This window comes from Nycticebus coucang, chromosome 13, assembly GCF_027406575.1.
Source record: "Nycticebus coucang isolate mNycCou1 chromosome 13, mNycCou1.pri, whole genome shotgun sequence".
In the NCBI taxonomy this organism is placed as follows: domain Eukaryota; kingdom Metazoa; phylum Chordata; class Mammalia; order Primates; family Lorisidae; genus Nycticebus; species Nycticebus coucang.
This window is the reverse complement of record NC_069792.1, coordinates 50,406,312-50,550,490: the sequence shown is the minus strand read 5'-3', so window position 1 is coordinate 50,550,490 and position 144,179 is coordinate 50,406,312. Positions and strand designations below refer to the sequence as shown.

At 40.3% G+C, this 144,179-nt stretch overlaps 2 protein-coding genes and 2 pseudogenes across 2 annotated transcripts; 2 read left to right on the top strand and 2 right to left on the bottom strand.

Annotated features, from left to right (window-relative positions):
• Nucleotides 1–25,214: 25,214 nt before the first annotated feature.
• On the top strand, nucleotides 25,215–25,362 carry LOC128564180 (uncharacterized; annotated as a pseudogene).
• Nucleotides 25,363–60,425: 35,063 nt separating this feature from the next.
• On the top strand, nucleotides 60,426–61,573 carry LOC128563648 (1-acyl-sn-glycerol-3-phosphate acyltransferase epsilon-like). Its single transcript, XM_053559072.1, is given in 2 exon segments — nucleotides 60,426–60,682; nucleotides 60,684–61,573. Coding segments are annotated over 2 exon segments (1,086 nt in total). The 3' UTR covers nucleotides 61,513–61,573.
• Nucleotides 61,574–62,461: 888 nt separating this feature from the next.
• Nucleotides 62,462–114,500, bottom strand: LOC128563392 (2,4-dienoyl-CoA reductase [(3E)-enoyl-CoA-producing], mitochondrial-like). The gene is made up of 5 exons (XM_053558678.1): nucleotides 114,486–114,500; nucleotides 74,669–74,726; nucleotides 74,184–74,270; nucleotides 72,481–72,628; nucleotides 62,462–62,520 (listed from the first exon to the last, which is right to left on the bottom strand). The coding sequence occupies exons 2-5, from the start codon at nucleotides 74,720–74,722 to the stop codon at nucleotides 62,462–62,464; spliced, it is 348 nt and encodes a 115-aa protein (XP_053414653.1). The 5' UTR covers nucleotides 74,723–74,726; nucleotides 114,486–114,500.
• A 15,419-nt stretch (nucleotides 114,501–129,919) lies between these two features.
• Nucleotides 129,920–131,939, bottom strand: LOC128563391 (dnaJ homolog subfamily B member 14-like; annotated as a pseudogene).
• Between the last annotated feature and the right edge of the window lie 12,240 nt (nucleotides 131,940–144,179).

Sequence of the window (144,179 nt, the reverse complement as noted above, 5' to 3'; positions counted from 1 at the left end):
AAGAGATGGTGTGACTCCAAATATTGATCCATTTCTTTCACATTGTGAAATTTCTGGGCATAGAGTTTCTGGTAGTATTCAGAGATGATCTCTTGTATCTCTGTGGAATCAGTTGTTATTTCCCCTTTATCATTTCTGATTGAGGTTACTAGAGATTTTACTTTTCTATTCCTCGTTAGTCTTGCCAATGGTTTATCTATTTTATTTATTTTTTCAAAAAACCAACTCCTTGTTTCATTAATTTTCTGAATCTTTTGTTTTCAATTTCATTGATCTCTGATTTGGTTTTGGATATTTCTTTTCTTCTACTGTGTTTAGGCTTAGATTGTTCTTCTTTTTCCAATTCCATAAGATGGCTTGTGAGATTGTTGATGCGCTCTCTTTGTTTTTCGAATGTAGGCATCTAAAGTGATGAATTTTCCTCTCAAAACTGCTTTTGCAGTATCCCACAGGTTTTGGTAGCTTGTGTCTTCATTGTTGTTATGCTCAAGGAAGTTAATGATTTCCTGTTTTATTTCTTCCTTCACCCATCTGTTATTCAAGAGAAGATTGTTTAGTTTCCATGCCTTTGGGTGGGGTCGAGCATTTTTGTTAGAATTGAGTTCTACCTTTAGTGCCTTATGGTCTGAGAAGATACAAGGTAAAATTTCAATTCTTTTGATTCTGTTGATATTTGTTTTGTGTCCCAGGATATGATCAATTTTGGAGAATGTTCCATGGGGTGATGATAAGAATGTATATTCTTTATCTTTGGGATGGAGTGTTCTGTATGCGTCTATCAAGCACAGTTGTTCTAGGGTCTCATTTAATTCTCTTATATCTTTGTTTAATTTCTGTTTAGAGGATCTGTCCAGCTCTGTAAGAGGTGTGTTAAAGTCCCCTGTTATGATGGTATTATCAGATATCATATTGCTCAGACTGAGTAAGGTCTGTTTCAAGAATCTTGGAGCATTTAAATTGGGTGCATAGATATTTAGAATTGAAATGTCTTCTTGTTGTATTTTTCCCTTGACCAATATAAAGTGACTATCTTCATCTTTTTTGACTTTAGTTGCTTTAAATCCACATGTATCTGAAAATAAGAGTGCAACTCTTCTTTTCTTCTGAATTCCATTTGCCTGAAAAATTGTCTTCCAACCCTTGACTCGGAGCTTTAATTTGTCTTTTGAAGCCAGGTGTGTTTCTTGCAGACAGCAAATGGATGGCTTGTGTTTTTTAATCCAGTCAGCCAATCTATGTCTCTTCAGTGGGGAATTCAAGCCATTAACATTTATTGAGATAATTGATAAGTGTGGTAGTATTCTATTCGTCTTATTTTGTGAGGGTCCATTGCTTAGTTTTATCTTTTGCATCAGTGTGGAGGTTAGGTTCTGTCCTTTGATTTCTGAGTTCTTACTTTGCTGCTGATCCATTGTGGTGGTCAGTGTGCAGAACAGGTTGAAGTATTTCCTGTAGATCTGGTCTTGTTGTGGCGAATTTCCTCAATGTTTGTATATCCGTAAATGATTTGATTTCTCCATCAATTTTGAAGCTTAGCTTAGAAGGGTACAGAATTCTGGGCTGGAAATTGTTCTGTTTAAGTAGATTAAAGGTAGATGACCATTGTCTTCTTGCATGGAAACTTTCATTAGAGAAGTCTGTGGTCACTCTGATGGATTTGCCCCTGTAGGTCAACTGGCGCTTACTCCTGGCAGCTTGCAGAATCTTTTCTTTTGTCTTGACTTTGGACAGGTTCATCACAATGTGTCTCGGAGAAACTCAGTTAGAGTTGAGGTTTCCTGGGGTCCGCTATCCCTCTGAAAGCAGTGTGTCAGAATCTTTGGTGATATTTGGGAAATTTTCTTTTATAATATTCTCTAGTATGGCTTCCATTCCTCTGGGGCATTCTTCTTCCCCTTCTGGGATTCCTATAACTCGTATGTTGGAATGCTTCATAAAGTCCCATAATTCTGACAGTGAACGTTCTGCTTTCTCTCTCTTCTTTTCTGCCTCTTTTACTATCTGAGTTATCTCAAAAACTTTGTCTTCTACCTCTGAAATTCTTTCTTCTGCATGGTGTAACCTGTTGCTGATGCTTTCCATTGCATCTTTAAGTTCCCTGATTGACTGTTTCATTTCCTTCAGCTCTGCTATATCCTTTTTATATTCTTCATATCGTTCATCTCTGATTTGATTCTGTTTTTCGATTTCCTTTTGGTTATTTTCCACTTTATTAGCAGTTTCCTTCATTTCTTTCATTGTTTTCAACATGTGTGTTCTAAATTCCCTTTCTGTCATTCCTAACATTTCTGTATAGGTGGTATTCTCTGCAGTAGCTACGTCATGGTCCCTTGGCGGGGTTGTTCTGGACTGGTTCTTCATGTTGCCTGGAGTTTTCTGCTGATTCTTCCTCATGAGCGATTTCTTTTATCTGTTTTCTTGCCCTAATTTTCCTTTCACTTCCTCTTGCTCTTTAAGTTCTCATGCCTGTAGACTAAGGGTTACAGGACCAGAAGGGTGAGAAGGTTGAAGAGCAAAAAAGGGATGAAAGAAAGGAGGACCGAGTGAGAAGAAAAAAAAAGCAAAATAGGGAAAGGAGAGGGGGTTGGTAAAAGGAATATTGACAAAAAGAAGAGAGGCACAGAAAGTGGGAGACAGAGCAATATAGGTGTACAGTAGGGTACTTTGATACAGCCTTAAAAAAAAACACCTTCTGGGGGTGCCCAGTTGTGTGGTTCCCTTAAGGTCAGCACCTCTTTGCTAACCTGAGCAGACACAGTACCCCATCTCCACCAAGTAGAGATTAAAGACAAAAATGCTATAAATCAGACCAAAACAAGCAAACAGAAAACTTTACGGGATAAAATTGGCTGGAAAAACCAAATAATAGTGGTAGAAACACTAACAAAAATGAAGTTCTAATTATTGAAATAGGCAGCAATGGGAAATTATAATTAAAATCGAAAAATTGAGAAAGAAAAAGGATCTGTATGGAAAAGGTTGAACTTGAAAAACAAAACAACAATCCACAACATCAAAGTAAAGAAAAAAAAACAAGCAAACCAAAAAGAAAAAAAAAAAAACCACAACCAAAAATAAAGCAGTTTGTATATGTTATTGAATATTGTCTGGGCAACCCGTGGTCTTCTGGGGTATGAGATGTTAATCACAGTTTTGATACGACTGGAGGCTGCTAGTTTCTCAAACCCCAGCAGGTAGACACTCTAAATGTCTCTTCAGCCCAGTTAAAAGGCACTTTGAACTTGTTCACTTACTGAGCAGAAGCTTTCTCAGGTAAGTGCTTGTCATTGGAATCACTGCTGAAGTGGCTATCCACTTACCCTGTGTGTCAAAACTGGTCTCCCTCTGCCCCCAAGGGTTAGGGCTGCAAGGCGGCTCAGACCCCGCCCTTAGGCTACTTGTTCGCTGGGTTACCAGCTCCCACTCAATTCCAGCTCTGCGACCCTGAGGGCGGAGCTTGCCGGGGCAGATCGCTCACAATGTCTGCCTGTGACCCAGAGCCAAACATTATTAGCTCCGTCTGGCTCAGCAGCTCAGACTGGGGCCCTAGACAAACGCCAAAGTTCTCCGCACTCCTGCTCAGGCTCTCCCCAAGGCAGTTCAGTTGAGTGCCAAGTCCAAAGACACCAAAACAGTTCACAGGTAAGGCCTTTCTGGTTTGCAGTCTTGCTGCTACTGAACTTACAGTTGCGGGCGGGTTTAGATGGATTGAACACACGCGACCACTTGCCGGTTTTCCACTGTTTTAGTCATCCTCTTGGGGTCCAGAAGTCTCTCGCTGACTCCCTGTATCCTCTCAGGGGTGATGATAGGCAGATCCCACCAGCCAGAGATGCCTGGAGTCCTATCTCCCCAGACTCATGGTGCCCAGATGCAAGGAAACTGTTACTCGGCTGCCATCTTGCTCCGCCTCTGGCCTGCTTCCGCTGGCGAGGCAGGCCCTGGCCTTGTTTGGTGGAGTCTGTGGCCTAAGGTGTTGCTGCGCATAGGTTGGCGGAAGGCCTGTGCAGATGGGGTTGGCAGCTGTGCGAAAAATGGTTCAGGAGCCTGAGCAGATCTCCGGGACCATTATGGTTGCCCTTGGGTTGAGCATACAGAAGCTCCTGACTCTGTGGCCACATATGTGGTAATCTTGAGTGTAGCCTCTGATGTGATGAGGAGGGTTTGGCTCCCGGGAGTGAGTGAAGGGCAGCCTTCACAGAGTGGGTGGCTATGCAATGGTGGCACAATCTGCATGTTTACAGGGGAATGTTAGCCCTCCCCACATGTGTCTCTTCTGGCCAAGAACTGAGGTACGTTTTCCAGAAAGTTTGGGTCAATATCATGGGTGCACAGTATATTTTGCTCAATAACATGGGTGCAGAGTACATGGCAAAATATGGTATATTCTTGAGGGAGAATGTTAGTATTAATTCCCAGCAAGCATGGCTCACGATTCCTTTCCTTTGTGAACCAGCAAAGGCAAACCAGAGCACCTGCACGTGTGTGTCCAAAGACCTTTGAGGATGACAAAGACGAAATACATCCAGCTCTCCTGACATCTCCTGTCTCTGCAGGGTGAGTCCCTGCCCTTTGTGGTGCTTGTTCCAGGTGCTTGTTTCTCACCATCTGTGTTCTTCAATCTCAAATACTTGAGGAATACCCAGTGATTAACCATCTCCAACCTCTGAGGAATCCCCAGTAATTAACCATCTCCAACAGCTGAGGAATCCCCAGTAATTAACCATCTCCAACCTCTCTCCATGTGTCATACCCTGCCCAATCTCAGTCCTTAACCCTCACTCAGGACAAGTCTCAGGCCCAATTTCAATCCCCACTCCCAATCTTTCACCTGGTTCCCTATCCCAGATTAGGGTCTGGGGAGTGTGTTTTATGAGGCAAAGTGTGTTATGTCATCTGACATTTCCCACCTGATCTGGAATGTGTTACAGAAAGAACAGGAAATTATGTGGTGTTTACACTCTGTGATCAAGAAATCCCAGGAATATTTTGTCCTCTAGTTCACAACCTCACATTGCTAAGGAAATCCTCCAAGGTCAATATTTCAACCTCCATCCTTCTGGAGATTTTTTTCTCAGCAGTAATGTGCTTCTGAAAATAATAGGGCTTCATCTTCAAGCAAGAAAATTATGGATTCAACCAACTGGAAGCTTCCAAGAGAGCTGCTCTGAAATGCTACTTAACAAAATTATTCGAGAGTATGAGGAACATAGCCTGAGGAATGGCCCAAAAGTTTATCTGTTCAACGATCCAGATAGGTCTTCAGATAAGTGTCCCAGTCTAACTTTCTGAAAGAGCTATAAAAGCAGGGAACAATCCAAAGCCCTCAAGAGTGAGCCTACATCTGAAAAGAATTGGAACATGTGGGAACAACAAATTCTGAAGGTAGGATCTCCAAGACCCCAGAAGAAGCTCTAAATCTTATCACAAAGAAAAGTTTGGAACAGCAAATTAAGTTTCTAGCTTTAATCATCCCCTTGTGCCTCCTCACATGTGGGCAAAGAGAGGACAGGGAGCTCTACTACAATCTTTCATTTATACCAAGCATGAGCCAACAGAGAATATACAGACAATTAAGCATGAGCCAACAGAGAATATACAGACAATTCAGAATGGCAGGTAGACCCTCATCTAAGCATATACAGGATGTGTGAGGATATGCTTAGGAGAACATTATCCCCATCCCCATCTCTGAAGGCAGGTCCTCCTCCTGAACATCACAATTAGAAAGGAAAGGATTTCTGGTTGGCAGTGGATTTCTAAATGTAGAATAAAACAGAAGGGGAAAGAAGATACTCTTGAAAAGGGCAGCCCCAACTGTGTTAGAAGCATCCTTCCCCACCCCCATGCTCCACTGAGAGCCTGTGCCCCATTGCTCAATCCACGAATCCCTGCAGGTTTCAAGTTTTCTAGTTATTTCCCTAAAAGAAAAACCAACAGATTATTTCCAATAAATGGTCTCTTAAACCCCATGTCTTTTCTCTGTGCTGTCTGGGGGCAGAGGTTTTGGGGAACCTAGAGTGTGTTCTTAGTGCAGAAAGATAGGGGATAGTTCATTTCTTCACATTGCTTATTTGGCCTTCAAAAGTTGACCAGTGCTCTGGAACTCTTGTCAAGGAATGGATATTATGTACCCCAAATCCCCTTCAATGCCTTGGAAAGTTTGAGAAGATTGCCTTCATGAAATTCTATTGTAGCCCACACCTTCTCCTTCTTGTCTGTTTTATATCCTTTAGAGCAGTAAACAGCATAGGTCTTCTTTATCAGTGGTGCAGGCCAAAGATAGGCATATATTTCAGAAAATGATGGTTTAACACATGTGTCCATGTGTGGGAAGCAGTAGTGATCCACTTGAGAATTATAGAGGTAGGAGTGATGGTAAAGAAAGATAAGAGACAGAGTAAGGGGGTCCTCATCACATCAGAGGCCACACTCAAGATGTAGTCACACATGTAGCCACCGGAGCAGGAGCTCCTCAGATTCTCAACATGAGGGCAGCCATGATGGTCCCAGAGATCTGCCCATGGCTCGGGAACCCATCTGCGGCTCCCACCCCACAAGCCACAGCTTGCCTCGTCAGCACCACCACAACCCCCTCCCTTGGTCATGGCACTAGGCAAAGGCCACGCTGGCTCACTCCCACCACTAGGTGGAGGCCATGCTGGCTCACCCCCACCAAATCTGGGATTCTCCTGGACCTGAGCTCCACACACCCAGAACGCCAAAGAGGGAAAACACAACAGCTCCAGAAGGTCCATCGGGCCCCACACTCCCATGCCATACTACCCACATATGATGTGCATTCTTCTTTATCCCTCAAAAATTTGGGCGAAAAGGTGCACATTAAACACGGCAAATTTGGTAGTTGGGAGTCTGGCCTAAGTTGCCTTGGGAAAGGTCCTGTTTTCTTTTCATTTCTCTTTCACATCACATCATGAAATCACTCCAGTTTTTAACTTGTCTGTCCAAGAGTGCCATAATATCAGAGTTGGGCAGGGAGAGTTAACCAGATGTTAAAATATTGACTGCAGGGTCTCCCACAAATGAAGTCTCAGAAGGTGAAGGAGAAGAAACCGGAGAATTCTGAGACTGATAGGCTTGGAGGATCATTTGCTGTGGTTGCTCAGCATCCGGAGAGAAGATCTCCAGAGCAAGCTTCAGTGGATGGAAATGGATTTAGTTGAGTCACAACTGAAGTGCCATCTGGTGGCTGGCAGGTGGTGCCTGATGATGAACATGGGAATCAGGGCGACCACTGCCTGGGATAAACTTGATAAGATGTTGACATCTCAGGAAAGGCAAGGATCAAATAAATTTGCAGTGTCCATAGAGAAACTTCTTGTCTGATTGGAGAACCACATGTGCTCCCTGGGTGTGGCATATTGGGAGAAGAGGAAAGGCGGAGGCACAAAGCTGTGGCCAGGACCAGGAAAAGGAAACAGGGGCCTATTTGCCTAGTAGGCTGGGGTCAGTGAAGCCTGGTCCCCACACCTCGACCCACACATGACTTCACAATACCCTCCATGGCCTCCTCCCATCCCCAATCCCATGCCTACCCTCTCCCATGACCTTTGCAGGACACACTGAATTCCTGAAATGTATAGAGCATGCTTTCCAAAGGGTCCAGGAAACACACAGAATGATTCATCACCTTTTCAGAGTAAAATTCAGCTTCCTTCACTCTTCTGCTTCTCTTAGATAATTCTCCAAACAAGGAAAACATGGAGAGCAGATGATATGTAAAGAAGATAGGAGCACAGGGATCATACTGCAGTCCCTTTAGGGGAGACCTCTGATGGCCCATAATCAGCTGACAAGGTCAAATGGTCATGAGTATTATTAAAAAGGTTCGATCTATATGGTTTCATTTATCCAGTACATTACTCCACCTGCTGCTCAAAACCACCACGTGAGCTCAGACATCAGTGGTTACTTCAAAGAGGAAGCTGAGCACCCAGGAAGTCAAAGTACTGATACAGTCAGGAGACAGAAGTGCTGACTCCAAACCAACCTGAGTCTCTGGTGGACATCTAACATGGCCACCTACTGGGGAATACGCAGTGCCCAGGTCAGTCGCTGCTTCCTGCCCAGACCTGGGCAGAATGGAGACCTTGAGAAGGGTCTTATTGCTTAATATCTTCCTGTTACCCTTCCTCAGAGGGCTCTCTTTTCCCAGAGAGACTGAATCTAACAACTGACATCCTCTGAGAGCATGGACCTGGGGCCTCACAAAATTAACAGGAAGACTCACCATTAAACAAACTTACCTTTCAATGTTCCACCTTCCTTTCCCCTGTTGGCTCTGCCCTGATGCTGCTAAGAACAAAAGGAAAAGAAAGAGAGGCTGAGACCTGCTTCTCTCACACTTCTTTGCTGAGATGCCCAGACATTCATTATCCAAGAGTCACATGCCTCCCCATTTTAACAAATAGAAAGGTGTTCCTCTTATCCATTTTTAAAAGTGATAGACTATTTCCCATTTTCCTTTTCTGAAAAACTTAAGGTAGGATTTTGTTGTGGAATCTCGACTTAGTGTTCTCAGAAGTCCTCTGCTCAAGATCGACACAAAATTATAAAGCATCAGTCACATCTGCTTCCTCAGAGGACCCTGTATTCTGAGGACAAAGCTTGCATGGTGTGGACATTGCTCTCCTCAGCAGCTCAACATGAAGGGTTGGTTGAAGGGTTGGTTGGGTGATACCTAATATGGGATAGCAACAGTGAAGTGTCACTTTCTCAATATGCCAATCCAGAATCATGAAGTCACGTGTTTGGGGATTTATCCTAGAAGCCCCCACCCCCCTTTCCAGACACTCTGATGTGAGCCTACCTTGGAAGCCTTCATCCTCCTGAACCCCTAGCCCTTCCCCATATCTCTCCCTGGAGGAGTGATGCTCTATCACTCTCCAAGCCCATCAGACTCATTTAGAAATGTGCGAATAGGAATGGGAAACAGCAACAGGCAATCTCTCTTGGATGTTCCTTACCTTTGGGATGTCTTAGTTTTTCCAGAAGGTTGGTGAAAATGCTTTCAACAGAAGGAAGCAGGGGTAAAAAAGGAACAACCCAAACCACTCAGAAAGGAGAGGTAAGGGTTGATATTCCTGAAAGCTGAGGCAGAGCTCAGAAAACAGAGACTCTTCTGGACTGTCTGTACAGTGGGGCTGCATGAAGCAACTGAGTCCTGAGTGTTCCTGTGCTTGGCTGTAGCCCCAGGGCTGCATCACACAGCACAGAAGAGTCACAAAGGGGTTCTGGGGGGGAACTAGGGACGAGAGGAAGGCAGCCTCAGCCCTCCTGCAGCCACCCCAGCAGACCCCCTCTGCCCCTACTTGGACCTCTGGGTCTCTCTGCCCTGACCTCCATCCCATCTTACAACTTCACGTTTGCCTCAGTGAAATGTTCCATTTGTTTCATCTGTAACCCAGCTATTACCTGAGTACCCCTTTGCTTTGTGGAACCTTTGAGTTGGACCCTGGAAGTCTGAAACGGCACCAGCCACATATACCATAGGTGACGAATTTGAGCCTACTCCAGGCCTGCCAAACAATGACAACTACAACCAATAAATAGCTGGGCATTGTGGTGGGCACCTATAGTCCCAGCTTCCTGGGAGGCTAGGGCATGAGATTCACTTAAGCCCAAGAGTTTGAGTTTGCTGTGAGCTGTGATGACATGGTACTCTATGGAGGCACTCGGTCCCACCCACAAAAAAAATTCCCTCTTTTACTTCCATCTTCAGTCATTTTATTAATAAATTTTTTTATAATCCTATCTAAAGAACAGATAGTCCCACCTCTCTATGTAAATTTCATAACAGGTCTGCGAATCCTGAAGCCAGGTCACAGTGTGATAAACTGTTGACTCCTTCAGCCCAGGTTGGCAAGGTAGGACTTGGAAGTGTCAAAGCCTTTGGGAAAATTCTGGTCTTGAGCAGCCTTACCTGAGTCTTCTATGGGCAATGTGAACGTGACCTTTCCTAAATGCCTTGGCACACACACAAAGCTTGAGAAGATGTGTTCTATGTAATCACCCCCACAAATGCCCAAATTTCTACTAGTATGCCAGACTTTATTCAGGCTCTTCTTGTCAGGTGTATATAAAACCAATATACCTCCACCTTTTCCTTCCTTGTTTGTAAACTCTTTATCACATTATAGCTGTCCTCTGAACTGTCTCCCAACTTCTCACATCTCTCTTAAACTCTGCAGCCCTTCCCTTGCCAACAGCTTCAACTCTCTCCTCTCTTTAATGTGCATCCTCAATCAAGTTTTCACTTAAGAAATATTTCCTTCTTGAAACTAGGAGAAACACTGGGTGCTCTGCCCCTGACCTCCTAATGCAGGTTAACCAGTAAGTCCCACATTGTTCAAGAAATATGCAAATGCAGAGAAGAAGTTTTACCATCCCCAGCATCTGTAATTGCAAAAGTGATCTCTGGAACAAATCAGATACTGTGGGGCATAATTGTTTGCATTATACTGCCTCAGAAATGTACATCAGTTCACTATTAATAAAACAAAAAAGTGGATGTAAAAACTAAAATTTCAAAAATGTGAAATTATTTTACAGTTTACTATACTCATATCAAGGAATATTTTACATTTTGTTTATTTGTTTTTTATAGCTAGAGTCACTCATTCAGGTTGGAGTTAAGTGGTACAACCATAGCTCACTATAACTTCAGAATCCTGGGTTCAAAAGATGCTCCTGCCTTGGCCTACAAACTATCTGGGACTACAAGCATGCATCACCTCTAATTTTTGTAGATACGGGGTCTTGCTATTTAGCTCTGGCTTGTTTTAAACTCCTGGTCTCAAGCAATCATCCTGTCTCAGCATCCCAGGGGATTACAGGCATAAACCAGGTATTCCTGACCTGGAATATTATATTCAATAAGATGATGAGAATATTTAAATTGTTATGTGTATTAACAAAAGCACAAAATACAAAGGTATATGAAAAACACAATATTGTTATATATATGACAAACACATACTCACACACAAAAAGGTAGAAATGAAAATGCTAACCACATGAATGGACATGCCAATTAACTTTATTGTGGTGATTATTTCACAATGACGGCATGTGTCAAAATATCAAGTTATATACCCTAAATACATACAATTTTTAATTATCAACTGTACATCAATAAAGCTAGAGAAAATTCAAACTGAGAGACATTTTCCAAAATAAACAACTGAGAGATGCCTCAGCTGGCTTGGCAGGCTACAGACAGAGGAACGCCAATCCCAGGCAGCCTGTTCACCTGTGTTGTTCTGTGAGTTAGTTAAGCAGCTATAGCTGGGCCAACCATCCTTCCAGGTGCTTCCCGGCCTCCACCACCGTCTCCTGCAAAGGATCCCACAAGCCAAGAGAGGCTGCTCTTAAATTTCTGGAGTCAGGGGAGAGAGACAAGATGGCGGACTGAAGCCAGCTTTCAACAAAGGCTCCCGTCCAGAAGGAGAGTTAAGGGACAGGAATTTAGTAAGTATCCTGGTGGACTTGAGCCTCACCAAGAGAGAAGGCTGAAGAACGCACATCAACACCGCTGAGGCAAGTTGTGATCACAAGGACGCAAACAAAAGGTACAAAATCCACCACCAAGCGGACGGGAGTCCCCCTCCCCCATGAGACCGGCTCATGACCCCCACAATTGAACAAGTGGGCAGAAATTAAAGGCCCTCCCACTACACTCCACGGGAGAGACCTTCTAAAAACTGGACCTACCTCCCCTACTGGGGTGCCGTGGTGTTCTCCTGCCGGACATAGGGCTGAATAAAACTTTGGGAATCCTTTGCCGGCAACCCTGAATACCCGGCGCTCCCCTCCCGCCCACTGAGGTCTGGAGGCCTGTCCCCCAGGACTTCGGATCCTTGGGTGATTTCTCAAGGGGAGTGGACAGTCCCCGAGTTGCGACTGGTCAGCATTGACTCTGAGGCGCGCCGAGTGAGGAGAGGGCACCGGGCTGAGGGGGAGTCACGCCTCGCGGCACTTCCCTGCGGTGCAGTGCACCAACCCTCCCCGGGCATACGGGGCCCAAGACTGAATCAGACTCTGGCCTCCCCGCTGAGAGCTGAGAACCCCTACTCTCACTCGGGGTCTGAGGGCCTATCCCCCAGGAGTTCGGCTCCTTGGTTGATTTCTCGAGGGGAGTGCACAGTGCCTGAGCTGCGTCAGGTCAGCGCTGACTCTGGGATACGTGAGCGAGGAGAGGGCACTCTGCTGAGGGGAAATCAAGCCTTGGCGGCACTTCCCTGCGGTGCAGTGCAGGAGCCCTCCCCAGACAGTAGTATTGCGTAAAACTGAAAGAAACTCTAGCTTCCCCCCCCCACTCCCAATCGGGGTCTGGGGGCCCATCCCCCAAGAGTTCTGATTCTTGGGGGATCTCTTAAGGGGTGTGGACCCAGCACAAACTGCGGCCGCTCAGTGCTGACTCTGGGGTGCGGGACAGAGGAGGAAAGGGTTGCCTGAGTGCCCACACCAGAGCAGCAGTTCCCTGGAGGTAGATCAACAGCCGTTTTTTCTTTAACGGCAGAACGCTCACTTCTGGATATTCTGAGGCCACACCCCCTGTCTCCCTGGGCAACCAGAGGAGGCCACCGGCGACAGGGCTCACAAACCCGGGAAGCTTCCAGGGCGGGGCCGACCCAGAGAGGTGTTCAGACGCAATTCCCCAGCAGCAAAGACGTTTGAACTCAAAACAGCCCGTCTTCTGTAGGCGACGACAGGAACAGAGACAGAACCTCACAAAGTTGTCTGTTCTGTTCTGTTCTGTTAGCAGCATCCATCAGGGATGGAGCTAAGCCTGAGTGAACACCTCCTTCCCATCACCTGCATCAAACACTCAAAGATGTCAGGCCCCATCTCCTCCTGCTAGATAGCGGCAGTCTGCGGGGGCCTGGCAGACTTCCTTGCGATTCAGGCAGGTGCAAACATCTGCAGTGTCTGTTCACTGCAGGCAACTGGGTTAGCCATCTGCAGAGATACCAGTGACTGGGTCCGAGGGAGGGGCAAAGTGGGGAAGGAGACGTCAACCTTCCCAGACTGCTCTGTTTGCTGGGTGGCTCCTCCTGACTCCACGCTGCACCGGGGTGAGCTGTGTCAGAGGAGTCACCAGGCCCCTGTGATCCAGTTCCCAGAGACCTCTTGAACTCTTCCACCCGAGACAAGAGCCGATTGAGACAGTTGATTCGGACCTTTTGAACTGGGCTAATAGACTGAGGACTTTTCAGGCGGTGCCCTGGGTGTGCGATTGTAGGAAGGTTTGATTCTCCTTTTCCAACTGGGGCCAGAGGTGGGCAGGCGGGGTGACTTAATTGCTGATTTTTCCACACAGCTGAGACTTCAAGCCAGAGTAGAAGTTGCAATAGGATCAAACAGAAACCAGCTGAAAACAAGACAGAACCACTTTGCTCCACCACACCAGACAGGGCCCCAGTTTCTCAGGCCACAACACTGTACGGGCCCTCGATAAAACCCCAGGGGAAAAACCAAAGGGAGTAAACCATGGGGAGGAATCAGCGGAAAAACTCTGGTAACATGAATAACCAGAATAGATCAACCCCCCCAAGAAAAGATACGGCAGATGTGATTGAAGATCCCATTCATAAACAACTGGCTGAGATGTCAGAAGTCGAATTCAGAATTTGGTTTGCAGACAAGATTAATAAAATGGAATTAGGAATTCGAGGAGAAATTCAAAAATTGTCTCAAGAATTTAACGAATTTAAAGACAAAACCACCAAAGACTTAGACACACTGAAACAAGAACTTACAGCCCTCAAAGATATGAAAAATACAGTAGAATCCCTCAGTAACAGAATGGAGCAAGCAGAAGAAAGGATTTCTGACATTGAAGATAAAGTCTTCGAACGCTCCCAATCTCTCAAAGAGGAAGAGAAATGGAGAGCAAAAACGGATCACTCACTCAGAGAACTCTCAGATAATTCGAAAAAACACAACATAAGGGTTATAGGAATTTCGGAGAACGATGAAGTGGCTGCCAAGGGCACAGAGGCCCTTCTACATGAAATTATGAAAGAAAATTTTCCAGACATGCCTAGAGAATCTGAAATTCAGATAGCAGACAGCTTCAGAACCCCAGCACGATTCAACCCCAATAAGCCATCTCCCAGACATATCATAATTAGCTTCACTAAAGTTAACATGAAAGAGAAGATTCTCAAAGCAGCCCGGCGAAAGAAAACTATAACGTACAAAGGTAAGAATATTAGAATAACTGCAGATCTCTCTGCTGAAACTTTTCAAGCAAGAAGAGGCTGGTCATCAACTTTTAATCTCCTAAAGCAAAAAAACTTTCAACCCAGGATCTTGTATCCAGCTAAAATGAGTTTCATCTATGATGGAGAAATTAAATACTTCAATGACATTCATATGTTGAAAAAATTTGCCATAAGTAAACCAGCTCTTCAGGATGTTCTCAGACCTATCCTCCACAATGACCAACCCAATCCTATACCACAAAAGTAAACTCACTCAGAAACTTCGGATCAAACTCCAACTTCCACACTGGCGAAAGGATTAAAAATGTCCACTGGACCTTTGAAAAACTCGATACCCAAAATTCCACCAGACTTATCAATACTCTCCATCAATGTGAATGGCTTAAACTGTCCTCTAAAGAGGCATAGGTTAGCTGACTGGATACAAAAACTCAAGCCAGATATTTGTTGCATACAAGAGTCACATCTCAACTTAAAAGACAAATATAGACTCAGGGTGAAAGGATGGTCATCCATATTTCAGGCAAATGGTAATCAGAAAAAAGCAGGTGTTGCAATTTTATTTGCAGATACAGTAGGCTTTAAACCATCAAAAGTAAGGAAGGACAAGAATGGTCACTTCATATTTGTTAAGGGTAATACTCAATATGACGAGATCTCAATTATTAATATCTATGCACCCAACCAGAATGCACCTCAATTTATAAGAGAAACTCTAACAGACATGAGTAACTTGATTTCCTCCAGCTCCATAATCGTTGGAGATTTCAACACTCCCTTGGCAGTGTTGGATCGATCCTCCAGAAAGAAGCTGAGCAAAGAAATCTTAGATTTAAACCTAACCATCCAATATTTAGATTTAGCAGACATCTACAGAACATTTCATCCCAAAAAAACTGAATACACATACTTCTCATCAGCCCACGGAACTTACTCCAAAATTGATCACATTTTAGGTCACAAGTCTAACCTCAGTAAATTTAAAGGAATAGAAATTATTCCATGCATCTTCTCGGACCATCATGGAATAAAACTTGAATTGAGTAACAACAGGAATCTGCATACCCATACAAAAACATGGAAGTTAAATAACCTTATGCTGAATGATAGCTGGGTCAGAGATGAGATTAAGAAAGAAATCACCAATGTTTTGGAACAAAATGACAATGAAGACACAAACTATCAGAATCTATGGGACACTGCAAAGGCAGTTCTAAGAGGGAAATTTATAGCACTGCAAGCCTTCCTCAAGAGAACGGAAAGAGAGGAAGTTAACAACTTAATGGGACATCTCACGCAACTGGAAAAGGAAGAACATTCCAACCCCAAACCCAGTAGAAGAAAAGAAATAACCAAAATTAGAGCAGAATTAAATGAAATTGAAAACAAAAGAATAATACAACAGATCAATAAATCAAAAAGCTGGTTTTTTGAAAAGGTCAATAAAATAGATAAACCTCTGGCCAACCTAATCAGGAAAAAAAGAGTAAAATCTCTAATATCATCAATCAGAAACAACAAAGACGAAATAACCACAGACTCATCAGAAATCCAAAAAATCCTTAACGAATATTACAAGAAACTTTATTCTCAGAAATATGAAAATCTGAAGGAAATAGACCGATACTTGGAAGCACGCCACCTTCCAAGACTTAACCAGAATCAAGTGGAAATGTTGAACAGACCCATATCAAGTTCAGAAATAGCATCAAATATACAAAACCTCCCTAAAAAGAAAAGCCCGGGACCAGATGGTTTCACGTCAGAATTCTACCAAACCTTTAAAGAGGAATTAGTACCTATATTACTCAACCTGTTCCAAAATGTAGAAAAAGAAGGAAGACTACCCAACACGTTCTATGAAGCAAACATCACCCTGATCCCCAAACCAGGAAAAGACCCAACAAGAAAAGAAAATTATAGACCAATATCACTAATGAATATAGATGCAAAAATATTCAACAAGATCCTAACAAACAGAATCCAGCAACACATCAAACAAATTATACATCATGACCAAGTTGGTTTTATCCCAGGGTCTCAAGGCTGGTTCAATATACGTAAATCTATAAATGTAATTCAGCACATAAACAAATTAAAAAACAAAGACCATATGATTCTCTCAATTGATGCAGAAAAAGCTTTTGATAATATCCAGCATCCCTTCATGATCAGAACACTCAAGAAAATCGGTCTAGAAGGGACTTTTCTTAAACTGATAGAGGCTATCTACAGCAAACCCACAGCCAATATCATATTGAATGGAGTTAAATTGGAATCATTTCCACTCAGATCAGGAACCAGACAAGGCTGCCCATTGTCTCCATTGCTTTTCAACATTGTAATGGAAGTTTTAGCCACCGCAATTAGGGAAGAAAAGGCGATCAAGGGTATCCATATAGGGTCAGAAGAGATCAAACTCTCGCTCTTCGCAGATGATATGATTGTGTATCTGGAAAACACTAGGGACTCTACTACAAAACTCCTAGAAGTGATCAAGGAATACAGCAGCGTCTCAGGTTACAAAATCAACATTCATAAATCGGCAGCCTTTATATACACCAACAACAGTCAAATTGAAAAAGCAGTTAAGGACTCTATCCCATTCACAGTAGTGCCAAAGAAGATGAAATATTTGGGAATTTACCTAACAAAAGACGTGAAAGATCTCTATAAAGAGAACTATGAAACTCTAAGAAAAGAAATAGCTGAAAATGTTAACAAATGGAAAAACATACCATGCTCATGGCTAGGAAGAATCAACATTATCAAAATGTCCATACTACCCAAAGCAATATATAATTTCAACGCACTCCCTATTAAAGCTCCACTGTCATATTTTAAAGATCTTGAAAAAACATTACTTCGTTTTATATGGAATCAGAAAAAACCTCGAATAGCCAAGACATTACTCAGAAATAAAAACAAAACAGGAGGAATCACACTACCAGACCTCAGACTTTACTACAAATCGATAGTGATCAAAACAGCATGGTATTGGCACAAAAACAGAGAAGTAGATATCTGGACAGACTAGAGAACCAAGAGATGAATCCAGCTACTTACCACTATTTGATTTTTGACAAGCCAATTAAAAACATTCAGTGGGGAAAAGATTCCCTATTTAACAAATGGTGCTGGGTGAACTGGCTGGCAACCTGCAGAAGACTGAAATTGGACCCACACCTTTCACCATTAACTAAGATAGACTCTCATTGGATTAAAGATTTAAACTTAAGACATGAAACTATAAAAATACTAGAGGAGAATGCAGGGAAAACCCTTGAAGAAATTGGTCTGGGTGAGTATTTCATGAGGAGAACCCCCCGGGCAATTGAAGCAGCTTCAAAAATACACTACTGGGACTTGATCAAACTAAAAAGCTTCTGCACAGCTAAGAACACAGTAAGCAGAGCAAGCAGACAGCCCTCAGAATGGGAGAAGATATTTGCAGGGTATATCTCTGACAACGGTTTAATAACCAGAATCCACAGAGAACTCAAACGCATCAGCAAGAAGAAAACAAGGGATCTCATCGCAGGCTGGGCAAGGGATTTGAAGAGAAACTTCTCTGAAGAAGACAGGCGCACGGCCTTCAGACATATGAAAAAATGCTCATCATTTTTAATCATCAGAGAAATGCAAATCAAAACTACTTTGAGATATCATCTAACTCCAATGAGACTAGCCTATATCACAAAATCTCAAGACCAGAGATGTTGGCGTGGATGCGGAGAAAAGGGAACACTTCTGCACTGCTGGTGGGAATGCAAAATAATACATTCCTTTTGGAAAGATATATGGAGAACACTCAGAGATCTAAAAATAGATCTGCCATTCAATCCTGTAATCCCTCTGCTGGGCATATACCCAGAAGACCAAAAATCACAACATAACAAAGATATTTGTACCAGAATGTTTATTGCAGCCCAATTCATAATAGCTAAGTCATGGAAAAAGCCCAAGTGCCCATCGATCCACGAATGGATTAATAAATTGTGGTATATGTATACCATGGAATACTATGCAGCCTTAAAGAAAGATGGAGACTTTACCTCTTTCATGTTTACATGGATGGAGCTGGAACATATTCTTCTTAGTAAAGTATCCCAAGAATGGAAGAAAAAATACCCAATGTACACAGCCCTACTATGAAACTAATTTGGGACTCTCACATGAAAACTATAACCCAGCTACAACTTAACAATAGGGGGAAGTGGGAAAGGGGGGGGTGGGTCGAGGGAGGGGAATCGGAGGGATCACACCTGTGGTGCATATTACAGGGGTATTTGCGAAACTTGGTAAATGTAGAATGTAAATGTTTTGGCACAGTAACTGAGATAACGCCGGAAAGGCTATGTTAACCACTGTGATAAAAATGTGTCAAATGGCTTATGAAGTGAGTGTATGATGCCCCATAATCATATCATTGTATACAGTTATGATTTAATAAAAAAAAAAATAAAAAAAAATAAAAAGAATGCCCAAGGTCAAAAAAAAAATAAAAAAAATAAACAACTGAATTTAAAATGGGCAAAAGAGTTAAATAAGTGCATCATAAAGGTTTAGATCCAAATAATCAACAAGATTATGCAAAGATAAGATGCTCAACCTCATTATGTATCAGAAACAGAAAATTAAAACTGCTCAGATAGCTAAAATGAAAACACTGACAATACTAAGTGTTGACAAGAATGCAGAGTAACTGGAAATCACATACATTGCTGGTGGGAATTTATGTTAATACAACCACTTTGGAAAAATTTTTTTTTTTTTTTTGTATAGATAGATTCTCACTTTATAGCCCTTGGCAGAGTGCCATGGCATCAACACAGCTCACAGCAACCTCCAACTCCTGGGCTTCAGCAATTCTCTTGCCTCAGCCTCCAGAGTAGCTGGGACTACAGGTGCCCGCCACAACGCCCGGCTATTTTTTTTTTTTTTTTGGTTGCAGTTCAGCCGGGGCCAGGTTTTGAACCCGCCACCCTCGGTATATGGGGCCGGTGCCCTACCCACTGAGCCACAGGTGCCGCCCCACTTTGGAAAATTATTGAGCAGTATCCCTGTACCCTTTAAGAGATCATTTCTAGCCCTGGGTGTATACCCAAGAGAACTGAGTGCAGTGACTACCAATAGAAAGTAAAAAATGTTCATAGCAGTTTGGTTCATAATAAAACAAAACAAAACAAAAAATCCCAATAATGAAGAATGGAAAAATACTGCAGTTTATTTACATCATAGGAATGAATAGGTATAGTTTTATACATATTTATCTGAGTATACAGGTATAATAGGAGATGAGGTCTTTATTTTTTTGATGTATCCTGATGATCACCTGTCATCTTGTGGCTTGTCCTTTAACTCTCCTTATAATGAGTTTTGTTGATACAGTTCTCAATTTTGATAAGATACAATCTATTATTTGTTATTGTGTGTGCGTGTGTCTAGGTATGCTGTGTGTAAAAATCTTTGCATAGTCAAGAGGTGGAGCAAATGGCCAAATAGAACCCTCCAGGGAATGTCCCCTGGCAGGAACACCAAAATGAACAACTACGCACACAGAAAAACATCTTTTTAAGAACCAAAGAACCAAAGAACAGACAAACAATCACAGAAACTACTTTTATCATCATAACATGTAAAGAGTCACTGAAGAAGGTAAGAAAGATGGTTTGCTCAGACCACAAAACCTCAAAACACCTCCTCTACCTCCACAGGTGTCAGGCTAGCACTGAGTGGGGAGAGAATCTGTATGCCTGGGGAAAGGTGGGCACAGGACTGTAGGACTTCACATTGGAACTCATTGCCATCCTATTACAGGAGAACAAGACAGGGCAGAATTCTGCTGGCACCCATGAAGGGAGCATGCAGACCAGCCCCAGAAAGGAATCTTTTACCCCTGCAGTGAGAACCTGAGTTGTAGCTATTTCCAGCTACACTAGCTCATGGAAGTGGCCTGAAGCCAGGAATAAATGTGAAAGATAGTCAGGCCACAAGGACTGTGGTCCTTGGGCAAGTCTTGGTGCTGTTTGCTTAGATACAATGGACTTGGGGTGCACATAGCTGGAATACCAGCTGTGGTGGCCAAGGGAGTGCTCACAATAACTCCTACCTCAACTCCAGGAAGTGCAGCTCAGGGAGAAGCTTGGGATAAGTAAAGGCAAGAGCACAGGGAACTTTGTCACACCATAAAATAAAGTACCACACAGATGCTTAAAGTCCATGATTGCAGGCCTTAGCTCCTAGATGACGTTACTACACTTAACCCTGCACCAGAAGGAAACGTGCTTCCCTGAAGGGAAAGACCAAGCCCTGGCAGGATTCATCACCTGCTGACTAAAGAGCACTTGGGCCTTGAATAAACACCAGCAGTCTCCAGACTACATAGTCTTTTGTGACCAGAGCAGTGGTGGCTGCGGGAAGGGCTTGCATCATCACTCTCCCAACTCTAGGCATCCCGGCATGGAGAATGAGATTCCTTCCGTTTGGGGGAAAGTGAAGAAAGACAGTGAGATGGTGATCCAGGGAATTCTCTCCAGACTTACCTAGGCCCACCAAGGCGGTACTACCAGTAGGCGGCCAGAGTCATGGTGTTACTTGTCTTGTTGCACTTCCTAGTGCTGACATAACAGAAGTCACCAAAGACTTACATCACAAAACTCAAATCCCTCTGAATACCAAAAAGCATGGGTACCAAAGAATGGGTACAAATGCCCAGACTGCAACAAAAGCCTAGACACCAACAGACATCCACAAGCATCAAGAACATCCAGGAAAACATGACCTCACCAAATGAACTAAATAAGACACAAGTTACCAATCCCAAAGTGATGGAGAGGAATATTTGGGTATACCCCAAGGTCATGAAGATATTATCTTATGATTTCTTCAGAAGTATTATTTTACCTTTTACATTTCACCCTGTGATCCATCTTAGATTTTTTTTGTGTGTGTTCAGTACATGTTAGAAAGAGATTTTTTTTCTCTATAGATGTTCAATTATTTACTTTTATTTCCTCCACTGAATTGTCATGAAAGTTTTATCATTAAATCAACACATTGAGTGGAGAGGGAACTGAATTCTGGACTGAATTCTCTTAGTTCACACCACTTTAATACTAGTTTCAATTAATACCACACTAATTTAAATAAAAAATCTTAACTTTAATTCTTCAAATCTGGTATTATGAGTTTACTGACTCTGCTCTTCTCCTCAAAGATTGAGCTTTTGCTTGGGTTGCATTGACTCCATAGTTCACTCGAGTAATAAGTGACATTGTAACAATTTTCATTACATATACTCAATTAATAAATACCCAATATCTCTCCATTCTTTGAAGTCTTAAATTTCTCTCCGCATTTTCTCTTTTTCGGCTTTCAGTATGAGAAATCTTTATATCTTTTGTTAGAGCTTACATAAATGTTTGATGCTTTATGCTATTTTTATTTATTTCATTTCTAAAGTGTTTATAATTGATATATATACATAGAAATGCAATGTTTAACTATTTTACTTATAGACAACTTTTTCAGATTCACGCATTAATTTTAGTACTTTGCTTGAAGATTCCTCAGGGCACACAATTAAGTCCCTTGTGATTAATAACACTTTCAATTATTCTTTCATTTTCCAGTATTAATATCTCTAACATTATTCGTGCCTTCTGGAAATGTGCAGGAAAAGGTCAAATTGAATTAGTGTTTCTTTTTTTGATGCCAGGAAGAAAGTGTTCAATGTTGTACCATTAAGTATGATTTGGCTGAAGGATTTTTGTAGATACTCTTTATCAGATTAAGAAAGTTTCCTTTTCTTTTCTAGTTTGCTGAACATTTCTGTCATGAATGATTACTTAATTTTATCAAGTGTCTTTTCAACCTCCATTGAGATAATTAGATTTTCTCCTTTATTTTGGTAATGTGTTGAACATTAATGTGTTGAATTGATTGATTTTCTAAAACACACTCATTCCTAGAAAAAAACCACATTTGTCACCAAATTCAGGTTCTGTTAGTTATTATTGTTACAACCACCCATGGTCCCTGGCCTACAGAGAATGGACATGATGTAGGTCTTCAAGGATAATTGTATAGCCTTTCTTAATGCGTTGACTCCAGGGCGCTTTGCTCAGGCTCTCTGAGGCTGGGGGCTGTGGTTAAAGTGATGTGGAGAATATGCACATAAGTTCTTATAATATTTCCATTTCTCTTCAGTCTCCTTTGGTCACAGAATGCAAGAGGACTTATAATACTTTGGACTCATTTACAGGGGCTACCATTGAATACAGGTCTCAATCAGCAGGTCCAACAGACTTTTGTTGCTTCTCCCGAGCACTTGAGCTTGCATAATAAATCCAAGATTCTGGGCGAGTACACCCATGTAAATAAATTTGTACTGATGGCCTTATGTTTTATCCCACTTCATCTTACAACCTTTTATAATCTTCTCTACTTTGGCCTTGTGACTCTCAGGAGAGTGGCTACAAGCTCTAGCCCTGCCTTGCTCTGGCTATAGGAGATTAGGTTATGGACGTTTACAATATGACTTCGTGGGGAACATCTTTATCTGGGTGAAAGGACCAATGCCTACATATCTGACCTGTGACCAGGTATGCCTCTCACAGGAAACTTATTTATATTGGAATTATTTATATTGGAAGAGGTCTTTGTTCCTCTGCCTTGTGTTAAATTTATTCCTGTTAAGAAAGGCACTCTCCCCAAATATGCAAGAATAACTTTTACACTTTTTCCTTCCAATGCTTGTTGACTGGCTTTGCAGAAATAAAGTTTGAAAATAAAAATAAATAAATAAATAAAAAAGATAACCACTCTCTAGGGGAGCCTTGTCCAGGATAAAAGTCAGGGCAGGGATATCAGCCAAGTGAGACACAGAGGGGGCAACACAAACAATATGGAAAACACGAAATGACAGAAGTTTATGACTTATAAGCCCATGAAGGAAGAGGAGATGCAGTTAGGGCCAATAGGAAGGTCACAGCGACAGTGTGCAGAGCCAGCAAGTGCTGAGAAAGACAGAGAGGGGCCTTTGGGCTCAGGGTCCGGGACATTACTCAAGCAGGTTTTCCATGGGGATCTCTAACAGCTGGGCTTAGAGCAAGCAGGTGCCCATCCCAAGGGTTCACACCATGACCAAGAGATGGTCACTGTGCACGTATGCACAGGCCATGTGGCATGTGGGTGTCACTGGAATGAGTCAGGTTTATGGAGTTAACGTTCAGAGGGAGGTGCTCACCAGCAGCGGATTGTATTAAAGATATCTGGACTGACCATACTGACGAACTGGGAGGAGGTGGAGAACAGAAACTATGTCAAGGGTAACTGTGTCCTGCTTCCAGTATGAGAAGGTTGGACCTATATTCACAATGGATGCTGAGGAACATACAATACAGAAATGCACTACACATCCTCAGAATTCACTGCTACACACGCGCTTCTACTCCTGCTGTTGTAAATTGAAAACACCCTGTAGTTCCATCCGTATATAGGCTATCTTCCCCAGAAACAGGTACCACCCCATCTTAGCTATGCTGAGAACTAACTCAAGAGCCGAGACAGGCAATGAGGGGAGGTAGGGTGCGATGTGAGGAGAATCACCTCAGCTTGTGAGCACTGGACACAGGTGCTGTCACTGAAAGACTTTTCTTCTAACAGTGAGGGTGAGATTCCCTAACACAGCAAAGGAAATTCCGGGAGGATGGGGGTCAGGGAGACAGGGGTTACAAAGTTCTCAGCACTCCTCCTTGTAGCGGCCTACATCTTCCCCATCTCAGCCTGACGTGGGGATGAGCCCTGGCAGAATCCAGCACCAAACTGGGGCTACACTTTTACATCCTCACCATCAATCCCAGGACTTGGTTTTCATCCTGATCTCCTCCACAAAGAAAAGATTGACCCTTTCAACTTGCCCTGGAGGTTTCCTTATTTTCCTTGTGTATATGTTTGGTTGGCTTTAATATCTACTTTCCCTATGCTGATTTTCAGGTCATCTAGAAGAAACCAGTTCGTACTACAATCTTTATACCACTATTGTCTTGACAAATTCTAATTGCCACAGACCCTGGATCTCCCCATCGCTGTCCCATGACCCTCACTTTATCCTCAACCACCAGTGATGATCTTCTGAATATCACTGCATTTCATGTATCACTGTTGAGCCATTATCCCAGGAAGGAGAGGATTCCTTCTATATTAAATTTTAAAATAACCCAATTCCATAATTCCATTTTTGTGGGTTTAATACCTGCATTCACTCCAGATACCATTTATCAAAAGAATCCTCACAGACAACAGAATCATCAAAAGGTAATAGAAGTGAACTTCAATGAAGGAACTATTTACAAAGGCATGGGGGAGGGGAATGGAAACCTGAAGCTGCCCTCCACTGTCTGAAGTCTGACTTTGAGGTTATCTCCATGATGAAGAGCTTGGACATTATGAGTTAGGTGATGGAGAGAGGGGGAGTGATTTTCAAGGGATACATAATTATAAATAGAGCTGCAATAAACATTCTGGTGCAAATGTCTTTGTAGTAAAATGATTTTTGTTCTTCTAGGTAGATACCTAGTAATGGAGTTGAGACATCATATGGAAGATCAACTTTCAGATCTTTGAGAATTCTCCTTATAATGGAATTGAAATACATTCTTCTTAGTAAAGTATTGCAATAATGGAAAATTGAACGTCCAATGTATGCAAAACTAACTGGAACAAATTCATAAACCATTACATGCTCACATGAACAATAAAACACAAATATAGTCTAGTACGGGGGCAGGGAAGAAGTGGGGAGAAGGCAGGACAATTGACAGAAGGAGGGAGGGTATGTGGACATCTCACCTAATGGGCACAATATGTGGTCGGATATCATGGCCCCTGGGTGAGGGGTTCTTTTATGACTTGAACTTTCTTTGGAAGTGAGAACAATGTAATATAAAAATTTTTAACCACATACTTACCTGGCAGGGGAGATACAATGATCACGAAGGTGGTTTTCCCAGGGCGAGGCTTATCCATTGACCCCTGCGATTTCCCCAAATGTGGGAAACTCGACTGCATAATTTGTGGTAGTGGGGGACTGTGTTAGCGCTTTCCCCGATTAAAAAAAATAAATAAATAAAAAAATAAAAATTTTTAGCCACATATTATTTTGAAATAAAAAATAAAATAAAGAGATTAACACAATCATATTTGCACGTAATAAATGTAACTTTGGGTCCAGTAACCAGACATATCTATAAAGAAGTCTGGTTGAGAAAGGAAGATAAAAATCAAATCGTAGCTAGAAGTGATTAAAGATGGAGAAGGATTTATTGAATGTCTAAAGAGACTATAGTGTGTCAGTTAATGGGAAAGAGCTGGTGTTGAGGCAGATATTGGAGAGAAAATTCTGTAGCTGAAAGAATCGGTGATCAATACAACTAAGATGACAGTCGAACCTAAGGATGAGGGCATACTGGGTGCAGGTGCACTTTGCTTCTGAGTCTTGTGAGAAACAGAACAGAAAGTAGGCCGGTTCCTGGAAATGATGTCCAAGGGAAAATATTGAGGAAATAGTTCCTATGGGTTTAAATTTCTCCATGAAGGGGGAAGTGATACCCAGGTTACCAGGAGAGTTTTAATGTAGAGATTTGTGGTGAGTTTGTGAGGAGTGGCAAAGATTTGAATACACTGGCATGAGTCATGGGAAAGACAGGACCACTCAGGATTGTTGGGAGTCCAAATGAAATGCAGAATCATGAATTACAGCTCCTGCCTTGTGTGATTTCTTCACTATACCTTGGCTATTAGGAAACAGGGAGTGAAAATATGGGTAGCTTGTCGTAGGGTTCAGACTTTGCCGGAAGGGTGACTGGCCATGGAGTTTAGACTGCGGAGGGATGAGAATGCTAGACCTGGGCTGGTGACCTGGCACACAACACAGGTTTAGATGCTACAAATTACTGTTATATCAAAGAGCAGGTAGACACAAAATGAATCAGCTGCAACAAGCAGCATTTGGCAATTAAACAACATTAGCACAATAGTGTTAAAGACAATCCCGACTTGCATCCACTTAACTATTTGGCTTCCTCTAACCTGAATCTCTTTTTCTCTCAGCATGATAAATGTCCCTTGACTCCCTCTTCCCAACTCCCATAAACTTTTGTTTATTGGCTCCACACAAGCAATGCTCTCTTTGTCTCACCTCTTACCTCCAGGATAACTTGCATGTTACCCGCCCCAATACTGGCCACATTAGAAACCCAGTTATCAATTAAGCCTGTGGTATTATGTTCCTCACTTTCTAGTCAGGAAACCACACCATTAAGGTCCAAGTAACCGTGTGCTTCCACGGCACATGAGCATGCCCCCCATAACCGGTTCCTTAGTATCATCTACACTTTTCTTCAGATCCTCCTTCAAAAAGCTCAGTGTCCACCACAGCAATAACCCCTCAACCACTCCCACCCGCCCTCACTCACCTGTGTGATACTCTGTTCACTGAACACTTTTTCTGAGACATGATTAAACCACTATTTTCGGTAATACATACCTATCTTTGTCCTGCTTTAACAGATATGGAAGACCAATCTTGTTTAATCCTCTCAACCTTCCTAATGCTTTGAGCCTTTAATACAGATCCTGTGGGTCACGACCTACAGGTTGAGAACTGCTGCTCTAAGTGATATAAAAGTCACAATGAGAGAGAAGGTGTGAGCTACAATATAATTCCATGTAGGCCAAGAGATGGGAAGCAGCCCATCTTCTCAAACTGCCTCAGGCAGGGAAGAGGGTGTGGCAGGACATAATATCCATTCCTTGACAACAGCTCCAGGGCACTGGTCACCTTTTGGAGGCCAAAAGAAGCAACTAGGAAGAAGTGAACTCCTACCGTTCCTGACTAAGCACACACTCTAGGTTCCCCAAAACCTCTGCCCCCAAGACAGCACAGAGAAAAGACATTACTCTTAGGAGAATATTTATTGGGAACAATCTTTTGATTCTTATTTTAAGGGAGTGAATTTTCCTCTCAGGAAGTGCAGGGAAGCAGAGAGACCCTGCAATCTCAGCAGTGTAAGGGGGCCGGAAGGCGCCTGGCCAACTTGAAACCTACATGGGGTCATGGATGGGGCACAGGCTCCCTGTTGGCCATGGGTGGGGAATGGTCATGACGCAATTGGGGCCTGCCCTTTCTAGAGAATCTTCTTGCCCCTTCTGTTTTATTCTGCATTTAGAAATTCACTGCCAACAACTAATGTGATTTCAGTAGGAGGCCATCCCTTCAGTGACAGGGATGGGGAAGATATGTGTTCCTACACATGTCCTCATGCATCTTGTCTATGTTTCCATGAGAGGTGCACAGAAGAGTCTGCCTGCCATTCTTAAGTGTAAGTTCTCTGTTTTCTCATGCTTGGTATAAAATGGAGATTGTCTTAGGGCTCTCTGTCCTTCCTTTCACCACACGTAAGGAGGAAGGAGGGGGATAATCCAAATTGGCAAGTGAATTTGTTGTCCCAAACTGTTCTACATGACTAGCTTTAAAGCTTCTTCTAGCTGGGAGCTTGGAAATCCCACCTTCAGAATTTGGTGTTCCCATGTGTTCCAGTTGATTCAGAAGTAAGCTCACTTTTGAGGGTCGTGAATTATTTTGATTTCCTAGGCCTTTCACAGAGTTAGACCCACCCAGACCCTTACCTGAAGACCTCTCTAGATCACTCAACAGATGATCTGTTCGGCCATACCTCAGGCTAAGCTTCCGATCCTTCTGAGTAATCCTTGTTAAGTGAAGCATTTCTCAGCATCTCTCTTTGATGCTTCCAGTTTGGCTGACTCCAAAATTCTTTTGTGATGCTGCTGCCCTGTTTTCTTCAGAATCTCAGTGCTGACAGAAAAATCTCCAGAAGGATGGGGGTTAGAATACAACCTTGGAGCACTGGCTGGGGAATGTTGCCAAACGGAGGACAAAAGTCTTCCAGGGATTTCTTCATCACAGAGTGTAAACCCCACATAATTGCTGTTCTTTCTGTGACACATTCCAGATCAGGTGGGAAATGTCAGATGGCATAACACACTGTGCCTCATTCTGGAGTTTTTGAAAACATGCTCCCCAGAACTTAATCTTGTATAGGGAAACAGGTGATAGGACTGGGAGCAGGAATTAAAATTGGGCCTGAGACTGGACCTGAATGAGGGTTAAGGACTGGAGACTAGGCAGGGTTTAACACATGGAGAGAGGTTAGAGACGGTTAATTAGTGGGGATTCTTCAGCTGTGAATGTATTGGAGCTTGAAGAACAAAGATGTTGAGGAACAGCCACCTGGGACAAGCACAACAAAGGGCAGGGACTCACTCTGAAGTGACAGGAGATGCCAAAAGAGCTAGATGTATTTTGCTCTGTGTCATCCTCAAAGGTCTTAGGACACAGGAGCTGCTGTCCATGTGTGGGTCTCTGCTTTGCCTCTGCTGGTTCACAAAGGAAGGGGATCTGCTGAGTTATACTTGCTGGCAAATGATACTAACATTGTCCATGAAAACTTGACAACATTCTGCCATGTATGCTGTGCACCCAAGTTTTTGGCCCAAACATTCTGTAAAACACAACCCAGCTCTAGGCCAGAAGAGACACATGTGGGGAGGGCTAACACTCCTCTGTAAACATGCAGATTGTGCCACTCTTCCACAGCCACCCACTCTGTCAAGGCTGTCTCTTCCCTTGATCCCGGGAGCCATTCGCTCCTCACCACTTCAGAGGCCACAAACAAGTTTCCCACACGTGGCCACTGGGGCAGGAGATTCTGAACTGCTCAATCCAATGGCAGCCATGATGGTCCCTGAGGCCAGCACAGGGTTCACAAAACCCTCTGTGCAGAGCTCAAAACCCTCTTTGCACAGGGCACTCAAACCCTCTGTGCAGGGCTCCAAACCCTCTTTGCACAGGGCACCCAAACCCTCTGTGCAGGGCTCCCAACCCCCTATGGGCAGCCACACCTTGGACTACAGATTCCACCCCAGAAGTTCAGGGCCTGCCTAGCCAGCCACACCACAGCCCCCTCCCTTGGGAGGCCACACTGGCTCACTCCCACCACATCTTGGATTCTCCTAGACTGGAGCACTACAAACTCAGTAGACCCAAGAAGGAAAGCACAACAGCTCCTGGAGGCCCATTGGACACCCCGACTCCAAAGCTGTATTACCCACATATGATGCACATTCTTGTTTAACCCTCAAAAATTGGGGCAAAAAGTTGCACATTATACATGGCAATTTTGGTACTCGGGAGTCTGGCCTAAGTTGCTTTGGGAAAGAACCTGTTTTCTTTGCCTTTTCCTTCCACATCATGAAATCACTGTGGTTTTAAACTTGTCTCTCCAAGAGGGCCAGAACATTAACTTGGGCAGGGAGAGGTTAACAGATGTTACAAGGTTGGTTGCAGGGTGTCCCACAAATGAAGCCTTAGAAGGTGAAGGGGAATAAACTCCAAAGGAGGAAGCTCCCGCAGGAGAATTATGACATTGCTTGGAGGGTCAGTGCCTCTGATGGCTGGGACATAGTGGATAGCTCATCATCACCATCAGAACTTATTTAGAACAAGCTTCCTTAGATGGAAGGCCTCAGGTTGAGTCACAGTTAAAGTGCCATCTGCTGGTGATGGAGCAGACAGCCTGTTGGTTCATGATAATAAATGTGGGAATCCGTGGCACCATTTTCTGGGATAAACTTGGTAAGAGATGGACATCTCTGGAAAAAGCAGAGTTCAAAATAACTTGACAGTGTTCAGAGAGAAAGTCACCTCTGATTACAGAACAACATCTGCTCTCTGAGTGTCCCATGTTGGGAGGGGAAGAGAGGCAAGAGGCTGGGGTGCGGAATGTCTTCTGGGAATGTGGAATCCAAGGGAGGAACAGGCATTGGGAGCAGAGAGTGACTGAGTGGTGAGGGTGAAGTTGAGTCACATAATGGGGTCCTCAGGTCAGGAGAGAAAATGGAGGGTGGAGGTGAAGAAGGTTCAGACAGACAGGCAGGCCTTAGTTCTTCTCGAGTGCTTCCCAGGAGTACAGAGGATAGAGTGAAGGAGTATTGTCTGGATACACAGCTGATGAATGTGGATGGTACCATGGTGCTAGCGTGGGGGCTACAGAAGTCAGGGGGCACAAAGCTGTGGCTAGGACCAGGGCAAGAAAAGGGGAGCGTTCTGGTCTAGCAGGGAGGGGCCACCTGAAGCCTGCTCCCCCTCACCTCACCCCACACTCCGTCGCTTAACCCCACTCACATCCCCTTGCAACGACTATCCGCTCCTATGATCATGGCAGGATGCACTAAATCCATGAAATGTATAGAGCACGCTTTCCAAAGGGTCCAGAGAACACATGGAAAGACTCATCACCTTTTCAGAGTAGAATTCAGCTTCCCTCACTCTTCTGCTTCTCTTTAGGTAACTCTCCGAAACGGGCAAACCTGGAGAGTAAGTGATATGTAAGGAAGATAGGAGCACAGGGATTATACTGGAGTCCCTTTAGGGGAGAACCTTGGGTTATTAAACTCTGATTGCACAACATTAGCCGATAAGTTGAAATGATCAGCAGTAATATTAACAGATTCAAGTCTGTGTGGTTTCATTTCTGAAGTACATTATCCCACATGCTGCTCAAAACCACCACGTAAAGCTCAGACATCAGTGGTTACTTCAAAGAGGAAACTGAGCACCCAGGAAGTCAAAGTGCTGATACAGTCAGGAGACAGAAGTGCTGACTCCAAACCAACCTGTAGTCTTTCCTGGACATCTCCCTTGGCCACCTATTGGGGATTACCCAGGGCCCAGGTCAGTCACTTGTTCCTGCCCACAGATGGGCAAAACGGAGACCCTGAGAAGTGTCTCCTTGCTTAATATCTTGCTAGGAGCCTTCCTTGAAGGGTTCTTTTTTCACAGAGAGACCGTATCTAGCAACTGACATCCCCTGCTAGCAAGGACCTGGCGCCTCACGGAAGTAACAGGAAGGTTCACCACTGGGAAGCTCGGTCAAATACACAGAACCTTACCTTTCAATGTTCCACCTTCCTTTCCCCTCTTGGCTCTGCCCTGATGCTGCTGAGAACAAAAAGAAAGGAATGAGAAGCTGAGACTCGCTTCTCTCACACCTCTTCCCTAACAGGCTCAGACGCTTGTTATCCAAGAATAACATTCCTCTCCATTTTGACAAATAGAAAGGTGTTCCTCTTATCCATTTTTAAAAGTGATAGAATATTTCCCATTTTCCTTCTTTGAGAAAATCAAAGGAGGATTTTGTTGTAGAATCTCCTCCCGGTGTTCCCAGAAGTCCTCTGCTCAAGGAGAGCACAGAATCAGAAACCAACAGTCACATCTGCTCCCTCAGAGGACCCTGTATTCTGAGGACAGAGTTTGGATGGTCTGGACACTGCTCTCCTGAGCAGTTCCACATGAAGCAAGGGTTGGCTGAATGATACCTAATATGGGAAAATGACAACCGAGTGTCATTTTCTCAATATGCCAATCCAGAATCACGAAGTAACGTGTTTGGGGATTTATCCAAGAAGCCCCCGCCACACCCAGATAGGCAGCCTGTGAGCCTAAAGTGGAAGCCTTCATGCTCCTGAACCCTAGCCCTGCCCAACCTCTCCCCCTGGAGGAGTGATGTTCTATCACTCTCCAAGCCAATCAGACTCATTTAGAAATGTGGGAACAGGCATGGGAAACACGAATAGGGAATCTCTCTTGTGTGGTCCTTACCTTTTGGACGTCTGAGCTTTCCCACAAGGTTGGTGAAACTGCTTTCAACACAAGGTAGCAGAGGTACAAAAGGAACAATCTGAAACAGAAGCAGAACTCAGCCAGGGCTCAGTATGGTTGTTCAGAAAACTGAAACTCTTCTGCACTGTGTGGAGAGTGGGACTGCCTGAAGCAACTGAGTGCTGAGGGTGTCCAGGCTTGGCTGTAGCCCCAGGCCTGCATCACACAGCACAGGAGAGTCACAAAGGGGTTTTGAGGGTGGGGAGGGGACATCAGGAGGAGGGCAGCCACAGCCCCCACCCACCATCCCAGCAAATCCTTTGCCCCTTTTGGGACTTCTGGGTCCCTGTTCCCTCCCCTGCTATCACATTTTACATCTTTGCCTCAGAAAAATGTTCCACTTATTTAATATGTAACCCAGCTATTACCTGAGTCCCCCTTTGCTTTGTGCAGCCTTTGACTTGGACCTTCGAAGTCTGAAAGAGCTGGAATTTCTGCTTCTACCCAGACATTTATACTTTCAGGATTACACAGATCCTCAAATTTGTCCTATCTACAGAAATTTTTTGCCTTACTCTAACCTAGATATAAAACCTAAAGTTCTATTACAATTAGTCTTATGTTGAATAGTACATGTTTTCAAGTCATCCTTTATTGTTTTCAATCAGAGCTGACTCAAATAAAACTAATAATATTATTCAACATTTCGATACTAAAATAAATAAAAAAACACTTCAAGTGATATTGGAGGTAAATTTAGAGCACTTATATATCTAACATTAGTGAAGCTTAAACTCCACAAGTTAAGGGGCCATCCTTTCCTTAACACGCCCTGTCAGGTTTCTCAATAGACCGAAAAGGAAAGAATTTTAGAAATGCTTCCTTCAAGACATCCTTCTTGACATCCTCTCTACACACACATACACACACATGCTTTGATGAATTAGTCCAATATTTTGAAATTTAGCAATCAATTCTCCCCTATTACGGCCATCTTCCATTCATTGTATTGACCACACTTTTTTTTTTTTCTAACTGTACCTAAGAAACAGATAGTCCCAGGCCTCTACATTAATTTCCTTACAGGTCTGTGGCTCCTCCAAGGCAGGCATAGCTCACAGTGCGATAAACTGTTCACTCTCTCAGCCTATGGGGGCAAGAAGGACCTAGGAGTGTCAAAGCCTTCAGGCAGAATCTGGTCTTGAGCAGCCTTACCTGAGTCTTCCATGGGCCATGTGAATTTAACCTTTCCTATATGCAGTCTCTTCGTGTCAGGTGTTTACACTTCCTATATTCCTCCAGCTTTTTCCTAAGCCATCATTACAAACTCTTTCTCAGGTGATAGCTGTCCTCTGAACTGTCTCCCAACTTCTCATGTCTCTCTGAAACTCTGCAGCCCTTCACTTGCCAAGAGCTTCCACTCTCTCCTCCCTTTGATATGCATCCTCAATGAAGTTTTCCTTTAAAAATATTTCCTTCTGGAAACTAGGAGGCACAGACATCTGTAGATTTGGGGCTCTGCCCTTGACTTCATAATGCAGTTTTAGCAGTAAGTCCTACATAGTTCAAGATCTATGCAAATGCGAAATGCTTCTCCTACCCCCAACATGTGTGACTGCCAAGTGGCCTATGGATCAAATTGGATACTGTGGGGTATAACTGCTCCCACACATCGCGTTCCTGGCATTATACTGCCTCACAGATGGGCACTAGTTGGCTATTCATGAAACCAAAAAGGGGACGTAAAAACGAAAATTTCAATAATTGTGGAATTATTGCGCTATTTATTATACTCATATCATGGAATATAATACATTTTCTTGTTTTTATAGGCAGAGTTACTCACCCAGGCCGGAGTCAAGTGGTACAATCATAGCTCACTGTAACATTAGACTCCTGGGTTCAAGAGATCCTCCTGCCTCAGCCTCCAAACTATCTGGACTACAGTCATGCATCGCCTCTAATTTTTGTAAAGGCAGGGTCTTGCTATGTTGATCTGACTGGGTTTGAACTTATATCCTCAAACAATTCTTCTACCTTAGCCTCCCAAGACATTACAGGCAGGAACTAGGTGCACCTGGACTTGAATATTATATTCAATGAGATAATGAGAATATTTAAATTTTTTCAGTGTACTATGACACAAAATACAAAATTATATGAAAAACCTGATATTGTTGCTTTTTTTTTTTTTGGTTTCTTCCTTTCCCATATTTTATTACATTTATGTATTTTTAAGAAAAATCATAAAGACAACATATGTACAAACATTTTACGAAAGAAAACATGGTTAACACGGACTGCAGAAAGGAAAGCTGAAGGATAGATACTGAGTTTCTGGGATAGCGTCCTTAAACAAAGACATCTAAAATGTGTTTTGGTAAGAGGGACTTTATGTAACAAATGCCATCAAGTGTAACCTAATTCTTTGTGCCCTCAATGAATCTCAAACAAAAAAAATTAACAAATAAATAAAAAATAAAATGTGTTCGGCAGCTGAAGCAGGCTTCTTTCCTGGTGACAAGTGGATGTGGTCAGTAATGCAAAGGATAGTAAATGAGGGCAGGACCCAGGCCCAGTTAGCCAACTCCTCATCAGTAAGGCGACGATGTAACTGGAGCTCATCAAGCAATAGTCAAAGCGCTGTATCCCATCTAAACTGACTTAGGCCTTCAAACTCTACTCCCTCACTTGGAAATGATGCTCGGCTGTCATACAGACACTTGCTTCTTTACACAGAACTCTGGGCCATTCTTTCCTTAACACGCCCTGTCAGGTTTCTCAATAGACCGGAAAGGAAGGAATTTTAGAAATGCTTCCTTCAAGACAGAAGTCAGAAAGAGAGGCGACCCTGAGACCAGGATCTATTAAACTTGGTGTGTGCGCAAAGGGGCGCAGGGGGAAGGCAGGAGCATGGAAGAAATGACCCCATTAGGCCAGGCCTGGAAGATGTGAGGATCCTGTATCCCACCCCATTCACTGCCCCGCCTGGTACTTACAAACTCGGTTCCTTCCTCAACTCCCCCAGTTCCTTGATCTCCACTTTCTTGTACTTCCCCGACTTCCTCGGGTTGGAGATGACCAGGACGACCATGCCCGAGACCTCGGCCAGCAGGACCACCACGAAGTCAGCGCGATGAGGCCGACGGTGAGGCGCTTCATGGAGAACTGCAGGGGCTTCTCCTCCAGGTAGCAGATGAGCGTCAGCTCCACCTCCAGGGGCTCTCCTCGCTTGCTCAAGTCCAGGCTGCGGCTGCCCTGGAACAGCGACTTGCCCTTGACGTCCCTCTTGAAGTAGTAGGCCTGGTCGCCATATCCACGTCGCAGGGGCTCTTCTTGGACGCCTTCTGCCCCAGCTTGATCTGCGGCCCTCCCCCCCACCCCCCGAACCAGGGCTGCAGCAGGTAGCTCTGGCGGAAGAGCCGCCACAGCTCGGCGTCCAGGTCTGAGCAGTTGAAGGCACGCGCGGCTGCGCAGTGGGGCAGGTCGATGAGGATGTGGTGCGCGCGCACCAGCTCCTCCCATTGCAGTCCCGAGTCACCTTTGTAGGTGTGGCGCCCGCAGAGTTCACGCACCAGCACAGAGATTTCTGGTTGCACTGGCGCGCTTTGAAGCGCCCCTGGTGGTTGCACTCGGGGTGTAGATCCCGTCGTTGTCCACCAGCGGGGGTGCTCGATGGGCTTCCCCAGCCCACTGCAGTCCCGGGGGCGGCTCATGCACGCCTTGAGCAGCAGGCACTTGGAGGTCAGCGCAGAGCCCAGCAAGAGGCACAGGCAGCGTCCTCCCAGGCAGCTGGGGCTGCACACCATCATCTTGTTGGTGGGGCATGTGCAGTTGTTCTGCGCAGCCACGTGGCGGGTCACCACGGCCAGCAGCAGGCCCAGGGTCATGGCGCAGCTAAGGTCAAGGGAGCGCTGACCGGACGCAGTGGGCCAGCAGACGGGTCCTGGGACTCCACGGGGCTCTGGTGTCCCAGACAGTCTGTGGGCCTCTGCCACCCGGCCACTCCCTCCTGCTCTTATAGGGGGCAGGACCTGCTGGGCTGCTTCCGACCCTGACTTACCCCCTTCTATTTGGGTGACACATGCTGCCCCCCACCCCCTCTGGTCCCACGAATGGACCGGCCAGGGTGCCCAATATTCTTGTTATATCACACACACACAAAGGTAGAAATGAAAATGCTAACCACATGAATGAACATCTTAATTAACTTGATTGTGGTGATTATTTCCCAATGAGGGCATATGTCAAAATGTAAGTTATATATGCTAAATACACACAATTTTTACTTATCAAGTATATATCGCTAAAGCTGGAGAAAATTCAAAGCTGGGGAAACAGTTTACAAAATAAACAACTGATTTTAAAATGGGCAAAAGATTTAAATAAATGCATCATAAAAGATAAGATTCAAATAACAATATTATGCAAAGATAAGATACTCAACCCCATTATTCATTAGGAAACAGCAAATTAAAACTACAATGAGTACCACTGTATACTACTCATATAGCTAAAATGAAAACACTGACATTACTCAGTGTTCACAAGAATGCAGAGTAACTGTAAATCTCACACTTTGCTGGTGGATTTATGTTGGTACAACTATTTTGGAACATTGTTGGACGTATCCCTGCACCCTTTAACAGAACATTTGTAGTTCTAGCTGTGTACCCAAGAAAATTGAGTGTAATGACTACCAAAAGACATGTAAAAACTGTTCATAGCAACTTGACTCATAGCACCCCAAACCAAAAAATATCCTAATAATGAAGAATGGAAACAAAATTTGCAGTTTATTTTCATCGTAGATAGCAATATATATATACATATATATATAGTCATCTAAGTATACAAGTATAATAGAAGATGAGGTCCTTTGTTTCTGAATATATCCATATGATAACCCCTCATGTTTTGGCTCATACTTTAACTCTATCATGAATTTTGTTGAATAAAAGTCTGAATTTTGGGGCAGCGCCTATGTCTCAATGGAGTAGGGCACAGGTCCCCTATGCCGGAGGTGGAGGCTTCAAGTCCAGGCCCGCCAAAAACCACACACACACAAAAAAAAGGAAAATTCTGAATTTTGATAGGTTACCATCTATAATATGTTATTCGAGTGTGTGTGTGTGTGTGTGTGTGTGTGTGTGTAGGTATGTCCCGTGTATAAATTTTTGCATATTCTAGAGGTGGAGCAAGATGGCCAAATAGAACCCTCTAGGAATTGTACCACTGCAACTACACCAAATTCAACAACTATGCACACAGAAAAACACCTTCATAAGAACCAAACAACAGATAAGCATACACAGCACCTAGTTTTATCATCACAACGTAGAAAAGTCACTGAAAAGGTAGAAAAGGTGGTTTGCTTGGGCCACACAACATCACAACCCTCCACTATCCCCCACCAGTGTCAGACTAGTGCTGGGTGGGGAGAGAATCCATGTGCTTGGGGAAAGGAGGGCACAGGACTGTGGGACTTCACATTGGAACTCATGGCCACCCTATCACAGGGGAACACAGCATAGGGCAGAATTCTGCTGGAACCCATGAAGGGAGCATTCAGACCAGCTCCAGAAGGGAATCTTCCACCCCAGCCTTAGGGACCTGTGTTCCAGCTAGCTCCATGAGCCCCTCATGAAAGTGGCCTGAGGCCAGGAATACATGTGAAAGGTAGTCAGGCCACAAGCACTTTGTCCTTGCACAAGTGTTGGTGCTGCTTTAGGCTTAGATACAATGGATGTGGGGTGGCATAGCTGGAACGCCAGTTCTGGTGGCCAAGGGAGTGCTCGCATCACCACTCCCCCAAATGCAGGCAGTGCAGCTCAGGGAGAAGCTGGTCCACTTGGCAAAAGGAAACGGAATGGTACAGGGAACTTTGTTACACAACTCGACTGCCATCTCAGCCACCATAAAATCAAGTGCCACACAGATGCCTGACGTTCCTAATGGAAGACATTAGTTCCTAGATGACATTACTAGATGTAACCCTGGACCACAAGGGAACATGCTTCCCTGAAGGGAAGGACCCAGTCCTGGCTGGATTCACCCCCTTCTCGCTTAAGAGTGCTTGGGCCTTGAATAAACACCAGCAATAGCCAGGCCCCACAGTCTGGTGTGACCAGAGCAATACCACCAGTGGTGGAGGTGGGAAGGGCTGGCATCATCACTCCCCCTACTCCAGGCAGCCCAAAATGGGAATGAGACTCCTTCCATTTGGGGAAAAGTGAAGGAAGAGGGGGATATGGTAATTAGGGAATTCTCACCTGCCTTACCCAGGCCCACCCAGGCAGTACCACCAAGAGGCTGCAAGAGACTTGGCAATTCTGTGCTTGAGCGCCCCCTAGTTTTGGCATGGCTGCACTGACCAAAGACTTAGAGCACAACACTCAATTCCCTCTGAATATCAAAAAGGACTGGTACAAATATGGACAGATAGCAAGTGCAGTCTTCAATGCTCAGACAACAGTAAACATCTACAAGCATCAAGAGTATCCAAGAAAACATGATGACCTCACCAAATGAACTACATAAGGCTCTACCAACCAATCCCAGAGTGATGGAGATGAATATCTTTGTATACCTGAAGGCCATGAAGATATTGTTATGATTTTGTTTACAAATATAATATTTTACCTATTACATTTAGCTCTATGATCCATCTTAGATTATTTTTGGTGTGTGTTTGGTACAATGTTAGAACAAGTTGTTGTTCGTCTACATACAGATGTTCAATTATTTGACTTTTTTTTCCTCCACTAACTTATCGAGAAAGTTTTGTTGTTAAATTAACATACTGAGTAGACAGGGGATTGACATCTGGACTTTTGTTCTATTTGTCCACACTGCTTTGATTAATATTACACTGTGTAAATTAATACCACACTTCTTTTTTTTTTTATTGTTGGGGATTCATTGAGGGTACAATAAGCCAGGTTACACTGATTGCAATTGTTAGGTAAAGTCCCTCTTGCAATCATGTCTTGCCCCCATAAAGTGAATACCACACTTCTTTAAAAAAAAACAACACACTTCTTTAATCAAAAATCTTTAATTCTTGAAATCTGTTATTATCACTTTACCAACTGTTTTGTTACCTTCAAAGATTGAGCTTTTGACTCCATACATCAATCTACTAATAAAAGACTTTTAACAATTTTCAGTGTGTTTACTCAATTTACAAATAGCAATTTATCTCTCCATTCTTTTAGTCTGACATTTACCTCAGAATTTTTCTTTTGGTTTTCAGTAGAAAAAATTTTTAGAGCTTTTGTTAGATCTTTCCTAAATATTTGATGTTTTATGCTATTTTTCTTTATTTCATTTTTAAAGTGTTTATATTTGATATATAGAAATACAATTTTGTGTTTTTTACTTACATACAACTTTTTCAGATTCACCATTAATTCTAGTACATTGCTTGCAGATTCTTTAGGGTACACAATTATGTCCTTTGTAATTAATAACACTTTCAATTGTTCGTTTCTTTTCCAATTTTAATACCTTTAATTTATTTTTGTTATCTTCTGGAAATATGCAGAAAATGTTTACATAGAAGTGGTGTTTCTTTTTCTGACCCAAGAAAGAAAGTGTTCAATGTTTTACCATTAAGTATGATTTGGCTGAAGGATTTTTGTAGATACTCCTTATGAGATTAAGAAAATTTCCTTTTATTATCCAGTTTCATGACCTTTTTTACAATGAATGATTATTTTAACAAGTGTCTTTTCTACCTCCTTGAGATAATTTTCTCTCCTTTATTTTGGTAACATAGTGAATTGATTGCTTTTTAAACATCAAACTCATTCCTAGAAAAAAGCCCACATTGGTCACTAAATTCTGTTAGTTCTTTTTTTTTTTAACAGACTCAATTCACTTTATTATTGCATAAAAACCCTATGTTGTAGCCACAGCTGGAGCCTGGGTCCTCTGCACAGAGACTCTGGTGTGGGTCTTGACAAGATGGTTGTTTCTGTTAGTTCTTGTTTCAGTTAGTTCTTACTGTGTTACAACCACCCCACTTTCTCTGGCCTACAGAGGATGGACACAATGTAAGTTTTCAAGGATAATTGTAAAGTCTTTCTTGATGTTTTGACTGAAGGGTGCTTTGCTCAGGCTCTCCTAAGCTGGTGGTTATGGTTAAAGGGGAGTGGACAAAATGCACATAAGTTACATATAATATTTCCATTTCTCATTGGTCTCCTTTGGTCACAGAATGCAACAGGAGTTCTAATACTTTAAACTCATTTAAAGGGGCTGCCACTGACTTTGGGTCTAACTGACAGGTCTAACTGACTATTGTTTCTCCCCAGCACGTGAGGTTACATAATAAATCCAGATTCTGGGTGAGTACACCCACGTAAATAAATTCGCACTCATGGCCTTACATTTTATCCCACTTGGTCTTACAACCTTTTGTTTCCTTCTCTAATTTGGTCCTGTGTCTCTCAGGAGAGTAGCTGTAAGGTCTACCCCTGCCTTGCTCTGGCTGCAAGGGATTAAGTCTTGGACGTTTACAATGTGCCTTAGATGGGGACTTCTTTATCTTGGTAAAAGGACCAATGCTTACTTATCTGAACTGTAACAAGGTATGTCCCCGTGTCTCTCTCTTCTGACTATTGTTAAGTTTATTCCTGTTAAGATAACTACTCCCGAGGAGAGCCTTTTCAGGATAAAAGTTAGGGCAGCAATATCAGCCAAGTGAGACACAGAGGGGGCAACACAAACAATATGAAAAATAAGAAATGACAGACATTTATTACTTATAGGCCCATGAAGGAAGAGGGGAACAAGTTAGGTCTAATAGGAAGATTACAGAGACAGTGTGCACAGCCAGCAGGTGGTGATCTGGAGAGAGATGAACCTTGCACTCAGGCCTTTATTGGTGTCCAGGGCATTACTCAAGCAGGCTTCCCATGGGGAGCTCTAAGAGATGAGCTTAGAGCAAGCAGGTGCACAACCCAGTGGTTTACAGCAGGACTAAGAGATGGTCACTGTGCACATCTGCACAGGACATATGGGATGTCGGGGGTCACTGGAGTGAGTCAGGTTGATGAAGTCAATATGTCCCAAGGGAGGTGATCACCAGCAAAGGATTGTATAAAACAGATATCTGGACCAACCACACTGAAGCACTGGGAAGAGGTGGAGAACAGAAACAGTGTGAAGTGCAACTTTGTCCTGCTTCCATTATGAGATGGTTGGACCTGTACTCACAATGGATGCTGAGGAACGTAAAATATGCAAATCTACAACACATCCTCAGAATTCACTCCTAAACAGGCTCTTCTACTCCTGCTGAAGGAAACTGAAAACACCCTATAATTCCTTCAGGATATAGGTTATTTTCCCCAGAAGCAGGTACCACCCCTGGTCTCTGTGCAATGCTGAGAATTAACTCAAGGGCCTAGACAGGCAAAGAGGGGAGGGGGATGAGATGTGAGGAAACTCACCTTAGTGTGAGCACTTGAGACAGGTGCTGTCACTGGAAGACTTTTCTTCCAACCGTGAGGGTGAGACTCCCTAACACAGCATGGGAACTTCCAGGAAGATGGGACCAGGGAGGCAGGGGTTCCAAAGTTCTCAGGCTTGAGTGTTAGTGCCCAATTTCCCATTCCTCCTTGCAGCGGCCCACATCTTCCCCTTCAAGCCTGATCTAGGCATGAGCCCTGGCAGGATCCACCACCAAAATGGGGCTACAAGTCCAAATCCTCATGATCAGGCCCAGGACTTGGTTTTCATCCTGATCTGCTCTATGAAGAAAACACTGACCCTTTCAAATTGCCCTGGAGGATTTCTTATTTTCCATGTGTGTGCTTGGTTGGCTTCAATATCTCCTTAGCCTATGCTAATTTCAGGGCATCTAGAAGAAACCAGATAATATTACGACCTTTATACCACTTGGCTTTTGAGAAATCCTAATTGCCATAGCCCCAGGATCACTCATCACTGTGCCATGACCCTCACTTTATCCTGAACCAGCACTGATGATATTTTGAATATCATTGCATTTCATCTACCACTCCTGAGACATTCTCCAAGGAAGGAGAGGATTCCGGCTATATTACATTTTAACATAACTCCATTCCATAATTACATTTTTTGTGGGTTTGGTTCCTGTATCCATTCCAGTTACCATTTATCACAAGGATCCTCGCAGGAAGCAGAACCATCTAAAGGATAATATAAGTGAAATTTAATAGGGGCACTATTTACAAAGGCAAGGGGGTGGGGAGTGGAAACTACCAGACATAGTGCAAAACCCTGAGGTTAGTAACAGGAAGGCCTTTGAACCCCAGGCCTGACAGAACAAGAGGAGGCGGCAGTTATCAAAGCAGAGAGCTAGACAGAGAAGGAGAGAGACAGAGAGAGAGAGGTGTGCAAAACCACCTGCCTGGTAGAAATGGTAACTCTTGCTTAAAGATGCGGCAGCCACAAGTTAGTAGTTCCTAAATAAACTTTTCTATCTCCCTTTATTTCCTTCCTTCAATCAGCTCTCTCTTGACTAAAGATATCAGAAGGCAGGAAATAAGGCAGCCTATTGTTGACTTCATGGTGATTAACTTTCCATAGTGCATGAAAGCAAAGAAGAACCGATCTGGAGAAGCAAAGGGAAGCTGTCCAGCTCACCCCAGTCAGTGCTATCTGCTGCGATCTGTTTAGATTTTTTTTTTTCAAGTTAATGTGAGGGTACAAACAACTAGGTTACAATATTTGCATTTGTCAGGGAGTCCCCTCGTATAATTTTCTCCTAAACCCAAAACATGTGCCATATACCCTTACATGGTGTCCTCTAAGAGGCAGCACACCAATCCCCTCTACCTCTCCCCTCTACCTTGTTCCCCCTTCCCACAACCTGAATTGAATTGAATTATTCTCTTATGTCGGCTTGTAGATAGTCTGTTTTTTTCTTTTTTTGTAGAGACAGAGTCTCACCCTATGGCCCTCGGTAGAGTGTCATGGCCTCACACAGCCCACAGCAACCTCCAATTCCTGGGCTTAGGCAATTCTCTTGCCTCAGCCTCCCGAGTAGCTGGGACTAAAGGCAACTGCCACAGATAGTCTGTTGTTTTAAAGACTAGGCCGCCTCTACTAATGGGATTTGGGGAATAAAAACAAAGGAAAACTCTTCTTTGTAGCTGCAGGAGGCAGACAGAATCATAAACTGCAAATCGGCTTATTTGATTCACTATCATAATTTCTATAAATTTTAAAAAGATACAATTGATTAACAACACAGCTATATCAATTCACATTAGGAAAACACGATTTATAAGAACAGGATCTGATTCAAAAGGGCATTAGGGAGCAAGATGGCGGCCGAGTAACAGCTTCCTTGCATCTGGGCACCGTGAGTCTGGGGAGATAGGACTCCAGGCATCTCTGGCTGGTGGGATCTGCCTATCATCACCCCTGAGAGGATACAGGGAGTCAGCGAGAGACTTCTGGACCCCAAGAGGAGGACTAAAACAGTGGAAAACCAGCAAGTGGTCGCGTGTGTTCAATCTGTCTAAACCCGCCCGCAACTGTAAGTTCAGTAGCAGCGAGACTGCAAATCAGAAAGGACTTACCTATGAACTGTTTTGGTGTCTTTGGACTTGGCACTCAGTTGAACTGCCTTGGGGAGAGCCTGAGCAGGAGTGCGGAGAACTTAGGCTGTTGTCTAGGGCCCCAGTCTGAGCCGCTGAGCCAGACGGAGCTAATAGTGTTTGGCTCTGGGTCACAGGCAGACATTGTGAGCGATCTGCCCCGGCAAGCTCCGCCCTCAGGGTCACAGAGCTAGAATTGGGTGGGAGCTGGTAACCCAGCGACCAAGTAGCCTAAGGGCAGGGTCTGAGCCGCCTTGCAGGCCTAACCCTCAGGGGCAGAGTGAGACCAGTTTTGGCACACTGGGTAAGTGGATAGCCACTTCAGCAGTGATTCCAGCGACAAGCACTTTCCTGGGAAAGCTTCTGCTCAGCAAGTGAACAAGTTCAAAGTGCCTTTTAAGTGGGCTGAAGAGAGATTTAGGGTGTCTACCTGCCGGGGTTTGAGAAATCAGCAGCCTCCAGTTGTATCAGAACTGTGATTAACATCTCATACCCCAGAAGACCACGTGTTGCCAAGACAATATTCAATAACATATACATACTGCTTTGTTTTTGGTTCTGTTTTTTTGGGGGGGTTTGGTTGTTTTTTTTGTTTATTTTGATGTTGATGTTGTTTTTTAAGTTCAACCTTTTCCATACAGATCCTTTTTCTTTCTCAATTTTTCTAGTTTAATTATAATGTCCCATTGCTGCCTTTTTCAAGAATTAGAACTTCATTTTTGCTAGTGTTTATACCCCTATTATTTGGTTTTCCACCCAATTTTATCCCGTAAAGTTTTCGGTTTGCTTGTTTTGGTTTGATTTATAGCATTTTTGTCTTTCCTTTCTACTTGGTGGAGGTGGGTACTGTGTCTGATCAGGTTAGCAAAGAGCTGCTGACCTCAAGGGAACCACCCAACTGGGCACCCCCAGAAGGTGGGTTTTTTTTAAGTTTGTGTCAAAGTACCCTACTGTACACCTATATTGCTCTGTCTCCCTCTTTCTGTGCCTCTCTTCTTTTTGTCAATATTCCTTTTACCCAACCCCTCTCCTTTCTCTATTTTTCTTTGTTTTTCTTATCACTCGGTCCTCCCTTCTTTCATCCCTTTTTTGCTCTTCAAGCTTATCACCCTTCTGGTCCTGTAACCCTTACACCACAGGCACGAGAACTTAAAGAGCAAGAGGAAGTGAAAAGAAAATTAGGGCAAGGAAACAGATAAAAGAAATCACTCATGAGGAAGAATTGGAAGAAAACTTCAGGCAATAGGAAGAACCAGTCCAGAACAACCCCGCCAAGGGACAATGAGGTAGCTACTGCAGATGATTCCACCTATAAAGAAATGTTAGGAATGATAGAAAGGGAATTTAGAATACACATGTTGAAAACAATGAAAGAAATGATGGAAACAATGAAGGAAACTGCTAATAAAGTGGAAAATAACCAAAAGGAAATCCAAAAACAGAATCAAATAAGAGATGAATGATATGAAGAATATAAAAAGGATATAGCAGAGCTGAAGGAACTGAAACAGTCAATCAGGGAACTTAAAGATGCAATGGAAAGTATCAGCAACAGGTTAGACCATGCAGAAGAAAGAATTTCAGAAGTAGAAGACAAAGTTCTTGAGATAACTCAGATAGTAAAAGAGGCAGAAAAGAAGAGAGAGAAAGGAGAATGTTCACTGTCAGAATTATGGGACTTTATGAAGCATTCCAACATACGAGTTATAGGAATTCCAGAAGGGGAAGAAGAATGCCCTAGAGGAATGGAAGCCATACTAGAGAATATTATAAAAGAAAATTTCGCAAATATCACCAAAGATTCTGACACACTGCTTTCAGAGGGCTATCGGACCCCAGGTTGCCTCAACTCTAACCGACTTCTCGAAGACACATTGTGATGAACCTGTCGAAAGTCAAGACAAAAGAAAAGATTCTGCAAGCTGCCAGAAGAAAGCGCCAGTTGACCTACAGGGGCAAATCCATCAGAGTGACCGCAGACTTCTCTAATGAAGCTTTCCAAGCAAGAAGACAAAGTCATCTACCTTTAATCTACTTAAACAGAACAATTTCCTGCCCAGAATTCTGTACCCTGCTAAGCTAAGCTTCAAAATTGATGGAGAAATCAAATCATTTACGGATATACAAACATTGAGGAAATTCGCCACAACAAGACCAGATCTACAGGAAATACTTCAACCTGTTCTGCACACTGACCACCACAATGGATCAGCAGCAAAGTAAGAACTCAGAAATTAAATGACAGAACCTAACCTCCACACTGATGCAAAAGATAAAACAAAGCAATGGATTCTCACAAAATAAGACGAATAGAATACTACCACACTTATCAATTATCTCAATAAATATTAATGGCTTGAATTCCCCACTGAAGAGACATAGATTGGTTGACTGGATTAAAAAACACAAGCCATCAATTTGCTGTCTGCAAGAAACACACCTGGCTTCAAAAGACAAATTAGAGCTCCAAGTCAAGGGTTGGAAGACAATTTCTCAGGCAAATGGAATTCAGAAGAAAAGAGGAGTTGCAATCTTATTTTCAGATACATGTGGATTTAAAGCAACTAAAGTCAAAAAAGACAAAGATGGTCACTTTACATTGATCAAGGGAAAATACAACAAGAAGACATTTCAATTCTAAATATTTATGCACCCAATTTAAATGCTCCCAGACTTTTGAAACAGACCTTACTCAGTATGAGCAATATGATATCTGATAATACCATCATAACAGGGGACTTTAACACTCCTCTTACAGAGCTGGACAGATCCTCTAAACAGAAATTAAACAAAGATATAAGAGATTTAAATGAGACCCTAGAACAACTGTGCTTGATTGACGCGTATAGAATACTCCATCACAAAAATAAAGAATACACATTCTTCTCATCACCCCATGGAACATTCTCCAAAATTGATCATATCCTGGGACACAAAACAAATATCAGCAGAACCAAAAGAATTGAAATTTTACCTTGTATCTTCTCAGACCATAAGGCACTAAAGGTGGAAGTCAACTCTAACAAAAATGCTGGACCCCACCCAAAGGCATGGAAATTAAACAATCTTCTGTTGAATAAAAGATGGGTACAGGAACAAATAAAACAGGAAATCATTAACTTCCTTAAGCATAATAACAATGAAGACACAAGCTACCAAAACCTGTGGGATACTGCAAAAGCAGTTTTGAGAGGAAAATTCTTCGCTTTAGATGCCTACATTCGAAAAACAGAAAGAGAGCGCACTAACAATCTCACAAGACATCTTATGGAACTGGAAAAAGAAGAACAATCTAAGCCTAAACTCAAGAAGGAAAGAAATATCCAAAATCAAATCAGAGATCAATGAAATTGAAAACAAAAGAATCATTCAGAAAATTAATGAAACAAGGAGTTGGTTTTTTGAAAAAATAAATAAAATAGATAAACCATTGGCCAGACTAACGAGGAATAGAAAAGTAAAATCTCTAGTAACCTCAATCAGAAACGATAAAAGGGAAACAACAACTGATCCCACAGAGATATAAGAGATCATCTCTGAATACTACCAGAAACTCTATGCCCAGAAATTTGACAATGTGAAGGAAATGGATCAATATTTGGAATCACACCCTCTCCCTAGACTCAGCCAGGAAGAAATAGAGCTCCTGAACACACCAATTTCAAGCACTGAGATCAAAGAAACAATAAAAAATCTTCCAACCAAAAAATGCCCTGGTCCACATGGCTTCACTCCAGAATTCTATCAAACCTTCAAGGAAGAGCTTATTCCTGTACTGCAGAAACTATTCCAAAACATTGAGGAAGAAGGAATCTTCCCCAACACATTCTATGAAGCAAACATCACCCTGATACCAAAACCAGGAAAAGACCCAAACAAAAAGGAGAATTTCAGACCAATCTCACTCATGAATATAGATGCAAAAATTCTCAACAAAATCCTAGCCAATAGATTACAGCTTATCATCAAAAAAGTCATTCATCATGATCAAGTAGGCTTCATCCCAGGGATGCAAGGCTGGTTCAACATACGCAAGTCCATAAACGTTATCCACCATATTAACAGAGGCAAAAATAAAGATCACATGATCCTCTCAATAGATGCAGAAAAAGCATTTGATAAAATCCAGCATCCTTTTCTAATTAGAACACTGAAGAGTATAGGCATAGGTGGCACATTTCTAAAACTGATTGAAGCTATCTATGACAAACCCACAGCTAATATTTTACTGAACGGAGTAAAACTGAAAACTTTTCCTCTTAGAACTGGAACCAGACATGGTTGTCCTCTGTCAAGTTTACTATTCAACATAGTGCTGAAGTTCTAGCCAATACAATAGGCAAGACAAGGAAATAAAGGGAATCCAAATGGGAGCAGAGGAGGTCAAACTCTCCCTCTTTGCTGACGCCATGATCTTATACTTAGAGAACCCCAAAGACTCAACCACAAGACTCCTAGAAGTCATCAAAAAATACAGTAATGTTTCAGGATATAAAATCAATGTCCACAAGTCAGTAGCCTTTGTGTACACCAATAACAGTCAAGATGAGAAGCTAATTAAGGACACAACTCCTTTCACCATAGTTTCAAAGAAAATGAAATACCTAGGAATATACCTAACGAAGGAGGTGCAGGACCTCTATAAAGAAAACTATGAAATCCTCAGAAAGGAAATAGCAGAGGATATTAACAAATGGAAGAACATACCATGCTCATGGACGGGAAGAATCAACATTGTTAAAATGTCTATACTTCCCAAAGCAATCTACCTATTCAATGCCATTCCTATCAAAATACCAACATCGTACTTTCAAGATTTGGAAAAAATGATTCTGCGTTTTGTATGCAACCGGAAAAAACCCCGTATAGCTAATGTAGTTCTTTGTAACAAAAATAAAGCTGGGGGCATCAGCACACCAGATTTTAGTCTGTACTACAAAGCCATAGTGCTCAAGACAGCATGGTACTGGCACAAAAACAGAGACATAGACACTTGGAATCGAATTGAAAACCAAGAAATGAAACTAACATCTTACAACCACCTAATCGTCAACAAACCAAACAAGAACATACCTTGGGGGAAAGACTCGCTACTCAATAAATGGTGTTGGGAGAACTGGATGTCTACATGTAAAAGACTGAAACTGGACCCACACCTTTCCCCACTCACAAAAATTGATTCAAGATGGATAAAGGACTTAAATTTAAGGCATGAAACAATAAAAATTCTCAAAGAAAGCATAGGAAAAACACTGGAAGATATTGGCCTGGGGGAAGACTTCATGAAGAAGACTGCCATGGCAATTGCAACAACAACAAAAATAAACAAATGGGACTTCATTAAACTGAAAAGCTTCTGTACAGCTAAGGAGACAATAACCAAAGCAAAGAGACAACCCACACAATGGGAAAGGATATTTGCATATTTTCAATCAGACAAGAGCTTGATAACTAGGATCTATAGAGAACTCAAATTAATCCACATGAAAAAAGCCAACAATCCCATATATCAATGGGCAAGAAACATGAATAAAACTTTCTGTAAAGATGACAGACGAATGGCTAACAAACACATGAAAAAAATGTTCATCATCTCTATATATTAGAGACATGCAAATCAAAACAACCCTGAGATATCATCTAACCCCAGTGAGAATGGCCCACATCACAAATTCTCAAAACTGTAGATGCTGGCATGGGTGTGGCGAGAAGGGAACACTTTTACACTGCTGGTGGGACTGCAAACTAGTACAACCTTTCTGGAAGGAAGTATGGAGAAACCTCAAAGCACTCAAGCTAGACCTCCCATTTGATCCTGCAATCCCATTACTGGGCATCTACCCAGAAGGAAAAAAACCCTTTTATCATAAGGACACTTGTACTAGACTGTTTATTGCAGCTCAATTTACAATCGCCAAAATGTGGAAACAGCCTAAATGCCCATCAACCCAGGAATGGATTAACAAGCTGTGGTATATGTATACCATGGAATAGTATTCAGCCATTAAAAAAGATGGAGACTTTACATCCTTCGTATTAACCTGGATGGACGTGGAAGACATTATTCTTAGTAAAGCATCACAAGAATGGAGAACCATGAATCCTATGTATTCAATTTTGATATGAGGACAATTAATGACAATTATGGTTATCGGGGTAGGAAGCAGAAAGAGGGACGGAGGGATGGGGGCGGGGCCTTGGTGTGTGTCACATTTTATGGGGGCAAGACATGATTGCAAGAGGGACTTTGCCTAACAATTGCAATCAGTGTAACCTGGCTTATTTTGCCCTCAATGAATCCCCAACAATAATAATGATAATAATAAAAAGGCATTAACAAAAACAGAAGCACTTTTTTTAACTTTACTAGCTCTAAGTTAATGAAAAAGCAATCTACGATGTACAATACAATTATTTTCTGATATTGTACAGCAGGTAGGGAAAGGCAGTGATTCCCTGAGAGATGGAAAAATGAATGAAATAAGCCCTAGGATCATCCCAGATTTTTGCCTAATAAGAAAATGGAAAGCACAAAAATACAAAATACAACATCTAAAGCAAAGGATTCAATATCTGCGATAAAAATTAAACACATTAGCTTAGCTGCAGGGAAAACAATCCATGAACTTGAAAACACAGCAATATAATATCCAAAATGAAGGACAGAGGAGTAAACAACTGAGAAAAGAAAATAGCAGCGCCTCAGTGACCTGCGGAACAATATCTCAGATTTTACTACATGTATAAGTAGAGTCTCAGAGGAAGAAAAAGTACTTGGAGGGCAAAACATTTCCAAATTAGGTAAAAACTATTACTTACAGAGAGCAAAAGAAATCCCAAGCAGAATGAGCAGGGGGAAAACTCAAGACATGACATAATCAATAACTTAACATGAATGATACATAAAAATTTTAGCAGCTAAACAAAAATATAAACAATGTAAATATGGGAATACAGCAATTTTTCTTTGACTTCTCATAAGAAATGTACAGTAGAAAGCAATGGAATGATATCTTGAAGGTCCTGAAATAAAAACTTGTCAACTCTGCAATTCTGTATCCAGCAAAAATATCCTTCAAAAGTGAAGGTGATATCTTTGAATAAACAAAAGCTATGAGAATTCACTGCTATCAGCCCTGCACCAAAAGAAATGTTAAAGAGCATTCTTCAGGCTAAATGAAAATGATAGTAGACAGAAGCTCAGATCATCAAAGGAAAGTCTTATATCAGAAACAGTAGATACATAGGCAAATATAACACATTTTTTCTTGTTTTCTAAATTTCTTTTAAAAATAACTGACCATATAAAGATACACTAAAAAGTGGCAATGTTGTACAGTAATCAACAGTACCTGGGTCACAGTAGGTTCTTAATTAACTAACTGAATGAATGAAAGCTTAAAGGAATAATCTTTAGCTCCTGTGAAATCAGTGATTTTCTACTTCTTACTTAATCACAACAGTAGATAAGACAATACTCTTGAGTTTAACATTTCCAAAAGGATCAAACACATTTACATATTTCACAAAACAGGGCCTACTTTAAGAAATTTAACTTTGAAGGACTGCAAGGAAAGTCTTTGGAAGAACATTCAGTTCATTTTTTTCTCTCCTCCACATATTTAGTTTCTCTTTCTCTCAGCATTTTCCACAGTAGAAATAAAACTCAGCACATCCTGGAAAACATGGGGGTGGAGGAGGGGGCAGGAGCACCATTTTGAGGATATGAAAAGTAAGAATGGTTATGTTAGTCATTCTGGTAACCCCTTTTATATTTCAAACTCAGCCTTTCAGATCTATGAAAATTACTTTGCTTCTAAAATCTTACTCTGTGAAAGAGGAGGTATGTGGAACACTAGTGGGCTTTATTACAGAACATTGAAACAGATGTAAACTGCATCATTCTTGCAGCAAAATTATTTTTCAAACTACTTTAAGAGTGACAATTACTTACACAAAGAACGTGCTCCAATAGAAAGTGCACTAACTTCCAATAAAGATTCAGCAGATAATGTTTCTCCAAGAGTGGGAGAGGAGTTTGACTATTCTAATGTAACTTAGATGCTGTTTTCTTAACCTAAAAAATCTGTATAGCCCACTGCTAAGAATTAAGATACTGTTAATTTTGATTCCCTGAGTATAAACAAAAGGTACAAAATTTAAATTGCTGTTCTAATAGGATTTATGCTGGACAGTGTAATAATTAACATCTGGACTTCAAAAAATGAACCATGGGTTTAAAAGCTCAAGTTAGTTACAGATACGTTTTTTCTTCTTGTAGGAAGGCCAATTATTTCTATTAGAATAATTGCCCATGGAAGTGGTGTGTAAAAGGCAAGTTCTAATAGCCCAGTGCAGACAAGAGAAAGGAATCTATGTTATTTGATGAAGTTAAGAAAATAGAGAAAGGAAGCAACAAACAAAATAAATATGCTAACCCACCCATTATTTTAACATGGGGGAAAATAGTTAACAAAGAAATATTAAAAACCACGCTATCAAAAATCCAAAATGTGTACATGCATGATCCAATTTCAAAATAAGACTTAAAAGCTCTAAAATCTGATTTAAATACACATAATTTTACTTCTAATGTCCAACAGAGGTACAGTAGTACAGTAAAAGACATCCGGGCACAAATGCTGATTACACTATTTACACAGACTAGCCATGTAGGCAAGTCTCATCTCTACTCTGAGCCCTAGATTTACTACTTAAAAAATAATAAAATATGGGAGGCGGAGCAAGATGGCAGCCGAGTAACAGCTTCCTTGCATCTGGGCACCGTGAGTCTGGGGATATAGGACTACAGGCATCTCTGGCTGGTGGGATCTGCCTATCATCACCCCTGAGAGGATACAGGGAGTCAGCGAGAGACTTCTGGACCCCAAGAGGAGGACTAAAACAGTGGAAAACTGTCCACAGGCACGAGAACTTAAAGAGCAAGAGGAAGTGAAAGGAAAACTAGGGCAAGGAAACAGATAAAAGAAATCACCCATGAGGAAGAATCAGCAGAAAGCTCCAGGCAACATGAAGAACCAGTCCAGAACAACGCCGCCAAGGGACCATGAGGTAGCTACTGCAGAGGATTCCACCTATACAGAAATGTTAGGAATGACAGAAAGGGAATTTAGAATACACATGTTGAAAACAATGAAAGAAATGATGGAAACAATGAAGGACACTGCTAATAAAGTGCAAAATAACCAAAAGGAAATCCAAAAACAGAATCAAATCAGAGATGAACGATATGAAGAATATAAAAAGGATATAGCAGAGCTGAAGGAAATGAAACAGTCAATCAGGGAACTTAAAGATGCAATGGAAAGTATCAGCAACAGGTTAGACCATGCAGAAGAAAGAATTTCAGAGGTAGAAGACAAAGTTCTTGACTTAACTCAGATAGTAAAAGAGGCAGAAAAGAAGAGAGAGAAAGCAGAACGTTCACTGTCAGAATTATGGGACTTTATGAAGCGTTCCAACATACGAGTTATAGGAATTCCAGAAGGGGAAGAAGAATGCCCCAGAGGAATGGAAGCCATACTAGAGAATATTATAAAAGAAAATTTCCCAAACATCACCAAAGATTCTGACACACTGCTTTCAGAGGACTATTGGACCCCAGGTCGCCTCAACTCTAACCGAGCTTCTCCAAGACACATTGTGATGAACCTGTCCAAAGTCAAGACAAAAGAAAAGATTCTGCAAGCTGCCAGGAGTAAGCGCCAGTTGACCTACAGGGGCAAATCCATCAGAGTGACAGCAGACTTCTCTAATGAAACTTTCCAAGCAAGAAGACAATGGTCATCTACCTTGAATCTCCTTAAACAGAACAATTTCCAGCCCAGAATTCTGTACCCTGATAAGCTAAGCTTCAAAATTGATGGAGAAATCAAATCATTTACGGATATACAAACATTCAGGAAATTTGCCATAATAAGACCAGCTCTACAGGAAATACTTCAACCTCTTCTGCACACTGACCACCACAACGGATCAGCAGGAAAATAAGAACTCAGAAATTTAAGGACAGAACCAAAACTCCACACTGATGCAAAAGATAAAACTCAGCAATGGACTCTCACAAAATAAGACGAATAGAATACTACCACACTTATCAATTATCTCAATAAATGTTAATGGCTTGAATTCCCCACTGAAGAGACATAGATTGGTTGACTGGATTAAAAAACACAAGCCATCCATTTGCTGTCTGCAAGAAACACACCTGGCTTCAAAAGACAAATTAAAGCTCCGAGTCAAGGGTTGGAAGACAATTTTTCAGGCAAATGGCATTCAGAAGAAAAGAGGAGTTGCAATCTTATTTTCGAATACATGTGGATTTAAAGCAACTGAAGTCAAAGAAGACAAAGATGGTCACTTTATATTGGTCAAGGGAAAAATACAACAAGAAGACATTTCAATTCTAAATATCTATGCACCCAATTTAAATGCTCCCAGATTCTTGAAACAGACCCCACTCAGTCTGAGCAATATGATATCTGATAATACCATCATAACAGGGGACCTTAACACTCATCTTACAGAGCTGGACAGATCCTCTAAACAGAAATTAAACAAAGATATAAGAGATTTAAATGAGACCCTAGAACAACTATGCTTGATAGACGCATATAGAACACTCCACCCCAAAGACAAAGAATATACATTCTTCTCATCACCCCATGGAACATTCTCCAAAATTGATCATATCCTGGGACACAAAACAAATATCAACAGAATCAAAAGAATTGAAATTTTACCTTGTATCTTTCAGATCATAAGGCACTAAAGGTGGAACTCAACTCTAACAAAAATGATCGACCCCACCCAAAGGCATGGAAATTAAACAATCTTCTGTTGAATAACAGATGGGTGCAGGAAGAAATAAAACAGGAAATCATTAACTTCCTTGAGCATAACAACAATGAAGACACAAGCTACCAAAACCTGTGGGATACTGCAAAAGCAGTTTTGAGAGGAAAATTCATCGCTTTAGATGCCTACATTCGAAAAACAGAAAGAGAGCACATCAACAATCTCACAAGAGATCTTATGGAGTTGGAAAAAGAAGAACAATCTAAGCCTAAACTCAGTAGAAGAAAAGAAATATCCAAAATCAAATCAGAGATCGATGAAATTGAAAACAAAAGAATCATTCAGAAAATTAATGAAACAAGGAGTTGGTTTTTTGAAAAAATAAATAAAATAGATAAACCATTGGCCAGACTAACGAGGAATAGAAAAGTAAAATCTCTAGTAACCTCAATCAGATACGATAAAAGGGAAATAACAACTGATCCCTCAGAGATACAAGAGATCATCTCTGAATACTACCAGAAACTCTATGCCCAGAAATTTGACAACGTGAAGGAAATGGATCAATATTTGGAATCACACCCTCTCCCTAGACTTAGCCAGGAAGAAATAGAGCTCCTGAACACATCAATTTCAAGTACTGAGATCAAAGAATCAATAAAAAAGCTTCCAACTAAAAAATGCCCTGGTCCAGATGGCTTCACTCCAGAATTCTATCAAACCTTCAAGGAATAACTTATTCCTGTATGGCAGAAATTATTCCAAAAAACTGAGGAAGAAGGAATCTTCCCCAACACATTCTATGAAGCAAACATCACCCTGATACCAAAACCAGGAAAAGACCCAAACAAAAAGGAGAATTTCAGACCAATCTCACTCATGAATATAGATGGAAAAATTCTCAACAAAATCCTAGCCAATAGATTACAGCTTATCATCAAAAAAGTCATTCATCATGATCAAGTAGGCTTCATCCCAGGGATGCAAGGCTGGTTTAACATACGCAAGTCCATAACGTTATCCACCATATTAACAGAGGCAAAAATAAAGATCACATGATCCTCTCAATAGATGCAGAAAAAGCATTTGATAAAATCCAGCATCCTTTTCTAATTAGAACACTGAAGAGTATAGGCATAGGTGGCACATTTCTTTTTTTTTTTTTTTTTGTAGAGACAGAGTCTCACTTTATGGCCCTCGGTAGAGTGCCGTGGCCTCACACAGCTCACAGCAACCTCCAACTCCTGGGCTTAAGCGATTCTCTTGTCTCAGCCTCCCGAGTAGCTGGGACTACAGGCGCCTGCCACAATGCCCGGCTATTTTTTGGTTGCAGTTTGGCCGGGGCCGGGTTTGAACCCGCCACCCTCGGTATATGGGGCCGGCGCCCTACTCACTGAGCCACAGGCGCCGCCCAGGTGGCACATTTCTAAAACTGATTGAAGCTATCTATGACAAACCCACAGCCAATATTTTACTGAATGGAGTAAAACTGAAAGCTTTTCCTCTTAGAACTGGAACCAGACAAGGTTGTCCTCTGTCACCTTTACTATTCAACATAGTGCTGGAAGTTCTAGCCAATACAATTAGGCAAGACAAGGAAATAAAGGGAATCCAAATGGGAGCAGAGGAGGTCAAACTCTCCCTCTTTGCTGACGACATGATCTTATACTTAGAGAACCCCAAAGACTCAATCACAAGACTCCTAGAAGTCATCAAAAAATACAGTAATGTTTCAGGATATAAAATCAATGTCCACAAGTCAGTAGCCTTTGTATACACCAATAACAGTCACGATGAGAAGCTAATTAAGGACACAACTCCCTTCACCATAGTTTCAAAGAAAATGAAATACCTAGGAATATACCTAACGAAGGAGGTGAAGGACCTCTATAAAGAAAACTATGAACTCCTCAGAAAGGAAATAGCAGAGGATATTAACAAATGGAAGAACATACCATGCTCATGGATGGGAAGAATCAACATTGTTAAAATGTCTATACTTCCCAAAGCAATCTACCTATTCAATGCCATTCCTATCAAAGTACCTACATCGTACTTTCAAGATTTGGAAAAAATGATTCTGCGTTTTGTATGGAACCGGAAAAAAACCCGTATAGCTAAGGCAGTTCTTAGTAACAAAAATAAAGCTGGGGGCATCAGCATACCAGATTTTAGTCTGTACTACAAAGCCATAGTGCTCAAGACATCATGGTACTGGCACAAAAACAGAGACATTGACACTTGGAATCGAATTGAACACCAAGAAATGAAACTAACATCTTACAACCACCTAATCTTTGATAAACCAAACAAGAACTTACCTTGGGGGAAAGACTCCCTATTCAATAAATGGTGTTGGGAGAACTGGATGTCTACATGTAAAAGACTGAAACTGGACCCACACCTTTCCCCACTCACAAAAATTGACTCAAGATGGATAAAGGACTTAAATTTAAGGCATGAAACAATAAAAATCCTCAAAGAAAGCATAGGAAAAACACTGGAAGATATTGGCCTGGGGGAAGACTTCATGAAGAAGACTGCCATGGCAATTGCAACAACAACAAAAATAAACAAATGGGACTTCATTAAACTGAAAAGCTTCTGTACAGCTAAGGACACAATAACCAAAGCAAAGAGACAACCCACACAATGGGAAAGGATATTTGCATATTTTCAATCAGACAAAAGCTTGATAACCAGGATCTATAGAGAACTCAAATTAATCCACATGAAAAAAGCCAACAATCCCTTATATGAATGGGCAAGAGACATGAATAGAACTTTCTCTAAAGACGACAGACAAATGGCTAACAAACACATGAAAAAATGTTCATCATCTCTGTATGTTAGAGAAATGCAAATCAAAACATCCCTGAGATATCATCTAACCCCAGTGAGAATGGCCCACATCACAAAATCTCAAAACTGCAGATGCTGGCATGGATGTGGAGAGAAGGGAACACTTTTACACTGCTGGTGGGACTGCAAACTAGTACAACCCTTCTGGAAGGAAGTATGGAGAAACCTCAAAGCACTCAAGCTAGACCTCCCATTTGATCCTGCAATCCCATTACTGGGCATCTACCCAGAAGGAAAAAAAACCTTTTATTATAAGGACACTTGTACTAGACTGTTTATTGCAGCTCAATTTACAATTGCCAAAATGTGGAAAGAGCCTAAATGCCCACCAACCCAGGAATGGATTAACAAGCTGTGGTATATGTATACCATGGAATACTATTCAGCCATTAAAAAAAATGGAGACTTTACATCCTTCGTATTAACCTGGATGGAAGTGGAAGACATTATTCTTAGTAAAGCATCACAAGAATTGAAAAGCATGAATCCTATGTACTCAATCTTGATATGAGGACAATTAATGACAATTAAGGTTATGGGGGGGAAGCAGAAAGAGGGATGGAGGGAGGGGGTGGGGCCTTAGTGTGTGTCACACTTTATGGGGGCAAGACATGATTGCAAGAGGGACTTTACCTAACAATTGTAATCAGTGTAACAAGCTTATTGTACCCTCAATGAATCGCCAACAATAAATAAAAAAAAAAAAAAATTAAAAAAAAAAAAAGAATATTACCTACTAAGTAAACATTTTTGTCATTTGCATCCACCGTGTAGACTGCAATTTGCAAGTTTAATTACAATAAATGATATCAAGGCTCTGGTTTTTCTAATCCATTTTAATCATAGCCTAAATTTCAGTTTCTTGATGGTCCCCTTGTAAAAGGGGTGGTAAAAATATATTTTTCTTGGAGAAAACATTTTCTTTAATAACTAACATTTATTGAGTATTAGACTAGTCTGACTCAAGCACTGCTCTCAGCCCTTTACAGACACTAGCTCATTTAATCATTGCAGTAATCCTAGGAGGAAGGCTTTCTTATTAACATTTTACGGAAGAGAATAAGGCACAGTGAAGACCTGTCCAGGTTGACAGAACTAATAAGAGATGTCACCAGGATAGGAACTAGGCTTCAGAGCCTACACTTTCAACCAATATGTAAAGCAGCCTCACCAAGGAATTTCTATTTACATTCTTAACAAGAGAAAAAAAAAAGCTTTCTTTCCAAAATTCCCATATCACCTTTCTTTACACTATCTTTACAAAACACCGAACTAAGGTGCTTAGTTGCCCCAAGAAATCTTTTATCAAACTAGCAAGATAACTCTAACAAAAAAGGATACTAATGCTGCCATAATAAATTTCAACTGATTACTAAAAATGTGTTTTAAACAAAACTGAAGACAATACAAAGAAATGTAACTATATAGTTCTTGACACTTTAAAATCAAAACAACATACACCTTGCAATCACAGTCCTGATAAATAAGAAAACCACCTCCTTCTGTTCTACTCTTCCTGCTTCTGAAACAAGGTGCATTTGCCTCCATCCTAGTTGATCATGTCAAATGACTGGTCTTTTCTCTCTAAGGCTAAAGCTGAAGGACAAAATTGAAGGAAGTATTAAATACAGCCTCAACTCAATTTTCCTTTGTAGGTGTCTAGAGTGTTTCCTTGGATAAACAAAGCACCACCTTTGTGTGCAATGTTAACCACCTCTGTGTTTAGTATTAAGTTTGGAAATGGTGGAGAAAGAAGTGAGTGGAAATGGGAAAGGTTCTGCAGGTGGGTCAGAGGAATGGTTTCTGATGGATAAAAGGATTTCTAATCTTGATAGGAAATTTTGAAACAGTAAAAAAATGAAATGTGTTTTTAAATTCCAAAGTATGCATTATAGGCTTGGCACAGGAATCTTTCATCGAGGACTGGGACTAAAGCTGGAAATGAAGATTCTGTATGGTGGAAAGAATGATTTTAGTCAGAATGTGCGGAATAGGGCACTCAAAAGCATGGTTGTTATGAATGGATGGGAGATGGAGAGGCTGAGGTTGCCTCATTATGGTGGATGATGAAGAGTAACGGGTCAAGTACAGTACGTATGGATTTGAAAAAAGAATGTTTTGAAATTTGTTTTTGCATTTAAAGTTCTCCTCAGTTATGAGGAGAGAAGCAAGATGGTTAAAAACATTTTCTGATAATTTAACTGAATTGCAAAACAGTATAAAGTATTTTACGGCTTAGTTCATTGTTGCCAAGGCCTCGTTTATCCTTCTCTTCCTCCACCACAAGGCCTCTGGTAAGATGACCGCAGGTAGTTTCAGTAAGACTATACTATCCACAATTCCTTTTACAGACATTTCTTACTTACTTCCTTTCCCCCCTTCATATTACATGACGAACCTGCCTAGATAATGAATTTTCACTCTTTCCCTTTCCTTGGGGTGCTACTGAAAATCCCTTACTTTACATTCCCTGGAGCTCTTAAAATTATTTCAGTCAAACTCTTAAATTAGCTGGGGTACCATGTGTTCTTTAACATGAAGAAGCACATGTACATTGGTAAAGAAAAATATAGTTTTCATGAGGCTTTTATTGTTAACACCTTCTTTTGTTATTAAATATTAGGGATTTATTATCAAATCTATTTTGCAGAAATAGAAATCTGAGTTACAGTAAAAATACTATGACTCACTAACTGCCAAGTATCAGGTATAAAGTAGGAGACTGACCATGATTATAACAAAGTCACAGTCGTTTCTTTTTCCCTGCTACTCCACCTACAATGAAATTTTTCATAAAGTATATCAATCATTGATTTCAATAGTAATAGTTAACACTAGGCATTTAATAAACCATAGTTTCTCATCTGTAAATGTAAGTACTGAAAACACTTAGTTCATATATTAAAAAACAAGAATAGAGCGCTGCTAAACTGCCAAGCCTTCCCAGGTCCTCGCCGCCGCGAGCAGCGCACAGCCCGGCACTCGCTTGCTCGCCTGGCGATGGCAGCGCGGCCCACGCGGCCGGGGGTGGAGGTCGGGAGCCGGCGGCGCGCTTGGCGTCTCAGCTGCCGGGGCTCGGGCGGTGAGGGGCCGCCGGTTCGCCGCGCCTGAGGGCCTGGGGCGGGAACGCAGGCGGAGCTCGGCCGCGGAGCCGGGAAGATGCTGCTGTCCCTGGTGCTCCACACGTACTCGATGCGCTACCTGCTGCCGGGCATGGTGCTCCTGGGCATGGCGCCCACCTACGTGCTGGCCAGGGGGGTCTGGCGGCTGCTGTCCGCCTTCCTGCCCGCGCGTTTCTACCAGGCGGTGGACGACCGACTCTACTGCATCTACCAGAGCATGGTGCTCTTGTTCTTTGAGAACTACACCGGGGTCCAGATATTCCTATATGGAGATTTTCCAAAAAATAAAGAAAATATATTTAGCAAATCATCAAAGCACAGTTGACTGGATTATTGCTGATATGTTGGCCTCGAGGCAGGATGCTCTGGGATATGTGCGCTATGTGCTGAAAGATGGATTAAAATGGCTTCCTTTGTATGGGTGTTATTTTTCTCAGCATGGAGGAATCTATGTAAAGCGAAGTGCCAAATTTAATGAAAGAGAAATGAGAAACAAGCTGCAGAGCTACGTGAACGCAGGAACTCCTATGTATCTTGTGATTTTCCCAGAAGGTACAAGGTATAATCCAGGACAAACAAAAGTCCTTTCAACTAGTCAGGCATTTGCAGCTCAACAAGACCTTGCAGTATTAAAATATGTGCTGACACTACGAATAAAGGCAACTTATGTTGCTTTTGATGCTATGAAGAATTACTTAGATGCAATTTATGATGTTACAGTGATTTATGAAGGGAAAGATGATAGAGGGCGAAAAGAGCCCCCCTCCATGACTGAATTTCTCTGCAAAGAATGTCCAAAAGTTCATATTCACATTGATCGTATAGACAAAAAGGACGTCCCAGAAAAGCAAGAATATATGAGAAGATGGCTTCATGAACGTTTTGAAATAAAAGATAAGATGCTTATAGAATTCTACGATTCACCAGATCCAGAAAGAAGAAACAAGTTACCTGGGGAAAGTGTTAATTCCAAATTAAGTATCAAGAAGACTTTACCATCAGTATTGATCTTAAGTGGTTTGATTGCGGGCATGCTCATGACTGAGACTGGCAGGAAGCTGTACGTGAACACGTGGATGTACGGCACCTTGCTGGGCTGCCTGTGGGTCACTGTCAAGGCATAGGCAGGGCGCTGTCTCCAAGGAGTGCTGTGCTGCACATTATATCAGATTGTTTCCTGGAAGTGTAAATAAAGCCTTGTTGATTGAACATTGGATAAAATAGAATTTGTGACTGATACGCAGTTGGTCTTGGGCATGGTTTTGTAACTTTAGCTCTGGAGCTCCTGGAAAGATAAAAAACTAAACAGAATTTCTGCTGTTCTTCACATTTCCCATGAACTAGTGACAACTTAAGAAGCCTAGTAGGATTATATAATTTGTTATTGTTTTGTAATTCGGATGGCTGTATTTTATAACATTAATTTGCAACATATTTCTGTATATTATTTTCAATTTGTTATAACTTGGCAGCTCTAAACTTTTATCACTGAGGTATTTAGTATCTTACAGCTGGGCAATATTTCACTTTTTGCTTAATTTCTGCAAGTCAATGAAAGAAGATATATTTAAGTATTGAAATGTTTAAAGAAAAAGGCAAAAAATGTTCATAAGGAAAAGCTCTGTTTAGCACGCGTTTTTATTATATTATTAGCTGGTTTTACTCATTTTATATTTCCAAAATAACATTTCTAATATTTATTGAAATTGCTTAATTTGCACACCATGTACTCTACACAAAAGAATAATGTATAAAATAAGAGGAGTTCAAGTTAAAATCTTGCCTGATTCATTGTAGCAGAACTTTAAATTGCCTAGCTTTTTAAAGATTTAAGCTACACTAAGTACTTCCCAACATCAGTGCCATAAGTGCTTGAAAACATTAAGGTTTTCTTTTTATGTTACATCAAATCAGTGTGAATCTTTGCTGGACCCCCTGCGTTCACAGATATTTGAGGTGATGGGAGTCGACTAGGTTTACTAGCATATGCCTTTCACCCACTTTTCTTTGATTTAGCAAAGTATTTCATTCAGAAGTCACTTGTAGGTTACCAAGGTGGAGTTCCACTGTGCTCTAGTCCTCTTCCTCTGGGTTCCCCTCAGTGGTGCTGCTCTGCGGCTTTGCACACAGACCTGCAGGGAAGAAAAGCCAGCCAGGGTCAAAGTTCAACTGTCTATGCCCTTGTGAGGCATTTCCCTTTGTCCATGTCAAAAAATTTCACCTTCCTCAAGCCAGTGAAATACAGACGTAATTCCTCAGGCCTGAGTGATTTGTTTCCTTTCTATTCTTTTTTGTTTTTTTTTTTGGCTACACTGCAGTCTGAGGTTATTCCTATTCATCACTCCCATCATTTTCAATGGAGCTACACAGTAATATGCACCACCTCAGAACAAAAGCTGAGTTCCAGGAACCAAATCACACAATTTTCAGTCCTGAAACAATATTTCCTGTGGAAGAAGACACTTTTTAAGTGTAATCTGCTCTGTTTTAATGTTAGAATTTAAACTTGATTGCCTGTTTTTTCTAACATTTCTGCTTACTGCTAGTGAATTTTTGTTGCAAAATTATATGTAGGTCACTAGGGAAGTTTTGAGACAGACTGTTGAGATCCATTATTCACATCCAAGAAACACAGTTGACAGCATCCTTTCTGATTCATCCATGCAAATTTAACTTGCTCAGCTTTTTAGTGTTGCTGGGAAGGCTTCATTTGTTTTTAACCAGGTGGATTTTACATTTCTTGATTTTTTTTGTGTATCTCTAAACTTTTATGATGACCCATGAATCAGTGACCCGGATGAAACATAACACTTGAATAATGATAAACAAAAAAATTAAGGGAAATTTTGTCGGACTGTGTTACACTGTTTCTCCAAAACTAAAGAATAAGTCATTTCAAATAACACATTTTAAGAGTTTTGTGGTGTGTGTTGGTTTGTGTACCTTAGTATGTATGTGTACACACACATTCATATACACTCAGGTTACAGCAGGGCTAATTACAAACAGGGCATGCATAAACTTAGGAAAAGTATCCTCAGGCTGCAGGTAATTTTCTCTCGCCTGTAAAGTAAAATTCAAATCCCATTATCTTTTTTAAATAGCATTTTTTTTTAACAACCCTAAATTTAGAATTTATTTCTAACTAGGTCAAAATAAATGTAAATTGTGGAACTTACTTTGAATATCATGTATATGCTCCAAATTTAAATTTTAAGAGGCAATACCACTAGAATTATGTGGATTATGACTCACTTTAACAAGATAAAGTAAGATCATTTGAATGTCATGTTTCTTATGTCTTACACTCTTCTCACAAAAGGTCTAAAACATGGTAGTCAAAAAAGTTTTGTATCAAAATGTTGGAAAATTAGAAGCTTCTTTCTCCTTATCATGTATTGATATTGACTTGACTTATTTTCTAAAATTAAAAGCCCTATGCCGACCTGTAAATCTTTTCACCTATCATTTATACTTTTGTTTGTACTGTTATTATTGATTTATGAGTTATTAATTTTTCTTTATAAGAATACCATCAATGTGCATGTTTTTATCTTTTTCAGAAAAGAGGGTGTTTGGCTGAAAGTAAAAAAAAATAAAATAAAACTTTTCACTATTAAAAAAAAACAAAACAAGAATAACTGTGCATCAGTTTCAACCCATATCTATGAAGAGGCATAAAATAGCACTTACCTTACACAGTCTTAAAAATATTAAAGTTAATAAATATTTAGCACTTAGAACAATACCTCATATAGAAGAAACAATAAATGTTAGCTGTTAAAAATAAAGAATAAAGGAAGGAAGAAGTGAAGGGAAGAAGAAAGGAGGTGAGGAGTTTAACAAAGTAAAAAAGGAAGGATGAAATGAAGAGAGGAAGGAAAATTTGCTCAAAATGAGGGCGTGTCCTTAAAGAATAATGCTTCACTTTCTAATATGCTCCTACATTCTAACACCTGTTATGTCATATACCTTTATTTAATAATTATAAAATTTTTAGCAATCATGATAGAATTCTCATATGGTCTTATCAAGATGGAATTCTAGACTTCTGGTATAAAGTAATCCATGTGATTCAAATGCCAAAGATAGTTCAAATCAAGGATACCATCTGGGTGGCCTGTCATATATTGTTTTAATTGATACATGTAAAAGAATCAAAGAGGAAATTTTTTTTTGTTTGTTTGTTTGTTTTATTGTTGGGGATTCATTGAGGGTACAATAAGCCAGGTTACACTGATTGCATTTGTTAGGTAAAGTCCCTCTAAAACACTTTCTTTCTTTTTTTTTTTTATTGTTGGGGATTCATTGAGGGTGCAATAAGCCAGGTTACACAGATTGCATTTGTTAGGTAAAGTCCCTCTAAAACAATTTCTTTTTTTTTTTTTTATTGTTGGGGATTCATTGAGGGTACAATAAGCCAGGTTACACTGATTGCATTTGTTAGGTAAAGTCCCTCTTGCAATCATGTCTTGCCCCCATACAGTGTGACACACACCAAGGCCCCATCCCTCTCCCTCCTTTCCTCTCTCTGCTTTTCCTCCCCCCCATGACCTTAATTGTCACTAATTGTCCTCATATCAAAATTGAGTACATAGGATTCATGCTTCTCCATTCTTGTGATGCTTTACTAAGAATAATGTCTTCCACTTCCATCCAGGTTAATACAAAGGATGTAAAGTCTCCATTTTTTTTTTAATAGCTGAGTAGTACTCCATGGTATACATATACAACAGCTTGTTAATCCATTCCTGGGTTGGTGTGCATTTAGGCTGTTTCCACACTTTGGCGATTGTAAATTGAGCTGCAATAAACAGTCTAGTACAATTGTCTTTATGATAAAAGGATTTTTTTCCTTCTGGGTAGATGCCCAGTAATGGGATTGCAGGATCAAATGGGAGGTCTAGCTTGAGTGCTTTGAGGTTTCTCCAATGTTTTAATTTTTTTAAATGGAATCTAAATGTCTAAAAGACAATAATGTAAATGGAATCTAAATGTCTAAAAGACAATAATGGATACAAGGCTAACATTTCTACTTGAATGTTAAGTAATTTAAGATTGTTTTAAAAATCTAAATATGGAGAGTATCATACTGTCTTGAATACTTAACATGTCTTTTTTCATTTATTTTATTTATTTTTTTTATTAAATCATAGCTGTGTACATTAATGTGATCATGGGGCCATATGCTAGTTTCATAGACCATTTGACACATTTTCATCACACTGGTTAACACAGCTTTCCTGGCATTTTCTTAGTTATTGTGCTAAGACATTTACATTCTACATTTACTAAGTTTCACATATACTCTTGTAAGATGCACCTCAGGTGTAATCCCACCAATCCCTCTCCCTCAGCCTACCTCCCCCTCTCTCCCCTCCCTATCCCCCTTCCCCCTATTCCTAGGTTGTAACTGGGTTATAGCTTTTATGTGAAAGCCATAAATTAGTTTCATAGTAGGGCTGAGTACATTAGATACTTTTTCTTCCATTCTTGAGATACTTTACTAAGAAGAATATGTTCCAGCTCCATCCACATAAACATGAAAGAGGTAAAGTCTCCATCTTTCTTTAAGGCTGCATAATATTCTGTGGTATACACGTACCACAATTTATTAATCCATTTGTGGATTGATGGGCACTTGGGCTTTTTCCATGATTTAGCAATTATGAATAGGGCTGCAATAAACATTCTGGTACAAATATCTTTGGTATGATGTGATTTTTGGTCTTCTGGGTATATGCCTAGTAATGGAATTATAGGAATGAATGGCAGATCTATTTTTAGATCTCTAAATGTTCTCCATATATCTTTCCAAAAGGAATGTATTGATTTGCATTCCCACCAGCAGTGTAGAAGTGTTCCCTTTTCTCCACATCCACGCCAACATCTCTGGTCTTGGGATTTTGTGATATAGGCTAATCTTACTGGAGTTAGATGATATCTCAAAGTAGTTTTGATTTGCATTTCTCTGATGATTAAAGATGATGAGCATTTTTTCATATGTTTGTAGGCTGAGCGCCTGTCTTCTTCAGAGAAGTTTCTCTTCAAGTCCCTTGCCCAGCCTGCGACGGGATCCCTTGTTCTTTTCTTGCTTATACGTTTGAGTTCTCTGTGGATTCTGGTTATTAAACCTTTGTCAGAGACATAACCTGCAAATATCTTCTCCCATTCTGAGGGCTGTTTGCTTGCTTTATTTACTGTGTTCTTGGCTGTGCAGAAGCTTTTTAGTTTGATCAGGTCCCAGTAGTGTATCTTAGAAGCTGCTTCAATTGCCCGGGGATTCCTCCTCATAAAATACTTGCCCAGTCTGATTTCTTCAAGGGTTTTCCCTGCACTCTCTTCTAGTATTTTTATAGTTTCATGTCTTAAGTTTAAATCTTTAATCCAGTGAGAGTCTATCTTAGTTAATGGTGAAAGGTGTGGGTCCAGTTTCAGTCTTCTGCAGGTTGCCAGCCAGTTCACCCAGCACCGTTTGTTCAATAGGGAATCTTTTCCCCACTGAATGTCATAATATGTCTTTGATGGTGACACAAGAGATATTCGTCGCATTTAGCTTAAATATAACATCAGTAATATGAAGTATTATTCCCACAAACTGCATGTTTGCATCTCTCCCCCACAACTCATATGTTGAAACCCTGATCCCCAAGGATGGTACTTGGATGTGGGACTTCTGGCAGGTAACTGGGGTTGATGTAGGGCATGAGGTTGAAGCCCCTATGATTGGATCGATGCCTTTATAAAGAGAGGTGGAGGGACCAGCCTCAGCAAGAGCGAAATCCCATTGCTAAAAATTAGCTGGGCATTGTTGTGGGCACCTATAGTCCCAGCTACTTGGGAGGCTGAGACAAGAGAATTGCTTGAGCCAAGATTTTGAGGTTGCTGTGAGCTCTGACACCACAGCATTCTATGGCGGACAAGAAGGTGAGATTCTGTCTTAAGTTTAAATCTTTTATCCATTGAGAATCAATTTTTGTTTTTTTTTTTTTTTTTTTTTTTTTTTTAATTTGGCCGGGGCTGGGTTTGAACCCGCCACCTCCGGTATATGGGACCGGCGCCCGTACCCGCTGAGCCACAGGCGCCGCCCGAGAGAATCAATTTTTGTTAATGGTGAAAGGTGGGGGTCCTGTTTCAGTCTTCTATAGGTCGCCAGCCAGTTCACCCAGCACCATTTGTTAAATAGGAAGTCTTTCCCCCACTTCATGTTTTTGGTAAGCTTAGCAAAGATCAAATGATAATAAGTGTTTCAGTTCATCTCTTTTTTCTCTATTCTGTTCCATAAATTTACCTCTCTGTTTTTGTGCCAGTACCATGCTGTTTTGATCACTATAGATTTATAGTATACCTCGTACTTTGTTTTCATTTCTGAGCAATGTATTGGCTATTCAAGGTATTTTCCAATTCCATATAACACAAAGCACTATTTTGTCAAACTCTTGAAAGTATGACAATGGTACTTTAATAGGGATTGCATTAAATCTGTAGATTGCTTTGGGTAGTACGGACATTTTTAACAATGTTGATTATTCCCATCTGTGAGCATGGTATGTTTTTCCATTTGTTAACATCTTCAGCTATTTATTTTCTGAGTTTCATAATTCTTTTTGAAGAGATATTTCATATCCTTTGTTAGGTAAATTCCAAGCTATTTCCTCTTCTTTGGGACTACTGTAAAAGGAATAGAGTTCTTGAATGTATTTTCTGCTTGACTATTGCTAGTATATATAAAAGCTACTGATTTATAAAAATGGATTTTGTATGCTGAGATGCTGCTGTATTCCTTGATCACTTCTAAGAATTTTGTAGTTGAGTCCCTGGGATTTTCCAGGTATAGGATATATCATATGCAAAGAGTGAGAGTTTGATCTCCTCTGACCCCATGTGAATACCCTTAATCACCTTCTCTTGCTTGATTGCGATGGCTAAGACTTCCATTACTATGCTGAATAGCAGTGGAGACAGTGGGCATCCTTGCCTAGTTCCTGATCTGAGTGGAAATGTTTCAATGTTACTGCATTCAGTATTATATTGACCATGAAACTATAAAAATACTAGAAGAGAGTGCAGGAAAAATGTTGAAGAACTGGGAGAATATTTTATGAGGAGGACTCCCTGGGCAATTGAAGCAATACCAAAAATATATTACTGGGATCTGATAAAACTAATAAACTGCTACACAGCCAAAAGCATAGTAAGTAAAGCAAACCTTCAGAATGGGAGAAGATATTTGCAGGTTATGCTTCCAACGAAGGTCTAATAACTGGAATCCATACAGAATTCAAACTAATCAATAAGAACAAATCACCCCATGTCTAAGTGGGCAAGAGACTTGAACAGAAACTTCACTGAAGAAGACAAGTGCATGGTCTACAAACACATGAAAAAAATTCTTATTATCCTTAATCATCAGAGAAATGCAAATCAAAACCACTTTGAGATATCATCTAACTCCAGTAAGATTAGCCCACATCATAAAATCCCAAAACCACAAATTTTGGTGTGGATGAAGAGAGAAGGGAACTATTCTACACTGCTGGTGAGAATGCAAGCTAATATGGCCTTTTTGGAAAGAAGTTTGGAGAATACTCAAGGAACTAACAGTAGACCTACCATTCAATACTGCAATTCCTCCTCTACTAGGTATATACCCAGATGATCAAATATCATTTTACAAAAAAGACATTTGTACCAGAATGTTCATTGCAGCCCAATTCATAATTGCCAAGACATGGAGACAGACCAAATGGCCATCGACCCATGAATGGATTAACAAATTGTGGTATATGTACACCCTGAAATACTATGCAGCCATAAAAAAACATGGAGACTTCACATCTTTTATGTTTACCTGGATGGAGCTGGAATATATTATTTTTAGTAAAGTATCTCAAGAATGGAAAAGAAAGTATCCAATGTACTCATTACTACTATGAAATCAATATATAATCACCTACACATTCCTACGAATAGTAAAACATAACTATAGTCCAGAAAGTAGGAGAGAAGAGGAGGGAGAGGGTAGGGGAGGAGGGAGCTAAGCAGGAGAGTTTTTGGGGGGACTCATCTAATGTGCATAATGCAATGGTACATTTCAAAACTATAAAGAAAAGAGTATAATTGTCTTACCACAACAAATAAGTAAGCAGGGTAATAGATGTGTTAATCAGTTCAATGAAAGTATTTCACGTTGTATACCAAATCAGTACACTGTACCCCATAAATGCATCAATGTACACAGTTACAATTTAATAAATAAAAAAATGATTTGTTAAAAATATAAAATAAATTTAAAAGAAAAGAGTGTGAGACTTTGTCTCAAAAAAAAAAAAAAAAGTTGGAGATGGCCGATTTCTTTCTGCGTGTACAAACCAAGGAAGGAAAGACCACAACCAAAAAGAGAGCCCTCACCAAGAACCTCACCATGCAGGCAGCCTGATCTCACACTTCCCGCCTTCAGAACCATGAAAAATAAATGTTTGCTATTTAGGTGACCTAGTCAGTGGTAATTTGTTAGAACACTCCAAACTATGACAATCATTAACACTGCTTCAACAAAATAATCCTTATTATATATCCTAAAAATCACCTCTTAAGAGATTTAAGAAATACCTCTTTTTCTCTAGTGATCTAGGATTTCATGGAAAAATTCAACATTTATCCTATCCATATCCTTTATGAAAAGACTCTTTAAACCCCTCATTAGTCCCACTTAGTCTTTTATGATTGCAAGTTCTTTCATAAAATGAAGTATCTTTCACATATCACTAACTTTTTCAGTTTTATGTACAATATGCTAGTGATGAATGGACTTCAGTATGGTATTTCCAATACCCTTCCCAATAAGGATAAGCCGTGTATTTACTGACCTTTGTAGCTGTAAGAGCTCCCTGGGGTAAAGTCTTTAAAGCCTCTGTGCTTCTGATCCTCAGCCATCTGCTGTCTACTCCCAGTGCCCTCTGTCAGTAATTCCTCCTCATGGTAAGTGAGCATCCATCTTCTAGCTGCTGTACCCTCATCTTGTCTACTTTGACTTCCCAGATATCTTACTTTGGCTGACTTCCTAGATGCCAGACCTCCTAACACATTTCTGATCACAGATTACTGCCCTGTGAACTGACCTCCAAGCCCACCCACTTTGACACACTTGAGGTCCTTACCCTATGGATCTGAGACCAGAACGGATCTTGTACACTGCACTCTCCTCTGCCCAGTGGTCCAAGTTCTCCAAATTCTATCAGGTTAGGTACCACATCAGTAACTGACAGGAATCTTGGTAGAATAAAAACTGGTTTCCATCTTTTAAAATGTCTTACCTAATATATTTTTCATAAAGCCCACAGAATTTTAATCCAATGAGATGAATAAAAATAGATCAAAGTCTATGTTAAAATGAAAGACAATAATGAAAAAACAGAGAGCCAGACAGGAATCAAGGGTCACAGCGATGGACAAAGGAGGAAATAAAAGAGACAACAAGGCAAGGAAAAAGTGAAAAAAGAGAGAAGAAGAGAAAAACAGGAAACCAAAAATGAAATGCTGACAGAGGCAGAGAGGTAAAGAAATCAAGACACAAGCCAGAGGTGAGGAGAAAGAAAATCAGACAGAGGCAGAGAAATAAAGGAAAGGAGAGTCAGGTTCCTTGGTCAGAGAAGGGAAGGCAGAGGACTCCACCCACTCTCCCCTCTCTACCTTCCAACTCTCATTCATCTCTCCTGAGGAAAAGCAAATAAAACCAAAATCTCATCATCCAAACTCTAAATACAAATCATATCTACTCCACTGTAGTGGAAACCAGTGATGATTGGGGATTTCAATTTCAGTGAGTTCACAGAAAAAGAATGGAAGGTATTAGCACATGCACACAAAAGGCTAGTGCCTCCTCAGCACCCCCTTGTCAGTTTTTACTTCCTCTCTCAAATTGATTTTAAGATTATCCAAGCTGAAATTGAACAAGAGCAAAAATTTGAACCTTGTAAGGTAAAGGCTTCTGAACCAGAAGGAGGACCCTGGCTAGCTCTATGCCAGCCTTCCTCCCCTTGAGCCTCAAAGGACATCCTCTGAGGACCATGCCAGCTCTTCCTCCTTGCCCTTGCTCAGAATACTCTCCACCCTCTCTGAGGAAATGTCCCCATTCTTTCAAGTTCCAACCACAACTTTTTCAGGGACAGAGCTGGCTCTGGCTCTGTGCTTAGGGTATGCAGCATAGAACTGGGTACACAAATGTCATCAGTATTTAAGTGAATAAATGTATGCTGGTTCCAGACATATTTGTATACACACACACATATATGACACATGTTTACTATTCATGTGTATACAAACAAGTCCTCTCTAAATCTATTCTCCCTCCAGTGTTCTCAACCTCACTGGTGTTATCACCATCCAACTACTCACCCAGCTAAAAACTTTCTGTCAAGGCCTGTTGATCTTTGTCTTTTAAAAGTCTCCTACTTTATCTCCCATACTGTTTGCATGCCAAAAGAAAAATGAAACAGTCCTCAGTGGGAATCCTCATACTTTTCTCTCACATTGTTGCCAATAAACTTTCCAATGAAGTCGAATTCTTCATGAGATGCTTTCAATGGAAACCCATAAAACAAACAGCAAACTCCCTATTTTGATACTGAGAATGTTCCCAACTACACCCCAACCCACCTTCCCAAAATCATTTCTTACCCCCTCTCTCTCCACTTCCAGGCACATCAAATTTCTCATTATTCCCTAAACACCCCTGCTTTTCACTTCTCTCAAGTAGCCTTTATCTAGGGAGATTCACCTTTCCTTTCCCTAACCTTTCTCCACATCTAGATCTTTGAAAGTTCAGCTCAAATTGCATCTCATTCCATAATCTGATCATTGATCCTAGGGAGAGTTAGTTCCTTGCTCTGGACTTCCAATGCACTTGAAACATATACTTTATTATTGCTCAAATCATACCGTATGGTAATTAATTATCTTTCTTCTCTATTACACTGTGAGTTATACAAGTGTAGACATTATCTTTGACTTTTTAATATATCCCAGAAGTTAGCACTAAACCTTGCATGTAATATGGGCCCAATAAATACAGGAAGAATAGGCAAACATACCTTTTTGTGCTTTAATAAGTCGTTTTCCAATTTCTAGTGTTACAAAGGCTGTACCATTTAGAACTATGTCAGTAATGGTCTTCCAAGCATTAGGAGAGAGTCTTTCAGTGGGAGAAATAAAATTCCCTGCTGCATTGTTTATCACAATCTATTAAATGAATAAGGCAAGATACAGAAACTTTTAGATGAAGAAAAACATTTTTCTTTCCAGAGCTTTCATTTCTGAAATTATTTGTCCAAATAACACAATAAAGCTGAGGTTCAGAGTCAGCTACAAAACAGTACCATGAAATTGGGTTTTTTGAGTCTGTGAAAATCTTTGTTATTAAGCAATTTCAGAATCCTTACCCCTGTCTTTAAATTAGGGTACACTCCTATTATGAACAAATTAATACAGTTCAGGCATAGTGGCTCACACCTGCAAATCCTAATACATTGGGAATAAGGTACAGGAGAATTCCTTGATGCCAGAAGTTCAAAAGCAAACTAGGCAATAGCAGATCCTCTACAAAAATTTTTTAAAAATTAGCAGGCATGGTGGAATGCACCTGTAGTCTCAGCTACTAGGGAGGCTAAGACAGAAGACTCAGGGGTTGGGAGGTGCAGTGAGCTATGATGACATCACTACAGTCTCAGTGCAGAGCTTACCTCAAAAAAACAAAAACAAAAACAAAAATGAATACACATTAAGTTTATTTACCATGTGACTGTTTCAAGGAATCTCAAGAAAAGCCTTTTAAGTGCTGGTGTCATTTTTGTTTAATTTACCCAATGAAATTCTTGGCTGGTGACCTATTCCTCTAACATCAATAAAGATTCTGCTTAGTTCTACAGCAGATTCAATGTTATTGGTGTGCCTGAAAATGGCTTTAACATAGAAAAATGCTCTCTTTCAGACTACTGGAAGAAATGGCTTCACTCTAACAAATGAACTAAACAACAACAAAATACCTATGCATATCTCAGGTCTTACATGGAGACATTTAGAATTGCTTGTAGTGTTTTTCTTATTTCATTCTTATTTATTTATTTATTTTGAGATAGAGTTTCACTCTGCCACCCTGGGTAGAGTGCGGTAGTATCATCATACCTCACAGTAACCTCAAACTCGTGGACTCTGGAGATCCCTTTGCCTCAGCCTGCCGAGTACCTGGGACTACAGGTGCCTACCATGATGCCCAGCTAGTTTTTTCTATTTTTAGTATAGATCAAGTCTCATTCCTGCTCAAGCTGGTCTCAAACTCATGAGCTCAACCAATCTACCTGCCTCAGCCACCCAGAGTGCTAAGATTATAGGCATGAGCCACCGCTCCCAGCCTGTAGGTTTTCTTATTTGTATTGTTCTTCTCCACTGAGAGACAGAATTAAAAATTATTATGAAAAACAAAGAACATGAACAATTTAAACTAGATACTGCACTCCTAGATGATGGCTCTTGTTATTTCAAAATCTTATTAAATAAACTAAAATCAAGTTTGCTCTAGCATCAATCATAAATGTATGTTTTCAGTATTCCTGAAAGGAGGCAGTGCAGCAGTCCTCCTAATCTGTTCCCTATTTTAAGCAGAGCTGGCATTTTTCAAGGCATGGAATAGGTGCTTCCCAACACACAACATGCTCACGTAGGTATTCCTTTGTACATTTTGTGGTTGTTATGGAAAACAAATACCTCAGACTTTGGTATCATCACCAATTACACTTACATCAGGATGTCCTGTGATTTTTATCAGTTCTGATACAGTGTTTTTACCCATATCAGGATCCCTCACATCACACTGAATTGCATGAACCTACAAAAAAGAAAAAGAAAAAAGACTATGTCATAGATTATCCTAAACCAAAAGAAGAATAAATTATTATTTTAAAACATTGTAATTCCTGAATCTAAATGACTGCTTTTTTTTTTAGGCAGAGTCTCACTATGTCACCCTGAGTAGAGTACTTTGGGGTCACAGCCCACAGCAACCTCAAACTCTTGACTCTTGAGCTTAAGCTATTCTCTTGTCTCAGCCTCCCAAGTAGCTGGGACTATAGGCGCACACCACAACGCCCAGCTATTTTTTGGTTGTAGTTGCCGTTGATGTTCGGCAGGACCAGGCTGGGTTCAAAACCACCAGCTCTGATATGCATGGCTGGTGCCCTAGCCGCTGAGCTACAGGTGCCGAGCCATGACTCCTTTTTAATATACCTTGTTTCCAGTTTGAGAAGAAATTTGTTCTGCAGTAGCTTTCAAAACATCCATCTTCCTAGAAATAAACACGTGGTATTTTGCATGAGTTCTGAAATAACTTCATATTTTTCTTTTTAATTCTGTAAGAATATATAAAATCTACAGCTTAAAGAAAAGCATTCCTGAGAATGTATAAAATATATCTAAATAGAAATCAATTCGAATGAATTATTTTTCTAAAAGTCAAATTTAAATAATTTTTACATATCTGATACTAATTTATTGAATTAGTTACTTTTAAACCAGTTACTGCAGCATTATCTACTAATATATTTAAATTATTTCCTTAATTACAATTACTGCTTTTTTCCTCAAGCCAGCTTTACAAAGAAAATACATGTATGGTATAATGTTAGTAGGTTTTAGACAAAATTTATGTGTTTGGATACATCCATTCAGAGATTCACACCATTGAAGAAACACAAAATATAAACCATGAATATAAAATTATATAATATTAAAATAAGATTTTAAAATTCTTAACAACAGTACTACATAAAAAAATATTCTGGCTAATTTGCAGCTATGAATGACATAAGAACTGTCATTCAGATGACTACTTGATGTACCTAAAATTTTATACCATTCAAATTGGAGGAAAGGATGGATTTTCTGACTGGTCCCTAAACTCTCAGACTCACATAGTTATACGGTACCAGGGTACTACTATATAAAAAGAAATTCCTTCCACATGCTCTTACCATTCACATATTTATCACAATAGATAATTGTGAAATAGCCATCCACCTTCTAGAAAATGGAAGGATTATATCCATTTTTCTAGTACAAGGTTAATCATCAATTAAAGCAATTAAATCATCAATTATGTTTAAAGTGATTAAACGTGATCACTTCTACTGAAAACAAAGCACATTTCATGTAGGTAGTACTACTTTCAAAACATATATACACACATTTTTTGAGATGGGTCTCATTAAAGACTGGTGTCAAACTCCTAGACTCAAGCTATCCTCTTGCCTAAACCTCCCAAGTAGCTGACTACAGGCTGAGCCCCCAAGCTTTTTAATTTTAACAAAACAAAACAAGACTTATCACTGAACTTGGGACACATAAACATTATCAGTTCCATAACTGTCACTATTTCTAACATCTCAAATTATAACTATTTTTTTCCAAGGAGATTTATTTAAATAACTTAACAAATATTTCATTTAAGATTACACTGCAAATCAAACAACTGGCAAATGGTGTTTTCAAAACTAGAACACAGAACAGTTTCTTTAATACACTCTCACCAAGCAACGTGCTGAGACAGACTTCCCGGCTAGCTATCACGCACCGAGCACCTAAACTGGACAGAAGAGTTGTCATTCCTTTACCGAGGCCAGTACCTCCCCAGTAACGAACACCACCTTTCCTTGAAAACTATTAGGTAGCAACATCACTTTTTGAAGGGGTGGAAAGAATTTAGACTGCAAAGCTTCAGTGTTTTCATACAATGTTTTCGTCCCATAACTGAAAAACTAAAACGTACAAAAATAAATTAACACTTGCATACAAGGATTTCCAAGAAGGAGATGAATTTTTAAAAACTTAATCTGAAATTTTCTATTAATCCAATTCTTATACTAAAATAAACTCACTGGAAACATATAATAATACTTTATTGTTCTCTTGCTTTCTGAATGTTAAGTAACATTATGGAATGGTTTAAAAAGCATGGGTTCTGGAGCTAGACTGCATAGGACAGAATACCCTCCCATATAAACTTCAGGTAGTTATTTTAACCTCTCTGCTCCTCAGTTCCTTCATCTATAAAATGCGGATTATAAAAGAACCTTCTTCACTGGACATATGTGGATTATATGCGTTAATTATATGTGGTAAGTAAAACATCTACAGCAGTATGTACTGCATGCTATAAAGGCTAGAAGGTGTTTGTTCAAATTTAACTTTTAAAAAACTAATGTGAAGCATTTGTGTCTTTTAACAAGAATAATTTGGATAAAAATCTCATTCCATCTTTGAATCACTGAAGAAAATTATAAAAAAAAAAATTATTAAATCAATTGCCTTTTCCCATGCTGTCTTCTACTCCCAAAATTTAGAACAGTTATAAAATCTGTTATTTTTTGAATGGGGAGAACAACAATGCATTTTGAACTAAATATATTTGTATTGCTGTACTTTACATTTTATAGCTTATATTCACAGTACTTATAAAAAAATCACTGCCATTATCTCATATTTAATTATATAAACAAACTTGAGGTTTGAACATAGTAACAAACAATAGGAGCTAGCAAGCACTCATTAAATAGTTACTATGTGCCAGGATGAGATAGCGAATTACCAATCTTCAAAACAACCACATGAAATAGGTATTATTTTTATTCCACGGAACAGGAAGGACTCTGAAAGATCAAACATATTTTCAAGGTTACAGAACCAAGTTTTAAACTGGCTCTAAAGCCTCCTCTCACAACCATCTTGCATGTTGCTTCTGTCTGTTCTCTGATATTTTGCTGGACTTAATGATCACACCAGGGAGGTATATGATATTCTACTGGGTCACAGTTGCAGGATTAAAATTCTTTCCTTTCCTGGTAGGGTGTTCCTGTAAGCTAGATAAGCTGCCATTAGTTGATCTAGAGTATCTAGAAATTTATCCTAAGGAAATAATTAGAAATGTCAATGGTTTAATTACACAAGAAAATGTTTTTGATGTAATGTTAAATTTTGCAAAAAGAAATAAACATACAGTATGTCCTTAACTATAAAAATACATGCTTAGAAAAAAAAGCCTACAAGGAAGTAACAGTAGTAAATAGTAGATTCAATATTTGCTATATGCCAACGTCTCCTAAAGATTTCCCTCGTAATAGCCCTAATCTGTGAATTCTAGTGTTATTCCTATTTTATAGATAAGGACAGTGAAGCACACAGAGGTCAATTAACTGTGACTAAAATACTAACAAGTAAAATTAAAGAGGATACAAATAGAAAGACATCCCATGTTGATGGATCAGAACATGCTTTGTGTAGTGTGTTAAAACAACCACACTGCCCAAAGCAATCTACAGATTCAATGCAATCCCTATCGAAATACCCATGACATTCTTCACAGAAATAGAAAAAAAAAATCCTAAAATGTATATAGAATCACAAAAGACCCCAAATAACCAAGTGATGCTGAGCAACAAGAATAAAGTTAAAGGTATCATATTACCAGATGGCAAAGCTATAGTAACCAAACAGTATAGTACTGGCATAAAAACAGACATACAGGCCAATGGAACAGAATAGAGAATTCAGAAGTTAATCCACATCTCTACAGCCAACTGATTTTTGACAAAGGTGCCAAGAACACTCATTGAGGAAAAGACAATGTCTTTAATAAATGGTGCTTCAATAAATGGGAAAAGTGGATATTCATACACAGCTAGACCCCACCCTGTACAAAAATCAACTCAAAATGGATCAAAGAACTAAATGTAAGATGTGAAATGATAAAACTACCAGAAGAAAACACAGGGTAAAGGCATCAAGATTTTGGTCTGGGAAAAGAATTATGAGTAAAACCTCAAAAGCACAGGCAACAAAAGCAAATATAAACAAATAGGATTACATAAAACTAAAAGTGTTAAGCATAGCAAAGAGAACAATCAACAGAGTGAAAAGATAATCTACAGATTGGGAGAAAATACTGCAAACCACCATCTGATGGTGGATCAACAGAAAAAAACTCAATTAAAAAACAAGCATATTGGGTGGCGCCTGTGGCTCAGTCGGTAGGGCGCCAGCCCCATATACCGAGGGTGGCGGGTTCAAACCCGGCCCCGGCCAAACTGCAACCAAAAAATAGCCGGGCGTTGTGGCGGGCGCCTGTAGTCCCAGCTACTCGGGAGGCTGAGGCAAGAGAGTCACTTAAGCCCAGGAGTTGGAGGTTGCTGTGAGCTGCGTGAGGCCACGGCACCCTACCGAGGGCCATAAAGTGAGACTCTGTCTCTACAAAAAAAAAAAAACAAAACAAAAAAAAAAAACAAGCATATGATCTGAACAGACATTTCCCAAAAAAAGACATACTCAACAAGTATATGGGGAAAAAAAAGTTAAACACCACTAATCATCAGAGAAAAGCAAATCAAAATCACAATGAAGCAACATTCTCCTCAGATTGGATGGCTATTGTCAAAAAGACAAAAAACAGAAGGAAAGGTGAAGCATGCCTATAATTCCAGAACTTTGTGAGGTCAAGGCAGGAGAACCAGCCTGACAATAAAGCAAGACCCCATCTCTCTACAAATAATTTTATTAATTAGTTGGGCATAGTGGCACGTGTCTGTAGTCCCAGCTACTCAGAAAGCTGAGACAGAAGTATCACTTGAGCCCAGGAGTTTGAGGTTGCGGTGAGCTATGATGACACAACCCTACTGTATAGCCTGGGTAATGGAGTAAGACTCTGTCTCACAATAAATAAATAGATACATACAAATTCTGACAAGAATGTAGAGGAAAGAGAATTTGTACACATTGTTAGTGAGAATATAAACCAGTATACTCACTATGAAGAACAGTACGGAGGTTCCTCCAAAAAACTACAAATAGGACCCTCATGATTCAACAATCCTAGTACTGGGAATTTATCCAAAGGAAAGGAAAACATTTCATTAAAGAGACATCTGCAACCCCATGTTTACTGTAGCACTATTCACAATGGTCAAGATATGGAATCAAGCTAGGCTAGGAGTACAACACATGAATGGATAAAATATGGTACACTCACACAATGAAAAGTATTTCAGCCATAAAAACAGAATGAAATCCTGTCATTCGTGGCAACGTGGACAGAACTGGAGAATATATGTTAAATGACAGAAAGCTAAACACATGTTCTAACTCACATGTGGAAGCTAAAAAAAAAAATGTTGATCTCACAGAAGTAAAAATCAGAACATAAGATATTGGAGGCTGGAAAGGGTAGGGTGATGGGATAGAGATTTGTTGAAGGATAGAAAATTACGGCTAGATAGGAAGAATAAGTTTTCATGTTCTATAGCACTACAGGATGATCACAGTTAATAAAAATATTAAAGAGTTTCAAATAGCTCGGAGGCTATTCAATGTTCCCAGTACAAAGAAATGATAAATGTGTTTTAGATAATGGATATGCTATTTGCTCTAATCTGATCACTATACATTATAAGTATTGATATGTACATTACAATGTACCCTATGAATATGTACAATTATTACTTGAAAAAACTTAGAAAGGATAGATAATAACAATTAGTAAAAACTAAAATTCAAGATCTGTTTGACTTATTCTACCCATTCCTTTACACCAGTGTTTTCCAACCTTTTTTATCTCATGGAACATCTGAAACTATACTTAAAGTTCCACAGCACATTTAAATTATGTTGATTTTGAAAAAGAATGAAAAAATGGGGTGGTGCCTGTGGCTCAGTAGGTAGGGCGCTGGCCACATATACAGAGACTGGCAGGTTCAAACCCAGCCCTGGCCAAAACTGCAACAAAAAAATAGCTGGGTGTTCTTCTGGGGGCCAGAGGCTGAGGCAAGAGAATCACCTAAGTCCAGGAATTGGAGGTTGCTGTGAGCTGTGATGCCATAGGACTATACAGAGGGTGATAAAGCGAGACTCTGTCTCTAAAATAAGAAAGAAAGAAAGAAAGAAAGAAAGAAAGAAAGAAAGAAAGAAAGAAAGAAAGAAAGAAAGAAAGAAAGAAAGAAAGAAAGAAAGAAAGAAAGAAAGAAAGAAAGAATATATTTACTGTGCTTTGACCGTCTTTCAAAAATAATTTAATTAATGATCTTTAAAAATTTTCACAGCACACCTAAGATCATTTCACAGCACACTGGTTGATAATCACTGCTTCATACTATCATCTCCAAGGGACAGGATTAGGAAGTCTTTTTTTTTTGGTTGGTTTTTCTTACAAAAATCTGTCTAATAAGTATGATTTAACTTTACAATCAGGAAAAACATGTTATGGAGTGACAAAATATGAGATCATATATAAAATAAATGGTGAAATTAACTGGTATGCAAAAAGATATAAAGGCAAAAATACCACATTTGATAATCACAATTCCTAATAAGTATGTATAACGTAACGAGTTATTACACAGCACAGTCTTATCCATTTTATCTTTTTTGATCTGATCAATACTAATCTTATGATTCCACTTCCTCACCCAATCAAAAGTGAAGAAACTGATATACTACTCTAATTCACATTATCTGCCTGCAATTCACAGTACATGTGAATGAATATAAATTCCAGCCATCTCTTTACCTAAAACGGGGTTGTTCAACACTAAGACCCATGGAGAGGATTTGCCCTCCCAGCACCATGCTGTGTTCAACCTCCTATTTCTACAAAGAAGCATCCTGAATAACCTGAAATGTATTCTGGCCATTTCTTTTGAATTAGAGTCTTAAAAAGTGGATACAAACTGGCTTGTAAAGACTTTTAAGTATTGCATTGTGGTTTTTCTAGAAATAACTTCTTTTCAAAACTGAAAATAGGCTCAACGCCTGTAGCTCAGTGGCTAGGGTGCCAGCCACATACACTGCAGCTGGCGAGTTCGAATCCAGCTCAGGCCTGCCAAACAATGACAACTACAACATCAACAACAAAATAGCTGGGTGTTGTGGTGGGCACCTTTAGTCCCAGCTACTTGGGAGGCTGAGGGAAGAGAATCACTTAAGCCCAAGAGTTTGAGGTTGCTGTGAGCTGTGATGCTACGGCACTCGACCCAGGGTGACATAGTGAGACTCTGCCTCAAAAAAAAAAAAAAAAAAAAAACAAAAAAAACAAATGAGAATAACACTTTTAATATCAAGATTGATTTCTCTGGAGAGCTTTAGTGAACTGAAATTCTTAAAACTCTCTAAAGTCTTCCTGTTTATGCAATACAGATTTATTTTTTTAGTGTTAGAAACCTTAAATCTCTCCACTCCAAAATTAGCTATTACCCACACACTATACTCATCACTCTCCATATCACATGAACAATTATCTTCCTCTTTCACATATTCTGCAGTTATAGCATCTAAACTTCTAACCCTCAAAATGGCAATTCCAAGTCTTGGCTCTTTCCCTTCCCTAGCAAATAAGGACTGTGTATTAATGAGATGCATACCTAAATTACTTAAATATTTTGTGTAGTCTAAAATGTGAAAAGCAAAGATCTAAAACATGGGTACATTGGTGATCCTAAGCCAAATATGTTTTGCCAGCCTGCCCAATGTTTTCGAAAACATTTAGATATTGGGAGAATTCAAATAAAAATCAGAACCTATACCAACATGTGACTGAGAGGAAGGAAGAAAGTACAAGAAAAAAAAAAAGTATTTTTTTCCACTAGAGATAAATTTCTAAAGTTTATCTTAGAAATTTACAACATAGAAGTTTCATGTAAAATAAATTTCTATAAACACAATGATTTGATGAGCTAAGTACATTAAAAAAATGCAGTTTCAAATCTGTAAAAATCATATAATAAAAGACACTCATAGGGAAGTTGTAAGGCTGAATGAGTTAATATTTAAATAATCCTTAGCTTAGCTATTTGGTCATCATCATCACTATTGATTGGACCTCCTCATTAAAATCCTATTGCTCAAAAACATCGATGCCTTTCAAACTCAAAAAGACAAAAATCAAATTGTTGGGCATAGCATTCAGGCCACTGGGCAATAGGGCTTCAAACTCCCTTCCTAGTCCCACATCCTACCCATTCCATTACATAGCATTAAACTCTACTGCTTACCAGCCCTTTAGCAGTCCCAAAAATTAACAAGCACTTTTACCTAAGACTTTGTTCCTGTTCTCTTATAAGCCCCACTCTTTCTAAATCTCCTAGTATCAGCCTTCAAAATCTGGCAACAGTTGTAACACCTCTGTTGACACGTTTTATCAGGTGACTCTGTAAAAAACAAGCAAATCCCTTTCAGCTAGACTGTCAGCACTCAGGAAGGCAAGAACACTACCTCACTATTAATAGGGTTTCTGGCACCAGTCAGGCATTCAGTAAATGCCTGTTTGACTAGAGGTAAAAATGGTTGGTCAGGCTCCAACTTCATTCAAAAGACATGTAGAATCCTATGTGATACATAAGTTCTGTTCTTTTCTACTTGTTTTATTAATTTTATTTCTTTTGAGACAGAGTCTTGCTCTGTGGGTACAGTGCCATGGCATCATCAGAGCTCACAACTTCAAACTCTTGAGCTCAAGCCATCCCCTTGCCTCAGCTTCTCAAGTAGCTGGTAATAAAGGCACCTGCCATAATATCTAGCTAGTTTTTCTGTTTTTAGAAGAGATGGGGTCTCACTTTTGCTCAGGATGGCAATCCATTCGCCTCCACCTCTCAGAGTGCTGGGATTACAGACATGCACCACCACTCCCAGCCTTTTGCCACTTGTTTTAAAAAGTTAAGAATCATTTCTAATGACCTTAAATATAGCACCTTAAAAACTTATTTAAACCTAAGAAAATTCAATTCTATACATATGTGAATATCAACATCATTCAAAAATAGAAAAACAAGGCAAAGTACTTAAAAAGGTAGGCCAAAGAAATAAAAAAAAAATTTCAATTTATTTATAACTGAATAACCATATTTAAACAAAGGGAGGTCTCATTTTTCTCTCACCAAACTAATAAGATTCAAAATTTTATAATGCATAATACAAGAAACAGCTTAACAAAGCCATTCATAGGCCAGCTGCCATGGCTCAAGGCTGTAATACTTGCACTCTGGGAGAATGAAACAGGAAAATCCCTTGAGCTCAGAAGCTCCACCAGCCTGAGTGAGAGCAAGACCTCATCTCTACTAAAAATAGAAAAATTAGCTAAGTGTAGTGGCACGTGTCTATAGTCCCAGCTACTTGGGAGGCTGAGGCAAGAGGAGCACTGGAACCCAGGAGTTTGAGGTTGCTGTGAAATAGGCTGAACCCATGGTACTCTAGCCTGGGGCAGGGGGAGGGGATGCCACTCTTACTATCTGTTCATATGAATTGTGCCAACTTCTTTGGAGCCCAATTTGGCAACCTTCATTAAAATGTTAGAAATAAATATGCTTTGACTCAGCAAATCCACATTCATGAATTTATCCAACACAGATATTCATTTGGGAAAGGAAGAGGGAGAAGAAGGTATAATCAATGATATGCAGGCCGAGTACGGGGGGCTCACCCCTGTGATCCCAGAACTCTGGGAGGCTGAGGCAGCATGATCACTTGAGTTCACAAGTTCGAGACCAGCCTTAGCAAGTGTGAAACCCGGTCTCTAAAAAATAGCTGGGCGTTGTGGTGGACACCTGAAGTCCCAGCTACTCAGGAAGCTGAGGCAAAAGGATCACTTGAGCCCAAAAGTTTCAGGTTGCTGTGAGCTATGACGTCATAGCACTCTACCAGGAGAAAGAGAGACACTGTATTAAAAAAAAAAAAAAAAACATGGGTGGTGCCTGTGGCTCAGTGAGTAAGGCGCTGGCCCCATATACAGAGGGTGGCGGGTTCAAACCCAGCCCCAGCTGAACTGCAACCAAAAAATAGCCGGGTGTTGTGGCAGGCGCCTGTAATCCCAGCTGCTTGGGAGGCTGAGGCAGGAGAATCGCAGAAGCCCAAGACCTAGAAGTTGCTGTGAGTCCTGTGTACATCATGGCATTCTACTGAAGGCGGTAAGGTGAGACTCTGTCTCTACAAAAAAAAAAAAAAGAAAGATATGCATAAAGATGAAAAACGAAAATAATTCTATTTATACTCACACTGAAAAGAATAAAATATTAATACATTTAATAAAAAAAACAAGACCTATAAATTGAAAACTACAAAACATTATTAAACAAGTAAACATCCAAACGAATTAATAGACATTTGTGCTCACAGAATGAAAAACTTAATTTTGTTAAGAAAGCACCAGCCCACAAACTGATGTACAGGTTCAATGAAATCCATATCAAAACACCAACTGACAGTTTGCAAAAGTTGACAGGTTTATCCCAAAATTGATATGAAAATCCAAGAGACTCAAAATAGCCAGATATTCATTAAAACATTATTTGTAATAAAAAAATACTACAAAACTATCTATCAGTATTTTCATAGGGCACATACTCAATGAATTAGGGCATATCCCTATAACAAAATACACTTACATGGATCTGTTGTTTAGCAAGAGGCGGAGCTAGAACTCTCAAATGTAAACATTGCTATAGCTATATTGTTTATTCAATCACTCAACAAATATTTGTTGAATACCAACAATGTGGGGCATTGTGTATTAAGTGAAAAAATCAGCGAAGAGAAACACATATCATATGCTCTCATTCACGTGATTTTTTTAAAATGAGGATATCTTCATCACATGCTGATAAAGGCATAAAAATTGCCGTAAGGATCATAGCAGTAACCTTTTGGGAAAGGCTGACATTGTCACTACATATCCTTTCATACTGTTTAAATGTTAAACATGCCTCTAAGTTAATTTTTCATTAAAAATAATTAACACAAAACTGAATTATATACACGAGCACACAAGAAAAATGCAGAGGAAAACAAACTTATAGCATGAAGAAAAATGACAAAGAATGAGTTTTATGACAAAGATGTATGCCTTACTTAAAGTGTAAGCACTCTGTACCTAGCAATAAAGTGTGAGCTATATCTGTGAAGATAATGAAATATTTTCTTGGTGTTTCTAAGTGCTTATTGGTTCAGATCGATGAATATTTTTTAGATCTCATTTATTCTGATTCAAATTTACATGATAAGAGCTTTGCAGACTGAGCCTTAACTGTCATATTAAAATGGCTCAGTGAGTAGGGCGCCGGCCCCATATGCCGAGGGTGGCGGGTTCGGACCCAGCCCCGGCCAAACTGCAACAGAAAAATAGCCGGGGCGTTGTGGCGCGCGCCTGTAGTCCCAGCTGCTCGGGTGGCTGAGGCAAGAGAATTGCGTAAGCCCAAGAGTTAGAGGTTGTTGTGAGCCGTGTGAAGCCACGGCACTCTACGGAGGGCGGTACAGTGAGACTCTGTCTCTACAAAAAAATAAATAAATAAAAAATAAAATATTTTCTTGGAAAATACTGGACAACTATGTTTTTCAAAGGATGAGTTTAAAAAATGCACATCTCTGAATTCCCAAAGCACCTCATGTGTTCCCTATGCATAGTACTCCTTTCATAACTACTTCCCAATTTATTTTGTCCAATGATTAGAAGGCACTTGTCTGTCCCATGCATGAATGCTCTGACAACTTCCACTTCAGCACGGGGGTTCTTGGCTGTAGGCATCTAGAAGTATAAGAGACTGCTAGGTGGAACACTTACTCGAAGATGCAGTACAAGAAAAAACAGTATTGCAGAATGAAGAATTGTCCCACTCCCAATGTCATCAGTGACCCTGCAAACTTTAAAAGAAGTGCCCAAAGCCATGGCTTGCCATAGGCCATGTGACACTCATGCTCTGTGTTTGTGTGAATTGATTAATCATATCCACCTGCTCCTTAACTTAAACCAGGGCATCCTGCAGAGGCCACTGATATTCTGAACCTCTGCACAGCACAGTCTTGTTGCCACAGCAACTTGAAAAGAAGGCCAAGCAAATATAAAAGTCCTAGCTGGACTCCAAGCTCCAATGGCTAGGCTGAATTATGCAGTTGCTAGAAGCAAGACAGCAATTACATTTTTGAGTAATGATACATCTTATAGCAGTGAATTTGAGTCCTTGAAAAAGTAGGTGCTCTGTACTACAGGGCACATACCCCATTTATATCACAGTACTGTCTACGGTTCAATGTTGACAAACAGATGCTTGCCCAGTATATTATACAATAAAGGGAGATAAAATCACAGAGATAAATTAGTAAGCAATTTGAAATTTTGAACAGGGGTTTTCACTTGTACCTTCACTCTGATCCCTGTCATTTCTCACTGGTCCCGTATCATGTTAGCCAAAATTTACATGACTGTCTTCTTTGAACCAAAATTAGATCCCTTGTTCTTACAAAGGGTTTGTTTTGAGAATTTGCTTATATGAAAAAGTATTAGAGATAAACACATTATGATTGGATACAGTTTGTTCATTATTTACTTTTAGCGAGAATTTATTGATCATCTACAATGCCCCAGGTACTGTTCTAGGCAATGCAATACAGAAGTAAGCAAAACAGACAGAACATCCGACCCCAGGATTATCTTTGGAAGGGTGAGGGATAAACAAATTCAGTGCTATATTAAAAGTTGATCTGTACTGTAGAGGAAAATAAGGCATGGGATAGAGGTAGCGCATTGCCACTTTCAATAGAGATGTCAGCGAAGGCCCATCTGAAAAGCTGACATGGGAGCAAAGACTTACAGAAGGTGAGGGATGAGTTACAGGGTTTCAGGCAAAAGGAAGATTGAGACCAAAGATCCTGAAGAAGGAAACATGCATAATGCATGGAAGAAGAGTCACAAGGTCGGGTGGAAGGTGGCCGGAGGAGGAGGGAGTGAGACAGGGACAGGACGAGAGGTCAGTTTAGATGGTTCTGGCTGCTATGTTAAGAACAGAGCATGGTGGGCAAGACTGCAAGCAAGGACTAGTTAGGATACTTATCCAGCAGGTCAGGCAGGAGATGCTCACAGCTTAGACCAGGGTGCCACCATCAGAAGTGGTAGCAAGTAAGCAAATAAAATTATGTGTAAGTGCAAAGGTCCCAGAAAATGAGAATATAAAGAATTACCACTGCACTTAATATTGCCTGGTCTAATTATGTCTTCTTTTTATTTATTTATTTTTTTGAGATGTAGTCTTACTCTGTTGCCCAGGCTAGAGTGCAGTGGCATCATCATAGCTCACTGCGACCTCAAGCTCTTGGACTCAAGCAATACTCCCACCTCAGACTCCGGAGTAGCTGGGACTACAAGTGCACACCACCACACCTGGCAAATTTTTCTATTTTCAGTAGAGATAGAGTTGACTTTTGCTCAGGCTGGTAGAACGCCTGGCCTCAAGCGATCCTTCCCCGTGGACTCCCAGAGTGCTAGGATTACAAGCATGAGCCATCACGCCCAGTCTAACTTTTTCTGATACATAATATTTATAAATATTTATAGCATGTGGTGCATGTGACATTGTGTTACATGCACAGAATGTGTAATGATCAAGTCAGGATATTTAGAATATCCATCACCTCAGTGAGTTCTTCTTGCTGCAGGCCCAATCTCATCACACCAGACCTGTTTCATTAAAGAATATAAACAGGTTTTGGGCGGCACCTGTGGCTCAAGGAGTAGGGCGCTGGCCCCATACACCAGGGGTGCCGGGTTCAAGCCTGGTCCCGGCCAAAACTGCAAAACAAACAAACAAACAAAAAGAATATAAACAGGTCTCGTGTTTACCAAAAAGGTCAAAGCCATTCAACTAAGAGAGGTCTTTCAATCTCTCTCACCTTCACATCAACACTGCCTTTGTGTTCTAGAAAAATTAAGATTTTACTGTAGCCAGAAAGAAGAAATGGAGACAGGTCAGACAGGAGGCACCGGTCTAGGTAAAAGCTACTGAGTACAGCAGAAATAAAGAGTAGCAGTGCATTTCACACACATTTAACACGAATATTACGCTGAACCCAGACGGCGGTGAGCAATAGGGGAGCTGAAGATAACTGAGTCTTCTAGATTAAGTGGCTGCTGCAGAGTGATGCCAGGACATGACTGGGTTAGCACGAGACGACTCAATGAAGATAATTTCTGTACCACAAATGCGGCACCTGGGACAACTTTGGAATATTCAGGTGGAGATAACTAAGCTGCAGCAGGAAATAAAGCAGGGGTCCTCAAACTGCAGCCCGCGGGCCACATGAGGTGGTGTGATTGTATTTGTTCTCGGTTTGTTTTTTTACTTCAAAATAAGATATGTGCAGTGTGCTTAGGAATTTGTTCATAGTTCTATTTTTTAAACTATAGTCCGGCCCTCCAACAGTCTGAAGGACAGTGAACTGGCCCCCTGTTTAAAAAGTTTGAGGATGCCTGAAATAAAGTTTTGAAGCAAAGAGAATAAATTGGGTTATAGCAAATCATTTCATCATTCAAGAAGTTAGAAAAGCAGGCAGTTCTGTCACTGCTTTTATGGCCCAATGTAGTGTGGAGATTTCTCCAACGGGAAGGGATCAAAGCACATTTGTCCCCTTACTCTAATTATATTTACCCAGGAGTCTGCATGTCAGATTCATCAACTTCAGAAGAGCACAGGACAGCTGAGATTGCTCATCATTTTCTATTTGGAATTTTCTTTAAAAACTAAGAATTGCCAAACATCAATGGAATGTTTCCTACTTTGGGCTGGCTGTGAGCAGCTCTGGCTACATTCCCCTCTCATTTTTGATGTGTTCATGGTGACCTTTGGGGAATAATCTTAAAAATCTAGATTTTTTTTTTAATATTATGAAGTCAGCTTTACAGTTTTGGAAGGAAATTGGTTTTGAAATTACTTCACATGTATACTTGAGCTCTGAAGCCTCGATTCATTCACATTCACCCAGCACCCCACCCTCCTAGGGACTCCCACACACCCACCTCCTTTCACCTGATATATCCTACTCATCTCCAAGACCCATGGATTCTACCTGCCCAGTAGTTCCTTTCTATCCACTGCCTAATTTCAAAGATCCTTATCTTGCCTTACTCACAAATACTGAGGACCTTTTCAGTGTCAGCCCTTAACTGGTCTCCAGAGCCCTGAAAACATGATCATCTTACTTCTCTAAGGATTCTCCAGTGGCTCCCCAGAACTACTCTTCCTGAACCTCATCACTTTGAAATTTACACACAAGGCTCCCATCACAAACTCTTTCCTACTCCCTGTATTTACAAAAGTTGCTCCCTATCATCACCCAACATTCATCATTCAAATTCTGCTCCAAGAGTTCTGACGCCTTGCCTAACACTCTCAGACAGAATTAACATTCTCACGTGCACCTCTGTAACTTCACTCTGTACACCAGTTTAGGAGTCTTAGAGCGCGCTGACATTGCAAGATTAACATCATTTGCCCCCTCCTCCCTCCAACCCCCTTAAATGCCTTCTGCCAGAGAGCCCACTGTCCTTAGCTCAGGGGCCAAAGACAGAAATCGGGACTTCATCTCATGCCACCCTCTCAAACATCCAGTGTAGAGAACACCAACAGCCAGACCACCTCTGAGCAAGATGATTTGCAGCTGGAGGGCAGACCCTCGGGCAAATCATCCGCAGGTGCTTTGCGGAGAAAGAGCCTGAGCCCATGGTGACCCTTAGGCATGTAGTCATTGTCTAATACTCCCCTCACCTGCCTTGTGCTCAATGAAAGGCTACTGGGGAGGTTGCTTGGGGCTACCCTGCAATGATGGTTAGCCCGCTTCCTGCAAGCTTGTACTTCTACTCCACGTCACGCCTCATTCCTTTTTTGCACGATGGAGACCAGGGCCACAGGGGCTGCAACAATCCAGTCCAGTTCATGTTGGTCCTCATAAGTCCTAATGCTGCCTTCTGTTCAGACACTCAGCATTTCTATTTTGCCTTCTTATCTCCCTACGTCCTACCTGCCAATATTATGTTCCCACTCACAATTTTTTTTTTTTTTTTTTTTTTTTGCAGTTTTTGGTCGGGGCTGGGTTTGAACCCGCCACCTCTGGCATATGGGGCTGGTGCCCTACTCCTTTGAGCCACAGGGGCTGCCCGTCCACTCACAATTTTGATGGCACCATTATCACCTTTCTTCAACATGGCCCAATCTTGCTTCCTCACCACCATCAAATCACCAATTACCTCCTAAGTATCATTTGACTTTGAGTCTCTCCACAGTCAGTCATGTGATATTTAGGACATATTTCCTAGTGGAAGCCACCAACACCACACATCAGGAGAGAGGATTTCCCAGGGTTGGACCATCTACCTCTGATCTTGTGCCTTCATGGCCCAGGGGCTGCTCACTGGCCTACTTTACACCACCTGCCTCCTATTACGGATCTTCACACTGGTCACTGTCCTACCTATAACTTTCTTACTCATACCTCTTCTCCTGGCTAACTCCTCCTCATTCTTCAGGTCTCAGCTTCGATATACAGCCCCTTCCTGTTGCAGGCCCAATCTCATCACAATCTCATAAATCTCAACACTCACTGGAAGTCCTAGCCCAGGCAATCAGAAAAGAGAAAGAAACAAAGGGTATCCAAATCAGGAAAGAGGAGGTGAAACTATAGCTTTTTACTGACAATATGATTTTATTTTATCTAGAAAACCCTGAAGACTCCACCAAGAGACTCCTGAAGTAAGTCTCAGATTACAAAAATCAAGGTACATAAATCACTGGCATTTCTATACAACAATAATAGTCAAGCTGAGAGTCAAATCAAAGACTCAATACAATTCACAATAGCTAAAAAGAAAATAAAAGACCTAGGAATGTAATTAACCAAGAAGGTGAAAGATCTCTACCAAAGAGAACTATGAAAAATTAAAGAAAGAAATCATACATGACAGAAATGAAAAAACATATTCTCCTCATGGATTAATACAATCAACATTGTTAAAATGTCCTTACCACTGAAAGTGATTTACAGATTCAATGTAATCCCCATAAAAATACCAACATCGTATTTCAAAAATCTAGAAAAAGTAATTCTACGCTTCATTTCGAACCAGAAAAGAGCCCAAACAGCCAAAGCAACCTTAAGAAAAAGGATTATATCTAGAGGCATCATATCACCAGACTTGAAACTATACTACAAGGCTATTGTAACCAAACCAGCATGGTATTGGCACAAAAAAATGGAGACATAGACCAATGGAAGGGAACAGAGAACTCATATAAAACCATCCACATATAGCCAATTGATCTTTCACAAAGAAGACGACAATATACACAATGGAAAACTGAATAGCCACATGCAGAAGAATGAAACTGGATCCATACCTCTCACCACTTACCAAAATTAATTCAAGATGTGATAAAAGACTTAAATGTAAGGCCTGACATCGTAAGAATTCTAAAAGAAAATGGAGGAATAACTTCTAGATTTCAGCCAATGCAAAGAATTTATGAATAAGACCCCAATGGCAATTATAGCAAAAACAAAAGTAAATAAATAAATGAGATTTGATTGAATTAAAAACATTCTGTGCAGGTAAGAAAATAATCAACAGAGCAAATAGACGACCTATGAAATGGAAGAAAATATTCAGAATCTATGCATTCAATAAAGGGCTAATAACCAGAATCTACAAAGAACTCAAGAAAATCAGCAAGGAAAAAAGCCCACTCAATTTAAAAGTAGACAAAAGCCATGAAAAGAAGCTTCTCAAAAGAAGACAGAAAAATTGCCAACAAACACAGGAATAAATGCTATATATTACCAATCATCAGGGAAATGCAAATTAAAACCACAGTGAGATATCACTTTACCTTTGTTAGAATGGCTTTTATTAAAAAGTGCAAAACAACAGATGCTGCCATGGATGCAGAGAGATAGGAATGCATATATAATATTGATGGGACTGAAAATTAGTACAGCCTCTGTGAAAAACTGTATGATGCCAGGCACAGTGACTCAAGCCTGTAATCCTAACACTCTAGGAGGCCAAAATAGGTGGATTGCTTGAGCTCAGGGATTTGAGACCAGCCTGAGCAAGAGAGAGATCCCATCTCTACTAAAAGTAGAAGAAAACAAGCCAGGCATGGTGGTGTATTCCTATAGGCCCAGCTACTTGGGAAGCCGACACAAGAAGATCCCTTGAACCCAGGAGTTCGAGGTTTTTGTGAGCTATGATGAAGCCATGGCACTCTACCAATGGTGACAGAGTGACATTCGGTCTCAAAAAAAAGGGGATGGGGGAGGGGAGGGAAGGGAAGGGAAGGGAAAGGAAAAAAAACTGTATGGAAATTCCCCCAAAGAACTAAAAGCAGACCTACCATTTGATCTAGCAATCCCACTACTGAGTATTTACTCAAAGGAAAATAAGTCATGTTATCAAAAACCCACCTGCACTTGAATGTTTATCAAAGTGCAATTCACAATTGCAAAGATGTTGAATCAACCCAAGTGCCCACCAATTCATTGGTGGATTAACAATATGTGTTATATATATTGTGGAATACTACCCAGCCATAAAAAGAATGATTAATACATTTTATAACAAAGTTGGATGGAACTGGAGACCATTATCCTAAAAGAAGTATCTTAAGAATAAAAAAACAAACACCACAGGTACTCACTATTAAACTGAAACTAACCAATGAGCACACATATGCATAGAGGTAAGGAAAACCCTGTGTAAATCAATCAGGAAGGAAGGTGGAGGAGGGGGGTGGGCAAAAACCTACTCAATGGGTACACTCAACATCATCAGGGTGTTGGGCACATTTATAGCCCTGACCCAAGCATGACAAAAGTGATTCATATAACCAAAATCATTTTTACCCCATAATATTTTAAAATTAAAAAAAAAAAACAACTCAACACTCCTTATATACCCCCATGAGTAGGAAATGTTTCTTCCTGAGTTCTGAGGTCTCCCTCCTATGGGGAGTTCATTAGTATGACTCTAGACTCCTGCCGCTTTTAACCAACCTGCCACCCAAGAAAGTCTGGTCAATTTTGAGAGAACTATAAGGTATGAGCAGTGAGTGTAGCAGTCCTCAGAGAGCAATGTTCTGCCCTCCTCTGGAGGTGAATCTGCCTAATACAGCAAGTCCAGTGAACAGGCCCACTAGCTCTCACAACTCCTAATAAAATTCATACTGTAGCCTCCAGCTTTACTCTTGTTTTCTAGACTGGAGTAAAAGACATGTATTTTGGACCCCCTTTGAGATCAAGAACACCCATCCTAACACACACCGTATTATTCTCTGGTGCCATTAAGAGTGCAAGCTTCCTGAGAATGGGTATCAGCTCTTCTATCATTCTCACATCCCTAGTACAGTGGCTAGCACACAGTAAATGCTCAATTTGCTATATAAATAAGGGAATCCCACCATGTCCCAGCTCCCAGTAACTTCATCAATCGTATCTCCATCCACTTCTCCTTGGTCTGATACTTCACAAATTGCACAATATGGAGCCACTTAAATGTTCAGAAATAGCCATGCTCCTTCACTTCTTGTTCTACATTACTCCTTAGGTCTAGACTACCTTTGGGGCCCCATAAATTCCAATTCCTCTTTCAAAAGTTAGATCCAGGAGCTAACTCCTTTACAAAGCCTTCCCTGCTTCTTCTAGATACACAGTTTTGTTCATATACATGCTGTATGCATTTTCACAGTCTATTAATATTTTGTGGTGAGTCACTGGGTTGTTTTTTTTTCAGACAATGTAACCATAGTTAGAAATTTGCTTTATATATAGCAACACAACACACACATTCATTCACATAACAGACATTGAGTATTACATGTTTACTGTGTATCGGGTACTATTTGAGGTGTAAATGGTGAACAAACCAGATGAAAATCTTTACCTCTACAGAGCTTATATTCTAGAATTTTAAATTGAATAAAGACATACTTAGACTTTCCAGATAGAAAATAAATAAATAAACAAAAATAAGGAAAAGACAAACAAGAAAAAATATCCAGCTGTTCTTTTACCTCTTTAACAAAATTCAGTGTCAGAAGATAATGAAACAATGTTGATTCTAAGGGAAAAATAAATGTGAAACACCCAAGTAAAATGATGCCTGGAATTATGCTCATCAAATGTTCTGGCTGGCTAGCCTAAAGTCATGTGCTACTTTTTTTTTTTTTAATTTAACTGCATTGCTTGAGTTCCCATTGGCCAGGAATACATTTGTCTAAAAATAGTTAAGTTACTATTCTTTATAAAAACAAAAGGAAAAGAAGAATGGCAATGTGTATCACAGTTATCAAAGAATCTACAAAAAGAAGAATGGCTAATTTCTTCTTAAGTTTCACAAGGAAAGAGCCTCACTACATAGATTAACTTAGACATAACCTATTTGATTCCAATTTATTTCTTAAAATCTATTTTGCTCCACTAAATTATTTCAGGTCTCACTTATTGGTTATTATCCATAGCTTGAAAAACATACATGAGAATATTAGCACATTGAAAGTAGGAATGTCTTTCAACCATGGATCTCCAAAGAATCCCCAACACTTAGTGGGCACTAACTTAGCACTTTTATGATAAACAATTGAATGACTGCTTTTCTCAGTGGAAATCAGAGTAAGCTGACAGCAAAATTCATATTTTTTAAATCTTTGCATCCTCAGGGCACAGCACAGGGCCAGACATAAAAGCTTACTTACCTGAAGGCTGCTAGCTAATAGCACACATTAATATAGCACTTTACAAATAGGTTTTATGACAAATGAAACATTTAGCTAACAGCACACATTAATATAGCACTTTACAAATAGGTTTTATGACAAATTAATCATTTCTATTGGATCTTAGTAACAAAAGTATTGAAATTAGGGAGTTTAATTGTAATAATTTCTATCCCTAAAAAAAAAAAAAAAAAATAGAGGTTCCCTGGAACAAACTCCCACTTCACAGGTGTTAAGACTTTTCTTTTCCCAGGGATTCAAAAAGCCAATTTTCCCTGTGCCGGGAAGGAGACAAATCATACTAACAGGTGTCCCTCTTGCCTCCAGACTCTGATCCTCAAACTTCCACTTTTATTAAGCAAAAGAGTATCAGTATTGCCAGATTGCACTGTATTTTTAAACAAGTTCATTTTTTCCTTTCTCGAACTGTAATGCTTAATGTTGTCAGAAGATGTGGGATATGATCTGCACCACCTCATTATTACAATCCTAATAATTTGTGTGTGTTTTTTTTTAAATCTCCGAAGACTTTTCTCCCTCACAGAGCTACTGCAGGTTTCAAATGAGAAAGTTCTTTAAGAGCAGGATTCCTTTATAATGACTTACACCTAGTCTTTACAGGAAGAGAAAGTATCAGCAAAACCCTAGTACCCAAGAACAAATCTCACTTTTTAAAAGAAAGTCCTCTTAGTTGGGAGAATGACCACACCAGTTCTTTGTATTCACATTTGGAACTATTGCTGCAAAAATTTAAAAACCAACAAAGACATGGCTGTCCATTTTTTCAAATTTAAAGATTTTTCACAGTTGACGTATTAATTTTTTTACCTGGCTAAAGAAATTCTGCTTTTTAGTTTATTAAGATTTTTAAATTTAGTTGGAGGGTTTATTAAGATTTTTAAATTTAGTCTTGGATATTATTGCTGATTCTTTTCTTCTCTCTCTTTCTTCCCCTTCCGAGCTGTCTTCACTTGCATATTTTATTTCAATTGTGGATAGAATGGAAAGACAGCGACAAAACAAGTGTGCAGGTCACAGAGGTGGAAACCAACCTGAGATGCGTCTCCTCACTTTTTCTGTGGGAAGGGGTGTCTATAGACAGTTTAAATTTTAATTTCATTTTTATGTGAATTTGTTTGTATTGCTGTTTAATTCCATAACTAATAAGTAAATGTATTTTCTTCATTTGAAAAAAAAAAAAAAGTAAGGCCAGGGCTTTCTCCAGGGCCCACTCCCCCTGCCCTGGCCTTTCCCAGTCAAGGGGCCGCCCCTGTTGTATCCCTCCATACCTCTATCTATCTACACAAAACTTTGAAAGTTACCAAAAATGTTTAAACTAAGAACACCAACCCCACTTCCCATACACACACCAGGATTTCATATGCTTCTAGTGAAATACGAACCCAGCCCAGGAACCCAGGGGTGGTCCTCTCTCCCTGCGCCCTGAGATCTGGTGGCCCTTTCTCCTTGAGCCTGAGGACGCCTTGTCCTCTGTCTTCGCGCCTCAGGACACCCGGTCCTCGCTCTCTACGCCCTGAGACTGGCGCTCCTCTGTCCTTGCGCCTCGGTACGCCCCATCCTCTACTCTTTGCGCCCTGAAACCTGTCCTTCCTCCGCGCGCACCCGACCGCCTTACCGGTCTAGGACCGAGGCCACAAGGCAGCCGGGACCCTCAGGAAAAGAAACTTAAGAACCGCGCAGCGCCTTGTCGGGTCTCCGCCCTCAGCAAGAAGAGCTCGGGTCGCAAGGCGGGGCAGAAAGCAGAGCCGGGCTGGGCGGGCCGCGAGCGCCGCCAGGGCCAACCCCGGCGTGGCGACGCCCCCGCCTCCTCCAACCCCGGAATTCCCGCCAGTGGTAGGGTTGGCTCCGCCTTGCTGCTGCTTTTGGCTGCTTTCTAGCCCCAGAATGTTTTGTAGAGCAGGGAAGGGCAGTTTCTCTGTCCCTGTGCAGGTGGCCGACTCCCTGCGCCCTACAAGGGTTTGCAGATTGCCACAGCACGCGACATACACTACCCACTGGGTGGTAACACCTTTTTCAGTAAATTTATGTTTTCTTCTTAAGCGCGTGTTTAAATTCGTGGTCCGGAGAGGAAACTAAATCGCATATTATTAGAATAGTAACATTTTGCATTTAAACCGCGCCCTCGGTTTTCTCAAGGCAAGTAACTGGAATCAAACCCCGAGAGCAGCTTTGGGGGGTTCTGACTTTTCGCGGGACACACCGCCCTTTGTCGGCGGTATGTAGTGTGGCTGCAACCATTCCAGCCTTGGCTTTTCTCCCCTGGTTAAAAAACTTCCTGTGGGGGCGGCGCCTGTGGCTCAGTCGGTAAGGCGCCGGCCCCATATACCGAGGGTGGCGGGTTCAAGCCCGGCCCCGGCCAAACTGCAACCAAAAAATAGCCGGGCGTTGTGGCGGGCGCCTGTAGTCCCAGCTACTCGGGAGGCTGAGGCAAGAGAATCGCTTAAGCCCAGGAGTTGGAGGTTGCTGTGAGCTGCGTGAGGCCACGGCACTCTACCAAGGGCCATAAAGTGAGACTCTGTCTCTACAAAAAAAAAAAAAAAAAAACTTCCTGTGATGTGCCCGTTGACACAATGCATCAGCTCTGCTCACATTTCTTTCCTCACTTGTAAACTGTGAACAATCATACCTAATTCAGTATTATTACGAAGATAAAGAGGATGCATATTTTGAACTCAGAAGCAGGATACAAAGGTGGTTGCTAGCACCTGGAGATAGGAAAAGTGGAAAGTTCAAAAAGTGCAAACTTTCAGTTATAAGATGAATATATCTTGGGGATCTTATGTATCTTCATAACTATAGTTAATATTTTGTATGCTTAAAATTTACTAAACAATAGCCCTTAAATGTTACCACTACAAAAAACAAACAAACAAAAAATAACAGGTACTGTGTGAAGTGATGGAGATGTTCCTTAACTTGATCTGTCATTTCATAAGATATATCAAATCATTGCATTGTACTCAGTAAAGATAGTTATGAAAAAAGGGCACGCATCTAAAGCCCCAAGCTTAGGCTGTTAGTAGTTGACCCTGAACGTTTACTATGTGCCTGGCATTTTCCAAGTGCTGAGAAAGAAAAAAGAAAGCAGGCCCTGACTTTCAGAACCTGGCCTCATAGGTAAGCCATAGTAATCTCCTATTACACATAAGCCATCTCACAGAATACCAAACTCAGACAAGATTACTCTGAGATCATAATAGGGTGAGGCAAAGTTAGTCAACTTCATAATTTTGTCTAAGCACAGACAGAAACAAGTTTCTGGTGTCATCCACAAAGCACCAAACATCTCCCAAGGAAAATGAGTACATATTTATTTATCAATTACAACTTTAACCTCATCCTATAGGTCTCCCCTACCTATAGCCCCAATGTCCCCTCAGTATAGTTGAGATTTATTGAGATTCTCATTCATAGAATTGCCCACACTTTCTGACAGCATGCAATATAGAGTGAACCCCTGCTTTCTTAGGCCCTCCCCAATCATCCAAATCCATTAAGTTCATTCTAACACTCTCTGAGAAACCCCATGATTTTTTAAGGTATGTGTTCTCTCTTCCTGCAAAAAATGATAAATCCATTTGTTCAACTGTAGGTGTGTCCCTGGTGGTCTTTGGCAGGAAGGCCTTGACAATGCCTTTGAAGTATTAATTCATCATCTCAGTTTGGGTTCCCTGAAGCAGACCCTGACACCAGGATCCAGTGCTAGCAACTCACATAAGAACTTTGGGAATCACCAGTAGGGAAGGGAAGGCAGGCAACATAGGGTAAATTATCTAGCCAGCTAGCGCTCTGGGCAACCAGAGCTTAATGCCACAGAGGAAACTCTGGGTGAAGGTGGAGAACACATGCCTCAGAGAGTTCCATCCAAGGTGTGATTATTAGATTAGGAGAGCTGGGTGGACTGTGGATGTGGTTAGGCTAATTTGGACTGGCTTGAGTCAGGCCAGCCTGCGTTGTCATGGGAAGAGGGCTAACCAAGACCTTGCAGGTACAAGACCTCACAGGTGGGTTGTTTGGGGGAGCTAGTTATTTTAGGGGACCGATTAATGTCCCAGGGACTTTCTGACATGGATAAACAGATGTGGTTATGGCATCTTGGAGTGTTTGGAGAACAGCCTGATTCAGGCCCTAGGAAGGAGGCTCCCAAGAAAGACCAGTGACTTCAAGGGGGTTCCCAAGGACTAACCAGAAGTTTGGTCTGCAATAGAGAGTCTCTAAGGACTGACCAATCAGAAAGAGGTAGATAAACCACAAAGTAGAGATATTGTCAATGCCTTGATAGGGAATCTTTGGAACATGTGCACACTTGAGGTAACAGTGTCTCTAAATCAGTGATTTTCAACCAGTGTGCCATGAGAGAATCTTAGTTGTGCTTTGAAAATTTTTAAAGATCATTAATTAAATTGTTGTCAAAAGAAGTTCAAAGCACAGTAAATATATGCTTTTTTTCGTTTTTTTAAATAAACATAATTTAAGGGTCCTGGAGAAGTTTAACTATAGATTCAAGTGTTCCCTGAGAAAAGAAAGGTTGAAAAACAGTACCCTAAATGAACTACCCTCATTCACACAGTAAAAAATCACACTCACAAGCACCATGACAGTTTACAAATACTATGACAACCCTCAGAAATTGCCATACAAGGATAGAAAAGGGGAGGGCTCTTGGTTCCAGGAATTCTCCACCCTTTTGCAGGAAAAATCATGAATATTCCACCCCCCACCCCCATACAAGATAAAATTAGGGAGTTAGCACAAAAGGAGTAACCTTGTCAAATTCCATGTCTCCTCTACTCATAGGGCTAACCTGTTCCTTCTATGGAATGTACTGTGCTTCAGTCTTTAAACAGAATTTTGGCACTTTGCTTGCTCTGCTCATTCATCCCATCAATTTGGTACCAGTAACCAAGTTGGGGACCTGACACCTGATCCCATCTGCCCTAGCAAGAGGAAAAAATATTTGCATACCAATGCCCATGTCAATAGTTGTGGACTGCTGGAATCAGGGTGCAAAATTTCCTAACCTTAGCCAAATCCTACAGTCTAGAAGTGAATAACAGGTCCCTTCCATACTCAAGGGTGGGAATGCCAAGGAGTGGGACTCATGGAGATATCTCAGAATCTGCCTGTTACAGCCACTACACTGTACACAGGAGGAAAAGGAGGCTGCAAAAGTGTTAGGTAGATCTGCAGCTACCATTTGTCAGAGAAAAATAGCTGCGTGATACACTTTGGCAGGCTGGACTCTGTTGGTTCCCCAAGCTGAGTACAGAAGCAGAGAGTTAGGACTTCAAGGGAGCAATCCAGTTAGGGAAAATATAACTACAGTGGACTATATAACTCAGAGAAGCCTTTCCTAAAGCCTGTGTAAGACCTGGGACCCTTCCCCTCATCCTGAGATGACTAAGGCTGAATTCCTCATAATTCCAACAATCACAGGTGAATGGATAGGGGCTGGGGAAGGGATTTAAATAAAATTGGGTGATACTACCTTCACACTTGAATATTTGTTTGAGAATATATACCTACCCTACCTGCCTTGGATGTGAATAGGGGTAAAAAAAATGATTATATTACATTTCATTTTTTAATATAGCTCTTGAAATCAAAGTGCCTAAAAACATACGACAACTTCTACTGTCCCATCCATAGCCTTCCTGGCATTTTCTTAGTTATTGTGTTAAGACATTTATATGAAGGGGCACAGTCCACTGCACCCTTGTAAGGTGAATCAGTCTCATTTGGGCTCCTAGAAGTCACAAGGCTCTGAGAAGGAACATTTCAAGTACTTGGGCTGTAGTCATGCCTTAAAGGAAAGAATGTACTGGAGACCCTCGCCAACTCATAGCTGGAGACAGAGCATCTGCCTGGGGCAATGGACTGTTGCACTTAATCCCCTACTTCTATTTACACAAAAGCTTTCAGATAATCATATAGAGAAGTAGGCAAACAGAACAGACAACTCAGCCCTTTGTGGTTCATCTCCATTGTTGTTTATCTCTAAACAAGATAGTCTTGGTTTAGAAAGGTGTCTATGTACTTTGCTGGATTAACTCTGATAAGGAATCTTTATCTTTTGTATTCCTTGTTCTTGGATTATTTTTATCTGATGATTTTGCGTATATAAGAAAGTGAGTAATGACAGCCAATTGCTGCTGTGCCCGAGCGAGCACCAGCCATCCCTAAATAAATCATTAATTTTGTCTGCAGTGTCTGCCTCCTTGTCTCTGACTAGGCCAGTGGACAGCAACATCTGGTGCAGCAAGCATGGTATGGCTGGACCAAACCTGGTCAACTATCTACCTGATCCCCGGTCTCCAACCTAAAGGTAAGAACACTGGGAATGGGCGAAACCAGGTGGATATGACTGAAGGTACTCAAGACACCTGGCAAGGCAAAGTTAAGGATCATAAGGGGAAATACGGCTTCCACAGGGGAGGAATATGTTCAGTTGTTGAGATCTTTGTTAGATTCCATTTGAGTGTCAGTTAAGACTCAGTTTTTTTGCCGTCTCTTTGAAACCATTCAAAAATGTTGTTACTGGTTTTCTCCTGACTCAAAAAACCTGTTAAATTAGTCTGTATGGGAAGATATTGCACAGGATATGAAAGGGTTTCATCAACAAGGGAATATTATTAGTATGGATGCTTGGACTGTTTATAATTTAATCACTTTAGAATTATAAACATTTTCAAATGATTCAAAAAGGCGGGACTCTTGATATTCTCCTCATGTCTATGATGAACTGGAACCTGATATTGGTAGACTCACTGTTAATGATGAAATGAAACCATTAGCCCCCAATATTGACTGGGGTGAACCAGACAAGGAAGAGGTGACTCTTTCCTCTTCTGCTCAGTCTTTACAAGACAAAATGATCAATTTTAAAAGTTTTTGAGGGAGTTTAATGAACTTATTGATAGCTTAAAGCAGAAACTTCCCAAATCTCTGCTGCCACCAATTTCAACTGAGATGTCTCTTCCTCCTCCATGTGAGGAACCCAAGCCTTTGTGCTCTCATCCCCCTTCTCCGGAGGGACTAGCGGGAAACTTTTATCCTGTTACCTGCGGGCCTGTTACAAATGCTCCTCTGTATGAATATAAGAGCTTGGTGGCAACTAGATTAACTAGACAAGTGATAATTCCTAATCCAAAAGACAGTAAAATTCTTATTAAACCTGAAATTTTTATGAAGGGCTCTGGTTCTCGCAGCCAGGACCTTGAATTGATCATGCCTGTCTCTCACATTACTAACCTAGAAGGTGAGAACGAAATACAGCATGCTAAGGTTGATTTGAAATTTCTTAAAACTTTGAAAGATGCTGTTACCGCCTATGGCCCTAATGCTCCTTATGTTCAAGGACTTTTAAAATCATAATGTGGAGATCAATTTTTAACTCATAGAGATTGGGAAAGGATTGCCAAAACTGCTTTATCTCCTGCTCAGTATCTCCAATTTTCTTCATGTGGAGAAATGAAGCACATAAGTGACTGGAAAGTAACCCAAATATTGCTTATGATCAGCTAACCGGAATGGGAAACTTTTGTCGCCACCAGAGGCAAATTAATCTTCCCTATCAGGTTTATCTTCAAATCAGAGATGTTTGCATGCATGCTTGGGCTCAGCTTGAAGAGCCTGGCGGTGGACAATTTTTTCCAAAATTTTACAAGGAACAAACAAGCCATATGCAGAGTTTCTTGTACGGCTCTGCTCTGCCAGTAAGCCTTCAATTATAGGAACTGACATGCAAAACATGTTCTTGCTTTCCTTTGTGTATGAGAACACTTATGAATAATGTTTCTTTGGTACCCCATGACCTCCCATATGTTTTGGCTACTGGAGTGCACGGGCCTGTCCCTGAGGGAACTGTTGGAATTATATTAGAATGAAGAAGTTCTCTTTAAAAGAACTTTACATACATGTCAGCGTATTTGACGCTGATTATCATTGTGAAATTTTTACCATTGCCTGTTACTCAACAAATGATTATACAGAATTATTTCATCTGCTTTATACTCTTCAAAATTTAATTTGTAATAGAAATATTCCAATTTTTATCACCCATATTCGAGCTCATTCTAATTTACCTGGTCCTTTAACTGCTGATAATGAATCCATTGATCGTTTGATTGGCACTGTTCAAAAGGCACAAGAGGAACATGCAATCCATCATAATAATGCTTCATCTTTAAAACAGAGATATTCAATAAATCGGAGAGATGCTAAACAAATTATTCACTCTTGCCCCACTTGTCAGGTAATTACAATTCCCATTTACCTCCCTGAGTGAATCCCCAAGGACAAAAGCCTAATGAAATTTGGCAAGTGGATGTAACACAATTTCCTGAATTGGGTAAATCTAAATATATTCATCATTCAATTGGTACTTATTCTAGTTTCTCATGGGCTGCTGCCCTTACATCAGAAAAAGCTGATTCTGTTATTACCCATTTATTAGAATCATTTGCTGTAATGGGTATGCTGTTGACTATTAAAACAGACAACGGCTCCGCATATGTTTCTCAAAAATGTGAACAATTTTTTCAAATTTACAATGTTAAACATAGAACTGGAATAGCAGATAATAGCACTGGTCAAGCAATTATTGAAAGACATAATAATACTTTTAGAGAAATATTGCTTAAACAGAAAAGGGAAATAGTATATAATAGGTATATTTAATATTATTTACATTAAATTTTTAAAATTCAGATACTGAAGGTGATACACCTGCTTCTAAAATGTGGGTGAAACAGCCACCTTCTCCAATTAATCAGCCTGTTTACAAAGACCTTTCATGTGGTTAAAGGGCAATGTTGTTTGGAACAAAGCAACAAGTGAATTGTTTTGTTCAACTTGTACTATGTATACATGCATTAACAATTTTGTTCAGTTTGATGTTTCCAAAGAACAGTTATATCTTTTAAGACCAAAAACAATTGTATAGTTGCCAGTGAAGCTGACCCACCCCTGAGAAGAGTTCCACCATCTGAGACAGACCAGAAACTTGGCAATACGAATATCCTCCCTGACACTAGAGGACAGGGAGATCTGGTCAAGCCAACAACCTGTCCGGAGGATGCACAGGAGAGAGCAGACCTCGTTCCCTCAAATGACGTGGAGAGGACTTTCCAATTATGCGAGGAAACACGAGCAATAGTGAGGGTGAGCAACCATCCGGCAACTCCTCGAGCACTGTTTCTCGCAATAATAACCATTCTTAATGTTCAGGTAAGTGCTAACCCAAATTATATTTATTGGAGCTATGTCTCTAACTCTCCTTTACTTAGAGGGATCTCCTGGTTTGAGCTTTCTGTTTCCATTTATGTTAATGAAACTCTTGGCTTCCTGGGCCATATGATGATTGTGGCCCATTTAAACCTAAGGAGGAAGGCACACCTCTTAAGAATTACTCTACAGGAGTTATGGCACCTCCTATTTGTGTAGGACCTGAGCCCCCTTGTTTATCTTTTGGGGCTCAGCAATGGGTCAGTGTCAGTAATACTCCCCCAAATAAAGACACGTACATGCTTTCTACTATGACTTCTACTAAATTAATAGTGACTCAACATTCTTTTTTGCCTCATCTGCCTCACTGCAAACTTCATGTGTTTACTGGTATTGCAGATAGGATTCACTGGTCAAAATGTCAAGGGTCTCATTTGTATGCCTTTCAGCAAACTAAATTTGGATCTATTGTTGATTGGAGACCTTCTGCTTATGTTAAGGGAAGACTTGAAACTGGTGACAGTTATCTTAGTTACAAGCAAAATGCAACTGATATTATATACTCATCCTCAAAGGAATTAGTGTGGGAGGAGAGTGGCTTTCGCCACCAGCTCCAGGCATTTCTGGATATGCATCCCAACTTGATTTATGGAAAATTGGACTGGCTCTTCTTGGCCTTCATGCCTGGATGGGCTCTCATATTTACAAACCGCACCATCATTCCCAACATACTTTCACTTTAAATTGCAAGAAGTGCATTTTATTCAGGCTTGAATAAAACTGCCTTTCATTTGGCTTGTGGGCAACATTTCATGGAATGAGAAAATTGGAGAGATCTATGGTCCAGGAACTTCTCAATTGTTTACTTGTCTTAACATTTCTATGAGATTTGATTATTCCCGAGATAGGATCTTTCTTCTGTGGGGCAGTACCAGGCTGTGGCTGCCAGGAAGATAATGAGGCCTTGAGAAGAATTCCTTGTGATTTCAACTCTTGTGAATCTGGCTCAGAAGCTGACAAACAGAACCAAGTGGTTTATCAGTCTACTAATAGCAGCAATTCTTGAAATTATAGCTGTAACCTCTTCTGCAGCCACCACTGGAATAGCCCTTACTGAATCTGTGAAGACTGAAAAATTCATATCTAATTGGCATAAAGATGTCAAAAGGTTGTGGGTTACTCAAAAACAAATGGATACAGAAATTCATAATGAGTTAGCTGATTTAGAACAAATAGTAGTTTTGTTAGATCGATTGTATAGTTTAGAAAAACAAATTAAATTGAAATGTGATTGGAATGTTTACTCTTATTGTATTACTCCTGTTTTTTTATAATGAAACTATTTCCTTGGCATAAAGTCCAGAAAGACTTGCTAACCCATGAAAATTTAACTGACGATATTGTTGAATTACAACATCATGTATACAGCACATTTGAACAAAAATTAGAACAAATCAATGGAAATGAGATATTACGAGATAGTTCTGATGGAATTGCAGAACTTAACCCATTAGATAAGATTCATTACGTGTTTGCAACCCCTGCAGGTACTCTGTTCTTGTTTTGCCTCATAATTTTTATACTTTATATCATTTGCAAAAAAGTCCAACAGATAAAGAAAACTAGTGATCGTAATGCTGCTGTCTTTTTGGCTATGACAGCAGTGCTGCCAAATAATCCTTTATTAAAAAGAGGGAAGTGAAGGGGCACAGTGCACAGCACCCTTGTAAGGTGAATCAGTCTCATTTGTGCTCCTCGAAGTCACAAAGCTCTGAGAAGGAACATTTCCAGTACTTGCGCTGCAGTCACACCTTAAATGAAAGAATGTACTGGAGACACTTGCCAACTTGTAGCTGGAAACAGAGCATTTTCCTGGGGCAATGGACTGTTGCACTTAATCCCCTACCTCTATTTACACAAAAGCTTTCAGATAATCATATAGAGAAGTAGGCAAACAGAACAGAAAACCCAGCCCTTTGTGGTTCATCTCCATTGTTGTTTATCTCTAAACAAGATAGTCTTGGTTTAGAAAGGTGTGTATGTACTTTGCTGGATTAACTCTGATAAGGAATCTTTACCTTTGTATTCCTTGTTCTTGGCTTATTTTTATCTGATGATTTTGCGTATATTAGAAAATGAGTAAAGACGGCCAATTGGTGCTGTGCCCGAGCGAGCACCAGCCATCCCTAAACAAATCATTGATTTTGTCTGCAGTGTTTGCCTCCAGGTGTCTTTGACTAGGCCAGTGGCAACATTTATATTCTACATTTAGTAAGTTTCACATGTACCTTTGTAAGATGCACTTTAGGTTTGGTCCCACCAATTACCCTCCCTCCACCCATCCTTCCACCACCCCTTCCCTCCATTTCCCTCTTCACCATATTCTTAGGTTATAATTGGGTTATAGCTTTCATATGAAAGCTGTAAATTAGTTTCATAGTAGGGCTAAGTACATTGGATACTTTTTCTTACATTCTTGAGATACTTTGCAAAGAAGAATATGTTCCAGCTCCATCCATGTAAACAATGAAGAGGTAAAGTCTTCATCTTTCTTTAAGGCTGCATAATATTCCATGGTGTACATATACCACAATTTATTAAAACATTCATGGATAGATGGGCACTTGGGCTTCTTCCATGACTGAGCAGTTATGAATTGGGCTGAAATAAACATTCTGATACAAATATCTTTGTTAGAATGCGATTTTTGGTCTTCTGGGTATATACCTAGTAGAGGAATTGTAGGATCGAATGGCAGGTCTATTTTTAGAACTCTAAGTATTCTCCAAACATCTCCCCAAAGGGACGTATTAATTTGCATTCTCACCAGCAGTGTAGAAGTGTTCCCTTTTCTCCACATCCATGCCAACATCTCTGGTCTTGGGATTTTGTGACATGGGATAATCTTACTGGAGTTAGATGACATCTCAAAGTAGTTTTGATTTGCATTTCTCTGATGATTAAGAATGATTAGCATTTTTTTATATGTCTGTAGGGTGTGTGCCTGTCTTTTTCAGAAAAGTTTCTCTTTAAGTCCCTTGCCCAGCCTGTGATGGGATCACTTGTTGTTTTCTTGCTCATACATTTGAGTTCCCTGTAGATTCTGGTTATTAAAACTTTGTCAGAGATGTAACCGGCAAGTATCTTCTTCCATTCTGAGGGCTGCCTGCTGGCTTTACTTACTATGTTCTTGGCTGTGCAGGAGCTTTTTAGTTTGATCAGGTCTAGGAGTGTAGTTTTGAAGATGGTTCAATTGCCCGGGGGGGTCCTCCTCATGAAATATTCACCCAAGCCGATTTCTTCAAGTGTTTTCCTGGCACTTTCTTCTAGTTTTATAGTTTCAGGTCTTAAGTTTAAATCTTTAATCCAGTGAGAGTCTATCTTAGTTAACAGTGAAAGTTGTGGGTCCAGTTTCAGTCTTTTACAGGTTGCCAGCCAGTTCACCCAGCACCATTTGTTAAATAGGGAATTATTTCCCCACAGAATGTTTTTAATTTTCTTGTCAAAGATCAAATAATGGTAAGTAGCTGGGTTCATCTCTTGGTTCTCTATTCTGTTCCTTATATCTACCTCTCTGTTTTTTTGTGCCAGTACCATGCTGTTTTAATCACTATCAATGTACAGTATACTCTGAGGTCTGGTAGCGTGAATCCTCCTGCTTTGTTTTTATTTCCAAGTAATGTCTTCGCTATTCAAGGTTTCTTCTGATTCCATATAAAATGAAGTATTATTTTATCAAGATCTTTAAAGTATGACAGTGGAGTTTTCATAGGGATTGCATTGATAGGGAAATGATATATTTCTTTGGGTAGTATGGACATTTTAACAATGTTGATTCTTCCCAGCCATGAGCATGGTATGATTTTCCATTTGTTAACATTTTCAGCTATTTCTATTCTTAGAGTTTCATAGTCCTCTTTATTGAGATCGTTCATGTCCTTTGTTAGATAAACTCCCAAATACTTCATCTTCTTTGCATTACTGTGAATGGAATAGAGTCAATGAATGTTTTTTCAGCTTGACTATTTTTGGTATATATAAATCATAAATCATAAATCAGGCTACTGATTTATGAGTGTTGATTTTGTAACCCGAGATGCTGCTGTATTCCTTGATCACTTCTAAGAGTTTTGTAGTAAAATTCCTGGTGTTTTCCAGATATATAATCATATCATCTGCAAAGAGTGAAAGTTTGATCTCTTCTGACCCTATATGGATACCCTTGACCACCTTTTCTTCTCTAACTGCGATGGCTAAATTTTCCATTACAATGTTAAAGAGCAGTGGAGACAATGGGCAACCTTGCCTGGTTCCTGATCTGAGTGGAATGATTTCAATTTAACTCCATTCAATATGATATTGGTTGTGCATTTGCTGTAGATGGCATCTATCAGTTTAAGAAATATCCCTTCTATACCAATTTTCTTAAGTGTTCTAATCATGAAGGGATGCTGGACATTATCGAAAGCTTTTTCTACATCAATGGAGAGAATCATATGGTCTTTATTTTTTAATTTGTTTATGTTCTGAATTATATTTATATATGCACATATGTTGAACCAGCCTAGAGACCCTGGGATAAAACCCTCTTGGTCATGATGTATAATTTGTTTCATGTCTTACTGGATTCTGTCAAAGGGGAAATGAATTAAATTTGTAGGCTGTGAAGACTATGAAAGAGGGTGGAAATTTGAAACCATTATTTAGGTAATTTATGAATTAATACGTGAGGCCAGCAGTGTAACATGCCCAAAGGTTCCTAAAGATTATAATCCATAAAATATAAAAACAATTGTCAAAATGAAGTTTGTTGAAAAGATTTGTTTTTGAGGACATTTTTATATTTGACTGACAAGCAAAAAAGGATGCTTAGAGTTTAATATTTCTACCCAAGTCTTTTTACTTGACAAAAGAGTACAATAGAACATTTTGTGTATTTTCTCAGCTTTAAAATTTTTACAGCAAATCACATAAACCAGACCTCAAAGCTGAATTGCAGTTTCCGATTCTGCCTGTCCTGTACAGCTACAAAGAACAGCTATCCTTTGTTTTTATTTCCAAGACCCCTTTTGCTAGAGAGGACCCTGTATTTGAAGCTAAACAGTAGATCATCTACAGGCCCACATAGGACAATAACTCAATTCAATTCAGTTGGGGGAAGGCATAGCTAGGGAGAGGAGAGGAGGCGAGGGGATTGGTGTGCTCACACTCGATGGACACTATTTTAGGGTATGTGGCACACCTTTTTTGTGTAGGACACAATTGCAAGAGAGGACTCTACCTGAGAAATGCAAATATTGTGTCCTAGTAGTTTTTACCCTCACATTAACGGGAAATAAAAAAGGAAAACCTAAACAACAGATTGCAGCAGACAGCACTGACTAGGGGTGAGCTGGATGGCTTCCTTTGCTTTCCACTCTGCCCAGAGCTTTGGGAATCTGCTGGTAGGATCGGTCAATAAAAAGCTGCAGCAGACATTGGAGGAAGGAAAGAGAGGGAGGTAGAAATGTTTATTGATGAACTACTAACTTGTGGCTGCTGCATCTTTAAGAGTTACAATTTGTACCAGGCAGCGGGGCTTTCTCTCTCTCTCTTTCTCTCTCTCTGTTTTCATAACTGCCCCCCCTCTTGCTCTGTCATGCCTGGGGTGCAAAGGCCTTCCTGTTGCTAGCTTCAGAATTTTGCACTATCCCTGGTGGTTTCATCCCCCTCCCCCATGCCTTTGTAAATAGTGTCTCTATTAAATTTCACTTATAGTAACATTTTTTTTTTATTAAATCATAACTGTATACAATGATATGATTATGGGGCATCATACACTCACTTCATAAACCATTTGACACATTTTTATCACAGTGGTTAACATAGCCTTTACGGCGTTATCTCAGTTACTGTGCCAAAACATTTGCATTCTACATTTACCAAGTTTCGCAAATACCCCTGTATTATGCACCACAGGTGTGATCCCACCGATTCCCCTCTCTCTCCCCCCCCCTTTCCCACTTCCCTCTATTGTTAAGTTGTAGCTGGGTTATAGCTTTCATGTGAGAGTCCCAAATTAGTTTCATAGTAGGGCTGTGTACATTGGGTATTTTTTCTTCCATTCTTGGGATACTTTACTAAGAAGAATATGTTCCAGCTCCATCCATGTAAACATGAAAGAGGTAAAGTCTCCATCTTTCTTTAAGGCTGCATAGTATTCCATGGTATACATATACCACAATTTATTAATCCATTCATGGATGGATGGGCACTTGGGCTTTTTCCATGACTTAGCTATTATGAATTGGGCTGCAATAAACATTCTGGTACAAATATCTTTGTTATGTTGTGATTTTTGGTCTTCTGGGTATATGCCCAGCAGAGGAATTACAGGATTGAATGGCAGATCTATTTTTAGATCTCTGAGTGTTCTCCATATATCTTTCCAAAAGGAATGTATTAATTTGCATTCCCACCAGCCGTGCAGAAGTGTTCCCTTTTCTCCGCATCCACGCCAACATCTCTGGTCTTGAGATTTTGTGATATAGGCTAGTCTCATTGGAGTTAGATGATATCTCAAAGTAGTTTTGATTTGCATTTCTCTGATGATTAAAGATGATGAGCATTTTTTCATATGTCTGAAGGCCGTGCGCCTGTCTTCTTCAGAGAAGTTTCTCTTCAAATCCCTTGCCCAGCCTGCGATGGGATCCCTTGTTTTCTTCTTGCTGATGCGTTTGAGTTCTCTGTGGATTCTGGTTATTAAACCTTTGTCAGAGATATACCCTGCAAATATCTTCTCCCATTCTGAGGGCTGTCTGCTTGCTCTGCTTACTGTGTTCTTAGCTGTGCAGAAGCTTTTTAGTTTGATCAAGTCCCAGTAGTGTATTTTTGAAGCTGCTTCAATTGCCCGGGGGGTTCTCCTCATGAAATACTCACCCAGACCAATTTCTTCAAGGGTTTTCCCTGCATTCTCCTCTAGTATTTTTATAGTTTCATGTTTTAAGTTTAAATCTTTAATCCAATGAGAGTCTATCTTAGTTAATGGTGAAAGGTGTGGGTCCAATTTCAGTCTTCTGCAGGTTGCCAGCCAGTTCACCCAGCACCATTTGTTAAATAGGGAATCTTTTCCCCACTGAATGTTTTTAATTGGCTTGTCAAAAATCAAATAGCGGTAAGTAGCTGGATTCATCTCTTGGTTCTCTATTCTGTTCCAGATATCTACTTCTCTGTTTTTGTGCCAATACCATGCTGTTTTGATCACTATCGATTTGTAGTAAAGTCTGAGGTCTGGTAGTGTGATTCCTCCTGTTTTGTTTTTATTTCTGAGTAATGTCTTGGCTATTCGAGGTTTTTTCTGATTCCATATAAAACGAAGTAATGTTTTTTCAAGATCTTTAAAATATGACAGTGGAGCTTTAATAGGGAGTGCGTTGAAATTATATATTGCTTTGGGTAGTATGGACATTTTGATAATGTTGATTCTTCCTAGCCATGAGCATGGTATGTTTTTCCATTTGTTAACATTTTCAGCTATTTCTTTTCTTAGAGTTTCATAGTTCTCTTTATAGAGATCTTTCACGTCTTTTGTTAGGTAAATTCCCAAATATTTCATCTTCTTTGGCACTACTGTGAATGGGATAGAGTCCTTAACTGCTTTTTCAATTTGACTGTTGTTGGTGTATATAAAGGCTACCGATTTATGAATGTTGATTTTGTAACCTGAGACGCTGCTGTATTCCTTGATCACTTCTAGGAGTTTTGTAGTAGAGTCCCTAGTGTTTTCCAGATACACAATCATATCATCTGCGAAGAGCGAGAGTTTGATTTCTTCTGACCCTATATTGATACCCTTGATCGCCTTTTCTTCCCTAATTGTGGTGGCTAAAACTTCCATTACAATGTTGAAAAGCAATGGAGACAATGGGCAGCCTTGTCTGGTTCCAGATCTGAGTGGAAATGATTCCAATTTAACTCCATTCAATATGATATTGGCTGTGGGTTTGCTGTAGATAGCCTCTATAGTTTAAGAAAAGTCCCTTCTAGACCAATTTTCTTGAGTGTTCTGATCATGAAGGGATGCTGGATATTATCAAAAGCTTTTTCTGCATCAATTGAGAGAATCATATGGTCTTTGTTTTTTAATTTGTTTATGTGCTGAATTACATTTATAGATTTACGTATATTGAACCAACCTTGACATCCTGGGATAAAACCAACTTGGTCATGATGTATAATTTGTTTGATGTGTTGCTGGATTCTGTTTGTTAGGATCTTGTTGAATATTTTTGCATCTATATTCATTAGTGATATTGGTCTATAATTTTCTTTTCTTGTTGGGTCTTTTCCTGGTTTGGGGATCAGGGTGATGTTTGCTTCATAGAACGTGTTGGGTAGTCTTCCTTCTTTTTCTACATTTTGGAACAGGTTGAGTAATATAGGTACTAATTCCTCTTTAAAGGTTTGGTAGAATTCTGACGTGAAACCATCTGGTCCCGGGCTTTTCTTTTTAGGGAGGTTTTGTATAGTTGATGCTATTTCTGAACTTGATATGGGTCTGTTCAACATTTCCACTTGATTCTGGTTAAGTCTTGGAAGGTGGCGTGCTTCCAAGTATCGGTCTATTTCCTTCAGATGTTCATATTTCTGAGAATAAAGTTTCTTGTAATATTCATGAAGGATTTTTTGGATTTCTGATGAGTCTGTGGTTATTTCTTCTTTGTTGTTTCTGATTGATGATATTAGAGATTTTACTCTTTTTTTCCTGATTAGGTTGGCCAGAGGTTTATCTATTTTATTGACCTTTTCAAAAAACCAGCTTTTTGATTTATTGATCTGTTGTATTATTCTTTTGTTTTCAATTTCATTTAATTCTGCTCTAATTTTGGTTATTTCTTTTCTTCTACTGGGTTTGGGGTTGGAATGTTCTTCCTTTTCCAGTTGTGTGAGATGTCCCATTAAGTTGTTAACTTCCTCTCTTTCCGTTCTCTTGAGGAAGGCTTGCAGTGCTATAAATTTCCCTCTTAGAACTGCCTTTGCGGTATCCCAGAGGTTCTGATAGTTTGTGTGTTCATTGTCGTTTTGTTCCAAAAAATTGGTGATTTCTTTCTTAATCTCATCTCTGACCCAGCTATCATTCAGCATAAGGTTATTTAACTTCCATGTTTTTGTATGGGCATGCAGATTCCTGTTGTTACTCAATTCAAGTTTTATTCCATGATGGTCCGAGAAGATGCATGGAATAATTTCTATTCCTTTAAATTTACTGAGGTTAGACTTGTGACCTAAAATGTGATCAATTTTGGAGTAAGTTCCGTGGGCTGATGAGAAGTATGTGTATTCAGTTTTTTTGGGATGAAATGTTCTGTAGATGTCTGCTAAATCTAAATATTGGATGGTTAGGTTTAAATCTAAGATTTCTTTGCTCAGCTTCTTTCTGGAGGATCGATCCAACACTGCCAAGGGAGTGTTGAAATCTCCAACGATTATGGAGCTGGAGGAAATCAAGTTACTCATGTCTGTTAGAGTTTCTCTTATAAATTGAGGTGCATTCTGGTTGGGTGCATAGATATTAATAATTGAGATCTCGTCATATTGAGTATTACCCTTAACAAATATGAAGTGACCATTCTTGTCCTTCCTTACTTTTGATGGTTTAAAGCCTACTGTATCTGCAAATAAAATTGCAACACCTGCTTTTTTCTGATTACTATTTGCCTGAAATATGGATGACCATCCTTTCACCCTGAGTCTGTATTTGTCTTTTAAGTTGAGATGTGACTCTTGTATGCAACAAATATCTGGCTTGAGTTTTTGTATCCAGTCAGCTAACTTATGCCTCTTTAGAGGACAGTTTAAGCCATTGACATTGATGGAGAGTATTGATAAGTCTGGTGGAATTTTGGGTATCGAGTTTTTCAAAGGTCCAGTGGACATTTTTAATCCTTTCGCCAGTGTGGAAGTTGGAGTTTGATCCGAAGTTTCTGAGTGAGTTTACTTTTGTGGTATAGGATTGGGTTGGTCATTGTGGAGGATAGGTCTGAGAACATCCTGAAGAGCTGGTTTACTTATGGCAAATTTTTTCAACATATGAATGTCATTGAAGTATTTAATTTCTCCATCATAGATGAAACTCATTTTAGCTGGATACAAGATCCTGGGTTGAAAGTTTTTTTGCTTTAGGAGATTAAAAGTTGATGACCAGCCTCTTCTTGCTTGAAAAGTTTCAGCAGAGAGATCTGCAGTTATTCTAATATTCTTACCTTTGTACGTTATAGTTTTCTTTCGCCGGGCTGCTTTGAGAATCTTCTCTTTCATGTTAACTTTAGTGAAGCTAATTATGATATGTCTGGGAGATGGCTTATTGGGGTTGAATCGTGCTGGGGTTCTGAAGCTGTCTGCTATCTGAATTTCAGATTCTCTAGGCATGTCTGGAAAATTTTCTTTCATAATTTCATGTAGAAGGGCCTCTGTGCCCTTGGCAGCCACTTCATCGTTCTCCGAAATTCCTATAACCCTTATGTTGTTTTTTATCGAATTATCTGAGAGTTCTCTGAGTGAGCGATCCGTTTTTGCTCTCCATTTCTCTTCCTCTTTGAGAGATTGGGAGCGTTCGAAGACTTTATCTTCAATGTCAGAAATCCTTTCTTCTGCTTGCTCCATTCTGTTACTGAGGGATTCTACTGTATTTTTCATATCTTTGAGGGCTGTAAGTTCTTGTTTCAGTGTGTCTAAGTCTTTGGTGGTTTTGTCTTTAAATTCGTTAAATTCTTGAGACAATTTTTGAATTTCTCCTCGAATTCCTAATTCCATTTTATTAATCTTGTCTGCAAACCAAATTCTGAATTCGACTTCTGACATCTCAGCCAGTCGTTTATGAATGGGATCTTCAATCACATCTGCCGTATCTTTTCTTGGGGGGGTTGATCTATTCTGGTTATTCATGTTACCAGAGTTTTTCCGCTGATTCCGCCCCATGGTTTACTCCCTTTGGTTTTTCCTCTGGGGTTTTATCGAGGGCCCATACAGTGTTGTGGCCTGAGAAACTGGGGCCCTGTCTGGTGTGGTGGAGCAAAGTGGTTCTGTCTTGTTTTCAGCTGGTTTCTGTTTGATCCTATTGCAACTTCTACTCTGGCTTGAAGTCTCAGCTGTGTGGAAAAATCAGCGATTAAGTTTACCCCACCTGCCCACCTCTGGCCCCAGTTGGAAAAGGAGAATCAAACCTTCCTACAATCGCATACCCAGGGCACCGCCTGAAAAGTCCTCAGTCTATTAGCCCAGTTCAAAAGGTCCAAATCAACTGTCTCAATCGGCACTTGTCTCAGGTGGAAGGGTTCAAGAGGTCTCTGGGAACTGGATCACAGGGGCCTGGTGACTCCTCTGACACAGCTCACCCCAGTGCAGCGTGGAGTCAGGAGGAGCCACCCAGCAAACAGAGCAGTCTGGGAAGGTTGACGTCTCCTTCCCCACTTTGCCCCTCCGTCAGACCCAGTCACTGGTATCTCTGCAGATGGCTAACCCAGTTGCCTGCAGTGAACAGACACTCCAGGGTTTTGCACCTGCCTGAATCGCAAGGAAGTCTGCCAGGCCCCCGCAGACTGCCGCTATCTAGCAGGAGGAGATGGGGCCTGACATCTTTGAGTGTTTGATGCAGGCGATGGGAAGGAGGTGTTCACTCAGGCTTAGCCCCGTCCCTGATGGATGCTGCTAACAGAACAGAACAGAACAGACAACTTTGTGAGGTTCTGTCTCTGTTCCTGTCATCGCCTACAGAAGACGGGCTGTTTTGAGTTCAAACGTCTTTGCTGTTGGAGAATTGCGTCTGAACACCTCTCTGGGTCGGCCCCGCCCTGGAAGCTTCCCGGGTTTGTGAGCCGTGTCGCCGGTGGCCTCCTCTGGTTGCCCAGGGAGATAGGGCGTGTGGCCTCAGAATATCCAGAAGTGAGTGTTCTTTTGTTTGCGTCCTTGTGATCACAACTTGCCTCAGCGGTGTTGATGTGCGTTCTTCAGCCTTCTCTCTTGGTGAGGCTCAAGTCCACCAGGATACTTACTAAATTCCTGTCCCTTAACTCTCCTTCTGGACGGGAGCCTTTGTTGAAAGCTGGCTTCAGTCCGCCATCTTGTCTCCCCTCCCGTTATAGTAACCTTTGATAGTTCTGTTTCCTGTTAGAATTCTTGTGATAAATGGTATCTGGAATGGATGCAGGCATGAAACCCTCTAAAATGGAATTATGGAATTGGGTTATTTTAACATTTAATACGGCAGGAATCCTCTCCTTCCCGAGAGTATAGCTCAACAGTGATCCATGAAATGCAGCATCCATTGTGAATATAGGCCCAACCTTCTCATACCGGAAGATGGACACAGTTACCCTTGACACTGTTTCTCTTCTCAAGCTCCTCCCAGTTCTTCAGTGTGGTTGGTCCAGATATCACTTTTATACAACCCCCTGTTGGTAATTACCTCCCTCTGGGACATGTTGACTCCATTAATCTGACTCACTCATGTGACCCTGCCATCCCATATAGCCTGTGCAGATGTGCCCAGTGACCATCTCTTAGTCATGCTGTGACCCGCTGGGATGTGCACCTCTTGCTCTAAGCCCATCTGTTAGAGCTCCCCATGGGAAACCTACTTGGGTAATGTCCTAGACACCAGTAAAGGCCTAAGCCCATCTCTCTCCTACTCACCTCCTCCTGGCTGTGCACACTGTTGCTGTGACCTTCCTATTGTCCCTAACTGCTTCCCCTCTTCCTTCATGGGCCTATAAGTCATAAACTTCTGTCATTTCATGTTTTCCATATTGTTTGTATTGCCCCCTCTGTGTCTGACTTGGCTGGTATCCCTGCCTGAACTTTTTTTTTATTTTTTACAGTGAGAACAGACCTCTTTATTAATATATTGAGATAAACTGCAGAGACTGAAAGACAAAAATGCATCCTAATTTATTCAGCAGAACATTCATTAAAAATGAAAAGCATTCTGTTTGACAGAATTCTCACACAGAAAATTTATCTGTCTGATATAACATTAAATATTTTATAAATTAGACATTTCATTTTTAAAGCTACTTTATAATCCTGAATTCACTATAGACAAGTAAACTCTTCTTTACCAGTTTTACTTCATTTAATTTATACAAGGCTTCCATTAAAATTCTATCACATCTTGACAACTACGTGTAGCTTTTCAAAATACAAAGTAAACTTAGTGGAAAATCTTATGAAGCAATCTAAACACCAAACTAAAAGCAGAAAAAGTAGGTAAGAAGCATTTCTTAGTACAAATAAATTTAAAAGCATATAGTCAAAAAGCCTATATGCCTCTGTTTCCACCTTTCTGAGATGGTGCAGAGACAAAATTCTTACTTAGCACAGTCTGGCTGAAACCGAGGCTGAACCCTAAATAGGCTAATAAAGCCTGGTTACTTTGAAGGTAAAAGTCCAGTACTCAGATACTGGCTACGGGGACTGGCACCTGCAGACACATCACTGTAACTCTTTTGAAATCTCACAAGCAGCCCACTTCCCTGCAGATGGTACTTATCAGTTTGTGGGCATTTGGCTAACAGTATGTTTTTTTTTAATACTATATATTGTATTATACAAGTTTTAGAAGAATGTGTAGCAGTAATAGTTTTATCATAGACTACTAAGGGAAAGTTATCATAGACACTAAGGGAAAGTTAATTTAGTTTTGCATTGTAACCTTAAGGTCACTGTGTAATTTGAGAGTAATAGTGTGTACGTGCAGGATGTACAAGACCGACTATAAAAACTGGTCAGAAATAAAAAAAAAAAAGGGTGCTATTTGCCATCAGAGCTTTTAGCCCTCTCTATCTCAAAACATTTCAAAAAGCAGGCCTAACCTCTAAGTCACTGATCACCCATTCGGCATTAACACAACAAAAACATCATTTATGTGTGCTTCTCCTCATTGGTATAGTCCTACAATTCAAAAGCAATCCATTTTGAAACTAATGACCGAAACACTCCAATGTCATGAAAAATCACTATTATTTTAGTGGTGTACTTAAATGGCAAAGTAGAATATCAGATTGAAATGCACAGAACCTGGTGCAAAAGTGAATGAGAATTACATTCATGCCAGGTGTCATCTGCTATACAGTTACTAGACGTCTTGGGAACCAGTCATCCTAATTTTCAATAATTTACTAAACTAAGGCATTTTAAGAAATACTTCTTACCCATGTATATTTCCAGATTTCTAGATATTGAAAGATAAAATTAATATATATTTGAAATATAGGCTTTATTTTGTTTTATTTCTTTGTTTTTATTGTTAAATCATAGCTGTGTACCTTAGTGCAATCAAGGGGTACAATGTGTTGGTTTCATAGACAATCTGAAATATTCACATCAAACTGTCAATGTAGCCTTCATGACATTTTCTTAGTTATTGAATGTAGACAATTGTATTCTGCAGTTAGTAAGTTTTGCCCATACCCATTCTAAGATGCACCGTAGATGTGGCCCCACCCATTAGCCTCCCTCCACCCTCACCTCCCTCCTCCCTTCCTTTTCCTTGGCCCTTTCCATATAGTCTTGTGCTATAGTTCGGTTATAGCCTTCATGTGAAAGCTAGAATTTAGCTTCATAGTAGGGCTGAGTACACTGGATACTTTTTCTTCCATTCCTGAGATACTTTGCTAAGAAGAATATGTTCCAGCTTCATGCATGTAAACATGAAAGAGGTAAAGTCCCCATATTTCTTCAAGGCTGCATAATATTCCATGGTATACATGTACCACAATTTGCTAGTCCATTCGTGAGTCGATGGGCACTTGGGCTTCTTCCATGACTTAGCAATTTTGAATTGGGCTGAATAAAAATTCTCGTACAGATGTCTTTGTTATACTGTGATTTCTGATGAAAAGATTCCCTATTTAACAAATGGTGCTGGGTGAACTGGCTGGCAACCTGTAGAAGACTGAAACTGGACCCACATCTTTCACCATTAACTAAGATTGACCCTCACTGGATAAAAGATTTAAGCTTAAGACATGAAACTATAGACATTGGATTAAAGATAGCGACCGAGTAACAGCTTCCCTGAAACTGGGCACGTTGAGTCTGGGGAGATAAGACTCCAGACATCTCTGGCTGGTGATATCTGCCTATAATCATCACTTTGAGGATACAGGGAGTCAGCAAGGGACTTCTGGACCCCAAGAGGAGGACAAAAGCAGTGAGAAACTGGCAAGTGGTTGCGTGTGTTCGATTGACCTAATCACGCCGTCAACTGTGAGTACAAGCAGCAGTGAGACTGCAAACTGGAAAGGCCTTACCCGTGAACTGTTTTGGTGTTTTTGGACTTGGCACTCAGTTGAACTGCCTTGGGTAGAGCTTAGGCAGGAGGGTGGAGAACTTTGGGCATTGTCTGGGGCCCCAGACAGAGCCACTGAGCTGGGCTGCAGGAAGTCATTGTGTGAGAGAAATGCCCTGGCAAGCTCTGCCCTCAGGGTCCCAGAGCAAGGAGTGGTGGGACCTAGTAACCTAGCAAGCCTAAAGGCGGGGACTGAGCCTAAAGGCGGGGACTGAGCTGCCTTACAGCCTTAACACTTAGAGGCAGAGTGAGACGGTTTTGGCACACTGGAGGCTCGGCATGTTGCCCTGGGTAGAGTGCTGTGGTGTCACAGCCCATAGCAACCTCAAATTCCTGGGCTTGGTGCTGCCTGTACCTCCATAAGATCCGTGCCACGACCCTGTACCAACCGGGCTTCCACATGCCCTGACCAGGAACTGCGGGAGCCACGCAACCCTGCATCCTTCCTCCTGTGTCCCCCCAGCCTCCACACTGGCCCACTCATCTGGCCAGGGATACTGGTAGCTGTGTGCAATCTGGAGCCCTCCCTGCCTCTACGCAGAGCCCTTCTCCTGGCCAGAGAATGCTGGAGCCTTGGGCTCTCTATGCCAAAGTCATTGGGTGCCAGGCACTCCCAGAACCATGCGCACCACCTCCCACCCTGTTGCTGGATCCAGGTGTGTCACACGCCGGAGCTACTTCCACAACCAGAACTCCCTAGCTGGAGCAGCCCCAGAGGAACTACACAGGGTCACTCCTTACAAAGATCAAGCAACAATAGAGTGATCCTGCTGGGCTCTAAACTTGGAGAGACACCTCCCCAGTGCTGAGGACAGCCAGAGGCAATGGTGAAAAACAATCATGAGGTGAAATCAACAGAAAAACTCTGGCAATATGAATAATCAGAGTAGATCAACTCCCCCAAGGAACAATGGGGCAGACACAGCACAAGATCCCATGCACAAAGAAATAGCTGAGATGTCAGAAATCGAATTCAGAATCTGGATAGCAAATAAGATTGAATTAGAACTCCAAGCAGTAACCCAAAAGATATTCCAATAATTCGACAAATTCAAAGACCAAATGACCAAAGATTGTGACACATTGAACAAGAAGTTGCAGCCCTCAAAGATCTGAGAAACAGTACACTCCCTCAGTAACAGAATGGAGCAAGCAGAAGAAAGGATTTCTGACATTGAAGACAAAGTTTTCAAATGCTCCCAAACTCTCAAAGAGGATGAGAAATGGAGGACAAAAACAGATCACTCTCTCAGAGAGCTATGGGGATAATTCGAAGAAAATGAATATTTGTCTTATAGGGATCCCCGAAAGAGATGAAGTGGCTTCACAAGGCACAGAGTGTCTTCTCCATGAGATTATGAAGGAGAACTTTCCAGACATGCCAAGAGATACTGAAATTCAGATAGCAGACAGTTTCAGAACTCCAGCATGACTCAACCCTAATACGACATCCCCTAGACACATCGTAATCAATTTCACTAAAATTAATATGAAGGAGAAAATTCTGAAAGCTGCCAGACAAAAGAAAAACATTACCTACAAGGGGAAGAATATTAGAATAACTGCAGATCTCTCTGCTGAAACCTTTCAAGCTAGAAGAGGATGGTCATCAACTTTTAATCTCCTAAAACAAAATAACTTTCAACCCAGGATCCTATACCCAGCTAAACTGAGTTTCATTTATGATGGAGAAATTAAATACTTCAATGACATTCACATGTTGAAGAAATTTGCGATAACTAAACCAGCTCTCCAGGATATTCTCAGACCTATCCTCCATAAAGACCAGTGTAATCCTCCACCACAAAAGTAAACTCACCCAGAAAATTTTGATCAAATTCCAACTTCCACAGTTGCAAAAGGATTAAAAATGTCCACTGGACTCTCGAAAGGCTTATCAATATTCTCAATTAATGTGAATGGTTTAAACTGTCCGCTAAAGAGGCACAGGTTGGCTGACTGGATACAAAAACTCAAGCCAGATATCTGCTGCATACAAGAATCGCATCTTACATTAAAAGACAAATATAGACTCAGGGTGAAGGGATGGTCATCTATATTCCAGGCAAATGGAAAGCAGAAAAAAGCAGGTGTTGCAATCCAGTTCGCAGATGCAATAGGCTTTAAACCAACCAAAATAATTAAGGATAAGGATGGACACTTCATATTTGTTAAAGGTAATACTCAATATGATGAGATCTCTATTATTAATATTTATGCACCCAACCACAACGCACCTCAATTTATAAGAGAAACTCTAACAGACATGAGCAACTCAATTTCCTCCACTTCCATAGTAGTTGAAGATTTTTACACCCCTTTAGCAGTGCTGGTTAGATCCTCCAAATCGAAGCTAAGCAAAGAAATTTTAGATTTAAACTCAACCATTCAACATCCGGACTTAATGGACATCTACATTCGTTAACATTTCATCCCAACAAAGCTGAATACACATTCTTCTCATCAGCCCATGGAACATACTCCAAAATAGACCACATCCTAGGCCACAAATCTAACCTCAGAAAATTTTAAAAAATAGAAATTATTCCTTGCATCTTCTCAGACCATCATGGAATAAAAGTTGAACTCAATAACAACAGGAACCTGCATACCCATACAAGAACATGGAAGCTAAACAACCTTATGCTGAAGGATAAATGGGTTATAGATGAGATTAAGAAGGAAATCACAAAATTTTTGGAACTAAACAACAATCAAGACATGAATTACCAGAACCTCTGGGATACTGCAAAGGCAGTCCTAAGAGGGAAATTTATAGCACTGCAAACCTTCCTCAAGAAAACGGAAAGAGAGGAAGTTAATAACTTAATGGGACATCTTAAGCAACTGGAAAAGGAAGAACACTCCAACCCCAAACCCAGCAGAAGAAAAGAAATAACCAAAATCAGAGCAGAGCTAAATGAAATTGAAAACAAAAGAATTAAACAGATCAATAAATCCAACAGTTGGTGTTTTGAAAAGATCAATAAAATAGATAAACCTTTGGCTGACCTATCCAGGAAAAAAAGAGTAAAATTTCTAATTTCATCAATCAGAAATGGTAATGATGAAATAACAACAGACCCCTCAGAAATTCAAAAAATCCTTAATGAATACTACAAGAAACTCTACTCTCAGAAATACGAAAATCTGAAAAAAATAGACCAATACCTGGAAGTACGCCACCTACCAAGACTTAGCCCAATGAAGTGGAAATGTTGAACAGGCCTAAATCAAGTCATGAAATAGCATCAACTATACAGAATCTCCCTAAAAAGAAAAGACCAGGACCAGATGGCTTTATGTCAGAATTCTACCAAACCTTTAAAGAAGAACTAGTACCTATACTACTAAACCTCTTCCAAAATATAGAAAAAGAAGAAATATTACCCAACACATTCTACGAAGCAAACATCACCTTGATCCCCAAACCAGGGAAAGACCCAACAAGAAAAGAAAATTATAGACCAATATCACTAATGAATATTGATGCTAAAATACTCAATAAGATCCTAACAAACAGAATCCAGCAACATATCAAAAAAATTATACTCCATGACCAAGTGGGATTTATCCTCAGGTCTCAAGGTTGGTTCAATATACGTAAATCTATAAATGTAATTCAACACATAAACAAACTAAAAACTAAGGACCATATGATTCTTTCAATTGATGCAGAAAAAGCTTTTGATAATATCCAGCATCCCTTCATGATCAGAACACTTAAGAAAATTGGTATAGAAGGGACATTTCTTCAACTAATAGAGGTCTTCTGCAGCAAACCCACAGCCAGTATCGTATTGAATGGAGTTAAATTGAAATCATGTCTACTTAGATCAGGAACCATGCAAGTTTGCCCATTGTCTCCATTGCTCTTTAACATTGTAATTGAAGTTTTAGCCATTGCAATTAGGAAGAAAAGGCGATCAAGGGTATCCACATAGGGTCAGAAGAGATCAAACTTTTACTCTTCGCAGATGATATGATTGTATTTCTGGAAAACACTAGGGATTCTACTACAAAACTTTTAGAAGTGATCAAGGAATACAGCAATATCTCAGGCTACAAAATCAACACCCATAAATCTGTAGCCTTTATATATACCAACAATAACCAAGCTGAAAAAACAGTCAAGGACTCTATTCCTTTCACAGTAGTGCCAAAGAAGATGAAATATTTGGGAATTTATCTAACAAAGGATGTGAAAGATCTCTATAAAGAGAACTATGAAACTCTAAGAAACGAAATAGCTGCAAATGTTAACAAATGTGAAAACATACCATGCTCATGGCTGGGAAGAATCAACATTGTTAAAATGTCCATACTACCCAAAGCAATATACAATTTTAATGCAATTCCTATTAAAGCTCCATTGTCATACTTTAAAGATCTTGAAAAAATAATACTTTGTTTTATGTGGAATCAGAAAAAACCTCGAATAGCCAAAACATTGCTGAGCAATAAAAACAAAGCAGGAGGAATCACACTACCAGACCTCAGACTGTACTATAAATCGATAGTGATCAAAACTGCATGGTACTGGCACAAAAGTAGAGAAGTAGATCTCTGGAACAGAATAGAGAATCAAGAGATGAATCCAGCTACTTACCGTTATTTGATCTTTGACAAGCCAATTAAAAACATCCAATGGGGAAAAGATTCCCTATTTAACAAATGGGGCTGGGTAAACTGGCTGGCAACCTGTAGAAGATTAAAACTGGATCCACACCTTTCACCATTAACTAAGATAGACTCTCACTGGATAAAAGATTTAAACTTATGACATGAAACTATAAAAATACTTGAAGAAAGTGCAGGGAAAACTCTTGAAGGAATCGGCCTGGGTGAATACTTTATGAGGACAACTCCTCAGGCAATTGAAGCAGTGTCAAAAATACGCTACTGGGACCTGATTAAACTAAAAAGCTTCTGCACATCCTACAACATAGTAAGTAAAGCAAGCAGACAGCCCTTGAATGGGAGAAAATATTTACCTCTCCAAAGGTCTAATAACCAGAATCCACAGAGAACTCAAACGTATTAGCAAAAAAAGAACACGTGATCCTATCTCAGGGTGGGAAAGGGACTTGAAGAGAAACTTCTCTAAAGAAGACAGACACACAATCTACAAACACATGAATAAAAGCTCATCATCCTTAATCATCAGAGAAATGCAAATCAAAACTACTTTGAGATACCACCTAACCCCAGTAAGAGTAGCCTACATAACAAAATCCCCAAACTGGAGATGTTGGTGTGGATGTGGAGAAAAGGGCACACTTCTACACTGCTGTTGGGAATGCACACTAATACGTTCCTTCTGGAAGGATGTTTGGAGAATACTTAGAGACCTAAAAATAGACCTGTCATTCGATCCTATAATTTCTTTACTAGGTTTATACCCAGAAGACCAAAAGTCACAATATAACAAAGACATCTGTACCAGAATGTTTATTGCAGCCCATTTCATAATTGCTAAGTCATGGAAGAAGCCCAAGTGTCCATCGACCCACGAATGGACTAGCAAATTGTGGTACACGTATACCATGGAATATTATGCAGCCTTAAAGAAAGATGGAGACTTTACCTCTTTCATGTTTACATGGATGGAGCTGGAACATATTCTTCTTAGCAAAGTATCTCAGGAATGGAAGAAAAAGTATCCTATGTACTCAGCTCTGCTATGAAGCTAAATTCTAGCTTTCACATGAAGGGTATAACCCAACTATAGCACAAGACTATGGGGAAAGGGCCGAGGAAGGGGAAGGGAGGAGGGAGGTTTTGGTGGAGGGAGGGTAATAGGTGGTGCCACATCTACAGTGCATCTTAGAATGGGTACAGGTGAAACTTACTAAATGCAGAATACAGATGCCTACATACAGTAACTAAGAAAATTCCATGAAGGCTGTGTTGAACAGTTTGATGAGAATATTTCAGATTGTATATGAAACCCGCACATTGTACCCCTTGATTCCACTAATGTACACAGCTATGATTTAACAATAAAAAAAAGACATGAAACTATAAAAATACTTGAAGAAAGTGAAGGGAAAACTCTTGAAAGAATCGGCCTGGGTGAATATTTTATGAGGAGGACTCCCCAGGCAATTGAAGCAGTATCAAAAATACGTTACTGGGTGCTGATCAAACTAAAAAGCTTCTGCACAGACAAGAACATAGTAAGTAAAGCCAGCAGACAGCCCTCAGAATGGGAGAAAATATTTGCAGATTATACCTTCGATAAGGTTTAATAACCAGAATCCACAGAGAACTCAAATGTATTAACAAGAAAAGAACAAGTGATCCTATCTCCGGGTGGGCAAGGCACTTGAAGAGAAACTTCTCTAAAGAAGACAAATGTACGATCTACAAACACATGAAAAAATATATATATAGACCTTTCAATAGGAATCTACATTCAGTCATGAAAAAGATGAACAGAAAAAATTCACACCAATGAAATTCAGTGAACTGATTTTCAAAGTTAGAAATAAAAATACCCATTGTTATTGGAAGCCCTGCTCTGTGCAAACACAGTGTGGTATATAGTAAACAATCACACATTTGAGGTATTAGCTGGAAAAAATTATATATATACACCTATACATGGACTCATCCACAGGATATTCACAAATTTATTGACTCCAGCAGATAATCAGAATAAATGAAGAGGAATCGCATATCAACAGGAAAGAGTTACACATAGGGAGTTTACAAAATTGTGGTATATAATTCTTAATACACGGAGTATGTTTTTAAATAACGTTTTGAGGAAAAATGTTTTTATTCATATAAAAGTATTTAATAGCAATGAAAAAAAAAAGAAAGCCTGAATTCTAAGACTGTGCCTGCCAGATTATTGGATAATTGTGCAAGAATTCCTTGAAAAGCCTCATTCTATATATATTTTTTTATATTTGAAAATTAAAATTTAAAAACATTTTAGAAGTCACTGCCAGACTACTCTTTTTTTCCACTGGCTTATAAAAAAGTTTATGAATTTTTTACTAGTTATAATCCAACATGGGCAATAGACAAGATTTTCAGCTATGTAATGAAGATTAAAACTCAGATTTATTTTTCCAATTTCCTTAGCTTTTTTGTTTAGATAAGAAACAAAATTATGAACTTCCTTTCAGTTTACTTCACTCAGTATGAAGATGGATAGTGATATGGGTAGTACTGAAAACAAGCTTCGAATGGGAATGGGGAAGCTAAGTAAAGGCACAAATTTTCTTCTTTTAACCACTTGGTCCTCTGACATAAAACTTGTTTCACTGTAAAGACGGTTCATTTGGTCCTAACATCAAGAAATATTTCACTGCCTTAACAGTTGAGAGATTTTTTTTTAATGAAATATGTTGGAATACATTAAATAACATTAGCAAGTCACGTGTCTATATTTTTTTAAATTACAAGTGGAAATCCAAAGATTAATCATTTTAGTAACTATTTTACATACTAGTATAAATGAAGATTTAATAGAAAGAAAATTAAGGATAAAAGTGCAATTAAAGTGAAAGGCCGCATTCCACATTCCTGCTCCTGTGAACACCTAAGCTGACAGAAAAGCAGAGTAGTTGATTGCAATGGCATATATATGCCTTAAGGACACTTTTCTTCACCAAATCTTTGTAAATCATAAATAAGCATGAAGTGAGTATGAAAGAAATACGTACTTAAGCATTCAAGTGTAATCTGTTTCCAACATATATATTATTTTCACTTCCTCAATTGATACTAAATGGACATTTTTCATTGCTGAGAATTCATTTTTCTTATTTGATCAAAATAAATTCTGAAACTTAGAAATGATTAAATGACTAGCACTAACCTATTCAGGAACTAAAGAATCAAAAAGAGAAAAGGTACTATTTCTTTTCCCCACAAACCCTCAGAAGGACAATAATGTTTGTATACATATATGTATGTGTACAAAAAGAGGTAAAAATGTAAAGCATTAATAAATATAACTCTGCCAAACTTATACCAGTTAGACAAACTAGTAAAACAAAACTCAAAATACCAGTTAGAGAAACTAGTAAAACAAAACTCAAAAGACTGAGGATTTATAGCAGCTGATTAAAATGATGCATTGAAATTGCTACACTCATGTAGCTAAAAATAAGATGGAAAATATTGAGATTTTTAGTAGTAAACATGAACATCTTACATCTCAAAATATCTAGTCTTCTTACCTGGTAAAGTTAACCCAAAAGTCTTAGACATTTGTTAGTCCTTTTCACCAGGATGTAGGTGACATCAATCTTTACTTAACATTTTTGTGGCTTCTGTGGTCAGGCACTCAAACCACATAACATAGTTGTTTGAAAATTTTATTTATTAATCATAATTTCCCTAGCATTTTATGAAATGTAATGAAATTCAGCAATGCAAATTACATATACTATTGTGCAAAAGTCATGTATGACTTTATGATATACACTTTATATTACTTTACTAGGTAACTAAGTTCACTGATCCCATTAAAGATGAAATTAAGGAACAAAGAACCTAGGCAACAAAAAGGTAAGTTGGCATAATTATCAACCATAATAATGTAAATTTCCCATTAAAACTGGAAAAATGAATAGTGGAAATTTTCAGTTAAATTTTATGAAGTTTCTTATATATATGAACTTTCAAAATTTATAAGAATGCTATGCTTTTTTTTTTTAAACTTACTCTACGGGTTCAAGAAAATATTTAAAATTGGATTTTCTTTTCACTACTGATATTTACTCTTAAAGGTCATAGTTCCATAAACAAATTGGTTAATGTGTCCAGTTTTCCTAATATAGCACGTTGCTTAGTTTAACCTCCTAATTCAATGAGGAATATCTACAGATTTACCTGGAAAAGGGGTTCCAAAGGAAAATTTTTAAGAGAGCATTTCAGCAGTTTTATTCAACAGATGGCATAAATTAATTAAATTCAGAGAAAACTCTTTAAACAGAAGGAAAAAGCCACTACCCAGCATTTTCTTGCTACCACAAATCCACCAAAGATATGTTCATGTTCCATTAATTGAGTATGAAGTAAAATGATTGAAATATTACAATTGTTAAATACAGAAGACAAGAAATCAAAACTTTTACATCCAATACATAGGCAAAAAAACCTTCAATTTCTAGCTTGTTTTTTTTCTAGTTTTATTATTGATTTAATTACAAGGAACTTATTCCTATAGGATGCATAAAATTATTCAATGATGAATAGATTTTTTAACTCAGAATTTTTAAGGATGACTTGCTTTAAATCACTATTCTACCTGCTGCTGTACTTCTGTTTAGTGTTGCATGTGGCCAAACAGATCATGCTCTGATCCAGTAAGTGTACTATAATCTACTTATATGTTTAAAAGTTGACATAGGGTTAAAGGCACAAATCTGTATTTTAGTAATAAATCTTATTAGTTACTTATAAAAAAAAATCCATTTACTTTTGGATCCTGCTTAAATGATGACTAACAAACTGCAATTTCTGTGGGGAGAAAAATAGGTGGTCCTCTATAAAGAATAAATTTTAGCAGCCTTCAAAAAAACATACATGAACATTTGGGAGTGTATTAATTACTGAAGTTGCAAATGGCACAACTGTACTTTACTGTTGAAGACCTTTTAATTTAATATGTATAGCCATTTCCTCATATTTCTCTTAAAATCTTCCAGTATATCTTTTCATTTCTATGAATGTACATGTATAGCAATTCATAAAACTAAATAGTAAACTGATACTCTACACCAGTTCGTTTATCTCAATATATATTTTGGAATATAATGACAATAATAAAAATATCAATTCCCTCTAAGCTGATAATGCTATAAGATTTTACATAAATTTAGTTTTTTTTTATTTTTGAAAAAGTTTCATGGTTTAAATTCCACATATTTGACACCTTGACAAGAAAAATGTAATTGTGTCATGTAACATTTATTCCATCAATTTAAACTGAAGTGTCTCAGGGAGCTAAACATTAAAGAATTTAAATAAAAGGCAATAATCTTTATGTACACAAAATGATCATTCCATTAATATTTACATGACAAAGGAAACATGGAGAATCACTAAAACTGGAAATTGCTACAGGTGTGAAAATCTTCTCTCCAGACATTTTTAGTTAGGAATCATATAAGCTTGGAAAATGAAAACAATTGCAGAAGCATAACTAAAATATTAATTTTAGTTTTCAATTCTTACTATTTAAAGGGACCAGTGGGTCATAAACCGTCCAAGATTTGGGAACCAACAGCTCAGATTATCTTTTAATATCAAATATTTTTCTTCATCTCTCATGATGATACTAAACTTACAGAAAAAAACAAAAAAGGTATACATAAAAATTCCAGTTCATTCTCCATTATAAAGACTGGTCAGCCGCTCTAATTCCTTACAGTTGTCCATGCACAAGGCGTCTGCCTTCCTTCGGAGAAGATCATCATGGTACATTTTTGCTGCATACTGCGTATCTGTTTTTTGTTGTCTTTCTTTCCAGCAATTATTTCGAACATTAGTCACATAATCTTCTACTACACTCTGTTCTACCTCTTTTTTTAATCTTAACTATTTTTGTTCTTTAAATTTAGTTGCCATGTTCTTTACTTCTATGCCATGTCTCCATTGCTATGTATTCTTCTAACTTAAAGGGAATGTATCAATAGTTTTATTATTATTATTAAATCAGAGGTGTGTACATTAATGCACTCATGGGGTACCATGCACTGGTTTTATATACAATTTAAATACTTTCATCACACTGGTTAACATACCTTATTGGCATTTTCTTAGTTATTGTTTTAAGATATTTATATTCCACATTTAGTAAGTTTCACATGTACCCTTGTATGATGCACCATAGGTGTTGTCCCACCAACTGCCCTCCCTCCCCCATCCTCCCCATACCCGCCCTTTCCCTTTTCCCCTTTCCCCATATTCTTAGGCTATATTTGGATTATAGCTCTCATATGAAAGCTATAAATTAGTTTCATAGAAGGGCTGAGTACATGGACACTTGAGCACTTAGATACTTTTTCTTCCATTCTTGAGATACTTTGCTAAGAAGAATGTGTTCCAGCTCCATCCATGTAAACATGAAAGAGGTAAAGTCTTCAACTTTCTTTAAGGCTGCATAATATTCCATGGTGTACCTTCTGTCATAACATTCCTTTATATTCATTTTTAAAGTCCTTATTGACATAATAAACAACACCCTAATTTTCTGTCTTCATTTTAATGGTTTGCTGATCCAGATCTGGGATATAAGGAATAATGAGGATTAGAGACCATCAATTGGCTTAATAATGACAGGAGGATCAATACAATAATGGGCATCAGCTGGATAAACACAGAAAATCCTCCATCTCCTCTTTCTTCCTCTCTTTCATGGCCACTATGTTGATGTTAATGGCTGTAACCAGCCCATCCATTTGAAAATGAATGTACACTACCTGAAGGAAATCCACCACCAAAAAATACATTAAACAAGTCTTCTGAAGTTCTATCAGCTTGACAACATCTATGGAAATTAAATCTCCCATTTTTTTGGTGATTACAAGCTTGTTCTTCATTGCCTGTGAGGTCGTATTGTTTTCTTTTTTCTGGATTGCTTAAAACAGTATAAGCGTTTCCCATCTTTTTAAAAGCATCTGTTGCTCCAGGTGCGTGGTTTTTGTCTGGATGAAACTTCAAAGCAAGCTTTCTATAAGCCCCCCCCTTTTTTTTTTTTTTTTTTTGTAGAGACAGAGTCTCACTTTATGGCCCTCGGTAGAGTGCCGTGGCCTCACACAGCTCACAGCAACCTCCAACTCCTGGGCTTAAGCGATTCTCTTGCCTCAGCCTCCCGAGTAGCTGGGACTACAGGCGCCCGCCACAACGCCCGGCTATTTTTTGGTTGCAGTTTGGCCGGGGCCGGGTTTGAACCCGCCACCCTAGGTATATAGGGCCGGCGCCTTACCGACTGAGCCACAGGCGCCGCCCTCTATAAGCCCTTTTTAAATCTACATCACCAGCATCTTCGTAACTCCAACTACTTCATAGTAATTTTTCCATTTGTTTATGCTAAGAACTCCATCTATTTGCTCTTTGGTATAGCCTTTTCCACCTTCACCACTACCAGATGTGCTGTCCTTTGTGCAATTAGGCTTGCTTTGATCACCACTTCCTGGTGGTTTTCAGCAAGGAGCGCTATTTCCAGCTGTGCTTCCCTTTTTCATAATTATTTCCAATAGTGCGCAGGCCGATGGCAGTGGGTGGAGCTTCTCGGCTTCTGCAGGAAGCGCTGGGCCTTCTCCCGGTGCCGACTGTTCCGGGCCTCCCTGGCGATCTGGACACATTTCTCCCCCTCATCCCGGTTCCCCTCCATGACCTGCGGCTTCTTCCATTTCCTCCGGTAGCGCGGCTACAAGGGGCAGAAGCCTACAGGCCAGAGAGGAAAGGCGGCTGGCCGGGGCGTGCGGCTGAGAGCCAGGAGGAGCGCAGGGGACCCGGGGCGGCTCCGCCTCCTCACGGTGGCCACCCCTCCCGCGCCAACCGCTACATTCTGGCAGACCGCTCTCCCAGGCCGGCGTCGGAGCCCACCCGGCGGTCCTTCCGTGGCTACCCGGGCCCTAGAGCTGAGGGTAGCGGCCGGCTGTTGGTCGCGGGAGGACTTCTGTCGAGCCCGGGCCCCAGACCTTCCGCCACGACTCTCGTGGACAGGACCCGGGAGAGCCCTGCCCCAACTTTTATCCTGGATACGGCTCTCCTAGAGAGTGTAAGTTTTCTTTTCGTTTTTTTTTTTTTTTTCATTTTCAAACTTTATTTCTGCAAAGTCCATCAAGTGTTGGAAGGAAAGAGTGTAAAAGTTATTCTTTGCATATTTGGGGAGAGTGGTTTTCTTTAGAGGAATGAACTTAACACAAGGCAGAGCCACAAGGGCCTCTGGGAATATAAATAAGTTTCCTGTGAGAGTCATACTGGTTACAGGTTAGATAAGTAGGTGTTGGTTCTTTCACCCAGATAAAGAAGTTCCCCATGAAAGGCACATTGTAAATGTCCCTGACTTAATCCCTCATAGCTGTAGACAGGCAGGGCTAGAGCTTGTAGCCAATCTCTTGAGAGTCACAAGACTAAAGAGAAGATTATAAAAGTTGTAAAATGAAGTGGGATAAAATATAAGGCCATCAGTACAAATTTATTTACATGGGTGTACTCGCCCAGAATCTGGGATTTATTATGTAATTTCAAGTGCTCTGGAGAAGCAACAATAGTCAGACCTGCTGACTGAGACCTGGACTCAAGGGTGGCCCTTGTAAATGAGTTCGAAGTATTAGAACTCCTCTTGTATTCTGTGACCAAAGGAGACCAAAGAGAAATGGAAATATTATAAGAACTTATGTGCATATTCTCCACTCCCCTTTAACCATAACCCCCAGCCTAGGAGAGCCTGAGCAAAGCACCCTGAAGTTAACGCATCAAGGAAGACTTTATGATTATCCTTGAAAATGTACATCATGTCTATCCTCTGTAGGCCAGAGACAGTTGGGGTAGTTTAACACAAGAACTGGAATTTGGTGACCAATGTGGGTTTTTTCTGGGAATTAGTGTGTTTTAGAAAATCAGTCAATTTACCACATTACCAAAATAAAGGAGAAAATCTAATTATCTCAATGGAGGTAGAAAAGACACTTGATAATATTAAGTAATCAGTCATGACCAAAATGCTCAGCAAGTTAGAAAATAAAAGGAAACTTTCTTAATCTGATAAAGAGTATCTATAAAAATCCTTTAGCTAATTCATTCTTAATGGTAAAACATTGAACACTTCCTTTCTGGGATCAGAAAGAGAAACACCACATAAATTTGACCTTTTAGTTCACAATTCCAGAAGGCATGAAAAATAAGTTAGAGGTGGGGGAAAGGAAAAGCAGAGAGAGGAAAGGAGAGAGGAGGTGGGGTCTTGGTGTGTGCCACAACTATTGGGGGCAAGAGATGATTACAAGAAGGACTGTACCTAACAAATGCAATCAGTGTACCCTCAATGAATCCTCAACATTAAATAATAAGAAAAAGAAGTTAGAGGTATTAATATTGGAAAAGGAAAGAATAATTGAAAGTGTTATTAATCACAAAGGACATAATTGTGTACCCTGAGGAATCTGCAAGCAATGTACTAGAATTAGTAAGTGAATCTGAAAAAGTTGTCTACATGCAAAATCATTAAAAATAGTATTTCTATATCTCAATTATAAACATTTTAAAAATAACATAAAAGAAATAAAAATAGCAAAAAACATCAAAAATTTAGGTAAATCTAAAAGAAGATATAAAGCTTTTTCATACTGAAAACCAAAAAAGAAAAAATACAGAGAGAAATTTAAGACTCTAAAGAATGGAGAGGTATAGGATATTTATAAATTGAGTAAATATATTGAAAATTGTTACAATGTCATTTATTGCTTGATTGAACTATGGAGTCAATACAACCCAATCGAAAGATCAATCTTTGAGAAGAAGAGCAGAGTTGGTAAACTCATAATACCAGATTTGAAGAACTAAAGTTAAGAATTTTTCATTTAAAGTAGTGTGGTATTAATTCAAACAGAGTAGTATTAATTAAAGTGGTGAGGACTAATAGATGAAAAGTCCAGAAGTCAGTCCCCTCTCCACTCAATTTGTTGCTTTAATGATAAATCTTTCATGATAATTCAGTGGAGGAAAAAAAAGTCAAATAATCGAACATCTGTAGGGAAAAAAACATCTCCTTCTAACATGGCACTGAACACACACAATAAAATCTAAGATGGATCATAGAGGTAAATATAAAAGGTAAGATGTAATACTTCTGGAAGAAATCATAAGCTAATATCTTCATGACCTTGACGTATACCAAGGTATATGTCGGGATTGGTCACTGGTGTCTTATTTAGTTCATTTGGTGAGATCATGTTTTCTTGGATGTTCTTGATGCTTGTGGATGTCTGTTGGTGTCTAGGCTTTGAAGAGTTAGGTACTTATTCTAATCTTAGCAGTCTGGGCATTTGTACCCATTCTTTGGTACCCATGCTATTGGTAGTCAGAGGGATTAGAGTGTTGCAATCTAAGTCTTTGGTCATTGCAGCCATGTCAGCACTAAGGGGCGAACCAAGATCAGTAACAACATGACTCCTTCTGCCTACTGGTGGTACCGCCTTGGTAGGCCTGGGTAAGGCAGGGGAGAATTCCTTGGATCACCATCTCACTCTCTTCCTTCTCTTTCCTCCACATAAGAGTCTCATTCTCCATGCTGCGCTGCCTGGAGTTGGGGGAGTGATGATGCAAGCCCTTCCCACAGTCACCACTGCTCTGGTCACAAAAGACTACCCTGTTTCCCCCAAAATAAGACATCCTCCAAAATAAGACCTACTTACAGGAAAGATAAGACATCCCCTTAAAATAAGACCTAGCATATCTTTGGGAGCACAAATTAAAATAAGACACTGTCTTATTTTCAGGGAAACAGGGTATGTAGCCTGGAGACTGCTGGTGTTTATGTAAGGCCTAAGTGCTCTTTAGTCAGTAGGTGGTGAATCCTGCTGGGGCTGGGTCCTTCCCTTCAGGGAGGCACGTTCCCTTGTGGTCCAGGGTTAAGTCTAGTAATGTCATCTAGGAGCTAAGGCCTGCAATCAGGAACTTCAGGCGTCTGTGTGGTACTTTATTTTATGGTGGCTGAGCTGATACACAAGGTGTGTGACAGAGTTTACTGTACTCTTCCCTTTCCTTTTTCCAAGTAGAAGGAGCTTCTCCCTGAGCTGCAGTTCCTAGAGTTGAGGTAGGGGTGATGTGATCACCCACTTGGCCACAACAGCTGGTGTTCCAGCTATGCGAACCCCAAGTCCACCAGATCTAAGCTCAGAACACGCCTAAGACTTGCTCAAAGACCACAGTCCTTGTGGCCTGACTACCTTTCACATTTATTACTGGCCTCGGTCCACTTTCATGAGCTGGTGGTGGAGCTAGCTGGAACACAGATTCCCACTGCAGCAATGAAATGTTCCCTTCTGGGGCTGGTCTGCATGCTCCCTTCATGGATGCCAGCAGAATTCTGCCCTGTGTTGTGTTCCCCTGTCATAGGGTGGCCCTTAGTTCCAATGTGAAGTACCACAGTCCTGTGCCCTCCTTTCCCCAAGCACATAAATTATCTCCTTACTCAGCACTGTCCTGACACTGGTGGGAGGATAGTGGAGGTTTGTGATGGTGTGTGGCCAAAGCAAACCACTTTTCCTACCTTCTTCAGTGACTCTTTCCATGTTATGATGGTAAAAGAAGGTACTGTGATTGATTGTCTGTTGTTTGGTTCTTACAAAAGTGTTTTTCTGGGTGCATACTGTTTCAATTTGGTGTACGTGCAGGGGGACAATCTCTGGAGGGTTCTATTTGGCCATCTTGCTCCACCTGTCAATGAAAGATTTTTACACAGGACATACTTACAAACACACACACACAGTCACAATAACAAATGATAGATTGTAACTTATCAAAATTCAGTACTTTATGCAACAAAATTCATGATAAGGAGAGTTAAAGGATGAGCCACAAAGTGAGAGGTGATCATTGGGATTTATAAGTATGTCTATTCTTATCTTTGATGCAAATAAACTGCAAATTCTGATTGCATTCTTCATTATTAGGGTTTTTTTGGTTTGAGGTGCTATAAGTCAAGTTGCTATGAACATTTTTTACATGTCTTTTGGTAGTCATTGCACTCAATTCTCTTGGGTATACAGCTAGGACTAGAAATGCTCTGTTAGAGGGTACAGGGAAACTGTCCAAAAATTTCCAAAATAGTTGTACCACCATAAATTCCCACCAGCAAAGTTCGAGATTTCCAGTTTCTCTGCATTCTTGTCAACACTGAATATTGTCAGTGTTTTAATTTTAGCTATATGAGCAGTATACAGTGGTACTCATCGTAGTGTTCATTTGCTCTTTTCTGAGGAGTATGCGTTTGAGCATCTTATCTTTGCATAATCTTGATTATTTAGATCTCATCCTTTATGATACATTTATTTAAATCTTTTGTCCATTTTGAAATCAGTTGTTTATTTTGGAAAATGTCTCTCAGTTTGAATTTTCTCCAGCTTTATTAATGCATACTTAATAAGTAAAAATTGTATGTATTTAGGGTATATAACTTGATATTTTGACATATGCCCTCGTTGTGAAATAATCACAACAATCAAGTTAATTAACATGTCCATTCATGTGGTTAGCATTTTTATTTCTACCTTTGTGTGTTTGTGTGTAATATAAACAAAAATATTGGGTTTGCATCTAATTTTGTATTTTGTGTGTTAGTTAATACACTGAAAAAAATTAAGTATTCTCGTTATCTCACTGAATATATTTTTTCCAGGCCAGGTGCATATGGTTCATGCCTGTAATCTCTTGGGAGGCTGAGGCAGAAGAATTGCTTGAGGATATGCCTTCAAAACCAGTCAGTCAACATAGCAAGACCCTGTCTCTACAAAAATTAGAGGTGATGCATGACTGTAGTCCCAGATAATTTGGAGGCTGTGGCAGGAGGATCTTTTGAACCCAGGATTCTAATGTTACAGTGAGCTATGATTGTACCACTTCACTCCAGCCTGGGCGAGTGATTCTGTCTATAAAAACAACAAAACATATAACATTCCATGATATGAGTATAATAGACTGCACAATAGTTCCACAATTGTTGAAATTTTAGTTTTTATGTCCACTTTTTATGTGGACTAGCCAACTTTTATGTCCACTAGCCAACTAGTGCACACCTGTGAGGCAGTAGAATGCCGGGAACATGATGTGTGGGAGCAGTTATGTCCCACAGTATCCGATTTTTCCAGAGACCACTTGGCAGTTACAAATGCTGGGGGTAGGAAAGGCGGTTCTCTGCATTTGCACAGATCTTGAACTATGTAGGACTTACTGCTGAAACTGCATTATGAGGTCAAGGGCAGAGCCCCAAATCTATGGATGTCTGTCTCTCCTAGTTTCCAGAAGGAAATATTTCTGAAAGGAAAACTTGATTGAGGATGCATATCAAAGAGAGGAGAGAGTGGAAGCTCTTGGCAAGTGAAGGGCTACAGAGTTTCAGAGAGACATGAGAAGTTGGGAGACAGTTCAGAGGACAGCTATCATCTGAGAAAGAGTTTACAAGGAAGGTAAAGGGAAAAGGTGGAGGAATATAGGGAGTATATATACCTGACATGAAGAGCCTTAATATAGGAATGGTCATATTCACATGGCCCATGGAATATGGGTCACTCAGGTGAGGCTGCTCAAGACCAGATTCTGCCTGAAGGCTTTGACACTCCTAGTTCCTACCTTGCCACCAGGGGCTGAGGGAGTCAACAGTTTGTCAGACTCTGAGCTATGCCTGGCTAGGGAGAGCTAAAGACTTGTAATGAAATTAATGTAGAGGCCTGGGACTATTTGTTCTTTAGGTATGGTTAGGAAAAAAATTATGGTCAATATAATGAATGGAAAATTGATGTAACAAGAGGGAATTGATTCCTGAATTGGAAAATATTTGACTCATTCACTAAAGCATGTGCGTGTGTGTGTGTGTGTGTGTGTGTTTGTGTGTATTGAGTTTGTTTGGAGTCCTTGTACAATTTAAATTTCACTAACTTCAGAAATATAAGTGCTCTAAATTTACCCCCAATATCACTTGAAGTTTTAATTATATACATTTATTTTATGTTTATTTTAGTTTTAGAATGTTGAATACTATATTATTATTTTTATTTTAGTCAGCTACTCTGATTGAAAACACTAAAGGCTGACTTGAAAATATTTTCTATTCAACATTCATACAACTAAAATCAGTGCAATAGAATTTTAGGTTTTATATCTAGGTTACAGTAAGGCAAAAGAAATTCTGTAGATAAGACAGATTGAGGATCTATGTAATCCTGAGAATATAAATGTCTGGGTAGAAGCAGAAATTCCAGCTCTTTCAGACTTCGAAGGTCCAAGTCAAAAGCTGCACAAAGCAGAGGGGGACTCAGTTAATACCTGGGTTACAGATAAAACAAATGGAACATTTCACTGAGGCAAACATACGGTATGAAGAAAGAGTGAACTTGCAAAATGGGATGGCAGGGGAGGGCAGAGGGACCTAGGAGTCCTAACAGGGGCAGAGGATTTGCTGGGATGGTGGGTGGGGTCTGTGGCTGCCCTCCTCCTGTTGTCCCCTCCCCACCCTCAAAACCCCTTTGTGACTCTCCTGTGCTGTGTGATGCAGGCCTAGGGCTACAGCCAAGCTGGACACCCTTAGCACTCGGTTGCTTCAGGCAGCCCCACTCCACGCAGTGCAGAAGGGTCTCTGTTTTCTGAACAACCATATTGAGCCCTGACTGAGTTCTGCTTCTGTTTCAGATTATTACTTTTGAACCTCTGCTACCTCGTGTTGAAAGCATTTTCACCGACCTTCTGGAAAAACTCAGACATCCAAAAGGTAAGGAACAACCAAGAGAGATTCCCTGTTGGTGTTTCCCATTTCTATTCCCACATTTCTAAATGAGTCTAATTAGCTTGGAGAGTGATAGAGCATCCCTCTTGCAGGGGGAGAGGTTGGGCATGGCTAGTGGTTCAGGAGGATGAAGGCTTCCACGTTAGGCTCAGAGCACTTCTATCTGGGTGTCCTGGGGGCTTCTAAGATAAATCCCCAAACACGAGACTTTGTGGTTTTGGATTGGTATATTGAGAAAGTGACACTTGATTGTCGCTTTCCCATATTAGGTATCACACAGCCAACCCTTCCTTCATGTTGAGCTGCTCAGGAGAGAAATATCCAGACCATCCAAGCTCTGTCCCCAGAATATAGGGTCCTCTGAGGGAATAGATGAGATTGTTGATTTCAGGTTCAATGTCCACCTTGAGCAGAGGACTTCTGAGAACACTAAGTGGAGATTCCACAACAAAATCCTCCCTTGAGTTTCTTATAGAAGGAAATGGTAATTATTTTATACCTTTAAAAATGGATAAGGGGAACACTTTTCTATATAGAGAGGCACTCTATACTTGGATAATGAATGTCTGATGCTCTTTTGGAAGAGGTGTGAATGAAACGAGTCTCCACCTCCCATTCTTTTCATTTTGTTCTCAGCAGCATCAGGGCAGAGCCAACAGGGAAAAGGAAGGTGGAACATTGAAAGGTAAGGTTGTGGTATTTGACTGAGGTCTCCAATGGTGAGCCTTCCTGTGAGGCCCCAGGTCCATGCTGTCAGAGGATGTCAGTTGTTAGATACGGTCTCTCTGTGTAAACAGAGCCCTCTGTGGGAGGCTCCTAGGAAGATATTAAGGAATGAGACACTTCTCAGTGTCTCTACTCTGCCCATCTGTGGGTAGGAACCAGAGACTGAACTGGGCACTGGGTAATCCCCAATGGACAGCCAAGTGAGATGTCCAGGAAAGACTACGGGTTGGTTTGGAGTCAGCACTTCTGTCTCCTGACTGTATCAGCACTTTGATTTATGCCAAATGTGAATGGTACCACAGTGCTTGCCCAAAGAGGTACTCAGCTTCCTCTTTGAAGTAACCACTGATGTCTTATTTTCATGTGGTGGTTTTGAGAAGCAGGTGGGTAATGTGCTTCACAAATGAAACCACACAGACTTGAATCTGTTAATATTACTGTTGACCATTTGACCTTGTTGGCTGAACTGGGGACATCAGAGTTTAATAACGCAAGGGTCTCTCCTAAAGGGACTCCAGTATGATCCCTGAGCTCCTATCTTCCTTACATATTACCTACTCTCCAGGATCCCATGTTTGGGGAGTTTACCTAAAGAGAAGCAGAAGAGTGAAAGAAGCTAAATTCTACTCTGAAAAGGTGATGAATCCTTCCAGGTGTTTCCTGGCTCCTTTGGAAAGCATGCTCTATACATTTCAGGGATTCAGTGTGTCCTGCCGTGGTCTTGGGAGGGGGTAGACATGGAATGAGTGATGGAGTTGGGAGGAGGTCACAGAGGGTATTGTGAAGTCATGGGTGGGGTGAGGTGAGGGGGGCAGGCTTCAGGTGTCCCCACCCTGTTAGATGAGTAGGTTCCCCTTTCCTTGCCCTGATCATGATTGCAGCCTTGTGACTCCTGTCTTCTGCAGCCCCTGGGCTAGCACTATGGTACCATCACATTTGGCATCTGTGTGTCCTGATCCCTGGTGAGATTTGGCATGGAATAACTTCAAAGTCAAGCCACTGGTGTCCTGGGAGTCCCTGAAGATGCTGCTCCCTCCACAGGCATGTTCACTCCCGTGGTTTCTGTGAGACAATATTCACCCACTCTGTCTTCTGCACTCCTAGGAAGACCTCCAGGAGAATTAACACCAGCATCTCTGTTGGAACCTTCTTCACCTGCACCCTCCATTTTCTCTTCTGACCTGAGGACCCTCTTATGTGACTCAACTTCACCCTCACTGCTCAGTCACTTTATGCTCCCAATGCCTGTTCCTCCCTTGGATTCCACGTTCCCATCAGACATTCAGCACCCCATCCACTTGCCTTTGTTTTTCTCCCACCATGTGACACTCAGGGAGTAGATGTTGTTCTCTAAGCTGAAGTGACTTTCTCTGTGAACACCATCAAGTGATTTTGATTTCTGCCTTTCAAGAGATGTCAATCTCTTATCAAGTTAATCCCAAAAAATGGTCCCATGGTTGCCTATGTTTATCATCAGGAACCAACGGCCTGCCTGCTTCACCACCACCAGATGGCACTTTAGCTAGGACTCAACCTGAACATGTTTCCATCTCAGAAAGCTTGTTCTGGGGACATTCTCCCCAGATGGTGCTGATGAGCTGTCCCCTCATCAGGGGACATGTCCCAGCAATCAGAGGCACTAACCCTGAAAGCAGTGTCAGAATTCTCCTGCAGGAGCCTCCATCCTCGGACTTTCTTCCTCTTCCCCTTCTAAGACTTCATTTGTGGGAGACCCTGCCGCCAACCTTATAACATCTTTTTATCTCTCCCTGCCCAAGTTCAATGTTCTGGCCCTCTTGGAGAGACAAGTGTAAATCCGTGGTGATCTCATGATGCAGAAGAAAAGGAAAAAAAAAAAAAAAAAAGGTTCTTTTCCAATGCAACTTAGGCCAGATTCCCAGCTACCATACTTTGCTGTGTATTATGTGCAACATTTTTGCCCCAAATTTTGGGATAAACAAGAATGTGCAGCATATGTGGGTAGTATGGCTTTGGAGTTGAGGTGTCCAATGAAATTCCAGGAGCTGTTGTGGTTTACTTTTTGGGCCTACTGAGTTTCTGAGGCTCCAGTCCAGGAGAATCCCAGATTTGGTGGGAGTGAGCCAGCGTGGCCTCCGCCTTGTGCCATGAACAAGGGAAGGGTTTGTGGTGGGGCTGGCGAGGCAGGGGCTGGCGAGGCAGGCCCTGGCCTTGTGGTGTGGAATCTGTGGCCCATGGTGTTGCTGCACAGAATGGGGTGGGAGCCCTGTGCAGGTCTCAGGATCCACCATGGCTACCCTTGGATCGAGCATATCACAAGCTCCTGACCTGGTGGCCACGTGTGGGAAACTTATGTGTGGCCCCTGATGTGGTGAGAAGGGAATGGCTCCCAGAACCAAGGGAAGGGGCAGCCTTGACAGAATGGGTGGCTACAGAAGGTTGGCACAATCTGAATGTTTACAGAGGAATGCTAGCCCTTGCCACATGTGTCTCTTTCGGTCAAGTACTGAGTTGGGTTTTCAGAATGTTTCAGCCCAAAATGTCGCTGCACAGTATACATGGCAAAATATGGTAAATTTTTCATGGACAATGTTAGTATCAATTGCCAACAAGCATGACCCAGCAGATTCCCTTCCTCTGTGAACCATCAAAGGCAAACCAGAGCACCTGCATATGGACTGCAGCTCCTGTGTCCTTAGACCTTTGAGGATGACATAGAGCAAAATACATCCAGCTCTCCTGGCATCTCCTGTCTCTGCAGGTTGAGTTTCTGCCCTTTGTGGTGCTAGTCTCAAGTGGCTGTTCCTCAACATTTGTGTTCTTCAATCTCAAATATGTTCCTAGCTCAAGAATAACCAGTAATTAACCATCTCCAACTTCTCTCCATGTGTCAGACCCTGCCCCATCTCAGTCCTTAACCCTGACTCAGATCCAGTCTCAGACCCAATTTCAATTCTGGCTCCCAGTCCTATCACCTGTTTCTCTAACCCAGATTAGGTTCTCGGGAATGTGTTTTCTTAAACTATACAATGAGGCACAGCGTGTTATGCCATCTAACATTTTCCATCTGGTCTGGAATGTGTCACAGGAAAAGCAGTTTTATACTCTGCAATCAAGAAATCCCAGGAAGAATGTTGTCCTCCAGTTCCCAACCTCACATGGCTGAGCCCGTCCTCCAAGGTCTGTATTCCAACCCCCATCCTTTTGGGAGATTTTTCTCTCAGCACTGAGCTTCTGAAGAAAACAGGGCAGCATTATCACAATGGAATTTTGGATTCAGCCAAACTGGAAGCTTCCAAGAGAGATGCTGAGAAATGCTTCACTTAACAAGGATGCTCAGATGGATCAGAAACTTAGCCTGAGGAATGGCCTAAAAGATCATCTGACTAGTGATTCAGACAGGTCTTCATATAAGGGTTTGGGTCTAACTCTCTGAAAGGCCTAGAAAATCAGGGAATAATTTAAGGCCCTCAAGAGTGAGCCTAGGTCTGAAACAACTGGAACAGGTGGGAACACCAATTCTGAAGGTGGGATATCCGAGCCTCCACCCAGAAGAAGCTCTGAAGCTAATCATGTAGAACAGTTTGGGACAAAAAATTCAGTTACCAACTTTTTATCCCCTCCTGCCTCTCCATTTTATACAAAGCATGAGCCAACAGAGAAGGTACAATTAAGAATGGCAGGCAGACTCTTCTGTGCACCCTTCATGAAAGCGTAGACAAGATGCATGAGGACATCTTTAGGAGCACATGTCTTCCCTATCCCTGTCACTGAAGGGATGGCCTCCTATTGAACATCACATTAGTAAGTAAATGATTCTTTATTTGCAGTGAATTTCTAAATGCAGCATAAAACAGAAGGGGCAAGAAGATTCTCTGGAAAAGAGTATCCCCCAATTGTGTCAGGACCATTCCCCATCCACAGCCAACAGAGAGCCTGTGCTCCATCCATGACCCCTTGCAGGCTGCAAGTTGGCCTGGTGCCTTGGGTTCCCCCTCTACAGCTGAGATTACAGGGTCTGTCTGCTTCACTGCATTTCCTGAGAGGAAAGTTCACTTCCTTAAAATAATAGACTGCTGAGTATACGTCACTAAGTTTGTACAAACTCCTGGAGGTAGAATGAAACCTAATGCACGCTACGGCTGTCCTAGGGTGACCGAGATGGATCTATGTAGTTATCCCAGTTCTAACAAATGTACAACTTCTTTGCAGCATGTTGATAGTGATGGAGGCTGTGCGTGTGTGGGGGCAGGGGCTATATGGAAAATCCCTGTACTTTCTGCTCAATTTTTCTGTGAAACTAAAACTAAGCAATAAATTCTATTTTTAAAGGTGCAAAAAAAAAAAAAAGAATCAAATATTCTTCCCAATAAATGTTCTAAGACTTATGTCTTTTTTCTGTGCTGTCTTGGGGACAGAAGTTTGGGGGAACCT

Coding starts and splice junctions, on each gene's coding strand:
- LOC128563392 (XM_053558678.1), bottom strand. CDS start 74,722: ATGGATGTTTTGAAAGCTACTGCAGAACAAATTTCTTCTCAAACTGGA. Junction 74,271..74,668: donor CTTCTCAAACTGGAAACAAG/GTATATTAAAAA, acceptor TCTTTTTTGTAG/GTTCATGCAATTCAGTGTGA. Junction 72,629..74,183: donor AAATCACAGGACATCCTGAT/GTAAGTGTAATT, acceptor TTCATTTAATAG/ATTGTGATAAACAATGCAGC.